Source organism: Salmo salar, chromosome 16 (assembly GCF_965601325.2).
Source record: "Salmo salar chromosome 16, fSalSal1, whole genome shotgun sequence".
NCBI classification, from domain to species: Eukaryota; Metazoa; Chordata; class Actinopteri; order Salmoniformes; family Salmonidae; genus Salmo; species Salmo salar.
In genome coordinates this window covers 47649750-47793928 of record NC_138306.1, presented here as the reverse complement: position 1 = coordinate 47793928, position 144179 = coordinate 47649750, and the positions used below count along the sequence as shown (strand labels likewise).

The 144179-nt window shown below is 44.1% G+C and overlaps 4 protein-coding genes and 2 non-coding genes across 6 annotated transcripts; 5 read left to right on the top strand and 1 right to left on the bottom strand.

Annotated features, from left to right (window-relative positions):
* The first annotated feature begins 37818 nt into the window (after positions 1-37818).
* Positions 37819-52096, top strand: LOC106574045 (ATP synthase mitochondrial F1 complex assembly factor 1). The gene is made up of 9 exons (XM_014149570.3): positions 37819-38067; positions 43160-43268; positions 45445-45498; positions 45646-45708; positions 45826-45876; positions 45964-46011; positions 46438-46533; positions 47658-47765; positions 49566-52096. Exons 1-9 carry the CDS (start codon positions 37844-37846, stop codon positions 49743-49745), a joined length of 933 nt encoding a protein of 310 aa, XP_014005045.1. The 5' UTR covers positions 37819-37843; the 3' UTR covers positions 49746-52096.
* An 85-nt stretch (positions 52097-52181) lies between these two features.
* LOC106574047 (ras-related protein Rab-3B) lies at positions 52182-73566 on the top strand. Its single transcript, XM_014149572.3, has 5 exons — positions 52182-52577; positions 53283-53507; positions 67791-67909; positions 68111-68235; positions 69593-73566. Exons 2-5 carry the CDS (start codon positions 53283-53285, stop codon positions 69781-69783), a joined length of 660 nt encoding a protein of 219 aa, XP_014005047.1. The 5' UTR covers positions 52182-52577; the 3' UTR covers positions 69784-73566.
* Positions 73567-82226: 8660 nt separating this feature from the next.
* On the top strand, positions 82227-85627 carry nrd1b (nardilysin b (N-arginine dibasic convertase)). Its single transcript, XR_001321463.3, has 2 exons — positions 82227-82610; positions 85236-85627. It is a non-coding gene; the product is annotated as a nardilysin b (N-arginine dibasic convertase) (transcript).
* Positions 85628-90055: 4428 nt separating this feature from the next.
* LOC106574049 (uncharacterized) lies at positions 90056-111876 on the top strand. Its single transcript, XR_014380915.1, has 4 exons — positions 90056-90161; positions 99964-100684; positions 100884-101148; positions 102345-111876. It is a non-coding gene; the product is annotated as an uncharacterized LOC106574049 (transcript).
* A 1039-nt stretch (positions 111877-112915) lies between these two features.
* LOC106574050 (uncharacterized) lies at positions 112916-115977 on the bottom strand. Its single transcript, XM_014149576.3, has 4 exons — positions 115498-115977; positions 115221-115345; positions 114377-114479; positions 112916-114199 (listed from the first exon to the last, which is right to left on the bottom strand). Exons 1-4 carry the CDS (start codon positions 115769-115771, stop codon positions 113226-113228), a joined length of 1476 nt encoding a protein of 491 aa, XP_014005051.1. The 5' UTR covers positions 115772-115977; the 3' UTR covers positions 112916-113225.
* Positions 115978-117811: 1834 nt separating this feature from the next.
* Positions 117812-141548, top strand: axdnd1 (axonemal dynein light chain domain containing 1). The gene is made up of 25 exons (XM_014149577.3): positions 117812-118683; positions 119058-119242; positions 119455-119558; positions 119726-119828; positions 120114-120199; positions 120296-120352; positions 120661-120769; positions 121289-121410; positions 122093-122233; positions 122403-122507; positions 122811-122931; positions 126826-126927; positions 127127-127293; positions 127415-127484; positions 132553-132787; positions 133106-133322; positions 133464-133557; positions 133845-134047; positions 136738-136828; positions 137012-137158; positions 139003-139098; positions 139682-139807; positions 139924-140015; positions 140189-140319; positions 141041-141548. The coding sequence occupies exons 1-25, from the start codon at positions 118572-118574 to the stop codon at positions 141154-141156; spliced, it is 3132 nt and encodes a 1043-aa protein (XP_014005052.1). The 5' UTR covers positions 117812-118571; the 3' UTR covers positions 141157-141548.
* The last annotated feature ends 2631 nt before the right edge of the window (positions 141549-144179 follow it).

Here is a 144179-nt window from a genome sequence, read left to right as displayed (position 1 = left end):
TTTATCTGTATTTATTATGGATCCACATTAGCTGCTGCCAAGGTAGCAGCTACTCTACCTGGGGTCTAGCAAGATTTAGGTGGTTAATACAATAAAAACAACAACGTTACAATACATTGACAGATTTCTCAACACACTGTGTGCCCTCAGGCCCCTACTCCACCACTACCACATATCTACAGTACTAAATCCATGTGTACGTGTGTGTATAGTGCGTATGTTATCGTGTGTGTGTGTGCATGTGTCTGTACCTATGTTTGTGTTGCTTCACAGTCCCCGCTGTTCCATAAGGTGTTTGTTATATGTTTTTTAAATCTAATTTTACTACTTGCATCAGTTACTTGATGTGGAAAAGAATTCCATGTAGTCATGGCTCTGTAGTACTGTGGGCCTCCTATAGTCTGTTCTGGACTTTGGGGACTGTGAAGAGGCCTCTGGTGGCATGTCTTCTGGGGTATGTACAGGTGTCTGAGCTGTATGCTAGTAGTTCAAACAGACCTCTGGTGGCATGTCTTGTGGGGTATGTACGGGTGTCTGAGCTGTATGCTAGTAGTTCAAACAGACCTCTGGTGGCATGTCTTGTGGGGTATGTACGGGTGTCTGAGCTGTATGCTAGTAGTTCAAACAGACCTCTGGTGGCATGTCTTGTGGGGTATGTACGGGTGTCTGAGCTGTATGCTAGTAGTTCAAACAGACCTCTGGTGGCATGTCTTGTGGGGTATGTACGGGTGTCTGAGCTGTATGCTAGTAGTTCAAACAGACAGCTCGGTGCATTCAACATGTCAATACCTCTCATAAATACATGTAGTGATGAAGTCAATCTCTCCTCCACTTTGAGCCAGGAGAGATTGACATGCATATTATTAATATTAGCTCTCTGTGTACATCCAAGGACCAGCCGTGCTGCCCTGTTCTGAGCCAATTGCAAAGTATTTTTTTGTGGCACCTGACCACATGCCTGAAAAGTAGTCCAGGTGCGACAAAACTAGGGCCTGTAGGACCTGCCTTGTTGATAGTGTTGTTAAGAAGGCAGAGCAACGATTTATTACAGACAGACTTCTCCCCGTCTTAGCTACTGTTGTATCAATATGTTTTGACCATGACAGTTTACAATCCAGGGTTACTCCAAGCAGTTTAGTCCCCTCAACTTGCTCAATTTCCACATTATTTATTACAATATTTAGTTGGTGTTTAGGGTTTAGTGAATGATTTGTCCCAAAGATAGTGCTTTTAGTTTTGGAAATATTTAGGACTAACTTATTCCTTGCCACCCACTCTGAAACTAACTGCAGCTCTTTGCTGAGTGTTACAATCGTTTCAGTCGCTGTGGTAGCTGACGTGTATAGTGTTGAGTCATCCGCATACATAGACACTGGCTTTACTCAAAGTCAGTGGCATAGTAACATTTTAAAAAGCAAGGGGCCTAAACAACTAGTAGTGTTTTATCACTCAGGGAAACATCCCAGCAAACTAAAATTGGTTCTGTGAAAATTCCCAGAACATTTGTTAGGTTGCGGCAAATGCTCTCATAACACAAAAACTGTCCTGTTGGGGCCTCCCAAGTGGCGCAGCGGTATAAGGCAGAGATGTTCACAAGTCTTTGAGGTAGAGTCCAAGTCAAGTCTCAAGTCTTTTAGGGCCAAGTCTAAGTCAAGTCTCAAGTCCCTTTTGGCAAGGGCTTTCTGCCTGCTGTGGGTTAGTTCTATAAACCTTGTAAATTATTTGAAGAGACTCCCTTGTTCATTAGTCCATACTTGTATGGAAGAAAGCACATCAGGCACTATTTAAATCAAAATGTAGACATCCGAGTACTCCATTCTGACATTCACAAACACCACCTGGAATCGACATAGACCAGACTGTATGGTGGAGGTGGTTCTCAACGAACCGGTCACTCAGAGAGTGGGGAAACTCACTCCTCAGGTAAGAAGATCTACTATAGTCTTGCTTTTCAATTATGACAAATGTAAACAAAGCAAAAGCAAAGTGGCCATTATTTTACTGTGTTACTATTTTTCCTGAAGTTTATTTAGCAAATTTTTCTTATTTACTTTTTAAAAACTCTGCATTGTTGGTTAAGGGCTTGTAAGTAAGCATTTCACGGTAAGGTCTACACCTGTTGTATTCGGCGGATGTGAGAAATAACATTTGATTTGATTTCATGTGCTATAACGGTGTACATTCAACACAGTATGTTAGAATATGTATTGTAACAGTGTGTTCTACTGTATGATTATGAGTGTAAGTGTTTGTATCATTGCACTGTCTGGTAACGTGTAGTGTAACAGAGTTGTGTCTGATTGTGTTGCAGTTTGGTTATGTGTAGTGTAACAATATAGTGTGCGATTGTGTCGATGGTGTAATGTTGATGGTGTACCGTTGATGGTATAATGTTGATGGTAAAATGTTGATGGTGTACCATTGATGGTATAATGTTGATGGTGTAACGTTGATGGTATAATGTTGATGGTGTAACGTTGATGGTATAATGTTGATGGGGTACCGTTGATGGTATAATGTTGATGGTGTAACGTTGATAATGTACCGTTGATGGAGTAACGTTGATGGTGTACCGTTGATGGTATAATGTTGATGGTGTAATGTTGATGGTGTACCATTGATGGTGTAACGTTGATGGTATAATGTTGATGGGGTACCGTTGATGGTATAATGTTGATGGTGTAACGTTGATAATGTACCGTTGATGGAGTAACGTTGATGGTGTACCGTTGATGGTATAATGTTGATGGTGTAAAGTTGATGGTGTACCATTGATGGTGTAACGTTGATGGTGTAACGTTGATAATGTACCGTTGATGGTATAATGTTAATGGGGTTCCGTTGATGGAGTAACGTTGATGGTGTAATGTTGATGGTGTACCATTGATGGTGTAATGTTGATGGTGTAATGTTGATGGTGTAACATTGACGGTGTAAGTTGATGGTATAATGTTGATGGTATAATGTTGATGGTGTACCATTGATGGTATAATGTTGATGGTGTTCCGTTGATGGAAAAATGTTGATGGTGTATCGTTGATGGTGTAACGTTGATGGTGTAATGTTGATGGAATAATGTTGATGGTGTAACGTTGATGGTGTAATGTTGGTGTACCGTTGATGGTATAATGTTGATGGTGTAACATTGATGGTGTAATGCAGATGGTGTAACGTTGATGGTGTAATGTTGGTGTACCGTTGATGGTATAATGTTGATGGTGTAACGTTGATGGTGTAATGTTGGTGTACCGTTGATGGTATAATGTTGATGGTGTAACATTGATGGTGTAATGCTGATGGTGTAACGTTGATGGTGTAATGTTGGTGTACCGTTGATGGTATAATGTTGATGGTGTAACATTGATGGTGTAATGCTGATGGTATAATGTTGATGGTGTACCGTTGATGGTGTAACGTTGATGGTGTAATGTTGATGGAATAATGTTGATGGTGTAACGTTGATGGTGTAATGTTGGTGTACCGTTGATGGTATAATGTTGATGGTGTAACATTGATGGTGTAATGCTGATGGTGTAACGTTGATGGTGTAATGTTGGTGTACCGTTGATGGTATAATGTTGATGGTGTAACATTGATGGTGTAATGCTGATGGTATAATGTTGATGGTGTACCGTTGATGGTGTAACGTTGATGGTGTACCGTTGATGGTATAATGTTGATGGTGTACTGTTGATGGAAAAATGTTGATGGTATAATGTTGATGGTGTACCGTTGATGGTGTAACGTTGATGGTAAAACGTTGATGGTGTAATGTTGATGGTGTACCGTTGATGGTATAATATTGATGGTGTAACGTTGATGGTGTAATGCTGATGGTGTACCGTTGATGGTATAATGTTGATGGTGTGGTCTGATCCCTCCTGTCTCAGCCTCCAGTATTTATGCTGCAGTAGTTTATGTGTCGGGGGGCTAGGGTCAGTCTGTTACATCTGGAGTATTTCTCTTGTCTTGTCCTGTGTGAATTCAAATATGCTCTCTCTAATTCTCTCTTTCTCTCTTTCTGTCTTTCTCTCGGAGGACCTGAGCCCTAGGACCATGCCTCAGGACTACCTGGTATGATGACTCCTTGCTGTCCCCAGTCCACCTGGCCGTGCTGCTGCTCCAGTTTCAACTGTTCTGCCTGCGGCTATGGAACCCTGACCTGTTCACCGGACGTGCTTGTTGCACCCTCGACAACTACTATGATTATTATTATTTGACCATGCTGGTCATTTATGAACATTTTAACATCTTGACCATGTTCTGTTATAATATCCACCCTGCACAGCCAGAAGAGGACTGGCCACCCCTCATAGCCTGGTTCCTCTCTAGGTTTCTTCCTAGGTTTTTGGCCTTTCTAGGGTGTTTTTCCTAGGGAGTTTTTCCTAGCCACCGTGCTTCTTTCACATGCATTGCTTGCTGTTTGGGGTTTTAGGCTGGGTTTCTGTACAGCACTTTGAGATATCAGCTGATGTACGAAGGGCTATATAAATAAATTTGATTTGATTTGATGGTGTAACGTTGATGGTGTAATGTTGATGGTGTAATGTTGATGGTATAATGTTGATGGTGTACCGTTGATGGTGTACCGTTGATGGTGTACCGTTGATGATATAATGTTGATGGTGTAACGTTGGCGGTGTAATGTTGACAGTGTTGTGTCTGATTACGTTGTAGGTGTTTGATTGTCAGTTCCTGCATGATGAGGTGAAGCAGGTCCATAATGGCAGTCCTGTGCTGGGCGAGAACACAGTCATGTTGACAGTCTACAGGTACTGTGCATTCATATTCAAACTATTGAGACAACTCCTGCTGAGACTGAGGGTGTCCTAATATCAACTCTGTAATGTGCAATTTTAGTATTGTATAATATAAAACATTTAAAATAATATCATTATTTGTCATAGGCATAGCATACTTCCTAAGCTAAAATTAATCATCAAAGCAAGTCCAGAAATAGTTGTTGTTCTACGCAGGACTAACACACCAGGTTCAACTCGTCAAGGGCTTGGTGATCAGTTGAATGAGGTGGTTCTTTATATGTTGCAAATGCAGATGGAGCGAGATGGGTTAGTGAAGTACTGTCACCCTGGCCTGGACCCATAAAAGTCTGGGCTTTTATAGGTCAATGAAATTTATGGTGCTTCATGATTTTATTTATATAGCGAATGCAAAGTCCCTTAGCCAAGCGATTGCTTCCGGTCCTGCTGTGTTTAGGGTGAGTAGGCCTCTGCTGAGTTTGTAGATTGGACAGACTTCAAGAATGTGATTCATGGTTTTCTCCACCCCACAGACACTTTAATGCCCCATTAATGCAGGCTTTCTTTAATGCCCCATCGGTGGAGGATGGTGAGGCATGGGCCGTGGCCAGTCCTGAACCTATTGAGGGTGGTGCGGTTATGAATGTGAGTTTGAATCGCAGGTCTGCCGTAGCAAGGAACTGCCACAACTCTCCATCACCCCTCGGTAGTTGACCAGTACATTTGACGAGCCTCAGGGAAACTGCCATTGACTGCTATTGACACATTTGTCTCCCTACCCTTGCTCACCCAAGGCAGACGAACTGGAGACCGCTGTCCGAGAAACAAGCCCTGCCTCCATGGCACCAAGGAGGTGTGTTTCCTTAAAGCCACCTGCCATGAGTTCCTCAGCTCGGCTCTGAAATACCAGCACCTGAGTCCACCCTCTCCAGCACTGATAATGAGCCAAGGGGTTTGAAGACGACAGACAAGGCGGTTGACGTCACCTTTCATTGCAACTTTGCATAGCGAGAGGAATTTCCCCATTGACTGACCTTCATGTCTTAAAGTAATGATAGACTGTCCTTTCTCTTTGCTTATTTGACCTGTTCTTACCATAATATAGACTTGGTCTTTTACCAAATAGGGCTATCTTCTGTATACCACCCCTATCTTGTCAAAACACAACTGCCAAGAGTGTGCAAAGCTATCAAGGCAAAGTGTGGCTACTTTGAAGAATCTCAAATATAAAATATATATTCATTTGTTTAACACTTTTTTGGTTACTACATGATTCCATATGTGTTATTTTATAGTTTTGATGTGTTCACTATTATTCTACAATGTAGAAAATAGTAAAAATAAAGAACAACCCTTGAATGAGTAAGTGTGTCCAAACTTTTGACTGATACTGCATATCACTAATGGAAGTATAATAAAGGATATCCAAAACATTTGTTGAACCATTGATTCACTTTCCTACCACAGAGCATTCAGGAAAATAGGGAGGATTTTTTTTAACCTTCCTTGGAATTCTGTGCTGTTATCTGGAGTGCCACCCTGAAGATTCTGTGTACGCCTGCCCTTTTCCGCCCTTTTGCCTCCATGTGTTTGCCATCCGTCGGGGACGGCCGCGCGGCTTGGGAAGCATATGTGAGATGGCCTGCATGTGTTTCCTAATCAGGTGTAAAATGGGCCGTTGCCACTTTCGCCAGGGGCTCTCGCGCACAAAGCTGTCTATGGTGTGACGGCGTCTGTCCTTCCTTTCCAGCGCACGGGGAGACAGGCAAAGGTTTGCACAGGCCCTGAGTGAAGCAGATTGGGGAGACTTATGCCAATTCATGCCACTATGCACAAAGAGCAGATGTGCTGTCCCAAGCGCAGACCTGTTTTTTTTAGAGATAGAGAGAGCGAGAGAAAGAATCAGCGCTGATAACGGTTTGAAGACGGCAGACAAGGCTGGGGACGTCATCTTTCATGGCGACTTTGCAGAGCAAGAGGAAGTGTAATGCTTTGTGTGGTTTTATTGAGGTTACAGTGGTGATTTTGTTTTGAACCCCTCATTAGGGACAGTGCCACGACGAGAACTCAATCTGGGATGTGTAGAAGACTAGTCTCATATAGAGAGGCTGAGGTGGTTTGTTTTGAACCCCTCATTAGGGACAGTGCCACTACGAGAACTCAATCTGGGATGTGTAGAAGACTAGTCTCATATAGAGAGGCTGAGGTGGTTTGTTTCAGTTCAGTAGTTTCCTACTTTGGGCTAACTTCAGTTCCCATTTGCTATTTACTCCATCCCCTTTCCCTCCTGTAGGGCCATCCGATCAACAGCAGCACATGCTCAAACAACCGTCCCACCCACATCCATTCCGCTATCAGTTTAATTGCTGTTATTTTGGGGTGGGGTGGGAGGGTCATTTTCAACATAGACAACCCCCCCGTAATAGACAGAGAAAAAAATGTCAGACCCAAAAGTTTTGGCCCCTATTCTCCCTTATCAGAACCTGTTTGCTCATGTTCTGCTTGGTTCTATTCAGTTCAGTGAGAGTTCTGGCCCACTGACACACAGTGTCTCTGGAGGACTTGTTCACCGTTGACCTCGGACTTGGGGCCGTCAACACGGGAGTGTTACCTCAAGGTTGGTCCAACGCCTTCAGCCAAATGGAAAGCTGCCTGCCTGTCCCTCCATACACCATACTTACCTTTGTCTGTACACTATGCCTTGAATCTATGCTATCGTGCCCAGAAACCTGCTCCTTTTACTCTCTGTTCCGAACGTGCTAGACGGCCAGTTCGTATAGCCTTTAGCCGTACCCTTATCCTACTTCTCCTCTGTTCCTCTGGTGATGTGGAGGTTAATCCAGGTCCTGCAGTGCCTAGCTCCACTCCCACTCCCCAGGTGCTCTCTTTTGTTGACTTCTGTAACCGTAAAAGCCTTGGTTTCATGCATGTTAACATTAGAAGCCTCCACCCTAAGTTTGTTTTACTCACTACTTTAGCACACTCTGCCAACCCAGATGTCTTAGCCGTGTTTTAATTCTGGCTTAGGAAAACTACCAAAAACCCTGAAATCTCCATCGCTATCCGCCAAGATAGAACTGCCAAAGGGGGCGGTGTTGCAATCTACTGCAAAGATAGCCTGCAGAGTTCTGTATTACTATCCAAGTCTGTACCCAAACAATTCGAGCTTCTCCTTCTAAAAATTCACCTTTCCAGAAACAAGTCTCTCACTGTTGCCGCTTGCTACAGACATCCCTCTGCCCCTAGCTGTGCCCTCGATACCATATGTGATTTGATTGCCCCCCATCTATCTTCTGAGCTCGTGCTACTAGGTGACCTAAACTGGGACATGCTTAACACCCCGGCCATCCTACAATCTAAGCTTGATGCCCTCAACCTCACACAAATTATCAATGAACCTACCAGGTACAACCCCAAATCTGTAAACACAGGCACCCTTATAGATGTCATCCTAACTAACTCGCCCTCCAAATACACCTCTACTGTTTTCAATCAAGATCTCAGTGATCACTGCCTCATTGCCTGCATCGGTAATGGGTCTGCGACCAAACGACCACCCCTCATCACTGTCAAACGCTCCCTAAAACACTTCTGCAAGCAGGCCTTTCTAATCGACGTGGCCGGAGTATCCTGGAATGACATTGACCTCATCCCGTCAGTAGATGATGCCTGGCTATTCTTTAAAAGTGCCTTCCTCACCATCTTAAATAAGCATGCCCCACTCAAAAAATTTAGAACTAGGAATAGATATAGTCCTTGGTTAACTCCAGACCTGTCTGCCCTTGACCAGCACAAAAACATCCTGTGGCGTTCTGCTAAGGCTGAGGCTAGCTTTTTCAAACAGAAATTTGCATCCTGTAGTACTAACTCAAAAAAGTTCTGGGACACTGTAAAGTCCATGGAGAATAAGAGCACCTCCTCCCAGCTGCCCACTGCTCTGAGGCTAGGAAACACTGTTACCACCGACAAATCCACTATAATTGAGAATTTCAATAAGCATTTCTCTACGGCTGGCCATGCTTTCCACCTGGCTACCCCTACCCCGGTCAACTGCCCGGCACCCTCCACAGCAACCCGCCAATGCCCCCACCATTTCTCTTCCTGCTGTTTTCAACTCTCTAGAGACAGCAGGAGCGGTAGAGATACTCTCAATGATCGGCTATGAAAAGCCGACTGACATTTACTCTTGAGGTGCTGACTTGTTGCACCCTTGACAACTACTATGATTATTAATATTTGACCATGCTGGTCATTTATGAACATTTGAACATCTTGGCCATGTTCTGTTATAATCTCCACCCGGCACAGCCAGAAGAGGACTGGCCACCCCTCAAGGCTTGGTTTCTCTCAAGGTTTCTTCCTAGGTTTTGGCCTTTCTAGGGAGTTTTTCCTAGCCACCGTGCTTCTACATCTGCATTGCTTGCTGTTTGGGGTTTTAGGCTGGGTTTCTGTACAGCACTTTGAGATATCAGCTGATGTAAGAAGGGCTAAATAAATACATTTGATTTGATTTGATTAACAGTGCATGTCAGAGCAAAAACCAAGCCATGAGGTCGAAGGAATTGTCCGTAGAGCTCCGAGACAGGATTGTGTCGATCTGGGGAAGGGTACCAAAAAAGTTTTGAAGTTCCCCAAGAACACAGTGGCCTCCATCATTCTTAAATGGAATAAGTTTGGAACCACCAAGACCCTTCCTAGAGCTGGCCGCCCAGCCAAACTGAGAAATCGGGGGAGAAGGGCCTTGGTCAGTGAGGTGACTGACCATTCTTGTCTTAAAGTAATGATGGACTGTCGTTTCTCTTTGCTTATTTGAGCTGTTCTTGCCATAATAGGGCCTTTTATCAAACAGGGCTATCTTCTGTATACCCCCCTACCCTGTAACAACACAACTGATTGACTCAAACACTTTAAGAAGGAAAGAAATTCCACAAATTAACTTTTAACAAGGCACACCTGTTAATTGAAATACATTCCAGGTGACCACCTCATGAAGCTGGTTGAGAGAATGCCAAGTGTGTGCAAAGCTGTCATCGACGCAAAAGGTGGCTACTATATTTTGATTTGTTTAAACATTATTGCTTGCTACTATTTCATAGTTTTGATATATTCACTATTATTCTGTGTCCAAACATACATCTTAGCCAAACACATTTAAACTCAGTTTTTCACAATTCCTGACATTTAATCAGAGTAAAAATTCCCTGTCTTAGCTCAGTTAGGATCACCATTTTATTTTAAGAATGTGAAATGTCAGAATAATAGTAGAGAGAATGATTTATTTCATCACATTCCCAGTGGGTCAGAAGTTTACATACACTCAATTAGTATTTGGGAGCATTGCCTTTAAATTGTTTAACTTAGGTCAAACGTTTCAGGTAGCCTTCCAAAAGCTTCCCACAATAACGTGAGTGAATTTTGGCCCATTCCTCCTGACAGAGCTGGTGTAACTGAGTCTGACTGGTTTGTAGGCCTCCTTGCTCGCACATACTTTTTCAGTTCTGCCCACACATTTTCTATAGGATTGAGGTCAGGGCTTTGTGATGGCCACTCCAATACCTTGACTTTGTTGTCCTTAAGCCATTTTGCCACAACTTTTGAAGTATGCTTGGGTTCTTTGTCCATTTGGAAGACCCATTTGCGACCAAGCTTTAACTTCCTGACTGATGTCTTGAGATGTTGCTTCAATATGTCCACATAATTTTCTTTCCTTGTGATGCCATCTATTTTGTTAAATGCACCAGTCCCTCCTGCAGCAACGCACCTCCACAACATGATGCTACCACCCCCGTGCTTCACGGTTGGGATGGTGTTCCTCGGCTTGCAAGCATCCCCCTTTTTCCTCCAAACATAACGATGGTCATTATGGCCAAACAGTTATATTTTTGTTTCATCAGACCAGAGGACATTTCTCCAAAAAGTATGATCTTTGTCAACATGTGCAGTTGCAAACTAGTCTGGCTCTTTTATGGCGGTTTTGGAGGATTGGCTTCTTCCTTGCTGAGCGGCCTTTCAGATTATGTCGATATAGGACTCGTTTTACTGTGCATACTTTTGTACCTGTTTCCTCCAGCATCTTTACAAGATCCTTTGCTGTTGTTCTGGGATTGATTTGCACTTTTCGCACCAAAGTACATTCATCTCCAGGAGACAGAACGTGTCTACTTCCTGAGCAGTATGATGGCTGCGTGGTCCCATGGTGTTTATACTTGCGTTCTCTTGTTTGTACAGATGAACGTGGTACCTTCAGGCATTTGGAAATTGCTCCCAAGGATGAACCAGACTTGTGGAGGTCTACAATTTTTTTTCTGAGGTCTTGGCTGATTTCTTTTGATTTTCCCATGATGTCAAGCAAAGAGGCAGTGAGTTTGAAGGTAGGCCTTGAAATACATCCACAGATACACCTCCAATTGACTCAAATGATGTCAATTAGCCTATCAGAAGCTTCTAAAGCCATGACATCATTTTCTGGAATTTTCCAAGCTGTTTAAAGGCACAGTCATCTTAATGTATGTAAACTTCTGACCCACTGGAATTGTGATACAGTGAATTATAAGTGAAATAATCTGTCTATAAACAATTGTCGGAAAAATGACATGTGTCATGCACAAAGTAGATGTCCTAACCGACTTGCCAAAACTATAGTTTGTTACAAGAAATTTGTGTAGTGGTTGAAAAACGAGTTTTAATGACTTCAACCTAATTGTATGTAAACTTCCGACTTCAACTGTATATATATAGAGAGAGGGAGACGGACATATACTCTCTGTATATACACTACCATTCAAAAGTGTTTGGGGTCACTTAGAAATGTCTTTGTTTTTGAAAGAAAAGCAATTTTTTTGTCCATCAAAATAACATCAAATTGATCAGAAATACAGTGTAGACACTGTTAAAACCTGTTGAGGACAGACGTTCCGCTAGCGCCTAGCCAACATCCAATGGAACAGCAGGGCGCGAAATACAAAACATCAAAAATCAAATAATTTCAATTTCTCAAACATATGACTATTTTACACCATTTAAAGATACACTTCTCCTTAATGTAACCACATTGTCTGATTTCAAAAAGGCTTTACAGCGAAAGCAAAACATTAGATTATGTTAGGACAGTACATAGACAAACAATAACCACACAGCCATTTTCCAAGCAAGGAGATGTGTCACAGAAACCCAAAATACAGCTAAAATGAAGCACTAACCTTTGACGATCTTCATCAGATGACACTCCTAGGACATCACATTACACAATACATGTATGTTTTGTTCGATCAAGTTCATATTTATATCCAAAAACAGCATTTTACATTGGCGCGTGATGTTCAGAAAATGTATTCCCACCAAAACTTGCGGTGAATGAGCACATCAATTTACAAAAATACTCATCATAAACGTTGACAAAATATATAACAATTTTTAAAGAATTATAGATACACTACTCCTTGATGCAACCGCTGTGTCAGATTTTAAAATAGCTTTACGGAGAAAGCACATTGTTCAATATTCTGAGTACATAGCTCAATCATCAATGCAAGCTATACAGCTACCCGCCAAGTTCTGGCATCAACAAAACTCTGAATTAGTGTTATAAATCATTCCTTACCTTTGTTTATCTTCGGCGGAATGCACTCCAAGGACTCCGACTTCCACAAGAAATGTTATTTTTGTTCAAAATACTCCATATTTATGTCCAAATACCTCCGTTTTGTTCGTGCGTTCAGATCACTATCCAAAGGCATAATGCACGAGTGTAATTCGAGACACGAAAAGTCAAAATGTTCCATTACCGTTCATAAAAACATGTCAAACGTTGTTTACTTTAGGGTATTTTTAACGTAAAAATGTGCTAATATTCCAACCGGACAATAGCGTATTCATTCCAGGAGAAAAAGAAGGAATGGCGCGCTCGCGGGCTCACGCATAACCAAGCCCTTTATCCTCAGGCAGTCAACTCATTGACTGAGCTACTATTCTCTGCCCAGTAACAGGAGAAGGATGAAAAAACTTTCTAAAGGCTGTTGACAGCCAATGGAAGCCTTAGGAAGTGCAACGTGACCCCACAGACATTGTAGTTTCGATAGGGATTCAAAAGAAGAACTACAATTCTCAGATTTCCCACTTCCTGGTTGGATTTTTCTCAGGTTTTTGCCTGCCATATGAGTTCTGTTATACTCACAGACATCATTCAAACAGTTTTAGAAACTTCAGAGTGTTTTCTATCCAAATCTACTAATAATATGCATATTCTAGTTTCTGGGTCCGAGTAGTAGGCAGTTTAATTTGGGTACGTTTTTCATCCGGCCGTGAAAATACTGCCCCCTATACCTTAACAGGTTTTAAATGGTTGTGCTATTGTATTGTTTTGATTTCATGGGGCCTACCGGAGTGAATGGGCTGCTTATTCTTTAACATGATTTGATACTGTGTGTGACTGCTCACCAATAGCGACAACAACAGTGGCACATGAAAGGTGATAGGCTCACGGTGCTGAAAGGACAGCGACCGTAATATCGGTGTACTCCATGGCGCTGAAGGAGAGCCAAGTTTTGGTCATACACTTAGACACGGCTGATCCGTGAGCCGTGTCTAAGTGTTTGACCAAACAATGTAGGTCCCTCTGAAGGCCTAGGTCTTATAGTCACAGTCCACCACTGCATTGAACGAACTCTCGCTAATTTTGAACTAACCATGGCTAACTGACCTAACCATGGCTAACTGAACTAACCATGGCTAACTTTGAACTAACCATGGCTAACTTTGAACTAACCATGGCTAACTTTGAACTAACCATGGCTAACTTTGAACTAACCATGGCTAACTGACCTAACCATGGCTAACTGAACTAACCATGGCTAACTTTGAACTAACCATGGCTAACTTTGAACTAACCATGGCTAACTTTGAACTAACCATGGCTAACTTTGAACTAACCATGGCTAACTTTGAACTAACCATGGCTAACTGAACTAACTCTAGCTAACTTTGAACTAACCATGGCTAACTTTTTGGCTACTTAACCATAACTCTGACGTGCCCTCGCTAACCACAAACATGTCACCTGAAAGGGACACACAATGAGAGGATTGCAATGGATATAGTTTAGAGTTTCTCACAATAGTAATGATTTCAGAAGCTTTAAGACAAGGCATTGCCTGAAAAAGGCATCATACAGAAAAACCCTCCATCCATCCATCCATCCATCCATCCATCCATCCATCCATCCATCCATCCATCCATCCATCCATCCATCCATCCATCCATCCATCCATCCATCCATCCATCCAACTGTAAATGTATGCCAATCTCTCTCTCGCTCTCTCTGTCCTGTTCTCCCTATCTCGGCTCTTGGCCAGCCCGCTGCCACCTGGGTACTGATAAAGCCATCATGCCTGTGCACGCTGGCATCTGTTCCCATTTACAGCACTGATAAACGATGAATGGAGAATGGGCACTGGTGGGATGGAGGCTTGGATCAGGATCCACACTGATCGAAGGGTAGAATGTGGTGTGTGTGTGTGTAGTTGATGACCAACAGTCTGGGATATAGGTGATAAAACCAGCGTCCCCCAAACAAGAAAAGAGGCAAAGCCGGATTCCTCTTGTTTCGCTCTGCTAATGCTCTTCTCCGCCTTTATTCGTGACTATAGGATTAGCGAATTAGCAGATCAAGGTGGATATGGGCTCCGGCGGGCAGGGATGGATAATCTTGGCAGCGAGCTGGGTAGAATGGAGGCCTAATGTGTGTTCTTTTGTGAGCGAGAGATGTTCCTTTCTGTCTTTTGTTTGCTGAGGCCTTCATTGTCCGGAGGCTCTTGTGGGGAATCTGTGTCTGCTCGGTGCACACAGGTCGGTCGCTAACATTAGCTCCCTTCCACGACTTAGCACGACAGAGCAGTAATCCCCACCAGCCGTGTGCGTGGCCTCTGCATGCAATAACACACCACAACACCATGCAATAACACACCACAACACCACGCAGGAACACACCCCACCACAACACCATGCAATAACACACCACACCACAACACCACGCAGGAACACACCCCACCACAACACCATGCAATAACACACCACAACACCATGCAATAACACACCACAACACTATGCAATAACACACCACAACACCATGCAATAACACACCACAACACAACGCAGGAACACACCACAACACTATGCAATAACACACCACAACACCATGCAATAACACACCACAACACCACGCAGGAACACACCCCACCACAACACCACGCAGGAACACACCACACCACAACACCACGCAGGAACACACCACACCACAACACCACGCAGGAACACACCCCACCACAACACCACGCAGGAACACACCACACCACAACACCACGCAGGAACACACCACACCACAACACCACGCAGGAACACACCACACCACAACACCACGCAGGGACACACCACACCACAACACCACGCAGGAACACACCACACCACAACACCACGCAGGAACACACCACAACACCACGCAGGAACACACCACACCACAACACCACGCAGGGACACACCACACCACAACACCACGCAGGAACACACCACACCACAACACCACGCAGGAACACACCACACCACAACACCACGCAGGAACACACCACAACACCACGCAGGAACACACCACACCACAACACCACGCAGGAACACACCACACCACAACACCACGCAGGAACACACCACACCACAACACCACGCAGCAACACACCACACCACAACACCACGCAGGAACACACCACAACACCACGCAGGAACACACCACACCACAACACTACGCAGGAACACACCACACCATAACACCACGCAGGAACACACCACAACACCACGCAGGAACACACCACATCACAACACCACGCAGGAACACACCACACCACAACACCACGCAGGAACACACCACACCACTACACCACGCAGGAACACACCACAGCACAACACCATGCAGGGACACACCACACCACAACACCACGCAGGAACACACCACACCACAACACCACGCAGGAACACACCACACCACAACACCACGCAGGAACACACCACAACACCACGCAGGGACACACCACACCACAACACCACACAGGAACACACCACAACTCCATGCAATAACACACCACAACACCACGCAGGAACACACCACAACACTAATCAATAACACAACACAACACCATGCAATAACACACCACAACACCATGCAGGAACCCACCCCACCACAACACCACGAAGCAACACACCACATCACAACACCACGCAGGAACACACCACACCACAACACCACGCAGGAACACACCACACCACAACACCACGCAGGAACACACCACACCACAACACCACGCAGGAACACACCACACCACAACACCACGTAGGGACACACCACACCACAACACCATGCAGGAACACACCACATCACAACACCACGCAGGGACACACCACATCACAACACCACGCTGGAACACACCACACCACAACACCACGCAGGGACACACCACACCACAACACCACGCAGGAACACACCACACCACAACACCACGCAGGAACACACCACACCACAACACCACACAGGAACACACCACACCACAACACCACGCAGGAACACACCACACCACAACACCACGCAGGGACACAACACACCACAACACTACGCAGGAACACACCACAACTCCATGCAATGATTCACAACACAACTTTCTATTAAAGCCTTAACAAGCCCCCTTCTTACTTTTACACACAGACACATATAGCATGTACACAAAGACACAGGCCACATACACATGTACAAGCATGCGTGTGCACAAACACACACACGAACACAGGTATACAGGCATGCACACAAACACATGAACGCATCCACCCACCGACCCATGCACGCAGGCTCACACACACACACACAAACACACACACACACACACACACACACACACACACACACACACACACACACACACACACACACACACACACACACACACACACACACACACACACACACACACCTCCTCCCAACCCCAACCCTCCTGCACAACAGCCTCCCTTCCTCTCTACCCCCCATCCCCTAGTCACCCTCCATAGTCCTTTCTCTCTCTCTACCCCCCATCCCCTAGTCACCCTCCATAGTCCTTTCTCTCTCTCTACCCCCCATCCCCTAGTCACCCTCCATAGTCCTTTCTCCCTCTCTACCCCCATCCCCTAGTCACCCTCCGTAGTCCTCCCTCCCTCTCTACCCCCCATCCCCTAGTCACCCTCCATAGTCCTTTCTCTCTCTCTACCCCCCATCCCCTAGTCACCCTCCATAGTCCTTTCTCCCTCTCTACCCCCATCCCCTAGTCACCCTCCATAGTCCTTCCTTCCTCTCTACCCCCCATCCCCTAGTCACCCTCCATAGTCCTTTCTCCCTCTCTACCCCCCATCCCCTAGTCACCCTCCGTAGTCCTTTTTCCCTCTCTACCCCCCATCCCCTAGTCACCCTCCATAGTCCTTTCTCTCTCTCTACCCCCATCCCCTAGTCACCCTCCATAGTCCTTTCTCCCTCTCTACCCCCATCCCCTAGTCACCCTCCATAGTCCTTCCTTCCTCTCTACCCCCCATCCCCTAGTCACCCTCCATAGTCCTTTCTCCCTCTCTACCCCCCATCCCCTAGTCACCCCCCGTAGTCCTCCCTCCCTCTCTACCCCCATCCCCTAGTCACCCTCCATAGTCCTTTCTCCCTCTCTACCCCCCATCCCCTAGTCACCCTCCATAGTCCTTTCTCTCTCTCTACCCCCCATCCCCTAGTCACCCTCCATAGTCCTTCCTTCCTCTCTACCCCCCATCCCCTAGTCACCCTCCATAGTCCTTTCTCTCTCTCTACCCCCATCCCCTAGTCACCCTCCATAGTCCTTTCTCTCTCTCTACCCCCATCCCCTAGTCACCCTCCATAGTCCTTTCTCTCTCTCTACCCCCCATCCCCTAGTCACCCTCCGTAGTCCTCCCTCCCTCTCTACCCCCCATCCCCTAGTCACCCTCCATAGTCCTTTCTCTCTCTCTACCCCCATCCCCTAGTCACCCTCCATAGTCCTTCCTTCCTCTCTACCCCCCATCCCCTAGTCACCCTCCGTAGTCCTCCCTCCCTCTCTACCCCCATCCCCTAGTCACCCTCCGTAGTCCTCCCTCTCTCTCTACCCCCCATCCCCTAGTCACCCTCCATAGTCCTTTCTCTCTCTCTACCCCCCATCCCCTAGTCACCCTCCATAGTCCTTCCTCCCTCCCTCTCTACCCCCCATCCCCTAGTCACCCTCCATAGTCCTTTCTCTCTCTCTACCCCATCCCCTAGTCACCCTCCATAGTCCTTCCTTCCTCTCTACCCCCCATCCCCTAGTCACCCTCCATAGTCCTTCCTTCCTCTCTACCCCCCATCCCCTAGTCACCCTCCGTAGTCCTCCCTCCCTCTCTACCCCCCATCCCCTAGTCACCCTCCATAGTCCTTCCTCCCTCCCTCTCTACCCCCCATCCCCTAGTCACCCTCCGTAGTCCTTTTTCCCTCTCTACCCCCATCCCCTAGTCACCCTCCATAGTCCTTTCTCCCTCTCTACCCCCCATCCCCTAGTCACCCTCCATAGTCCTTTTTCCCTCTCTACCCCCCATCCCCTAGTCACCCTCCATAGTCCTTTTTCCCTCTCTACCCCCCATCCCCTAGTCACCCTCCATAGTCCTTTCTCCCTCTCTACCCCCATCCCCTAGTCACCCTCCATAGTCCTTTTTCCCTCTCTACCCCCCATCCCCTAGTCACCCTCCATAGTCCTTTTTCCCTCTCTACCCCCCATCCCCTAGTCACCCTCCATAGTCCTTTTTCCCTCTCTACCCCCATCCCCTAGTCACCCTCCATAGTCCTTCCTTCCTCTCTACCCCCCATCCCCTAGTCACCCTCCGTAGTCCTCCCTCCCTCTCTACCCCCATCACCTAGTCACCCTCCATAGTCCTTCCTTCCTCTCTACCCCCCATCCCCTAGTCACCCTCCATAGTCCTTCCTTCCTCTCTACCCCCATCCCCTAGTCACCCTCCATAGTCCTTCCTTCCTCTCTACCCCCCATCCCCTAGTCACCCTCCATAGTCCTTCCTTCCTCTCTACCCCCCATCCCCTAGTCACCCTCCATAGTCCTTCCTTCCTTCCTCTCTACCCCCCATCCCCTAGTCACCCTCCGTAGTCCTCCCTCCCTCTCTACCCCCCATCCCCTAGTCACCCTCCGTAGTCCTTCCTTCCTCTCTACCCCCCATCCCCTAGTCACCCTCCATAGTCCTTTCTCCCTCTCTACCCCCATCCCCTAGTCACCCTCCATAGTCCTTCCTTCCTCTCTACCCCCCATCCCCTAGTCACCCTCCGTAGTCCTTCCTTCCTCTCTACCCCCCATCCCCTAGTCACCCTCCATAGTCCTTCCTTCCTCTCTACCCCCATCCCCTAGTCACCCTCCATAGTCCTTTTTCCCTCTCTACCCCCATCCCCTAGTCACCCTCCATAGTCCTTTCTCTCTCTCTACCCCCATCCCCTAGTCACCCTCCATAGTCCTTTTTCCCTCTCTACCCCCCATCCCCTAGTCACCCTCCGTAGTCCTTTCTCTCTCTCTGCCCCCCATCCCCTAGTCACCCTCCATAGTCCTTCCTTCCTCTCTACCCCCCATCCCCTAGTCACCCTCCGTAGTCCTTTAATTCTCTCCCAGTGTTCCCTATTGATAACAGCAAAGTTGCCTGTCACATTCAGGGGGCTTTATGGTCCAATCCCTTGTCTTGGCTCGGGCTCTAGCAAGAGGCATTCCCTCACCCTCCCCAGGAATGTCTGTGGGTGTGAATGTAGGGACACATTGCTGGCCCAACTGCCACTCCCAGTGCAGTGTGTGTGTGAGAGGCTGATTAAGTGATTCCTGCTAGCGCGATGCCACCTGCCACCGAACTGCCTGCTTCAAAGAATAGTCCAGGCTGAGAAATGACATCCCTGGTCTGAGCCCTTGTTTACCTGAATTAAAGGGATTGTGATTATCATAAAGTAGTTTAACCATTACACATGGGCCAAACTCCAAAATAATAGAAATTAGGGAGAGTATATGTCTCTCTCTATATATATATACATATCTCTCTCTCTCTATAAATATTTATATATATTTACACTACCGTTAAACAGCCATTTTGACCCTGTAATCGAACCCACAAATGCTGATGCTCCAGATACTCAACTAGTCTAAAGGCCAGTTTTATTGCTTCTTTAAATCAGCACAACAGTTTTCAGCTGTGCTAACATAATTGCAAGTGTCATTGGAACACAGGAGTGATGATTGCTGATAATCTGTACGCCTATGTCGATATTACATAAAAAAATCTGCCGTTTCCAGCTACAATAGTCATTTACAACATTATTAATGTCCAAAATGAAATTAACAAACCAGCTATTAATTCCTATTGCAAATATATTTTATCACATTCATCACACTAACCGGTCTAAAAGTTTAAATGCAACAAATGTTTCAGTCATTATTTTCAAAGAAATAGCTAACAGCAAGCAAGCTGCAACAAAAAAACAGTACCACTCACCAGATGATCATTTGTAAACAAAGTTTGAAATGTAATCTTGAAAATTGTGATGCTAACGAATTAGCAACAACATCCACTTTGAAGTTGATAACAGCTGCTGCAGACGCCCTCACCATTATCACACTACTACAACACAAGGTAGCTAACGTTACTCACTTGCACAGGTTCACCACAAGGGTGTGTACTGTCACCCCTTCTTTTCATTCTCTATACCAATGACTGTCAGAGTGCCCACGTCCACCGTCATCTTGTGAAGTTTGCTGAGGACACAGTCCTCCACTCAGCCCTCTCAGGGTACGAGCAGGATCGCAACCCTGCCCTCCAGGACTTCATTGACTGGTGTGACAGTGCACTGCTGGAGTTGAATGTCTCCAAGACGAAGGAAACGGTTGTCGACTTCAGAGGAAGCACCACAGGATGGACCAGGTGATTATCCATGGTGAGCAGGTGGACATTGTGGACCAGTATAAATATCTTGGTACCATCTAGACGCCATCATTAAAAAAGCTTACCAGAGACAATACTTCATCAGGAAGCTGAATTCATTCAGTGTCCACAAATCGATATTGCAAACCTTTTACAGTTCCTTCATCGAGAGCGTTCTGTGTTTTTCCTTCGTATGCTGGTTCACATCCCTTTCTGTCAAGAACAGGAACCGCCACCAAGCTATTGTGAACACCTGCTGTAAGATCACCGGGGTGCATCTCAAAAGTCTGGCTTCATTCTTTGAGCAGCAGGCCAGGAGGAAGGCCTATGACATCCTGGGGACAGCACCCATGTCCTCAACCCACGGTTCCAACAGCTCCCCCTTGGACACCCCTGCGCTGTCTCAAGGGCTTCACCAATAGGTGCAGGGGCTCGTTTGTGCTCCACCTGGTTAACAGGATAAGTAAGGAAGACCTAGGGACTATTCTACAGATAAAAGTTCATGTTATTCACAGTTCTAAGTTTCTTAGATTGCACTATGCACCCTAAACTGATGCCTTAAGTTTATTTATTTTGTATACTGTTGGTGTCTGAAGAACCCTGTCACCCCTTGGGGATTGATGAAGTTGTATTGTATACTAGCATTAGCGTGGGAAAACTACTGCTCGTGACACTGAATATTTTCTCTTGTGTTCTTCTTCTTTTTCTTCTTCATGTTTTTATGGCAAACTACAACCTATTAGTGTATTGCCGCCACCTAATGTTTGCTGTTTATCAGCCCACTACTCTGTGTTATGAATTCATTATGCTCTAAGTAGTGGCATGCCTCGAAGGCCAAGACACGTCACTTTAAAAAATGGAATGTCTCGCCCATTGTAAGTCTAAATATGATTGGTTCATTCCACTGTCACTACAAATTTCTCCTCTAATACAGTTGAATGGCAGAGGCCTTCTGTCCAGCTTCTGAAGGCCTTGCAAATGGCTGGCTGAACTAGATTTTTCTAACCAGAGACCACCAGAGAAAATCCTGATTGGATAATGTTTTCTATTCAGTATTAACCCATCTCTTTCAAACACAAACTGAAGAGATTAATAGATTTTTTTCTTACAATTTAATAACAAAACATATATACATTTTAGAGATTTACAGTTGAAGTCAGAAGTTTACATACAACCTTAGTCAAAAACATTTAAACTCAGTTTTTCACAATTCCTGACATTTAATCCGAATAAGAATTCCCTGTTTTAGGTCAGTTAGGATCACAACTTTATTTTAAGAATGTGAAATGTCAGAATAATAGTAGAGAGAATGATTTATTTCAGCTTTTATTTCTTTCATCACATTCCCAGTGGGTCAGAAGTTTACATACACTCAATTAGTAATTTTGTAGCATTGCCTTTAAATTGTTTAACTTAGGTCAAACATTTCAGGTAGCCTTCCACAAGTTTCCCACAATAAGTTGGGTGAATTTTGGCCCATTCCTCCTGACAGAGCTGGTGTAACTGAGTCAGATTTGTAGGCCCCCTTGCTCGCACACGCATTTTCAGTTCTGCCCACAAATTCTCTATAGGGTTGAGGTCAGGGCTTTGTGTTGGCCACTCCAATACCTTGACTTTGTTGTCCTTAAGCCATTTTGCCACAACTTTGGAAGTATGCTTGGGGTCATTGTTCATTTGGAAGACCCATTTGCGACCAAGCTTTAACTTCCTGACTGATGTCTTGAGATGTTACTTCAAAATATCCACATAATTTTACTTCCTCATGATGCCATCTATTTTGTGAAGTGCACCAGTCCCTCCTGCAGTAAAGCACCCCCACAACATGATGCTGCCACCCCTGTGCTTCACAGTTGGGATGGTGTTCCTTGGCTTGCAAGCCTCCCCCTTTTTCCTCCAAACATAACGATGGTCATTATGGCCAAACAGTTATATTTTTGTTTCATCAGACCACAGGACATTTCTCCAAAAAGTACGATCTTTGTCCCAATGTGCAGTTGCAAACTAGTCTGGCTTTTTTATGGCGGTTTTGGAGCATTGGCTTCTTCCTTGCTGAGTGGCCTGTCAGGTTATGTCGATATAGGACTTGTTTTACTGTGGATATAGATACTTCTGTACCTGTTTCCTCCAGCATCTTCACACGGTGTTGTTCTGAGATTGATTTGCACTTTTCGCACCAAAGTACGTTCATCTCTAGGAGACAGAACGGGTCTACTTCTTGAGCAGTATGATGGCTGCGTGGTCCCATGGTGTTTATACTTGCGTATTATTGTTTGTACAGATGAACGTGGTACCTTCAGGCGTTTGGAAATTGCTCCCAAGTATGAACCAGACTTGTGGAGGTCTACACATTTTTTTCTGAGGTCTTGGCTGATTTCTTTTCATTTTCCCATGATGTCAAGCAAAGGGGCACTGAGTTTGAAGGTAGGCCTTGAAATACAACCACAGGTACACCTCCAATTGACTCAAATGATGTCAATTAGCCTATCAGAAGCTTCTAAAGCCATGACATCATTTTCTGGAATTTTCCAAGCTGTTTAAAGGCACAGTCCACTTAATGTATGTAAACTACTGACCCAATGGAATTGTGATACAGTGAACTATAAGTGAAATAATCTGTCTGTAAACAATTGTTGGAAAAATGACTTGTGTCATGTACAAAGTAGATGTCCTAACCGACTTGCCGGGACCACTCATATGTAAAATTACTATAAGTTGCTTGTATAAATGCCTCTGCTAAATGGCATATCATATTTGTCATGGTTGGTAAGCTTGCTGATATCTACTAGCACAAGCTATTATAACTGTTAAACACTTGTTGAAAAAAAATATCTTAATCCGGCTCGAAAGACCAGTAGTTGATATATACCAATAAGCGAAATATTTTGAGATGAGGCTTAATGGAGCTCCACATTGGAGGTGTCATAATACCCATAAAACCTTGCGGTCAAACAGGGAAATGGTTCCAATCATTTTTCCACCATTAATTTTTCCCATAGGAAATTTTAGAAACACTTAAAATAAGGGCAGTGTTTCATGTGGGCTTACCCTGGCGTGACATTTTGATAACCATGTAAATCTCTCCCGGACAAGGTGATTTGTATCAATATATTCAGTTCTATTTACTGTCAGATTCTAAAATGCTAATTAGCATCAAATTAGACATCATGCAAGACTACAAATCCCTGCTAGCTCCTGCACGTTGTAATGAACACGAGTGGAGACAGAGAGCTGGTTTCAAGCGCAGGACGCAGCAGGTGTTTATTGTAAAGGACCACAGGAGGAGGCAGGTAGCTGGGTCCAGGGGCAGGCAGAAGGTCATACACAGGAGGAGGCAGGTAGCTGGGTCCAGGGGCAGGCAGAAGGTCATACACAGGGGGTCCAAAAAGACAACAGTACAGGCAGGGAAAAGGCTAGTAACGTAGTCTGGGAGATCAGGCAATAGGTAGATAACAGGAAATCTGATAGGCTACAGTACAGGCAGGGAACAGGCAAAGTTAGTGAGGCAGGCAAAAACGATCATACATGTGAGGTTTAAATCACGAAGGACCAACTGCGCTCTGAAAGCCATGTGTCACAAAACAAACAATACCTCACAATGATGGGATGCAAAGAACTGAACTAAATAGTGTGTGATAATGACATACAGGTGTGTGAACGGGTGATTAGAATTCAGGTGATTGGGATCTGGAGAGTGATCTGCGTTCAGCGGATCTAGGTGTTTGAGGGTGTGAGATGGAAGCAGACATTACACACGTCATCTCTAGCTGACACCTTTGCTAACAGGTATTGTGTCAATTTAAAACTTGCAAAAGACAATTCAAAGAATTGTCAGTTTAAAGAAATGTAGCCGATTTATTCATTACTAAATTTAGCTAACATTAGATAGTTAATCCAGAGATTCTTACATTTGCCTTGATTCTGCAGTCTCGTCCAGATTATCATGCCATTTTTAGTTATTTATTATAGTCACATTAGCAGCTAAGTAGCATTTCATTTTTGGGGGTAAATACATTGAGTAAAGTCACCCTGTCCTTGAGAGATTTAAACTTTTTTGTGCATATTTGAGCCCACTAAGGCCGGTTTTTCCTCAATAATTTTGCCCAACTAAGGGAAGCAGTTGCCTTCATGATGTCTTCATTTGATTTAGTGCCGTATGTTGACTTGTGTCTTTTGTTAGTTTGTGGGTTTAAGGTTGTTGGGTTGTTATTCATGGGGTACAGGCGTTGCGTCCCACTACAAGGCCAGCCTGCCCCTTCCCCCTCCCTCCCTACCCCCAGCCTGGGCTGTGCCTTCCTTACAGAGGGTTGTGCGTTGTGTTGTCATTGGGGTCAGGCCCCTGCTGAACAGATGTTAGAGAGAGAGGTTGCCAAGCGCCTGTGGTGCTGCTGCTGTTGCTTCCCCTGCACCAAGTCCTTCCAACTGTGTTCTCTCTCTCTCTCTCATTTTTGCAATAAAATATTACAGTTCTTAAAAAGCCAGTTTCTCATTTCCACCACATCAACTCAGCAAAAAAAGAAATGTCCTCTCACTGTCAACTGGGTTTATTTTCAGTAAACTTAACATGTGTAAATATTTGTATGAACATAAGATTCAACAACTGAGACAAACTGAACAAGTTCCACAGGCATGTGTCCCTGAACAAAGGGGCGGGGGGTCAAAATCAAAAGTAACAGTCAGTATCTGGTGTGGCCACCAGCTGCATTAAGTACTGCAGTGCATCTCCTCCTCATGGACTGCACCAGACTTTCCCGTTCTTGCTGTAAGATATTACCCCACTCTTCTACCAAGGCACCTGCAGGTTCCCAGACATTTCTAGGGGGAATGTCCCTAGCCCTCACCCTCCGATCCAACAGGTCCCAGATGTGCTCAATGGGATTGAGATCCGGGTGCTTCGCTGGCCATGGCAGAACACTGACATTCCTGTCTTGCAGGATATAACACACAGAATAAGCAATATGGCTGGTGGCATTGTCATGCTGGAGGGTCATGTCAGGATGAGCCTGCAGGAAGGGTACCACATGATGGAGGAGGATGTCTTCCCTGTAACGCACAGCGTTGAGATTGATTGCAATGACAACAAGCTCAGTTCGATGATGCTGTGACACACCGCCCCAGATCATGAAGGACCCTCCACCTCCAAATCAATCCCGCTCCAGAGTACAGGCCTCGGTGTAACACTCATTCCTTCAACGATAAACGCGAAACCGACCATCACCCCCGGTGAGACAAAACCACGTCTCGTCAGTGAAGAGCACATTTTTTTGCCAGTCCTGTCTGGTCCAGCAATGGTGGGTTTGTGCCCGTAGGTGACGTTGTTGCCGGTGATGTCTGTCTGGTGAGGACCTGCCTTATAACAGGCCTACAAGCCTCTGTCCGCAATAGGCTGAGAGTCTGAGCACTGATGGAGGGATTGTGCGTTCCTGGTGTAACTCGGGCAGTTGTGGTTGCCATCCTGTACCTGTCCCGCAGGTGCGATGTTCGGCTGTACCGATCCTGTGCAGGTGTTGTTACACGTGGTCTGCCACTGCAAGGACGATCAGCTGTCCGTCCTGTCTCCCTGTAGCGCTGTCTTAGGCGTCTCAGAGTATGGACATTGCAATTTATTGCCCTGGCCACATCTGCAGTCCTCATGCCTCCTTGCAGCATGCCTAAGGCATGTTCACGCAGATGAGCAGGGACCCTGGGCATCTTTCTTTTGGTGTTTTTCAGAGTCAGTAGAAAGGCCTCTTTAGTGTCCTAAGTTTTCATAACCGTGACCTTAATTGTCTACCGCCTGTAAGTTGTCAGTGTCTTAACGACCGTTCCACAGGTGCATGGTCATTAATTGTTTATGGTTCATTAAACAAGCATGGGAAACAGTGTTTAAACCCTTTACAATGAAGATATGTGAAGTTACTTGGATTTTTACAAATTATCTTTGAAAGACAGGGTCCTGAAAAAAGGACGTTTCTTTTTTTGCTGAGTTTATTTACTTTTTTTTTTTTTATTACTTCAATGTGACTCAAACGGAGGTACAGATAATTACACCTTGATAATGTATTGGCACGTTGCCACTGAAATCCCACCAAACTGTCCTCCCATTCACCCTCTCCCACCGCTCTCCCTGACTCCTCCCCTCTTGGCCCCCTCTGCAGGAATGAGGATCATGTACATGCAGGATGACATGGAAAACCTGAAGGACTCGTTCACCATGCAGCTGACAGATGGCTGCCACACAGTCCAGGGGACAACGAAGATCATCGTCCTACCAGTCAATGATGAAAAACCCTGGCTGCTGAAGTAAGGATAGGAAGGACTCTCTGGGAGGAACACTCTGAGCCAAGAAGGAGAGGATGGGGGGTTGGGTGAGGAAGGGGGGGGGATCAGGACAGAAAGGGGACAGAACGGGGGAAGGGTGGGGGAGGAAGGGGGTCAACAGATACAACCCGTACAGCACATGTGGCGGGTGCAAGGTCGGGATACGTGAGTGTGGACAGGGGGAGGGGAGATAAATCTGTCCTCGAATGAGTGACTGGGAATCAAGTTACATCCTTGACTAGGTCCTCCTCTGTCCTCCTGTTTTTCCTCCTTAGATCAGGAGGGTTTTTTGAGTCAGTGCGTTGGCACTGGTTGCAGTCCATAAAGGCCACATAGGCAGAAGTAATGTGGCTTTTTGGCAGACTCCCGCTTCCTTGTTTGCGGGGCCCTGGTGGATGGCTCTGACAAATCTCTCCTGCTCGCCTGCCTGTTGTTCTATGCCAGGCAGCAGGGGGAAGGAGGGGATCTGGTGTTTGTTGACTTGTGTTCAGGATGAGGACTCTTCTGAGCGTGCTAGGCTAGGTTTAGTGCATGTTAGGCCTCTGTGGTCCTTTCTGCATGTGTCTCTCTGTGGCCCCCAGTGTTTGCCCTACTGTATCTCTGGGCTGGGGCCCCTCAGTTGACTGGTGCTAGTCAGTACTGCTTGAAGGGAGCTGTATATGAGTTGGAACTGGTACCCAATGTTTCTGTGGCCCTCAGTGTCTTTGCTGGTGATTGTACTCTCTCTAATAATGTCTCTCTCTCTTAGTCCCTAGTAGTATGTTTCTTTGTGTGTCTCTATGGTCCTAACCATCTCTGGGATCCTCTGTCAGGAATGCAGGTGTAGAGGTGGACTGTATGGATAGGAAGGTGATCTCTGGTGTGGTGTGGAGGCGAAGACCTGGACACTCGTCCCAGTCAGATCTACTATATCCTCAACACTGGGCCCAGGTTTGGGAAGCTGCAGCTCAAGATGCAAAGCACGACCCTTCTTCAAATGACACTGAGAATCAACTTATTTATAATGTTGTCCCCAGATACACCTTACCCAGCTAGCACACAACGTTCTGAGAACTATATATGTTTCTTGGAGCTTGGTGAGAGCGTGGTTACCCTATGGTTATTTTGCATACAACCTTCCCACAACTTTCTGGGAATGATGCAGAACAGTTGCTTGGCTTTGGAACATTCTCAGCATATTTAATGAACTTAACAAAAAAATGACTTGGTATTTCATTACTTTAACAGAAAATGTCCTATAAAGTTCAAACATGGTTACATTACTTTTTTGGCAATGTTCTCAAATAGTTCAGAGAACATTAAGAAACATTCTTCTGTATGAATGTCAGTACTGCGTCATAAAGATTCCTACAGGTTTCCTCATGGTTTTAATTAAAGTAATGTTCTCAAATTGTTCAGAGAATGTTAAGAAACAATGTTCTTCTGTGGGAATTTCAGTACTTCCACAGAACATTACACACAAGTTCACATGTGGTTATATTTAATGTCATATTTTTACTACATTCTGGCAATGTTCTCAAAAATGTTGTGACTTTTAAGCGATGTTGTCAGAACGTATGGTTCTCTTATATCAGTTCTTGGCAATATTCGGGGAATGTAAAAAAGGAATTCAGGGAACCAGAGTAAAACGAACCTCCCTGCAACCTAAAAATGAAACATTCCCAGAACAGGCAAAACGTTCTGTTTTACCGGTCAGGAAACGTATGTCTTCGTTCTCACAACCAATGTGAAGCCAAAAACATAAGTTCCTACAAAAAAAGTTCCCACAACTTCCAAGGAACCAAATGTGTTAGATGGGTATGTCACCCACCTGAGCTACTCCTGTCCACGTGTCAAAGTAACATTTTAGTGTGTGTGTGTGTGTGTGTGTGTGTGTGTATCTATCTGCAGGCACTTTAGCAATCACAACGCATATCAATATACAGTAGTTATTACTTGCAGTTACCTGCTAAAGAAAAGGTAAATAAAGGAAGGCATATTCAGTCACAACCCAATGTACCCAGTATACCAATACATTATACCTCATTAACCCACCAGTGTGAGGTTGACGCACGGCATGGCAGCCATTTTGTGCCTCAACGCACCATGCACGCATCAGCAGCGGCCCAAACCAACTTTCTCCAGCCACTGCGTCTCAGCCATATATAATTGAGTAGGTGGCATTCCCTATAGCCAGGAATGCTTTGTCAGTTGGGTGAGCATGGCATGTGAGGCAGGGAGGGGCAAAGAGGAAGGGCAGCGAGGGGTGCGCCCTTTTGGCTCAGTGGCCTCCAGTCCTGGAGGAGTGGAGGTGAGAAACGCACCGCAGGAAGAGCCACCTCAGAACATGAATAATTGAAATGAAGGGAGGGAACAGATGTTGAGGGTTTTGGTTCCCTCCACGGTTTCATTGTTCTATTTTTTGCCAGTTTTTATTTAAAAAATGTGCTTACATTTTTACCTTTTTGTTTCAGATTTAGCACATTAGCCTACAATTTGAGCTACCAATTCTCCACACTTTTCCTACAGTTCATATTGAGCTAACCTTTTGATTCAAATCAAACTTTATTTAAAGTCCATTGAAAATTGCTATACACACACTTTACAGTAAAACAGACAGTTAAATATAATAAAAAGCAGGTAACACTTACAGCCTGCAGCTATAATGCATTATGATCAAGTTATAATGGGAGTAAGTGACATGTAAGACCCCTTGTAATCTCTTATAATTGACGTCTGTCCTTTGTGACATCGTGCTGGTCACCAGGCCAGTGACCTTGGAGAGAGAGAGGCTCAGACTGACCACAGACATTCTACTGGCCACCGACAAACACATCCACACGGTCCAACTTCCCGGAACACCGCTCCTCACCTTCTCCCAGCTGGACGTGGCAGCCCAGAGAGTGTGTTACAACCATGACAACAGTACACAGCCCAGCAAGACTCATTCAGGTCAGACTGAATGATTGAATTCAAAGCATTCTTGTTCAGTCAGATTTAATTGGATCTTTACATTTGTCTCAAAATCCAGACACAATTATGTCACAAATGTTACAAATATGTCTCCTTTTGAAGTTAAACACCATGAAATGTCAGTTGATTTTGACTGATTTTGGTTGACTGATTTTGGTTGATTTTGACTATAAAAAAGTTAGATTTTTTTTCATCACATGGCCCATCACACGTACATTTGGACGGAGTACTTGAGCATAAAAAGAAGCTCCACATAGCTCATCAAATGCAAAAAATATACATATATAAAAGTCAAGTTTCAAGAGATGAGGGAGCGGTCTTTGCTACAGTATATTAATGGGCTTAAGCTTGGGTGGAGAGAGAGAGACAGCGGGGCGTATGACTGACCTGTCCTTTGCTCTCCACTCCGTCACCCAAAAGCCTGGCGCGCGCACACACACACACACACACACACACATTCCACATTCCACATTCCACCTCGGGGTCAGCTGGGAGCCAGCAGCCCTTCTGCAGCCAAGCCAGACGGTGACAAGAGGAGAGGAGAGGGGGAACACACCCACTGCCTTTGCTCTCTGTCAGAGCGCGAGGTGATAGCCGACCAGCAGGGGCAGTAGTGATGGCATCTCTTAACTGACGCACTGACCCAAAAGAGCAATCAGTCATTTTATCCGCCCGCTACACATCACTCAAATACAAACTGATAACATTTTTAGATCATCCATCTATTTCACTAGGACTATTTCTTCTGGTTTCTGGCTCACCCCAGTCTTAACAAACACATATGAAGGTATCTGACCAGCTTCATTCATGCTGTATTGGTGTGTTACTGTATATTTCTGTTGCAGGGTGACTGGTGGCAGTGTGTGATGGCAGCGGATGAGGCCACACCTGTGTGTCAGAGCAGGGGCTTGGCTGAGGCCCCCAGGCAGAAGGTGTTTTCTATGCCCACTCTCCTGGTTCCTGGTCGCCGTGACAGCGGATGATGAATGGGCATTATTAGGAGAATAATAACAGCGGCTGGTATCGGTTGCCATGCCGGCCAGAAAGGAGTGTACAGACAGACAGGCATCCCTGGGCACAATTACCCAGCAAATATGGGATGATGGAGATGGCAGATGTTGCACCGGTTTGGCTGAGAGAGGGGACCTGTGTGTGTGGTGGCCGGTGTGTTGATTGTCATGGCTGGTGAAGCCTAGGGCAGTTGTCAGCTGCAGGGCTGTGTGTGTGAGGCAGATTGGCTTGGCAGCGGGTTGAACGAGGACTAAAATCTGTCCACACACTGTCCCCATTTCAGCTCCAGTACATTGTCACTGTAGCATGTGGTGGACCATGGACACAACTGTGAACACACACCAAAACTCACCCAGCTTGTGGGAAAGGGAATCTTCAGAGTGATTTATTTCTTTTTAAATTGGAATCGGAATAATAGCTAGTTCTCATGGTAGAATAATGTGAATTATTTGGAGGGGTTTTCGATCATTTAGAGAAATTATTAATTTTGGTAGTTATTTTTCAATGCTATGTCTTTCTATCACACAGACACTGTTGGCCAGTGGCAAAAATGGCCTGATTGCTGATGCTTTGATTCGTACACTTTCTCCATCCATCTTCTTCTGTTATACAAGATGTCCATGAGTCGGCATTAGCCCTTTTAACTGTACCTCTATCTCCTGTGTTTTAATGGACACACCACCACAATAGCACACAGCTAAACCACCAGCTCACCTCAATATACAATCCAACCAACCATAACTTGTTTTTACAACAAAGGTGATCTGTGCTTTCTATGCCGACCTACAGTGCCTTCAGAAAATATTCATACCCCTTGAATTATTCCACATTTTGTTGTGTTACAGCCTGAATTCAAAATGGATTGAATATATTTTGTTCTTCACCCATCTACACACAATAACCCATAATGATAAAATTAAACCTGTTTTTAGAAATGTTAGTAAATGTACTGAAAATGAAATGGAGAAATATCTAATTTACATAAGTATTCACACCCCTGAGTCAATACTTTGTAGAAGCACCTTTGTCAGTGATTACAGCTGTGAGTCTTTCTGGGTAAGTCTAAGAGCTTTGCACACCTGGATTGTACAACATTTGCCCGTTATAATTTTTTTAATTCTTCAAGCTCTGTCAATTTCATTGTTGGTCATTGCTAGGCAGCCATTTTAAAGTCTTGCCTTACATTTTCAAGCTGATTTAAGTAAAAACTGGAACTAGGACACTCCAGAACATTCAATGTCATCTTGGTAAGCAACTCCAGTGTAGATTTGGCTTGTGTTTTAGGTTATTGTCCTGCTGAAGGGTAAATTAGTCTCGCAGTGTCTGTTGGAAAGCAGACTGAACCAGGTTTTCCCTTTAGGATTTTATTTGTGCTTATGAAAAATAAACCTAGACCAGGGTTTCTAACTGTTTCTAGCATGAGAGCTACTTTTTTTTAAATTAAACATGTCGCGAGCTACACATTTTTTCTAGCTTTCAAATAGGCACATTATTTTCTTTCCCCTGCAACTCTTCCCCAGGTCCTTAGTGTACAAGAGAAAGTAGTGCACTGTTCTCTGTCAATATACCTGGTAAAATAATGGTTAATAAAAAACTAAGGAGGTCCCTATATAATCTGTGATTTTCCCCTCAAAATGTTTTCCCAAATTTGTTCTCAGTTATATTTTTTCCTGGTTTTAGATTAGAGTTTTTTTACTCTCAAAATTAGAATTGTTCATAGAGAAACAACCAAATGTGATATTCCCTTTCGATGTCAATGCTTCAATCACATCAGAATAAAAAAAATGTTTAGGTCTGAAAGAAAACTAAACATTTGAGTGTAATTCCCCTTTAATTGCAAATCTAGTGTGCCTTCTAATGTGCCGTCTAGCAATGGTTCAGTACTGCTGCTGCTCATTTCATGGCAAAGTTTGCAAATAGCAAATATATACAAATAATATACTTACTCCTGATATACTTCTGCCAGGTAAGCCTACTTTGCATTTAACATTTAATTGAGAAGGTTTTGGAGAAAGTATTTCTGTCAACCCACAAGACCGATTTCACATCAACTGGCTGCACACAGAGTGATAGACAGACGCCCGCACCACAGACAGAAAGTGATGGAAATGAATTGGCAGATATTGTGTTAGGTTTGGCTTGAGGCCAATAGTGGCTAACCAGGGGTGGGATAATGTCAATGTTGCGTTAGTTAGATAAAGGCTGGGATCTTGTGGTGTTTCATACTTGTGATATTTGTTGGACAGTTTGCAGTGGAACATGTGAAACTTGTTTGGTGAGCTACTCATGGGTGGGCAGCGAGCTACTGGTAGCTCGTGATCGACATGTTGGAGATGCCTGCCCTTGCTGATGACAAGCATACCCATTACATGATGCAGCCGTCACCATGCTTGAAAATATGGTACTCAGTGATGTGTTGTGTTGGATTTTCCCCAAACATAACGCTTGTGTTCTGGACAAAAAGTGTATTTCTTTGCCACATTTTTTGCAGTATTACCAGAGACTTTCTAAACCCAGAGGCACAACATCGCAAGACTTCCTGGAACGCTTGCGGAACAGACCAAACAGACCAGGCCAGGGTTTGAGAAGTAAATGAGAGAAGTGAACAATTCTTCCTTAGTTGTTAATTTTCTCAAAATATAAAAGCCACAGCCTATATTCAAGCCAATGTCTTTAGTATTTGAACATGCTATTACTCCAACCTTGTGAAAGGACAAACTTACACGTTTTAATTTTTGTCAAAAATAACTTTATATCAAAGGAGAGCCTTTGATTTGACGGCCTGCACATGTGCAGTTCGGCACTAGACGACCGTTAGACCCGATGACGTGTTTCTGCACCTGAGCTCAGCTAGCCAACGTCTCCATGACATCACCTACAAGTGTGATCGGGGATTTCTATTGGAGAAGCAGTTTCTGCCTATCTTCATACTGTACTGTCTTTGGTATTACTTAGGTGCCTTTTTGCAAACAGGATGCATGTTTTGGAATATGTGTATTCTGTATAGGCTTCCTTCTTTTCACTCTGTCATTTTGGTTAGTATTGTGGAGTAACTACAATGTTGTTGATACATCCTCAGTTTTCTCCTATCACAGCCATTAAACTAACTGTTTTAAAATGACCATTGCCCACATGGTGAAATCACTGAGCAGTTTTTTTCCTCTCCGGCAACTGAGTTAGGAAGGAAGCCTGTATCTTTGTAGTGACTGGGTGTATTGATACACCATCCAAAGCCTAATTAATAACTTCACCATGGGATATTCATCGTCTGATTTTTACATTTTTACACATCTACCAATCGGTGCCTTTCTCTGCGAGTTATTAAAAAACCTCCCTGATCTCTGTGGTTAAATCTGTGCTTGAAATTCACTACTCGATTGAGGGACCTTACAAATAATTGTATGTGTGGCGTACAGAGATGAGGTAGCCATTTAAAAATCATGTTAACCACTATTATTGAACACTGAACGAGTCCATGCAACAAAAGTGACTTGTTAAGCAGATTTTTACTCCTGAACTTATTTAGGCTTGCCATAACAAAGGGGTTGAATACTTATTGACTTGACATTTCAACTTTTCATTTTTTATTAATTTGTAAACATTTCTACAAACATAATTCCACTTTGACATTATGGGATATTTTGTGTAGGCCAGTGACACAAAATCTCATTTTAAATTCAGGCTGTAACAGTTAAGGGGTGTGAATACTCTCTGAAGGCACTGTACTACACGCCTATACCCAAAGCCAAACTACACGCCTATATCCAAACAAACTTAATCCAATCCACTTTTCCATTTTCTCCCCCACAGCTTCGTGGTTACCAGCGGCATTAGCTCCCATAGCAGTTCTCTGCATTTCACCATAGAACATGGTAATTGGATCCCGCAGTCCCTCAACCGCAATACCAGCCTCCAACTGACAGAGGGCGCTGTGAAGACCATTACAACAGACCAGCTGGAGCTCACAGACCCAGACGCTGCTGTGGGGAACCTGATCTACGCCCTCACCCAGTCCTCCTAGTACGGCAAACTGCTCCTCGAGGGGTACTTACTAACGGTACCCTGTTTCACCCAGACTAATAACAACCTGGAACTGGCTTACCAGCACTGCCAGGGCAGCCCGGACCAGATTGACAGGTTCAGCCTGCTGCCATCAGATGGTACTAACAGAGGATACATAGAGTACATCCTCAATGAGAAGCATTAAGGAACATTTGAATTTCAGTTTACGTCCTGAATTGACTGAATTGAAATGGAATTGACCCCAACCCTGAAGCCTTTTTTTCTGTAGCGTCAAGATCCAAATAGACTGAGGGAACATTAGGGTATATCCTTCATTTTCATGTGACACAAAAAAGTATCTAATGTACAAAACTATGGCGGCCACCTTCACCCCTCCTCTAATTTCAGCTCTCTAACCCACTCTTCACAAACAAAAAACATTTTTTCTAACAATTATTTCTACAAACAATAACCTACAATTCCTAAGTAATAATTTCAACATGAGACATCTTTGTAATTGTAGTGAGAGAGAGAGAGAGAGAGAGAGAGAGAGAGAGAGAGAGAGAGAGAGAGAGAGAGTTATAACCCAGGCCTCCCTACAGTATTGCATGTTAACCTGTCAGGCTGTTGTGGCCAGGTGGATGAAGCTGCTGCCGTGACACTGTGTACCTCGTCCCTCACCTCTCCTGTGGCCAGCCATGCACTCACATATTCTAGAGCGGTCAGCCAGGCGGAAAACCTGCTGGCCGGCACACCCTGGGCCTCTGAGAGTGTGTGTGTGTGTGTGTGTGTGTGTGTGTGTGTGTGTGTGTGTGTGTGTGTGTGTGTGTGTGTGTGTGTGTGTGTGTGTGTGTGTGTGTGTGTGTGTGTGTGTGTGTGTGTTTTGCTTGTGTGTGTTCGTGCATGTGTGGGGCGTGCATGCAGGTGAAGCAGCCCAGCCAGAGTTCCTCGGCCTAGTGGAACTCCCCTCTCTGACACTTGGCTAGAGTTATGCTCTGCTACCGTGAGCCAAACAACGCAGCTCCTCTCAATGCTCAACCCCTTAAGACTGTATTCTGCATAAGGTACAGTCACATCATGAATAATATCTACTACAGACCTCAGAAGGTATAATACAGGTACACTCAGTTAATGACAACAAGCAGTACAAATCACTTTTATCCTTTAAATATGTTTAAGCTCTTATTGGTCGCTCTATTGCGTAGTGTGAAATCAGAGAAGACTATATTTGGGCCAAACATAATTTATTGAGTCTGATATTTTCCTAAAATAATGTACCAGAATGTAATACAACATAATAAATATATTTTAAAATATGCATCTTTGATAATTCTACTCTAGAAGTTAACATACAAACGACCAACGGTTCTGCTCTCATGAGACATAATCAGAGTGCCCTCTTGTGGCGTTTTGATAGAAGTGCACATGCCTCTATATTTACTGTAGTCACTAACACTGATTCTGGAGAACCACAGGCTATGCAGGCTTTTGTTCTAGCACATCACTAACATACTTGGTTAATCTAATCACCGAGACATTCATTGGTTGAATTGTGTGTGTTAGTGCTGGGCAGGAACAAAAAGTCTGCACACCATGTGGGTGTCCAGGACCAATGTTAATAACCACAATACATAACTGTAGCCTACTGTTCATTGAACATAGTGCACTTACACCATCTCACCAGAAGAGGCCACTCTCACTACCTGACTACAGAACACAACCGACATACACTGACTGTACAAAACATTAAAAAATATTTAATCTGCTAAATATGCGTATGTGACCAATAACAATTGATGCTGAAGTAATGTATTTCCCACAGAATAATGTTGTTTCTTACCAACCTGACTTGCCTAGTTAAATAAATGTTAAATAAAATAAAAATCTTAACGTTCGCTGAACTATGAGAACATTTCCAATGTCAAACCAGTTGGTGAACTTTCCTAGAACATAAATTAAATGTAGCCATCTTTGAACTTTTACAAAATACCAAGAAACGATTAATTTTTTTGGCAAGTTCCTTAAATGTGCTGAGAATGTTTACAAGCCAAGCAACTATTCTGCACCATTCCCAGAAAGTTGTGGGAAGGTTGTATACAAAATTACCATAGGACAACCACGCTCTCACCAAGCTCTAAAAAACATATGGTTCTCAGAACGTTATGTACTAGCTGGGATACCTCTCAGAAAAAAGATAGGCAATGTGCAGTAAACGTGCCATTCTGTGGTGGGTGGGGATAGGGAAATTAAAAACTACAAATTAGATTTCAGTGCTTGAAAAGGTTTGGCTTGTTTTGTTCATATTTACAGTTATTACCTTTAAGTTTTATTTTATTTATTTATTTATTTAACCTTTATTTAACTAGGCAAGTCAGTTAAGAACAAATTCTTATTTACAATGACGGCCTACCAAAAGGCCTCCTGCGAGGATTCTGGCTGGGATTTGAAAAAGTTATACAAAAAATATATAAATATAGGACAAAAAGTTGCTCTGTATATTTGTCTCATGTATTACTTTTACTTGGGTTACACGCACAGGTGAATTGGAGAATTCTCACATACTCTGTCTGTGCCATTGCTGTTGCATTCCAAGCTTGTTTTGATCCATTCCAAACTAATTTTGAAATGAATGCACATTTTATAGAAGACTGTTCCTTCTGTAGTGATTTTGGGACATTTGTGGATTGAATTAAAATGTTTAAACTACTTAAAATATGTGAAGGCCTATCCATTTAATTGTTATATAGGCCTTTCTCATAATTGTAATTGACACAATACAGGTCCTCGGAACGATTTGTATGTTGACATTGTTTCTTTACGGCGTGTTATTTATGTGCGACGACGGCGAAGGGAGAAAGATGGCGGCGGCCATGGTGCAAATGTCTTGTTTGTACCGTGGGATGCTAGCGGTCAGGGTAACTGGAATCCGACCGCTCATCCCAGGCCTGGTGCCGTCGCAGTTAAGAGCATTTTCTGTGAAGAAGGAGAAAGAGCCGGAACTGGAGGACAATCCATATTATAATAAATATCAGGAAAAGATCAGAAAGCTACGGAGGTAACGTTATAAGCGAAAGAAAAGTCACACGCTAGCAAATATTAATTTAACGTTAGCTTGCCAACTTACCTACATTACATGGCAATAAAACTGGGTACTAGCTAATCTTGGTGTGCAACTTTCACTGTTTGTCAAATTAATTTCCCATGTGTAGTCAGCTAGCCAAGTCTTGCCAACTGTTAGCTAGTAGGGGTGTAATCATTAGTCCAGAACGTTTTGCTACGAAAACGAGTTATTTGACAAATTCAGGTTGGTTTCGTTTGGTTCCTAGTGAATACACCCCTGGTCTCAAGGTTGTATTTATTACGTCTTCGAAAAAAGTTTACCGTTTGACAACCAAACGTAACGGGGAGGAACCTACCTGATTTTGTCAGATAACTACTTTGCCAAAACGTTGTCCGTTTGGAGTAAACGGTTTGTTGACATTTTGCAACCAACAACGTTTTGGAACAATATCCGCATAATGAATGCACCCCAGCTAAATAACGATATCTTGGCTTGTGACATTACATCTTAGTCATTTAGCAGACGCTCTTATCCAGAACGACTTACAGTAGTGAATGCATACATTTCATACATTTTTTTTTTTTTCTTTTTCGTACTGGTCCTCCGTGGGAATCGAACCCACAACCCTGGCGTTGCAAACACCGTGCTCTACCAACTGAACAGCGTGAGATGAAGGGTTATAATGAATGTTGATTGCTGCAGATATGTCATCCTTGCTAATGCTTGGTCGACTGAGTGTGGCGTGTATAGGCTTTTTGTTCCAGTGTAGTACTAGCTTGCTATCTGAACTAGAGGCCTTCATGGTTCCAACCCGATGACCCGGGGTTCCAAAAATCTGTAGTTGACCCTTGGGGTCCTGTTTGGTGGCCACACACCTCAGGTCTGTGTGAAATACTGACCAGACCAAAATTGGTGTTTAGAGTTTTATTTCTATCATATTTACATTTTATTCTTTATTCACTAGAATAGCCGGGCCTCGAGGCATCCCAATTCAGCTGACGCCTGCCTCAACATTCCAATGCTATCACAAAATGTATCAGGTGGTTGTTTATGAAGGTCTTATGTGACATTAGAATACGATAAAAAAAAATGTATTTCAAAGAAAACAAAAGCATTTATTAATCTAAAATGAAAACCATTAACACAATTCAAGTGTTTATTTATAAATAGGCTACATTTTAATATACGCCATCACGAAGAAATCCATTATTTTTAATTTAGACAGGTCTTAAGGAACAATATGAAAATGCATTTAAAAAAAACCCAGAATAGCATATTTTGAATGTAATTATGTTAGTGTTGTGAGTGTTGTGAGTGCCTATTTGTGGAACGCATGGTATCACGGCAATTCTGACAAAAAGGTAGAATTTCAAGCAGAGCTCGTCCACAAATTTTTCTTCTTTGCGAGTTGTTTTTCAAAGATAGGTTATTTGGAAACATCAGAATCTGTTCTTTTTGATTAGTATATAAATATCAACACGTCTTACATGCATGTAACTGTAGGAGGAAGTTGCCTTTTGGTGTTCTTTTGGAGTTCTTTCCAGACCCAGTCCTCCCTGGGCGCTGTGGCTTGGATGACTTTTCTTTCAAATCAAACTTAAGGCTGTATAGGCTAATTCTATAAAAATGGATATATACAGCTCTGGAAAAAATGAAGAGACCACTACAAAATTATCAGTTTCTCTGGTTTTACTATTTATAGGTATGTGTTTTGGTAAAATGAACATTTTTGTTTTATTCTATAAACTACTGACAACATTTCTCCCAAATTCCAAATAAAAATACTGTCATTTAGAGCATTTATTTGCTGGTCAAAATAACAAAATAACAAAAAAGATGCAGTGTTGTCAGACCTCGAATAATGCAAAGAAAATAAGTTCATGCTCGTTAGACCTGGATTATAGTCTACCAAACAGTAGAGTATACAAGTATACTGAGTATACAAAACATTAGGAACACCTTCCTAATATTGAGTTGCACCCCCTATTTTCCTCAGAACAGCCTCAATTTGTTGGGGGCATGGACTCTACAAGGTGTCAAAAGCGTTCCACAGGGATGCTGGCCCATGTTGACGCCAATACTTCTCAGTTGTCAAATTGGCTGGATGTTCTTTGGATGGTGGACCGTTCTTCAACCCAGAAGCTTTGCAGTTCTTGACACACTCAAACCGGTGCGCCTGACACCAACTATCATACCCCGTTCAAAGGCACTTCAATCTTTTGTCTTGCCCATTCACCCTCTGAATAGCGCACATACACCATCCCTGTCTCAGTTGTCTCAAGCCTTAAAAATCCTAATTTAACCTGTTGCCTCGCCTTCATCTACACTGATTGAAGTGGATTTAACAAGGGACATCAATAAGGGATCATAGCTTTCACCTGGTCAGTCTGTCATGGAAAGAGCAGGTGTTCCTAATGTTTTGTACACTCAGTATAGCCTACCTAAATACATTTTTATCATTTTTATCAAAACAGTTTAATACTCTAGAATTTGTCGGTGCACAAAGTAAAAGAATCCAGAATATTAGGTTACAGACTATGCGCTGCTCTGTCTAGCAAGTGGTCATCATCCCATAAAATCATCCTCTAATATTTGGTCACGAGAAATAATAAAACTTTTTTTGAAAATACTATGCTTTAGACAAATTGTTATTTTTGATACAACATAAAATTTGTCAATGTTTTGCTAGTTTCTTCAGCAATACATTTTTTTTATCTTTTGGGATGCATTTTTTATTTTACCTTTATTTAACTAGGCAATTCTTATTTCCAATGACAGCCTAGGAACAGTGGGTTAACTGCCTTGTTCAGGGGCAGAACAACAGATTTTTACCTTGTCAGCTCAGGGATTCTATCTTGCAACCTTCTGGTTACTAGTCCAACACTCTAACCACTAGGCTACCCTGCCGCCCTATTTTGATCCAATACAGACCCGACCCAACTTAGACCCGGGTCTCTCTAATCTATGACATGTTTGGGTCGGATCTGGTCCACCTTGGATCCAAATCTGGTCGGATATATATATATATATATATATATACTGCTCAAAAAAATAAAGGGAACACTTAAACAACACAATGTAACTCCAAGTCAATCACACTTCTGTGAAATCAAACTGTCCACTTAGGAAGCAACACTGATTGACAATAAATTTCACATGCTGTTGTGCAAATGGAATAGACAACAGGTGGAAATGATAGGCAATTAGCAAGACACCCCCAATAAAGGAGTGGTTCTGCAGGTGGGGACCACAGACCACTTCTCAGTTCCTATGCTTCCTGGCTGATGTTTTGGTCACTTTTGAATGCTGGCGGTGCTTTCACTCTGGTGGTAGCATGAGACGGAGTCTACAACCCACACAAGTGGCTCAGGTAGTGCAGCTCATCCAGGATGGCACATCAATGCGAGCTGTGGCAAGAAGGTTTGCTGTGTCTGTCAGCGTAGTGTCCAGAGCATGGAGGCGCTACCAGGAGACAGGCCAGTACATCAGGAGACGTGGAGGAGGCCGTAGGAGGGCAACAACCCAGCAGCAGCACCGCTACCTCCGCCTTTGTGCAAGGAGGAGCAGGAGAAGCACTGCCAGAGCCCTGCAAAATGACCTCCAGCAGGCCACAAATGTGCATGTGTCTGCTCAAACGGTCAGAAACAGACTCCATGAGGGTGGTATGAGGGCCCGACGTCCACAGGTGGGGGTTGTGCTTACAGCCCAACACCGTGCAGGACGTTTGGCATTTGCGAGAGAACACCAAGATTGGCAAATTCGCCACTGGCGCCCTGTGCTCTTCACAGATGAAAGCAGGTTCACACTGAGCACGTGACAGACGTGACAGAGTCTGGAGATGCCGTGGAGAACGTTCTGCTGCCTGCAACATCCTCCAGCATGACCGGTTTGGCGGTGGGTCAGTCATGGTGTGGGGTGGCATCTCTTTGGGGGGCCGCACAGCCCTCCATGTGCTCGCCAGAGGTAGCCTGACTGCCATTAGGTACCGAGATGAGATCCTCAGACCCCTTGTGAGACCATATGCTGGTGCGGTTGGCCCTGGGTTCCTCCTAATGCAAGACAATGCTAGACCTCATGTGGCTGGAGTGTGTCAGCAGTTCCTGCAAGAGGAAGGCATTGATGCTATGGACTGGCCCGCCCGTTCCCCAGACCTGTATCCAATTGAGCACATCTAGGACATCATGTCTCGCTCCATCCACCAACGCCACGTTGCACCACAGACTGTCCAGGAGTTGGCGGATGCTTTAGTCCAGGTCTGGGAGGAGGTCCCTCAGGAGACCATCCGCCACCTCATCAGGAGCATGCCCAGGCATTGTAGGGAGGTCATACAGGCATGTGGAGGCCACACACACTACTGAGCCTCATTTTGGCTTGTTTTAAGGACATTACATCAAAGTTGGATCAGCCTGTAGTGTGGTTTTCCACTTTAATTTTGAGTGTGACTCCAAATCCAGACCTCCATGGGTTGATAAATTGGATTTCCATTGATTATTTTTGTGATTTTGTTGTCAGCACATTCAACTATGTAAAGAAAAAAGTATTTAATAAGATTATTTCTTTCATTCAGATCTAGGATGTGTTGTTTAAGTGTTCCCTTTATTTTTTTGAGCAGTATATATCTTTAAAAAAAAATAATTTCTAGGTTATTTTTATATATATATTATTATTTCTAGGTTGGGTGGGGATTTTGCGGGTCTCATTTTTGAGACCCAAGAAGACTTCTAATCTGATCTTTCTACTACTCAGTACTTAACCTCCTGATTCAACTAACTTAATCAAGAGAATTCATTGCTTTTTTAGTACTGGGCAGGAACAAAAGCCTGCACATACCAGGACAAGGATTGAGTGACAGTACTAATAACTACTAGCCAGAGCTAACTTTGATATTGTAGAGCTTGTAAGTCTTTTGTCCTGGTCTGGATAATTAAAGGCCTAACTGAAGTCATGACAGTCACTCTCCTCTGAGATGTGTCCTGCTACAAAATACACTGTTCTTTTTACCATTTTGTCTTTCATATCTAGGCTGAACTGTAGCTTAGTTTTGAACTTAGGGATTTCCTAACCAGCCTGTATTTCTTTTTTTCAGTGCCAAACCGCAGGAGTTCAACGCTCGGCTCGAGAAGCGAAATGAAATGAAACGGGAGCCACTCGGACACTCCAAACAATCAGAGTTCGTCAAACTCATGGAGCAGGAGGTAGGTTACTACGTTCTGAGGTGATATTGACCTTAGTCTCTTGGTCTCCAAACTCATGGAGCAGGAGGTAGGTTACTACGTTCTGAGGTGATATTGACCTTAGTCTCTTGGTCTCCAAACTCATGGAGCAGGAGGTAGGTTACTACGTTCTGAGGTGATTTTGACCTTAGTCTCTTGGACCAGACGGCTGATGGCAAGCAAGTCTACAATCTAAGAGAACCCAGTGTTTTGATTTTGGAAATTGACCTCGCAGGCCCTCTATAAGCTGGTTGTCTGGGTGGTTGGTCCTTATGATGCTAGGAAACTTTTAAAAATATATATATTCTGGGTACATGATTTCACCAGACTCATGTGCACAACCATGTAAGCACGAGCTGGGCTGGTATGCGTTAATGGTGTGTATTTACATTGTGTGGTCATGCTTCAGGTTATAGGAATCTGAGTTGAATAAGTTTAATAATCATTCCTAGCGTCATTTGGACCAACCACCCAGTTAAACAGTACAGTAAGTTCCAATGTAATTGGGGAGGTTGTGAGAGGACCGGACACAGCGACGTATCAGACGGTACCTAGCTAGGGTTAGCATTAGCTAGCTATCACCCGCCGACGTATTATGCTTCAGTGCCTAAAGAAAGTGTTCAAACCCCTTGACTTTTTCCACACTTCAGCCTGAATTTAAAATGGATATTCATTGAGGTTTTGTGCCACTGATCAACACACAATACCCTACAATGTGGAATTTTGTTTTTAGAAATTTGCTGAAATGTCTTGAATCAATCAGTTGCATGGACTCACTCTGAGTGCAATAATAGGGGTTAACATGGTTTTTGAACAATTACCCTATCTCTGTACCCGACACATACAATTGTCTGTAAGGTCCCTCGGTCGAGTAGTAAATTTCAACCACAAAGACCAAGGAGGTTTACCAATGCCTCACAGAGAAGGGAACCTATTGGTAGAAAGGTAAAAAAAAAAGCAGACATTAGATATTCCTTTGAGCATGGTGATGTTATTAATAACACTTTGGATGGTGTATCAATACACCCAGTAACTACAAAGATACAGGCATCCTTCCTAACTCAGTTGCCGGCGAGGAAAAAAACTGCTCAGTGATTTCACCATGAGGCCAATGGTGACTGTAAAACAGTTTAATAGCTGTGATAGGAGAACACTGAGGATGTATCAACAACATTGTAGTTACTCCACAATACTAACCTAATGGACAGAGTGAAAAGAAGGAAGCCTGTACAGAATACACATATTCCAAAACATGCTTCCTGTTCGCAATGACGCACTAAAGTGATCAACAACCGCCTTGACAGAGCTTGAAGTCGCTCTGGATACGAGTTTCTGCCAAATGACTAAAATGACAGAGCTTGAAGTTGCTCTGGATACGAGTTTCTGCCAAATGACTAAAATGACAGAGCTTGAAGTTGCTCTGGATACGAGTTTCTGCTAAATGACTAAAATGTAAATGAGTTTAAAAAAATTATAATGGGAAAATATTGTACAATGCAGGTGTGCAAAGCTCGTAGAGGCTTACTCAAAAAGACTCAACTGTAATCGCTGCCAAAGTTGATTCTAACATGTATTAACTCAGGGGGTTGAATACTTATCTAATCAAGATGTATTAGTAGATATCATTTTTCTTCCACTTTGATATTCAAGTATTTTGTGTAGATTGTAAAAAAATATATATATATTATTATTACATCCATTTAATCCCAATTTATAACACAACAAAATGTGGAAAAGTCAAGGGGTGTGAATACTTTCTGAAGGCTCTGTGTATTGACCCTAGTGGTCTAAGGCACTGCATCACAGTGCAAGAGGCGTCACTACAGTCCCTGGTTCGATTCCAGGCTGTATCACATCCGGCCGTGATTGGGAATCCCATAGGGCGGCGCACAATTGGCCCAGCGTCGTCCGGGTTTGGCCGGGGTAGAGCGGAATTGTAAATAATAATTTGTTCTTAACTGACTTGCCTATATAACACCTTTTGTTGGGTGTAATGGATTACCCTCCCCTGCTTAGGAGTGTGTCCCACGGTTGTAGAATTCTTTACGCTGAAACAATGTTTTTGCCAACCCCTAGATGCTCTGACAGCCTTTGTGCCAATATGTCCTACATGCATATAAGGAAACACTGTTTGATTGACATCCATTTATATTTGCAGCTAGAGAAGCGTGACAACCAGGCTGATGGTTCAGGCAGATTCACCAAAGACAAGGTGAGAAGTCAAATCAGTGTATTAATACAATTTGCATAATTCGGTAGAATTTTGTGTACTGCTTTACACTAGGTTTTAAAGCCCATTGCTTTGTATGAGGGTAAATCACCCTGTCCACCTGGATAATACCATTTGTTTCTTGCACAGACCCTAGGATCTATCCTGAATTTGGACTTGATCCAGGATATGTCAGGAGAAGAAATTGCAGAGGTACGTGTTTAAATGTTTAGACTAATTCAAACCTTGCATATCTATGTAAAGTATGTTATTTTTCATGTTTTCATAAGAGGAATAAAATACACAAAAAAACTTTCATTTTGTTTTCAGCTTTGGAGGCAGTATTATGCCACAAAAGACACCATAAGCGCTGTCATACCAGTAAGTTTGCCGTTTTGTCAGATAACACTTTTGACAGTGGTTTAACAAATGCATAATTACAATGACATAATTCTTGCTCTATTTTAGGCTCACGTTTTTGAAGTCATTTTCAACAGAGCTAAGTGCAACCCTGTGGTAAGCATCTCCATGCTTTGTGCCTAGTAGAACTGTACTGTAGTTTGTTCAAAGGTTGATGATAAAGCAGTGTGTTTACAATGACATTGCACACAATTTGTGTGACATGGTGACAGAGCAGATGTGGTTGTTTGAGTAGTAACATGCAGGAAAGGACACTTGATGGCAGTATTGTACAAGTAAAGAAAGGGAAGCTTTAATATTCAGCGCTTCCATAACATGTTAACCACAACCTGAATAATGTATGGACAACAATGAATTGAGATGATTGAATCCCAGCATTTCATTATTTTTTTAGAAATGTTATACTCATGAATCTACTATTGGAACTCATGTTGAATAGTTTTAATCTGTCTGATAGTTGAATACAAAACATTTAAAGGTATTACTCACCTGTATAACAATGTGTTACTCCCCTACATCCAGTTCCTGTATGCGTTACCCCAAAAGGAGGGCTATGAATTTTTCCTGGGGCAGTGGTCGGACCACGAGCTGCATTTCACGTCCCTGATCAATGTCCAGGTAACTCCTATATCATTTCTCTTATAGCTCCTCTTTTAATGTTTTATTTATTTAACCTTTATTTAACTAACCAAGTCAGTTAAGAACAAATTCTTATTTACAATGACGGCCTACACCGGCCAAACCCGGCCAATGCTGGGCCAATTGTGCGCCGCCTTATGGGACTCCCGATCACAGCCGGTTGTGATACAGCCTGGAATCGAACCAGGGTGTCTGTAGTGGCGCCTCAAGCACTGACATGCAGTGCCTTAGACCGCTGCACCACTCGGGAGCCCCTCTTCATCCTAGCTCACCCAAACAGCACCATAGGATTCAACACTGAAAAAATATATAAAAACAACATGCAACAATTTCATATAAGGAAATCAGTCAATTGAAATAAATAAATTAGGCCCTAATCTATGGATTTCAGCCAATCAGAATATATTTTTCCCCACAACAGGGCTTTATTACAGATAGAAATACTCCACGGTTTCATCAGCTGTCTGGGTGACTGGTCTTAGACGATCCCGCGGGTGAACGAAGCCGGATGTGGAGGTCCTGAGCTGGCGTGGTTACATGTGGTCTGCTGTTGTGAGGCCGGTTGGATGTACAGCCAAATTCTCTAAAACGACCTTAGAGGCGCCTTATGATAGAGAAATGAACATTCAATTCTCTGTCAACAGCTCTGGTGGACATTCCTGCAGCAACATGCCAATTTCACATCCCTCAACTTGAGACATCTGTGGCATTGTGTTGTGTGATAAAACATTTTACTGTGGCCTTTTATTGTCCCCAGCACATGGTGCACCTGTGTAATGATCATGCTGTTTAATCAGCTTCTTGATATGCCACACCTGTCAGGTGGATGGATTATCTTGGCAAAGGAGAAATGCTCACTAACAGGGATGTAAACAAATTTGTGCACATTTGAGAGAAATACGTTTTTTGTGCGTATGGAAAATTTCTGGGATATTTTTATTTTAGCCCATGAAACATGGGAACAAAACCTTACGTGTTGCGTTTATATTTTGGTTCAGTATATGATGTATAGAAATACGATTATATTCCTAGATAACTTGTATTATCTGTGGTGTAGATTCTATACTATATTGACTCTGGTGTTTCCCCGACCCCCTCCACAGACCATGGGAGAGCACGCCCCCAGTCAGTTGATCCTCTACCATTATTCTGACCTGCAGAAAGACAAGGGTGTAGTGCTCATGACTGCTGAGATGGACCCTAAGTTCATGGTAAGCTGTTTCTAATAAGCCATTGTACATGATGCAATACCACTTTAAAAATCCATAAAAAAGAATGATGTTGAGGCTAGTGTTATAGGCAGCAGCCCAGTTATACACCACATTCAACAATAGCTTTACTCATACAGGCTGATCACTAATGTACACACACGGCACATTTATCCTCTCTGGGCTAGGCGGGACGAATTCGTCCCACCTACGTAACAGCCACTTGAAGCCTGTGGCGCGATTTTCAAAACCTTAAAAATCCTATTACTTCAATTTCTCAAACATATGACTATTTTACAGCTATTTAAAGACAAGACTCTCGTTAATCTAACCACACTGTCCGATTTCAAAAAGGCTTTACAACGAAAGCAAAACATTAGATTATGTCAGCAGAGTACCAAGCCAGAAATAATCAGACACCCATTTTTCAAGCTAGCATATAATGTCACAAAAACCCAGAAGACAGCTAAATGCAGCACTCACCTTTGATGATCTTCATCAGATGACAACCCTAGGACATTATGTTATACAATACATGCATGTTTTGTTCAATCAAGTTCATATTTATATCAAAAACCAGCTTTTTACATTAGCATGTGACGTTCAGAACTAGCATACCCCCCGCAAACTTCCGGGGAATTCGCTAACATTTTACTAAATTACTCACGATAAACGTTCACAAAAAGCATAACAATTATTTTAAGAATTATAGATACAGACCTCCTCTATGCACTCGATATGTCCGGTTTTAAAATAGCTTTTTGGTGAAAGCACATTTTGCAATATTCTAAGTACATAGCCCAGGCATCACGGGCTAGCTATTTAGACACCCGGCAAGTTTAGCACTCACCATAATCATATTTACTATTATAAAAGTTTGATTACCTTTTGTTGTCTTCGTCAGAATGCACTCCCAGGACTGCTACTTCAATAACAAATGTTGGTTTGGTCCAAAATAATCCATCGTTATATCCGAATAGCGGCGTTTTGTTCGTGCGTTCCAGACACTATCCGAAATGGTAAAGAAGGGTTGCGCGCAATTCGTGACAAAAAAATTCTAAATATTCCATTACCGTACTTCGAAGCATGTCAACCGCTGTTTAAAATCAATTTTTACGCCATTTTTCTCGTAGAAAAGCGATAATATTCCGACAGGGAATCTCCTTTTCGGCAAACAGAGGAAAAAATCACAAAGGCGGGGGCGGTCGGGTCACACGCCTAAGCCCAGAGTCCCTTGATCGGCCACTTGAGAAAGGCGATAATGTGTTTCAGCCTGGGGCTGGGATGACGACATTCAGGTTTTTCCCGGGCTCTGAGCGCCTATGGACGACGTAGGAAGTGTCACGTTAGAGCAGAGATCCTTAGTAAAAGATAGAGATGGAAAAGAAGTTCAAGAAATGGTCAGACAGGCCACTTCCTGTAAAGGAATCTCTCAGGTTTTGACCTGCCATTTGAGTTCTGTTATACTCACAGACACCATTCAAACAGTTTTAGAAACTTTAGGGTGTTTTCTATCCATATGTAATAAGTATATGCATATTCTAGTTACTGGGTAGGAGTGGTAACCAGATTAAATCGGGTATGTTTTTTATCCAGCCGTGTCAATACTGCCCCCTAGCCCCATTAATCAATTATATCAACAACTGTGAAATGGTAATTAGTCAAGTAGTTGTTTTGTAGATTACAACAATGCCATTCACCTCTGGTATTCTTTACCATAGACCTTTTTCTAATTTATAGCTTGTTTTATTTGGTTTGGTCCAAGTGGAGGAAGGCTTTTAACCAAATACTCCTGTTTTGCAGACAGTACATCTGGCTCAGTGCTTGGCCAATCAGGTGCAGCTGTTCTACGGAACCCAGCGGCAGGAGATTTTTCGATTGGTGGAGACCTTCAACCACAAACCAGCTGACTTTAAACACATGGCAGTGATCGCTGAGTTGGAACAGAGTGGCGTCAATCCTGCGCTCACCTCTGGGAGCTAGATCAAGAGTTGTCAGACTGTGAAATTATGCTCCAATTTACCAAGGGATTGGCACATGGTCATTCATTTGGAGCCAATCTTGCGTTTACTAGAATTATGTATTTTGCTTGGCACTAATGACCTGGTTGACCAGATGCATCATTCAAAATCTATGCTACATTCCTGGGCATAGATGATGTAATGAATCAATGTTATTTAATCTTATCAAAGCCTTAAATGTTATTTTTCACCTTGCCCCTGTCCATCTTACTGTTGTACATGACAGTAGTATTCCTGTCAGAACCCAGTCTGCAACCCATAAGGCACTCTATACTGTACATAGTGCATTACATTTGACTAGAGGTAGTAGTGCTCTATACACAGAATAGGGATCCATTTTTGTGTATGGTGTTTCCCCTTCCAAATATTCTTGTTATTTTTATATAGTATAACTGCAGGAATTTGGCTTTCAAAACAATGAAGTGTACAATGAGATTTCGTACATAAGTATATTTCTACATATAAGTAAACTCAGCAAAAAAAGAAACGTCCTCTCACTGTCAACTATGTTTATTTTCAGCAAACTTAACATGTGTAAATATTTGTATGAACATAACAAGATTCAACAACTGAGACATAAACTGAACAAGTTCCAAAGACATGTGACTAACAGAAATGGAAAAATGTGTCCCTGAACAAAGGGGGGGTCAAAATCAAAAGTAACAGTCAGTATCTGGTGTGGTCACCAGCTGCATTAAGTACTGCAGTGCATCTCCTCATGGACTGCACCAGATTTGACAGTTCTTGCTGTGAGATGTTACCCCACTTTTCCACCAAGGTACCTGCAAGTTCCCGGACATTTCTGGGGGGAATGGCCCTAGCCCTCACCCTCCGATCCAACAGGTCCCAGATGTGCTCAATGGGATTGAGATCCGGGCTCTTCGCTGGCCATGGCAGAACACTGACATTCCTGTCTTGCAGGAAATCACGTACAGAACGAGCAGTATGACTGGTGGCATTGTCATGCTGGAGGGTCATGTCAGGATGAGCCTGCAGGAAGGGTACCACATGAGGGAGGAGGATGTCTTCCCTGTTACGCACAGCGTTGAGATTGCCTGTAATGACCACAAGCTCAGTCCGATGATGCTGTGACACAGCCCCCCAGACCATGACGAACCCTCCACCTCCAAATCGATCCCGCTCCAGAGTACAGGCCTCGGTGTAACGCTCATTCCTTCAACGATAAGCGCGAAACCGACCATCACCCCGGGTGAGACAAAATCGCAACTCAACAGTGAAGAGCACTTTTTGCCAGTCCTGTCTGGTCCAGTGACGGTGGGTTTGTGTCCATAGGCGACGTTGTTGCCGGTGATGTCTGGTGAGGACCTGCCTTACAGCAGGCCTACAAGCCCTCAGTCCAGCCTCTCTCAGCCTATTGCGGACAGTCTGAGCACTGATGGAGGGATTGTGCGTTCCTGGTGTAACTCGGGCAGTTGTTGTTTACATCCTGTACCTGTCCTGCAGGTGTGATGTTCGGATGTACCGATCCTGTGCAGGTGTTATTACACGTGGTCTGCCACTGCGAGGACGATCAGCTGTCCGTCCTGTCTCCCTGTAGCGCTGTCTTAGGCGTCTCACAGTACCGACATTGCAATTTATTTCCCTGGCCACATTTGCAGGCCACATCTGCAGTCCTCATGCCTCATTGAGCATGCCTAAGGCATGTTCACTCAGATGAGCAGGGACCCTGGGCATCTTTCTTTTGGTGTTTTTCAGAGTCAGTAGAAAGGTCTCTTTTAGTGTCCTACATTTTCATAACTGTGACCTTAATTGCCTACTGTCTGTAAGCTGTTAGCGTCTTAACGACCGTTCTACAGGTGCATGTTCATAAATTGTTTATGGTTCATTGAACAAGCATGGGAAACAGTGTTTAAACCCTTTACAATGAAGTTATTTGGATTTTAACAAATTATCTTTGAAAGACAGTGTCCTGAAAAAGGGACGCTTCTTTTTTTGCTGAGTTTATATTATAGATTGCCTGTAATACTGAAAGAATGGTTAGACAATTTCTGTGTTCATTTATTATACTGTTACTACTTTATTATACATAGTTGCAACTTGAGCGTTATGACTGGCCACATACAGTATCATACACCTGTTGCACCCATTTATTTAGTGTCCTGATATATTGTTACAATAAATTCAAAAGGAACGTTCATAACATGCAAAATAGCTACCCTGGTTTGTACGGTTATGAACAATGCATAGATGCTTTTCCGGTTGCATGTGTACTTTGCTTAATCAATGTAAACATGGTGCGGTGCTTTCGAGCTGCCTCTGGTACCACTGGCTATAAATAAATGTAGAACAACATTTTTATTGGTATTTCATGAATGAGTCATGTCTCAACCGTGCAAATTCCTCTAATGCCGTCAGGTGATCTGATAGGCTACTGTCCCTACAGAGGTGTGTCTGTCTGGAAATGTGGTACGTTCATTCACAGCGGAGTTCATGTTTTTAAGACCTTTTTCTTTTCAGCACCGTTGTAAATTTCAGGATGTCTGTCGACAATGTTTATCGCCGCGTAGAGCAGTAGAGGAACGCATGATAAACATTCATCATCATTTCGCTTGTGAATTATTTTTCACCCAACAATCGCAGTTCGACACCCATCACCTGATAGGTTATCCAATCTCTTTACATATCAGGTCAGAAGCTGATTCATATCGATAATCAAGAAGTCCTTTGGCAACGAGTTGACTTCGTCAGGTGCATAGCCTGCAGCTCAGTTCAGTAGGCGAGCCAACGAAAAAACTACGGCGAGAAAACAACCACACACAGAAGATTTATAGAGGTAATAAAACATTTTATGTCTTGGCATTTTACCGGTTATCCGTATACTTTTCTAATTACAGAAGTAACTGTATCGGTCGTTGTCTCTGACAGCAGTACCATAATGTGGCCTAAGACATTTCCCTCGTGTCAAATGATGTATTTGCACAGTAGCTACACCTGTGCCTCAAGCATAACGATGGCAGAAATCCGTCCATTGATGGTTTCATAAACCTGCTGTATACAGACATGGATGTCTCTGGCTTCTCTGAATGAAGATGCTATCTCATAAACGTTGCACTTTGAGTTCGAGCTTTATTCTTCTGTTTTGAATAATGTAGTACACCTAGGCTTAAACCTGTTTTTAATGACAAACCATTTAGCCTACATACATAGCCGACAAACACATTAAAAATAAACTAGCACATGACACAAATTCAACTTGGCTAATATATCCAGTTAACACCATTGTGTATTAAAAATCCCTTTTTTATGAATTATATATATCGGTCCAGAAGATTTTCACCGTATAACTCAAATGTGTTGATAATGGATTAGACATTCCACAACATCACATTATAGCCCTACTACACTTGTCCAGTAACCATGGTTTCCTGCAAATGAGTGAAACACTTGATAGCGTCCTCCACTTCCTCCTTCTACCTTTTCTTGACTCATCCTCCCATCTGGCTGCTGCCCACATGATGAATGCTCCAATGCTCCACAGATGGCGAAGGCAGACCAGCGCTTTGGGCAGAGAGATGGCTCCGACCAGAACTTTGACTACATGTTCAAGCTCCTCATTATTGGAAACAGCAGCGTGGGAAAAACCAGCTTTCTGTTCCGCTACGCAGACGACTCGTTCAGCAACTCTTTCGTCAGCACAGTGGGCATCGACTTCAAAGTCAAGACTGTCTACAGGAATGACAAGAGGGTTAAGCTCCAGATATGGGTGAGTTGTAGACAGTTTTCTCTAGTCAATTCGAACGGAATCTATTATCACCTTGTGGATTTTGAAGCTATTATGTTTCTATTGTGTTCTATTCTATATATATGCCACCATAAATGTGCCATGTGATGCAGCTGTCGTTTGTTTGTCACCTGTTTTCAGTCAATCAGCGAGCTTGATCAGACCTAACATAAGATGAGGATCATATTTCATTCAATTAGGCCTATATGGTCATTCTACAGTTAGTTATACATGCTGAAAGTCCACTGCTCAAGATACAGGGCTTGAGTGTACTGTGCATAAGGATTATAATAATTACACACAAGTAGGCAAAATACAGGATAGATAATCATGTTATTATGTGCATAATGATTATTATGTTCAGTCTCTTCTGGGTTATGCTTTGTTGATCCATTTAGTATTTGTTTCTGGCTTGAGCTCCACATTCACAATTGCACCCGATCCTTGTAACTACAGGCAGGACGATGTCATGACTGTATTGTAGATAAATTGCACCCATAACCACACACACACACACACACACACACACACACACACACACACACACACACACACACACACACACAAGCAGTCTTTCCCCTGCAGGCCTAGGGAGACAGAAGCTTCTGGTGAGCTTGCATCATTGAGCAATGATTGTTGTCATGGCAGCAGCTCTTCACATTACTCCCCAACAGCGAGATTCTGTGAGGTAACTATAGTGGCCTCTTAGGGTGAGGGGTAAGAACCCACAGGGGCCGATGGGGGTGGTGGGGGTGTTGGGATGAGCTATGCAGACTCAACTGCAAGAGTAAATTGCAATTTGTGATAAACCGAGAGTGGTAATCAGTGCAGATTGATCCCGTCTTAAATGCCAGGCTGGAGGTGTAAAAATAGAAGGCGGTGTAGTCACACTCAAAACAGCTGTGGCACTATTGATGTTGGCAGCAGCAGCGACAATCTTGCAAAAACGTACAGTAATGCCACCACTGGCTCTGTGAGAGCAGACAGCAAGCTCCACTACAGCAAACTCTAAGCACAGTTAGAGTTGCTGCTTGGCCTATTTACCCAGTGCTTCTCTAGAACCAGTGGTGTAGAATGCAGACCTGGCTTCAAAGTTTTATTTATATTTCCAAACTATGAGGTTTAAATAATACTGTGAAATTGTGAAAATGATGATGCCCTTTTAGTGTAGGAGCTGTTTGAAAAGACCACCTAATATTTCTTCCTAGCTAGCCATTTCACACCAGGTACACTAGCTAAATTCTTGCTTGAGAAATTGCTTTTGCTAAGAAGCTATTTTTGTTTATTTTTGACCATTTAATTGAAAACAATCACAGTAAGGTACTTAATTCTTATCCAAAAATGATTTGATATTGAGATAAAAACGGCTGCATTGGGCCTTTAAACTGCTTTAAAAAATATATATAGTTTAAAGGTATAATATGCAGAAATCGCTCCACGATTTCCTGGTTGCTAAAATTCTAATAGTTCACATAATTTATGTGACAAAACAAGTACTCGAGTGTATAGAACTAATGTACCATATAAACCGCTGTGAAATATATTTTCAATAACCAAAAAGTTTCAGCTGTTTGAAGCTGATGTACAAAACTGAAAGTAAAAGATGCTAAAACGGGAAGAATAGAAATTGTTCACATAGAACAGATCTACTGCTTCTTAGACTTGCTTTCAATGAGAATGACAGATCTATAACTCACATTTCTATGTGAATTTGATCAAGTAGCCCAAAAAGTTACATATTGTAGCTTTAAACACTAAGAAAAAATCTTAATTACATGCGAATTCCCAATGTAGATATGGTGCTGCGTATGACCGCTAGGGGGCGATGCAGTTCAATCTACCGCAGTCATGGCAACCAGATGGCGCTCACCTTACTCCTGTCTCCCACTCACTCAGCAACGATGGTAATTAATGCAGTTTTCTGGTTTTCTGCTGTGTGCCTCTCCTCCATGTTCTCAGTGGTCTGTTCATGGGACTTCAAATCCCACTTCCCATCGATGTGATGACTTGTTGCGGTGATGTATGATTGCGTGTTCATACACACCCAACAATCTGTGTTTAACGCCACATATGGGGTGTTTGAGAGCTTTCGCTTTGTACTTGTAGAGCAATCATTGTACAATATGTCCATCCGGGCCATCACGGTTTTTCGACATGGCATCGTGTAGATATGCCATCAGGGCATTGAAGCCGACATCCTCTACCATTGACAATGGCTGCATATCAACTGCAATCATTTCTGTAATCAGCGCTGTGATTTTCTCACTCCGTCCCTTTATCGCACTGCTTTCGTCTGTTGTTCGGGGCATGCGCTGCTGCTAACTCACGGTGCCTTCCTTTCAGATGGTTAAGCATCACCTGTACTGCCACTGTAGCTCTATTCCACCTCGCAAAGTTTGCATTTCACCACCTTTTCATTTAACTTCTCAAAGTATTGCCATACAGGACTTTGCTGCTGTCTCACTCTGCCATTTGTCCAACTGTTAACGACAATGACGTGCGGAGCGCTTTATATCCATGGCAAAAAACGTTACAGCGTTGTTGCGTTAGGTATTTGTTTAATTAAAATGTTTACATTCATGATGATGATCGGGACCTGTTAGGGATAGCTTTGCAATAACGGCACTGTTATTTATTTTTTAAATGAAGAAACGTTTTTCAGTTAGGTTTTTTTTTCTAAACGTTAACAATCACAATTTATTTGAAACGTTCACACACCTTGCCTCCATATAATTAATTTCATAATAATAATAATGTAGTGATCTTTACTTGCACACAATCAGTCCTGGGTTCAAATAGTATTCCAAATAGCCCAACCACTTTCACAGTACTAGCAAAATGTTTGGACACACCTACTCCTTCCAGGGTTTTTCTTCATTTTTTACTATTTTCGACATTGTAGAATAATAGTGAAGACATCAAAACTATGAAATAACACATATGGAATCATGTAGTAACCAAAAAAGTGTTAAACGAATCAAAACATATTTGAGACTCTTCAAAGTAGCCGCCCTTTGCCTTGATGACGGCTTCGGGACAAGTCTCTGAATGTCCTTGAGTGGCCCAGCCAGAGCCTGAACTTGAACCCATCTAACATCTCTGGAGAGACCTGAAAATAGCGGTGCAGCGACGCTCCCCAAATAACCTGACAGAGCTTGAGAGGATCTGCAGAGAAGAATGGGAGAAACTCCCAAAATACAGGTGTGCCAAGCTTGTAGCGTCATACCCAAGAAGATTTGAGGCAGAGTAAAGGGTCTGAATACTTTTTAAATGGGATATTTCATTTTTTAATTTTTTTTATTAATTTGCTAAAATTTCTAAACAGTTTTTGTATTGTCATTATGGGGTATTGTGTGTAGATTTAATGAGAAATGTTTTTTTTCATCCATTTTAGAGTAAGGCTGTAACGTAACAAAATGTGGAAAAAGTCAAGGGTTCTGAATACTTTCCGAATGTACTGTAAACCAACTAAAATACACTCCCATGCATTCAACCCAGGCATCCGACAATGGTACTTGAAACAAGCATCGGAAAATCCTGTCAAATACCACTTGGCAGACCACCTGGCATTTACACTCAAATACGCAAACAAAAGCACCTGTTTTGGGCTGTGTATTTGAAAATAGTCAAATACACAGAAAAGGATTTCAAATACCAGATACTCAAATACATATGTATTTGAACCCTGTTCTGCACAGAATTTAACTTGGTCGTCCCGCCCTGACCCCAGGGGTCCACCGACCTGCAGAGCTCCAACACGACACACCCCACTCAGCTGCAGAATCGTAGTGAAACATTTATTATTGGCTTTGTGTGGACTATGCCAGGGCCAGAGTGACATTCCACAGGACTCTAGACCCCCAGGGCCAGAGTGACATTCCACAGGACTCTAGACCCCCAGGGCCAGAGTGACATTCCACAGGACTCTAGACCCCCAGGGCCAGAGTGACATTCCACAGGACTCTAGACCCCCAGGGCCAGAGTGACATTCCACAGGACTCTAGACCCCCAGGGCCAGAGTGACATTCCACAGGACGCTAGACCCCCAGGGCCAGAGTGACATTCCACAGGACTCTAGACCCCCAGGGCCAGAGTGACATTCCACAGGACTCTAGACCCCCAGGGCCAGGACTCTAGACCCCCAGGGCCAGGACTCTAGACCCCCAGGGCCAGAGTGACATTCCACAGGACTCTAGACCCCCAGGGCCAGAGTGACATTCCACAGGACTCTAGACCCCCAGGGCCAGAGTGACATTCCACAGGACTCTAGACCCCCAGGGCCAGAGTGACATTCCACAGGACTCTAGACCCCCAGGGCCAGAGTGACATTCCACAGGACGCTAGACCCCCAGGGCCAGAGTGACATTCCACAGGACGCTAGACCCCCAGGGCCAGAGTGACATTCCACAGGACGCTAGACCCCCAGGGCCAGAGTGACATTCCACAGGACGCTAGACCCCCAGGGCCAGAGTGACATTCCACAGGACGCTAGACCCCCAGGGCCAGAGTGACATTCCACAGGACCCCCAGGGCCAGAGTGACATTCCACAGGACCCCCAGGGCCAGAGTGACATTCCACAGGACGCGCCCCCAGGGCCAGAGTGACATTCCACAGGACCCCCAGGGCAGAGTGACATTCCACAGGACCCCCAGGGCCAGAGTGACATTCCACAGGACCCCCAGGGCCAGAGTGACATTCCACAGGACCCCCAGGGCCAGAGTGACATTCCACAGGACCCCCAGGGCCAGAGTGACATTCCACAGGACGATAGACCCCCAGGGCCAGAGTGACATTCCACAGGACTCTAGACCCCCAGGGCCAGAGTGACATTCCACAGGACCCCCAGGGCCAGAGTGACATTCCACAGGACTCTAGACCCCCAGGGCCAGGACTCTAGACCCCCAGGGCCAGAGTGACATTCCACAGGACTCTAGACCCCCAGGGCCAGAGTGACATTCCACAGGACACTAGACCCCCAGGGCCAGAGTGACATTCCACAGGACAATAGACCCCCAGGGCCAGAGTGACATTCCACAGGACGATAGACCCCCAGGGCCAGAGTGACATTCCACAGGACCCCCAGGGCCAGAGTGACATTCCACAGGACCCCCAGGGCCAGAGTGACATTCCACAGGACCCCCAGGGCCAGAGTGACATTCCACAGGACCCCCAGGGCCAGAGTGACATTCCACAGGACCCCTTAGGGCCAGAGTGACATTCCACAGGACCCCTTAGGGCCAGAGTGACATTCCACAGGACCCCCAGGGCCAGAGTGACATTCCACAGGACCCCCAGGGCCAGAGTGACATTCCACAGGACCCCCAGGGCCAGAGTGACATTCCACAGGACCCCCAGGGCCAGAGTGACATTCCACAGGACCCCCAGGGCCAGAGTGACATTCCACAGGACCCCCAGGGCCAGAGTGACATTCCACAGGACCCCCAGGGCCAGAGTGACATTCCACAGGACCCCCAGGGCCAGAGTGACATTCCACAGGACCCCCAGGGCCAGAGTGACATTGCACAGGACCCCCAGGGCCAGAGTGACATTCCACAGGACCCCCAGGTTCAGAGTGACATTCCACAGGACCCCCAGGGCCAGAGTGACATTCCACAGGACCCCCAGGGCCAGAGTGACATTCCACAGGACCCCCAGGGCCAGAGTGACATTCCACAGGACGATAGACCCCCAGGGCCAGAGTGACATTCCACAGGACGCTAGACCCCCAGGGCCAGAGTGACATTCCACAGGACGCTAGACCCCCAGGGCCAGAGTGACATTCCACAGGGCTCTAGACCCCCAGGGCCAGGACGCTAGACCCCCAGGACCAGAGTGACATTCCACAGGACTCTAGACCCCCAGGGCCAGAGTGACATTCCACAGGACTCTAGACCCCCAGGGCCAGAGTGACATTCCACAGGACTCTAGACCCCCAGGGCCAGAGTGACATTCCACAGGACTCTAGACCCCCAGGGCCAGAGTGACATTCCACAGGACTCTAGACCCCCAGGGCCAGAGTGACATTCCACAGGACGCTAGACCCCCAGGGCCAGAGTGACATTCCACAGGACGCTAGACCCCCAGGGCCAGAGTGACATTCCGCAGGACGCTAGACCCCCAGGGCCAGAGTGACATTCCACAGGACCCCCAGGGCCAGAGTGACATTCCACAGGACTCTAGACCCCCACGGCCAGAGTGACATTCCACAGGACGCTAGACCCCCAGGGCCAGAGTGACATTCCACAGGACCCCCAGGGCCAGAGTGACATTCCACAGGACCCCCAGGGCCAGAGTGACATTCCACAGGACCCCCAGGGCCAGAGTGACATTCCACAGGACCCCCAGGGCCAGAGTGACATTCCACAGGACCCCCAGGGCCAGAGTGACATTCCACAGGACCCCCAGGGCCAGAGTGACATTCCACAGGACGCTAGACCCCCAGGGCCAGAGTGACATTCCACAGGACCCCCAGGGCCAGGACGCTAGACCCCCCAGGACCAGAGTGACATTCCACAGGACTCTAGACCCCCAGGGCCAGAGTGACATTCCACAGGACTCTAGACCCCCAGGGCCAGAGTGACATTCCACAGGACTCTAGACCCCCAGGGCCAGAGTGACATTCCACAGGACTCTAGACCCCCAGGGCCAGAGTGACATTCCACAGGACTCTAGACCCCCAGGGCCAGAGTGACATTCCACAGGACTCTAGACCCCCAGGGCCAGAGTGACATTCCACAGGACTCTAGACCCCCAGGGCCAGAGTGACATTCCACAGGACGATAGACCCCCAGGGCCAGAGTGACATTCCACAGGACCGCCCCGGGGCCAGAGTGACATTCCACAGGACTCTAGACCCCCAGGGCCAGAGTGACATTCCACAGGACGATAGACCCCCAGGGCCAGAGTGACATTCCACAGGACCCCCAGGGCCAGAGTGACATTCCACAGGACCGCCCCAGGGCCAGAGTGACATTCCACAGGACCCCCCAGGGCCAGAGTGACATTCCACAGGACCCCCAGGGCCAGAGTGACATTCCACAGGACCCCCCAGGGCCAGAGTGACATTGCACAGGACCCCCAGGGCCAGAGTGACATTCCACAGGACCCCCAGGGCCAGAGTGACATTCCACAGGACCCCCAGGGCCAGAGTGACATTCCACAGGACCCCCAGGGCCAGAGTGACATTCCACAGGACGATAGACCCCCAGGGCCAGAGTGACATTCCACAGGACGCTAGACCCCCAGGGCCAGAGTGACATTCCACAGGGCTCTAGACCCCCAGGGCCAGGACGCTAGACCCCCAGGACCAGAGTGACATTCCACAGGACTCTAGACCCCCAGGGCCAGAGTGACATTCCACAGGACTCTAGACCCCCAGGGCCAGAGTGACATTCCACAGGACTCTAGACCCCCAGGGCCAGAGTGACATTCCACAGGACTCTAGACCCCCAGGGCCAGAGTGACATTCCACAGGACTCTAGACCCCCAGGGCCAGAGTGACATTCCACAGGACGCTAGACCCCCAGGGCCAGAGTGACATTCCACAGGACGCTAGACCCCCAGGGCCAGAGTGACATTCCACAGGACGCTAGACCCCCAGGGCCAGAGTGACATTCCATAGGACGCTAGACCCCCAGGGCCAGAGTGACATTCCACAGGACCCCCAGGGCCAGAGTGACATTCCACAGGACTCTAGACCCCCAGGGCCAGAGTGACATTCCACAGGACGATAGACCCCCAGGGCCAGAGTGACATTCCACAGGACGATAGACCCCCAGGGCCAGAGTGACATTCCACAGGACTCTAGACCCCCAGGGCCAGAGTGACATTCCACAGGACGCTAGACCCCCAGGGCCAAAGTGACATTCCACAGGACGCTAGACCCCCAGGGCCAGAGTGACATTCCACAGGACTCTAGACCCCCAGGGCCAGAGTGACATTCCACAGGACTCTAGACCCCCAGGGCCAGAGTGACATTCCACAGGACTCTAGACCCCCAGGGCCAGAGTGACATTCCACAGGACGATAGACCCCCAGGGCCAGAGTGACATTCCACAGGACCCCCGGGGCCAGAGTGACATTCCACAGGACTCTAGACCCCCAGGGCCAGAGTGACATTCCACAGGACGATAGACCCCCAGGGCCAGAGTGACATTCCACAGGACCCCCAGGGCCAGAGTGACATTCCACAGGACCCCCAGGGCCAGAGTGACATTCCACAGGACCCCCAGGGCCAGAGTGACATTCCACAGGACCCCCAGGGCCAGAGTGACATTCCACAGGACCCCCAGGGCCAGAGTGACATTGCACAGGACCCCCAGGGCCAGAGTGACATTCCACAGGACCCCCAGGGCCAGAGTGACATTCCACAGGACCCCCCAGGGCCAGAGTGACATTCCACAGGACCCCCAGGGCCAGAGTGACATTCCACAGGACGATAGACCCCCAGAGCCAGAGTGACATTCCACAGGACTCTAGACCCCCAGGGCCAGAGTGCCATTCCACAGGACTCTAGACCCCCAGGGCCAGAGTGACATTCCACAGGACTCTAGACCCCCAGGGCCAGAGTGACATTCCACAGGACGCTAGACCCCCAGGGCCAGAGTGACATTCCACAGGACGCTAGACCCCCAGGGCCAGAGTGACATTCCACAGGACTCTAGACCCCCAGGGCCAGAGTGCCATTCCACAGGACTCTAGACCCCCAGGGCCAGAGTGACATTCCACAGGACTCTAGACCCCCAGGGCCAGAGTGACATTCCACAGGACGCTAGACCCCCAGGGCCAGAGTGACATTCCACAGGACGCTAGACCCCCAGGGCCAGAGTGACATTCCATAGGACGCTAGACCCCCAGGGCCAGAGTGACATTCCACAGGACCCCCAGGGCCAGAGTGACATTCCACAGGACTCTAGACCCCCAGGGCCAGAGTGACATTCCACAGGACTCTAGACCCCCAGGGCCAGAGTGACATTCCACAGGACGATAGACCCCCAGGGCCAGAGTGACATTCCACAGGACTCTAGACCCCCAGGGCCAGAGTGACATTCCACAGGACGCTAGACCCCCAGGGCCAGAGTGACATTCCACAGGACCCCCAGGGCCAGAGTGACATTCCACAGGACCCCCAGGGCCAGAGTGACATTCCACAGGACTCTAGACCCCCAGGGCCAGAGTGACATTCCACAGGACGCTAGACCCCCAGGGCCAAAGTGACATTCCACAGGACGATAGACCCCCAGGGCCAGAGTGACATTCCACAGGACTCTAGACCCCCAGGGCCAGAGTGACATTCCACAGGACGCTAGACCCCCAGGGCCAGAGTGACATTCCACAGGACCCCCAGGGCCAGGACGCTAGACCCCCAGGACCAGAGTGACATTCCACAGGACGCTAGACCCCCAGGGCCAGAGTGACATTCCGCAGGACTCTAGACCCCCAGGGCCAGAGTGACATTCCACAGGACTCTAGACCCCCAGGGCCAGAGTGACATTCCACAGGACTCTAGACCCCCAGGGCCAGAGTGACATTCCACAGGACGCTAGACCCCCAGGGCCAGAGTGACATTCCACAGGACCCCCAGGGCCAGAGTGACATTCCACAGGACTCTAGACCCCCAGGGCCAGAGTGACATTCCACAGGACTCTAGACCCCCAGGGCCAGAGTGACATTCCACAGGACGATAGACCCCCAGGGCCAGAGTGACATTCCACAGGACTCTAGACCCCCAGGGCCAGAGTGACATTCCACAGGACGCTAGACCCCCAGGGCCAGAGTGACATTCCACAGGACCCCCAGGGCCAGAGTGACATTCCACAGGACCCCCAGGGCCAGAGTGACATTCCACAGGACCCCCAGGGCCAGAGTGACATTCCACAGGACTCTAGACCCCAGGGCCAGAGTGACATTCCACAGGACGCTAGTCCCCCAGGGCCAGAGTGACATTCCACAGGACGCTAGACCCCCAGGGCCAGAGTGACATTCCACAGGACCCCCAGGGCCAGGACGCTAGACCCCCAGGACCAGAGTGACATTCCACAGGACTCTAGACCCTCAGGGCCAGAGTGACATTCCACAGGACTCTAGACCCCCAGGGCCAGAGTGACATTCCACAGGACTCTAGACCCCCAGGGCCAGAGTGACATTCCACAGGACTCTAGACCCCCAGGGCCAGAGTGACATTCCACAGGACGCTAGACCCCCAGGGCCAAAGTGACATTCCACAGGACGCTAGACCCCCAGGGCCAGAGTGACATTCCACAGGACTCTAGACCCCCAGGGCCAGAGTGACATTCCACATGACCCCCAGGGCCAGAGTGACATTCCACAGGACCCCCAGGGCCAGAGTGACATTCCACAGGTCTCTAGACCCCCAGGGCCAGAGTGACATTCCACAGGACCCCCAGGGCCAGAGTGACATTCCACAAGACTCTAGACCCCCAGGGCCAGAGTGACATTCCACAGGACTCTAGACCCCCAGGGCCAGAGTGACATTCCACAGGACTCTAGACCCCCAGGGCCAGGACTCTAGACCCCCAGGGCCAGAGTGACATTCCACAGGACTCTAGACCCCCAGGGCCAGAGTGACATTCCACAGGACTCTAGACCCCCAGGGCCAGGACTCTAGACCCCCAGGGCCAGAGTGACATTCCACAGGACTCTAGACCCCCAGGGCCAGAGTGACATTCCACAGGACTCTAGACCCCCAGGGCCAGAGTGACATTCCACAGGACACTAGACCCCCAGGGCCAGAGTGGCATTCCACAGGACTCTAGACCCCCAGGGCCAGAGTGACATTCCACAGGACGCTAGACCCCCAGGGCCAGGACGCTAGACCCCCAGGGCCAGGACGCTAGACCCCCAGGTTCAGGACGGTAGACCACCAGGGCCAGGACGGTAGACCCCCAGGGCCAGGACGGATAGTAGTATTTGAACCCAGTTCTGGTGGAAGGTGGGAACACATCCAGACAAATGTGTTACTGAAGTGGTATGTGGCCTGCTACATGTTGTTTTACTGTCTCTCAGGGATTGAATTACATTTTTGTGGGTAAAATGTACAATGTGGACTCAGAGGATAGCACTTAAAAGTATTCATTAAAACACTTGTGTCATGCTGGATAATGATAGGAGACAAGCGCAGGAATACGAAATATATTTTTTTATTTCTGCACCCAAGCAAAAGAGCGAGGTGTAAACCTCTGAGCAATACACAGGGCGAGGACCGAGCACGCCCCCATTCTCATTGACGGTGCTGCAGTGGAGCAGGTTGAGAGCTTCAAGTTCCTTGGTGTCCACATCACCAACAAACTAACATGGTCCAAACACACCAAGACAGTCGTGAAGCAGGCACGACAAAACCTATTCCCCCTCAGGAGACTGAAAAGATTTGGCATGGGTCCTCAGATCCTCAAAAGGTTCTACAGTTGCACCATCGAGAGCATCCTGACTGGTTGCATCACTGCCTGGTATGGCAACTGCTCGGCCTCCGACCGCAAGGCGCTACAGAGGGTAGTGCGAACGGCCCAGTATATCACTGGGGCCAAGCTTCCTGCCATCCAGGACCTCTATACCAGGCGGTGTCAGAGGAAGGCCCTAAAAATTTTCAAAGACTCCAGCCACCCTAGTTATAGACTGTTCTCTCTGCTACCGCATGGCAAGCGGTACCGGAGCGCCAAGTCTAGGTCCAAGAGGCTTCTAAACAGCTTCTACCCCCAAGCCATAAGACTCCTGAACATCTAGTCAAATGGCTACCCAGACTACTTACAGTGCTACTTACACCACTGTTACTCTCTGTTGTCATCTATGCATAGTCACTTTAATACCTCTACCTACATATACATACTACCTCAAATAACCGGTGCCCCCGCACATTGACTCTGTATCGGTACCCCCCTGTATATAGTCTCGCTATTGTTATTTCACTGCTGCTCTTTAATTACTTGTTACTTTTATCTCTTATTCTTATCTGTATTTTTTTTTAACTGCATTGTTGGTTAGGGGCTCGTAAGTAAGCATTTCACTGTAAGGTCTACACCTGTTGTATTTGGCGCATGTGACTAATAGAATTTGATTTAACCCATAAAACAAGTGCACAATAACACGTAGCATGGAAGCCGATACAACAGCACAGGTACTCACAAGACCAACGGACATAGTAACACTAACCGACAAGGACAATGGGGAACAGAGGGCACATATATATATATTTACATTCTAATCAGGGGGAATGGGAACCTGGTGCGTAATGAGACAACAGTCCTGGGTTGGTGGTAATGACAGTCCTGGGTTGGTGGTAATGACAGTCCTGGGTTGGTGGTAATGACAGTCCTGGGTTGGTGGTAATGAATCCAGTTCAGTGATGCCTAGAAGGCCGGTGACGTAGACCTCCGGAACTGGTGAACGGAATGAGCAGCAGTACCGGGGGAATCGTGACAACTTGTCTCCAAAGTGGTCCTCGATGGAGAAAAAACAAACACATATAATTATTAAAAGGCAAGACAAAATTACAAACAACCATAATATATTCATTTATATTGACGTCCTAGAAATCATTCTGCTTAGGAGGCTGATACACCAACAAGTATAGGATGACATTTAAGAAGTATATCTACCCATGCAAGCTCAAATCCATCCATTTTCAGATCTGAACGAGAATTCCATCATTCCTAGTAAAAACACAATGCATTGTTGTTAGTGTTAAACCATTGTGTTTGGTCATATGTCTATGAATATGAAATCTCCATTAATTAGATCAGGACAAAGTGCTGGGCTTTGTCCTACACATATGCTTATGTGCATTAATCAAACCAATGGACAGAGGCAGCGAAGCAGCAACAAATCAGCATTACTGGAAAATGTGCTTTCTATATTTAGATGGGGAAAAACGTAACGCCATTTTACATTCTGCAATCAAGATTAAACAGTTACATTAGGAAGAGTCTGAGCTGCCATAAGAACTGACAGATAAGATATTGACACTTCTGAAAGTCACATTGATGGCAATCGCGACGAGCACAGATGGGGAGACCTGGGGAGAGATCAGTGGATCTGTCGTTGGTATCAATAGATGGGTGAGTCATTGAGTCTTTGATCAGATTAGGTTTAGTGTCTTATTATGATCGGGGGAGGTTGGTGTGGTAGCCTGCTCCCTGTATTTTGGTTGTATGACCATAGGAGTTGACTATATACAGCATAAACAGATCTGGGAACAGGTCATTGATATGGATGGCACCCACTGAGTGCACGTGTACACATTCAAACCTGTCCTTTCCTTACAATAAAAAAAGCTGGGGCACAGATGATGTCAAGTGATCAGAAACATCAGAGGCCGTATCGTGTTTCAGATTAGGACTGATTATTTAGGATAAATGCTGCCTTTTATCTCCCGTTAATACGATTGCATAACCAGGTGGGGCTGATCCAGATGCTAAGATGCTTGATACATACGATGGCCCCAGAAACACTGCCTGCTTTGGGTTCACAGCCCATCACTACAGATCGCCGTTAGCAGCGCGACCAAGTGTACTGTGATCTTAAATGATAAGTGGCAAGCCGAGAGCTTGGCCGTGCAAATGCTACTGTTCTGATTGCCAATGTGACATTGCAACTTCCACACGTATCACGTGCCATGAGTTGAGGTGAGAAAAGCGGGAGTTTGACAATCCTGGCATTTCACAGATGTAGCATCTGTGTCTTGGGCTTTTCCCAGGCAACAGCTCCTGCGTGGTTATAAGCCTAGATTTGGAAGATTCCAGATAAGCGTATTGGCGTCACTTTCCACCCAAGCCTCCTATAACCCCCCAACTCCTGCTAACATGTCTTAATGTCCCCCAGTCACAGTCAGTCCCTTTGACAAAGATCTGTCTCCCATAGCAAACCATTCTGTCCATGGCAGTTCCAGGCTGACGTTTATTGTCATGAGTTTCTGCTAGATGGGCCAGATGCAAAGGCAAAATGTATGAAAACCGAAATGTGCTTTTTGGTCTTAATTTAAGTTTAGGGTTAGCAGTGTGGTTAGGGTTAGGTTTAAAATCAGACATGATGACTTTGTGGCTGTGCTATCTAGTGACCACTCTGCAGAGCTGCTTCCAGTACATGAGTCTTCTCAATAAATGCCAACCTGCATAATATTGTCCTGTACCATTGCAGTTTTCTAACATGTTTTTTTTTCTCTTCTACAGTGGTTCTTTCACACAGCATGGAAAGCTTCTTTATTATCATAAGATGCTATATGAACAATATTAATATGCCTTTGTCTCTCCTAGGATACAGCAGGGCAGGAGAGGTACAGGACTATCACCACCGCTTACTACAGAGGAGCTATGGGCTTCATCCTCATGTACGACATCTGCAATGAAGAGTCCTTCAACGCTGTGCAGGACTGGTGAGTGAATGGTCTGCTGACTGAGACACTAGGGCTGTCTCTCAATGCTCTAAAATGGCTTCCTTTGCTGCTTTCATTACTCACCACTGGTGAAAAGACTGTGTGTGTGTGTGTGTGTGTGTGTGTGTGTGTGTGTGTGTGTGTGTGTGTGTGTGTGTGTGTGTGTGTGTGTGTGTGTGTGTGTGTGTGTGTGTGTTTCAGGGCTACCCAGATAAAAACCTATTCGTGGGATAATGCTCAGGTCATCATGGTGGGCAACAAGTGTGATGTGGGCGAGGAGAGGGTGGTGCCCACAGAGAAGGGGAAGCACTTGGCTGACCAATTAGGTGAGTTAATTGGTGGGATGAATTGGTAAATTGCTTGTAAGATTGTGTGCTGGATTACCATATTGTCAAGGCTGTCCTTCTGCTGAAATTCATGTTATTTCGCATTATAGCATCTGCATGGCATTTCTGGCCAGGACAAGATTCCATGTTTGTGACATTTGAATTGAAACCACACTGAGGAATTGTGGTGGTGAACAAAATGGCATCTACTCTATTCTAGTATGAATGAAGAATAAATTGGTAATACACAGTAAAAACGTATCCCTGGGGCTATACAGTGCCACTATTGGGACAGTGAAGCACGTTGTCTTTTGGCTTTATACTCGAAAGGTTTGGATTTGAAATCAAACGATGACTATGAGGTTAAAGTGCAGACTGTCAGCTTTCATTTGAGGGCATTTTCATTCATATCGCATGAAACATTTTGAAATTACAGCACTTGTTGTACATAGACCCCCCATTTTAGGGGACCAAGAGTATTGGGACAAAATCACTTATGTGTATTAAAGTAGTAAAAAGTTTAGTCTTTAGTCCCATATTCCTAGCACACAATGACCTCATCAAGCTTGTGACTCTACAAACTTGTTGGATGCATTTTCTGTTTGTTTTGGTTGTGTTTCAGATTATTTTGTGCCCAATAGAAATGAATGGTAAATAATGTATTGTGTCATTTTGGAGTCACTTTCATTGTAAATAAGAATAGAATATGTTTCTGAACACTTCTACATTAATGCGGATGCTACCATGATTATGGATAGTCCTGAATGAATCATGAATAATGATGAGTGAGAAAGTTATTTACATTTAATTTCTACTAGGCACAAAATAATCTGAAACACAACCAAAACATGCAGCAAATGCATCCGACATTATTCACTGTCCCAGTAGTTACGGAGGGCACTGTATAAGCAAATCCACATCAGTTCTTCTCTATACGTGTTATTAGCATTACTCTAGTCTTGTCAAGAGTCTTCACACGTCATGTCTATAGCTGTATGTCATTTCTATAGCGGCATAAAGTCCCATGTTGTGGAGGCAAGCTGTCTGCTCTGACGTCACCTTTCTGAGACCTGTCACTCCTGGAGCTTTGTGTTAGCCTCTTGCTCTCAAATGTTGAACGGTTGGCTGAAGTGTGACCGCTGTTGAGGGTATCTTATTGAATCCTGGAGCGTGTTCGTACTTGGTACACAGCATGGTATAACCTGTGTAATATTTAGTATGGCGTGTCCTCACCTAGCTCTGGTCCTAGGTGTTAGTGTGCATTCCACTACTAACTTATTAGAGGAACGCATACTAACGCCCTGGATCAGAGCTATGTACTCACCATACTGTATGTACTCCTTCTGTCTGTGTGCAGGGTTCGAGTACTACGAGGCCAGCGCCAAGGAGAACATTAATGTCCGCCAGGTGTTTGAGCGGCTGGTCGACATCATCTGCGTCAAGATGTCCGAGCGAGTGGACGTGGAGCCGCCCATGGTCCCCGGCGTCAAGACTACCAGACTCACCGACAAGCCCCCCCAGCTACCTCAGAAGTGCACCTGTGCCTGACTCACACTTATAGGGCTGAGCCAAGCCATGCCGAGCCAAGCCATGCCGAGCCGTACTTGGCTGGCCTGGTTACGCATCTACCATAGTTGCTGGAACCATGCTGGAAAAGACCATTTGAATATAAACTATCCGAGCCAGCACCGTGCGGTTGGCCCTATAGTATGAGTGAGGTACTACTGATTTGGCCCCTCAGTTCTCCACTACTACACTTGCCATTCCACTACTGTTCTTTCCCAACTCCCTGTAAAGCTATTACAAGTTCCACAAACCTCTTTCCAAAAGGTAACCATCTATACAATCTAATTTATCAAGCTACCAATAACCACTACCACTACCAATAACTACTACCAATAACTACTACCACTACCACTACTACCAATAACTACTACCACTACTACTACTACTACCAATAACCACTACCACATACTACCAATAACTACTACTACTACTACTACTACCACAACTACCAATAACTACTACCACTACCACTACTACCAATAACTACTACTACTACTACTACCACTACTACCAATAACTACTACCACTACCACTACTACTACCACTACCACTACTACCACTACCACTACTACCACTACCACTACTACTAACACTACCACTACTACTACCACTACTACAAATAACCACTACCACTACTACTACCAATAACCACTACCACTACCACTACTACTACCACTACTACCAATAACCACTACCACTACTACTACCACTACTACCAATAACTACTACCACTACTACCAATAACCACTACCACTACTACCAATAACCACTACCTCTACTACCACCACTACCACTACTACCAATAACTACTACTACCACTACTACCACTACCACTACTACTAACACTACTACTACCACTACTACCAATAACCACTACCACTACTACTACCACTACTACCAATAACTACTACCACTACTACCAATAACTACTACTACCACTACTACCACTACCACTACTACTAACACTACTACTACCACTACTACCAATAACCACTACCACTACTACTACCACTACTACCAATAACTACTACCACTACTACCAATAACCACTACCACTACTACCAATAACTACTACTACCACTACTACCACTACTACCAATAACTACTACCACTACCACTACTACCACTACTACCACTACCACTACTACTAACACTACTACTACCACTACTACAAGTAACCACTACTACTACCAATAACCACTACCACTACCACTACTACTACCACTACCACTACTACCAATAACCACTACCACTACTACTACCACTACTACCAATAACCACTACTACTACCACTACTACCAATAACTACTACCACTACTACCAATAACCACTACCACTACTACCAATAACCACTACCTCTACTACTACCAATAACCACTACCACTACTACTACCACTACTACTACGACTACCACTACCACTACTACCAATAACTACTACTACCACTACTACCAATAACTACTACCACTACCACTACTACCACTACCACTACTACTAACACTACCACTACTACTACCACTACTACAAATAACCACTACCACTACTACTACCAATAACCACTACCACTACTACTACCACTACTACCAATAACCACTACCACTACTACTACCACTACTACCAATAACTACTACCACTACTACCAATAACCACTACCACTACTACCAATAACCACTACCTCTACTACCACCACTACCACTACTACCAATAACTACTACTACCACTACTACCACTACCACTACTACTAACACTACTACTACCACTACTACAAATAACCACTACCACTACTACTACCAATAACCACTACCACTACCACTACTACTACCACTACTACCAATAACCACTACCACTACTACCAATAACTACTACCACTACTACCAATAACCACTACCACTACTACCAATAACCACTACCTCTACTACCAATAACCACTACCTCTACTACTACCAATAACCACTACCACTACCACTACTACCACTACCACTACTACCAATAACCACTACCACTACTACCAATAACCACTACTACTACCACTACTACCAATAACCACTACCACTACCACTACTACTACCACTACTACCAATAACCACTACCACTACTACCAATAACCACTACCACTACTGCCAATAACTACTACCACTACTACTACTACCAATAAGCACTACCACCACTACTACCATTAACTACTACCACTACTACCAATAACCACTACCACTACTACTACCACTACTACCAATAACCACTACCACTACTACCAATAACCACTACCACTACTACCAATAACCACTACTACTACCACTACTACCAATAACTACTACCACTACTACCAATAACTACTACCACCACCACTACTACTACCACTACTACCAATAACCACTACCACTACTACCAATAACTACTACTACTACCACTACTACCAATAACTACTACTACTACTACTACTACCACTACTACCACTACTACCACTACTACCAATAGCTTTGACCTCCAGCTGGTTCAGAGGTCAGGGAACACTAAGCAGGGTATACAGGTAAGCACAACATTGCCTCTCTCCTCCAAAAAGTGGCTTCACCACCGCACAAAGAAACACAAAACCACATCAGTTCGCATTCCAAGTTTACACGGGTTAGGAGACAAGCCTCTATAGCTGCATAATCTTCAAGTTCAGAATCATTTTGTTTAGTGCTAAAGGGAAGACAAACTACCCACTGGGTACAGACGTCAGTTCAATCTAGTTTTGATTTACATTTGGTTGAGTTGTGAACTAACGTGAATTCAGCGTGAAATCAACAAACAAATTCACCATGACATTGGATTTAGGTTAAAAGTTGGATCAAAAAAATATATAAATTTCCTTATGTTGAGGACTTTTTGCAAATCAAATCAGTTTTCCACATTGATTCAACATCATCACATATCTTTTCGGGGTTCAACCAGTTTTTGCCTACTACTACCCAGTGGGTAACAATCTTCCCTGTAGATTTTTCAGTCTCTTAACAACATGCAGTGCAACTGTCTCTTGAAGAGGTAGTAACGATGGTACACTGATGAAATGGCAAGATGTCCAATACGTCTTGCACCACCAACACTAAGCCAATGCCATGTACAGGGAGTTCTGACATTCTGAGGGACCATTTAGAATATAGATGTTCATTAAAGAGCACACTCTTTATCCTTCAGCTAATATCATCTCCTAGCCGTTATGTAAGCCATGTTTGTTTACAGTGTTTATTTCATGAAAATGTGTGTGTTTTAGAGAGCAAAGCAGTCTGTTGTTGTGTATGACATATAACTGAGTGTTCAGTTGTAACGGTTTCATTTGTGTATCATGTACCTTGGGCAGAGGTACATGTCAACATCAAAATATATTGTGAAATGGGAAGAGACAGAAAATTATATTTTAAAATGTTGTGCTTAAAAAAACAATGGCAAAATCTTAAACATATTCTACAAAATCGTTATGTATCGCAAAGTAGCACATTTTTATGTATAGCTTCCCACCATCTATATTTTCAGTTTTATATTTAAATGTCTTAATATAATGATATAATATGTGAATTTGTAAATGATAGAGTTAAAATCTATAATGGTGTTTGCTGAATTAATTTTTTTGCTGTATTATGGGAAGAAATTTAGACCATTTATGTGAACTTGTTGTTACAGTGAACTCCGAGACAAAATGGGAGAAAAGCACAAAGTGATTGTACAAAATTTTGTGAATGTTTGTATATTATAGATGCAATTTAGTATATTAAAAAGCACAACTCTACTTGAAATCATTGATTCCATTTATCACTAATGGGCTTTTGAATTCTGTACAATCAGCTAAATAAACTACAACGAATCAAATGTTCTTATAGGCAGTTAGCATCAAAATCTTATTCAATTAAGTATTTTAATTACTAATTATAAACTGGGTGGTTCAAGCCCTGACTGCTGATTGGCTGAAAGCCACGGGTATGACAATACATATATTTTTACTCTTCTAATTACGTTGGTTTATAATAACAATAAGGCACCTCGGGGGTTTGTGGTATATGGCCAATATACTGTACCATGGCTAAGGGCTTTATCCAAGCACTCTGCATTACATCATGCGCAAGAACAGCCCTTAGCCATGGTATATTGGCCATAGGCCTTATTGTTTAATTCTATGGCAGCTACACTGTATTCGTACAATAGCAGAATTAGAACTACAGTGCATTCAGAAAGTATTCAGACCCCTTGACTTTTTCCACAGTTACGTTACAGCCTTATTCTAAAATATATTAAATTGCTTTTTTCCCCTCATCAACCTTCTTTTCCCCTCATCAGTCTTCTTGGGTATGACACTACAAGCTTGGCACACCTGTATTTGGGGAGTTTCTCCCATTCGTCTCTGCAGATCTTCTCAAGCTCTGTCAGATATTTTCAGGTCTCTCCAGAGATGTTTGATTGGATTCAAGTCCGGGCTCTGGCTGGGCCAGTTAAGGACATTCAGAGACTTGTCCAAAAGCCACTCCTGCGTTGTCTTGGCTGTGTGCTTAGGGTCATGTTCCTGTTAGAAGGTGAACCTTCACCTCAGTCTGAGGTCCTGAGTGCTCTGGAGTAGGTTTTCATCAATGATCTCTCTGTACTTTGCTCCGTTCATCTTTGTCATCATCCTGACAAGTCTCCCAGTCCCTGCCGCTGAAAAACATTCCCACAGCATGATGCTACCGCCACTATGCTTCACCGTAGGGATGGTGCCAGGTTTCCTCCAAACGTGACCCTTGGTATTCAGGCCAAACAGTTCAATCTTGGTTTCATCAAACCAGATAATCTTGTGTCTCATGGTCTAAGAGTCTTTAGGTGCCTTTTGGCAAACTCCAAGTGGGCTGTCATGTGCCTTTTACTGAGGATTAGCTTCCGTCTGGCCACTCTAACATAAAGGCCTGATTGGTGGAGTGCTGCAGAGATGATTGTCCTTCTGGAAGGTTCTCCCATCTCCACAGAGGAACTCTGGAGCGTTGTCAGAGTGACCATTGTGTTCTTGGTCACTCCCCTGACCAAGGCCCTTCTCCCTTGATTGCTCAGTTTACCCGGGCTGCCAGCTCTAGGAAGAGTCTTGGTGGTTCCAAACTTCTTCCATTTAAGAATGATGGAGGCCACTGTGTTCTTGGGGACCTTCAATGCTGCAGACATTTTTTTGTACCATTCCCCAGATCAGTGCCTCGACACAATCCTGTTTTGGAGCTCTGTCAGAGCACTTCAAATCAAATGTTATTGGTTACATAAACATATTTAGCAGATGTTATTGCAGGTGTAGTGAAATGCTTGTGTTCCTAGCTCCAACAGTGTAGTAATATCTAACAATACACACCAATCTAAAAGTAAAATAATGGAATTAAGAAATATATAAATAATAGGACAAGCAATGTCAGAGTGGCATTGACTAAATTACAGTAGAATAGAATACAGTATATACATATGAACTGAGTAAAGCAGTATGTAAACATTATTAAAGTGACTAGTGTTCCATAGTGACCAGTGATTCCATGTCTATGTATATCAACCAGCAGCCTGTAAGGTGCAGGGTTGAGTAACCGGGTGGAAGCTGGCTAGTGATGGCTATTTAACAGTCTGATGGCTTAAGATGGAAGCTGTTTTTCAGTCTCTCAGTCCCAGCTTTGATGCACCTGTACTGACCTCGCCGCCTTTATGATAGTGGGGTGAACAGGCAGTGGCTCGGGTGGTTGATGTCCTTGATGATCTTTTTGGACTTCCTGTGACATCGGGTGCTGTAGGTGTCCTGGAGGGCAGGCAGTGTGCCCCCGGTGATGCGTTGGGCAGACCGCACCACCCTCTGGAGAGCCCTGCGTGTGCGGGTGGTGCAGTTGCCATACCAGGTGGTGATACAGCCCAACAGAATGCTCTCAATTGCGCATCTGTAAAAGTTTGTGAGGGTCTTAGGGGCCAAGACAAATTTCATCAGCCTCCTGAGGTTGAAGAAGCACTGTTGCACCTTCTTCACCACGCTGTCTGTGTGGGTGGACCATTTCAGATCGTCAGTGATGTGTACACCAAGGAACTTGAAGCTTTCCACCTTCGCCACTGCTGTCCCGTTGATGTGGATGGAGGCGTGCTCCCTCTGCTGTCTCCTGAAGTCCACGATCAGCTCCTTTGTTTTGTTGAGGGAGAGGTTATTTTCCTAGCACCACTCCGCCAGGGCCCTCACCTCCTCCCTGTAAGCTGTCTCATCATTGTTGGTAATCAGGCCTACTATGTTTGTGTCATCTGCAAACTTGATGATTGAGTTGGAGGTGTACATGGCCACAGTCATGGGTGAACTGGGAGTACAGGAGGGGGCTGAGCACGCATCCTTGTGGGGGCCCTTTGTTTTGAGGATCATTGAAGTGGAGGTGTTGTTTCCTACCTTCACCACCTGGAGGCAGACCGTCAGGAAGTCCAGGACCCAGTTGCACAGGGTGGGTTTCAGACCCAGGGCCCTGAGCTTGATGATGAGCTTGGTGGGTACTATGGTGTTGAAGGCTGAGCAATAGTCAATGAACAGCATTCTTACATAGGTATTCCTCTTGTCCAGATGGGATAGGGCAATTGCATTGTCTGTGGATCTATTGGGGCGGTAAGCAAATTGAAGTAGGTCTAGGTTGATATGATCCTTAACTAGTCTCTCAAAGCACTTCATAATGACAGAAGTGAGTACTACAGGGCAATGGTTATTTAGTTCAGTTACCTTTGCTTTCTTGGGTACAGGACCAATGGTGGCCATCTTGAAGCAGGTGTGGACAGCAGACTGGGATAGGGAGAGATTGAATATGTCCGTAAACATGTGCAGACCAGCTGGCTGGTGTGCTCTGAGGACATGGCGAGGGATGTCGTCTGGGCCAGCAGCCTTGCGAGGGTTAACATGTCTTACTCATGTGGGCCACGGAGAAGGAGAGCCCACAGTCCTTGGGAGCAGGCCGCGTCGATGGCACTGTGTTATCCTCATAGTGGGTGAAGGTGTTTTAGGGCCACTCCACACTGCCCTATCCCACCTGGACAAAAGGAACGCCTATGTGAAAATTGCTATTAATTGACTACAGGTCAACTTTCAACACCAGGCCGTCAGCTCATCACTAAGGACCCTGGGACTAAACACCTCCCTTTGCAACTGGATGCTGGACTTCCTGATGGGCCGCCCCCAGGTGGTAAGAGTAGGTAATAACACATCTACTACGCTGATCCTCAACACAGGGTGCCCCTCAGGGGTGTGTGCTCAGTCCCCTCCTGTACCCCCTGTTCAACTATGACTGCATGACCAAGCACGACTCCAACACCATCATTAAGTTTGCCAACGACACAACAGTGGTAAGCCTGATCACCGACAACGATGAGACAGCCTATAGGGAGGAGGTCAGAGACCTGGCAGTGTGGTGCCAGGATAACAACCTCTCCCTCAACGTGATCAAGACAAAAGGAGATGATTGTGGACTACAGGAAAAGGAGGACCGAGCACTCCCACATTCTCGACGGGGCTGTAGTGGAGCAGGTTGAGAGCTTCAAGTTCCTTGGCGTCCACATCACCATCAAACTATCATGGTCGGAACACACCAAGACAGTCGTGAAGAGTCGTAAATATTTAGCATGGTTCCTCAAATCCTCAAAAGTAATTCAGCTGCACCATCAAGAGCATCCTGACTGGTTTCATCACCGCCTGGTATAGCATCAGCACGGCCTCTGATCGCAAGGCACTACAGAGGGTAGTGCGTATAGCCCAGTATATCACTGGGGCCAAGCTTCCTGCCATCCAGGACCTTTATACCAGGCGGTGTCAGAGGAAGGCCATAAAAATTACCAAAGACTCCAGCCACGCTACTCATAGACTGTTCCCTCTGCTACCGCACGGCATGCGGTACCGGAGCGCCAAGTCTAGGTCTAAAAGGCTTCTTAACAGCTTCTACCCCCCAAGCCATAAGACTTCTGAACAACTAATCAAATGGCTACCCGGACTATTTGCATTTCCCCTATTTGCATTGCTCCTGCTACTCTGTTTATTATCTATTCATAGTCACTTTACCTCTACCTACATGTGCATATTACCTCGACTAACCGCACATTGACTCTGTACCGATACCCCCTGTATATAGCCTCGCTACTGTTGTTTTACTGTTGCTCCTTAATTATTTGGTATTTTTCTGTTTTCTTATTTTTTACTTACATTTTTTATTTTTTTATTTTTTACTTCAGTTTATTTTAGTAATACTTTAACACTTATTTTTCTTAAAAACTGCATTGTTGGTTAATGGCTGAAAGGTTGTATTCGGCGCATGTGACAAATAAAATTTTATTGTATTTTAGCTTCCCCGGGAACAAGACGTCGGTGTCCGCGACCTGGCTGGTTTTCCCTTTGTAATCGCTGATTGTCTGTAGACCCTGCCACGTACGTCTCGTGTCTGAGCTTTTGAATTGCAATTCCACTTTGTTTCTGTACTCATGCTTTGTCTGTTTGATTGCCTTATGGAGTGCATAACTCTACTGTTTATATTTCAACCATATTCCCAGACACATTGCGTAGTTAAATGTGGTGGTTTACGCTTTCAGTTTTGCGTGAATGCTGCCATCTATCCACGGTTTTTGGTTTGGGTAAGTATAAAATCTCCTACATCTGTGTTAACCTCAGACATTATTTTGGCCTTTTTTTGGTTTTTAGGATTATAAATTGCCCAGCTCTATTGCCATTGCTCTTGGACATTTTCACGATCCACCATTTTAAAGTAGTCAAGTAATCAACTGGGTGGGGATTCCTATGGGTTGTAGGCTCAATGTGTCTGCCAATGCTGTCAGTCACAGATGCTATAATGGCACCGATATAAATATATAAAGTCCTCTATCTCTATGGATTTTTCCCCCAATTTTTTTTTGTACCGGTCTATCGAGCGTTACCAGAGACAGAACTAAGGGGAAGAGGAAGCCCAGTGGCCGGTAGTGGTTGAAGATGGAGTAAAATGGAATTTAGCTGACATTTTGCAAATGTTCTCTTTGCCAAATTCATTTTGTTATCCCGGTTTGTGTTTCCATAGCAACGGATTTCACCCTGAAACCGTCGGACTGTCCAGACACAGATGTCCCAGTGCGGATAGTGAACAACGAGAGAGGCTGTCTCTGGTTCAAGAAGGTGTGGGGGTATGTGTTTTTGTTAACTTAACTGGTAATGACTCTTGTTAGCTTGGGCTACTTAGGTAGTATATAACCTCTACTAAGGTAGTCCCTAATTTTCAGAAATCTCCAAAGAAGTTAGTATTTTATCTGAATACAAACCCCTTACTTATTGGTTGTGGATGTTGACATTTTTTCTTTCAAAGTCACTCTAAATGTGTATGTCTTGTGGCCCTGTAGCCTGGTGCTGTTTGACATCTTTGTGAACATCTTGGCCCACAACCTGGCAGAGCTGGCCTACGAGGCTGACGTGTCCCAGCTGGAGTACAAACTGATCGCCGGGGATCATGGCCTGGTCATCGGGGTCAAGGGCTTCAACCACAAGCTGCCTGGTCATCGGGGTCAAGGGCTTCAACCACAAGCTGCCTGGTCATCAGGGTCAAGGGCTTCAACCACAAGCTGCCTGGTCAGCAGGGTCAAGGGCTTCAACCACAAGCTGCCTGGTCATCGGGGTCAAGGGCTTCAACCACAAGCTGCCTGATCATCAGGGTCAAGGGCTTCAACCACAAGCTGCCTGATCATCAGGGTCAAGGGCTTCAACCACAAGCTGCCTGGTCAGCAGGGTCAAGGGCTTCAACCACAAGCTGCCTGGTCATCAGGGTCAAGGGCTTCAACCACAAGCTGCCTGGTCAGCAGGGTCAAGGGCTTCAACCACAAGCTGCCTGATCATCAGGGTCAAGGGCTTCAACCACAAGCTGCCTGATCATCAGGGTCAAGGGCTTCAACCACAAGCTGCCTGATCATCAGGGTCAAGGGCTTCAACCACAAGCTGCCTGATCATCAGGGTCAAGGGCTTCAACCACAAGCTGCCTGATCATCAGGGTCAAGGGCTTCAACCACAAGCTGCCTGATCATCAGGGTCAAGGGCTTCAACCACAAGCTGCCTGGTCATCAGGGTCAAGGGCTTCAACCACAAGCTGCCTGGTCAGCAGGGTCAAGGGCTTCAACCACAAGCTGCCTGGTCATCAGGGTCAAGGGCTTCAACCACAAGCTGCCTGGTCATCAGGGTCAAGGGCTTCAACCACAAGCTGCCTGATCATCAGGGTCAAGGGCTTCAACCACAAGCTGCCTGATCATCAGGGTCAAGGGCTTCAACCACAAGCTGCCTGATCATCAGGGTCAAGGGCTTCAACCACAAGCTGCCTGATCATCAGGGTCAAGGGCTTCAACCACAAGCTGCCTGGTCATCAGGGTCAAGGGCTTCAACCACAAGCTGCCTGGTCAGCAGGGTCAAGGGCTTCAACCACAAGCTGCCTGATCATCAGGGTCAAGGGCTTCAACCACAAGCTGCCTGATCATCAGGGTCAAGGGCTTCAACCACAAGCTGCCTGATCATCAGGGTCATGGGTAGGGCTGGACGATTATGGCCAAAATATTATATCATGGTATTTAAATGACGGTATTTTATGTTTTTGAATAATAAAAGTTGGACATTTGCTTTATAAGTAGTGCGTGACCCTACGGTGCTTTGAGTAGTGCGTGACCCTACGGTGCTTTGAGTCGTGCGTGACCCTACGGTGCTTTGAGTCGTGCGTGACCCTACGGTGCTTTATGAGTCGTGCGTGACCCTACGGTGCTTTATGAGTAGTGCGTGACCCTACGGTGCTTTATGAGTAGTGCGTGACTCTACGGTGCTTTATGAATAGTGCGTGACCCTACGGTGCTTTATGAGTAGTGCGTGACCCTACGGTGCTTTATGAGTAGTGCGTGACCCTACGGTGCTTTATGAGTAGTGCGTGACTCTACGGTGCTTTATGAGTAGTGCGTGACTCTACGGTGCTTTATGAGTCGTGCGTGACCCTACGGTGCTTTATGAGTAGTGCGTGACCCTACGGTGCTTTATGAGTAGTGCGTGACCCTACGGTGCTTTATGAGTAGTGCGTGACCCTACGGTGCTTTATGAGTAGTGCGTGACCCTACGGTGCTTTATGAGTAGTGCGTGACCCTACGGTGCTTTATGAGTAGTGCGTGACCCTACGGTGCTTTATGAGTAGTGCGTGACCCTACGGTGCTTTATGAGTAGTGCGTGACCCTACGGTGCTTTTGAGTGGCGGACCCGGTGCAGGTGGCGTGACCCTACGGTGCTTTATGAGTAGTGCGTGACCCTACGGTGGCAACACATACATTCTTAGTGATTTCAATGAGTCTTTCTCCATTCTGATTGTTTTATACTGTTCAATTCAACTTCAACCCCCAAAAAAGTAATACATTTCTGCATTTGAGATCATTTCCACACTGCCACGTAGGGCTGCACGATATGGGCAAGCAATCTGGGGCTTATTTTTAACCAGATGTTGCAATTTGACTTGCGATTTAGAGCACAACACTTGGGTTAACTGTTGGAATCATGGGAATATCATTTATATAGTTAGAATATAATAGTGGGCACTTTTACAGTGTTGTTTGACATGACAACAAATGAAAATGCCAGGGAAGTTATTGTGACAGGGTAGGAACTAATGTGTTGATAGGTGTTTCCTAGGGGACCCTATAATCTTTGGCTACATTTACTGTTTTCTCTTAGCTACTTCATGTAGCTAACATATTCTTGCTTTGCGTTTACCTCTTTCTTTTAGAAGACACTGTTGCACAAACAATATGCTGATTCAGGTCTACACAATCACTGGTATAATCAGGCTGTATAGTTAATTACATTTGCTCTTACTCAGTACATTTATTAGCTAGCGATTAGCATTAGCGGCTAACAAGATTTAGGATCAACTTACTAAGACAAACTAGCTATTTGCAGATGTAAGAAAGAAACGCTAATAGTGTAATTATAGAATGCTAATAGATTTATATTAAAAAGCAAAGTGACATCTGCATCGTTGTCAACCGTGTTTGTAACGTTAGCTCCCTCAAGTAACCACGAGCACAACCGTTCCTTGATTTTAACTGGCAGCTTTATTCTGGAGTTTTAGTCAGAATTTTCACCTTCCGTGAGAACTATAAAGTAAATGAAAATACACTTAAGCACATTCTTACAACCTTCTTGTTTTACAAGTGACTTATTAGCTTGATATAACTCTGAAGCGCTTACAATCATAAACAGTTTAGCTGGAGCTATAACAGTATCAGATTAAACACATGAATAAAGGGAAAATACCTCATTGGCTACTTATTACAGAAGGAAGGAAATCAAAAACTTGAATTCACGCTTCATCCTTAATTATTATAACGTTACCATCCTAACATACACACTTCAACCTTTACGAACGACACCCGAAGACATTAACATTTTGCTAACACAGCGCGGGATTGCATTCACTCCAAAGGTGTGTTGCTACGATAATAATCCCCGTTACAACAGTTCTTATCCACGTAGTTCCGCTTGTTTTATTATTTCCCCCGCATAGCGAACACGTAAACAAAAAACAACGACATAGATTTACAGGTTAATTGACAGTGACAGTGTTGCATGTGCTGCATTGACCAGGCAGACTGAACACAAGTGTCTCGTGGTTGAGGAACATCAAATGCGCTCCTTGAGTGACAGGGGGCTTGTCTAGGTCTGTGTGGAAAGCGGAAAGCGGCATAGAGAGATGACTCAAGTAGCGAAGTAAACTATAAAATGGACGTTACACACTGCGTATCACATTTAACAAACCAAACATTCAAATACCGGCATAGAAGGTAAAGTAAAAACCAAAACCGTCTGTGCATCAATACAGATATCGCAAAACACAGTCAACTTAGTGTATGTAAACTTCTGACCCACTGGAATTGTGATACAGTGAATTATAAGTGGAATGATCTGTCTGTTAACAATAGTTGGAAAAATGACTTGTGTCATGTACAAAGTAGATGTCCTAACCGACTTGCCAAAACTATAGTTTGTTAACAAGACATTTGTGGAGTGGTTGGAAAAACAAGTTTTAATGACTCCAACATAAGTGTATGTAAACTTCCGACTTCAACTGTAAGTATCATGATAATATTGTATCGTGACGTCCCTGGCAATTCCCAGCCCTAGTAGACGCACAGTATATATATAGACACACTTGCACTCATACTCATTCATACAACCCAGTGGAGGCTACTGAGGGGAGGGCGGAACGTTTGATTTTTTCATGTGTTTGATACCATTCCTTTCACTTCATTCCAGCCATTATTATGAGCCAGCCTCCACTGATACAACCCCAATCTATAAACCCATTCTATATTCAACAAATGTGCCCTAACTTCAGCCAACCCTAAAGCTAACCTCCTGCCAACTCAACCTCCCTGCCTCTGTCCCTGTTGAACCTGATGGTGAATTACCTGGCAGACTTCACGGCTGAGCCTGGCGTGTTCACCATCCTCATCAAGCCAGAGAGGCTGGGGAAGTGAGTCGCCGCCCTATGGGACTCCCAATCACAGCCGGATGTGATTAAGCCTGGATTCGAACCAGGAACTGTGGTGTTGCCTCTTGCACTGAGATGCAGTGCCTTAGACCGCTGCACCACTCGAGAGCGCTCAAGATCAGGTAGAGAGCCGTCATGATCAGGTAGAACAGACCAGCATTCTCTGGACCTCGTAGGGTAAGAGTTGAATACCCCTGCTCTAGTCTACAGTATGTGACTGCTCAACTGGCTGTCTCTTTCTCTCGCCATCTTTCTCGCTCTCAAATTCTAATTCTGTATGCTTTAATGGCATGAATGACAAAGTCGGTGATGTTGCCAAAGCGAAGTGATACACCTAAAAAATGAAAACAACAGTAAGAATAGTAGCTATAACACTAAAGATACAGGTAACCTCCAAAAAAAGTTAACGCCAACGTAAAGTGTCTTGATGGCGTTGGGCCACCACGAGCCGCCATGAACAGCTTCAATGCACCTTGGCAGAGATTCTACACGTGTCTGGAACTCTATCGGAGCGATGCGACACCATTCTTCCAAGAGAAATTCCATCCTTTGGTGTTTTGTTGATGGAGGTGGAAAACGCTGTCTCCGGCGCCGCTCCAGAATCTCCCAGAAGTGTTCAATTGGGTTGAGATCTGGTGTCTGAGACACATACATATACACACCCCCATTAAACCTCCTATGCTCCTTTGTAACCCCTCTTTCAAAGTCTCAGAGATCTCTTCTAGTCATGGTAGCCAAAATAATGGGCAACTGGGCATTTTTATCAATGACCCTAAGCATGATGGGATGTTAATTAACTCAGGAATCACCTTCTTTCAATATACTTTGTATCCCTCATTTACTCAAGTGTTTCCTTTTTATTTTAGTAGTTACCTGTGTGTATATACACTGAGTTTACAAAACATTAGGAACGCCTTCACTAATATTGAGTCACACCCCTTTTGTCCTCAGAACAGCCTCAGTTTGTTGGGGCATGGACTCTACAAGGTGTCGAAAGCATCCACAGGGATGCTGGCCCACGTTGACTCCAATGCTTTCCACAGTTGTGTCAAGTTGGCTGGATGTTCTTTGGGTGGTGGACCATTCTTGATACACACAGGAAACTGTTGGAACATGAAAAACCCTGCAGCGTTTCAGTTCTTGACACACTCAAACCGGTGCACCTGGCACCTACTACCATACCCCGTTCAAAGGCACAATCTTTTGTCTTGCCCATTCACCCTCTGAACGGCACGCATACACGATCCATGTCTCAATTGTATCAAGGCTTAAAATTCCTTAATCTATCTACACTGATTTGAAGTGGATTTAACAGGTGACATCAATAAGGGATCATAGCTTTCACCTGGATTCACCTGGTCAGTCTGTCATGGAAAGAGCAGGTGTTTCTAATGTTTTGTAAACTCAGTATATGTGACAAATAAAACCAAAAAATATCCAATACAGAAATGTTATAATGGTCAACATTCACAATATAATTCAACAAACAAAATTGAAAATGTTTTGTGGTACTTCTATTGTCTATTAATTATAGTTATTGTACATTTTATGTTTCCTCCCTTAGCTTGTGGCAAGCTGTGACATACTGTGCTGCGAACTCTATAACGTCAGACCTTTCACCCCAAAAGTGTACAAAAAAAGTATACTATTTTTCTTGCTCTCTCTCTCTCGCTCTGTCTTTCTTTCTCTCTCTCTCGCAGAATGTGGGTCAGAGTTGTAAAGTGGTAAACTAGCTTTAACAGTAACCATGATAAATGGTTGTGGTGATAAATTATTTGAACGGATCCATTTTGTTCTTTCCTCCCCTCTCCAACATCTCTCTCCTTCTCTCTTCCCTACAATCTCTGTCATCATTTTCTCTTCCCCACAATCTCTCTCTTCATTCTCTCTTCTCCACAATCTGTCTGTCTCTCAGGGATGTGTCTGTTGATCCTGGAGCACTGTCGCTGGTCGGTCATCCAGAAGTTCCAAGCTATCATGAAGGGCCTCGCCGTGGATGACCTCATGTGTCACGTCCTGACCAGTGAAAAGGGTCATTTGCCATAGTAGAATGGTCAGGGCGTGGCAGGGGGGTTGTTTTGTGTGTTTTGGGTTTTTTTGGTTCTAGGGGAATTTGTTCTAGTTTTCTATTTTTATGTTTCGTTTTTCATGTTTGGCCGAGTATGGTTTCCAATCAGAGGCAGCCTGTTTTTCTTTGGGTTTTGTGGGTGGTTGTTTTCCGTTTTGTCTGAGTACCTTACGGAACTGTTGGCTGTCGTTCTGTTATTTTAAGTGTTCTCGTGAAATAAAGTAAGAATGAGCACTCTACACGCTGCGCCTTGGTCCCCTTTCATCGACCGCTGTGACGTCATGACCTTAGTCAGCGTCCTCAAAGCCCAGCTGTACACCGAGGAGCTGGTGCAGGGCAACTTCACTAGCACAGTGAGCTGCTTTATAAAAAAACATACACACACACACTGTCTCAGATGTGCCCGCACACACTCCGGAGATGTGCGCTCACACGCACACACATCCAACAACCTGAGGCGTTTTTTTTTCCTCTCTCAAAATCTGGTTTTAGCTTGTCTAGAGGACAGACTAAAATAGATGTTTAGTTTGTCTAGAGGACAGACTAAAATAGATGTTTAGTTTGTCTAGAGGACAGACTAAAATAGATGTTTAGCTTGTCTAGAGGACAGACTAAAATAGATGTTTAGCTTGTCTAGAGAACAGACTAAAATAGATGTTTAGCTTGTCTAGAGGACAGACTAAAATAGATGTTTAGCTTGTCTAGAGAACAGACTAAAATAGATGTTTAGCTTGTCTAGAGGACAGACTAAAATAGATGTTTAGCTTGTCTAGAGGACAGACTAAAATAGGTGTTTAGCTTGTCTAGAGAACAGAGTAAAATAGATGTTTACCTTGTCTAGAGGACAGACTAAAATAGATGTTTAGCTTGTCTAGAGAACAGACTAAAATAGATGTTTAGCTTGTCTAGAGGACAGACTAAAATAGATGTTTAGCTTGTCTAGAGGACAGACTAAAATAGATGTTTAGCTTGTCTAGAGGACAGACTAAAATAGATGTTTAGCTTGTCTAGAGGACAGACTAAAATAGATGTTTAGCTTGTCTAGAGGACAGACTAAAATAGATGTTTAGCTTGTCTAGAGGACAGACTAAAATAGATGTTTAGCTTGTCTAGAGGACAGACTAAAATAGATGTTTAGCTTGTCTAGAGAACAGACTAAAATAGGTGTTTAGCTTGTCTAGAGGACAGACTAAAATAGATGTTTAGCTTGTCTAGAGAACAGACTAAAATAGATGTTTAGCTTGTCTAGAGGACAGACTAAAATAGATGTTTAGCTTGTCTAGAGGACAGACTAAAATAGATGTTTAGCTTGTCTAGAGGACAGACTAAAATAGATGTTTAGCTTGTCTAGAGGACAGACTAAAATAGATGTTTAGCGCTAACTCCGGCAGTCTTGCATTTCAATCTTTCTTGGATGTTGATTATTGTCCTAATCAAATTGGTGATGTGAATTAATAAATGACTGTCCCGCTGCTAACCCTTAGCCTCCCTGACACACAGACCATGTGACACAGCAAGAGGATGTGTGCCCCACTGGTCTGGAAAGGAAGCTGTTATAATTACATATTCTGCTCTTTTCAAGATGGGACACATTGATTGACTCTCTCAAACGTTTTCTCTCTCTGTACCTGTGTCTCTCTGTGTCCTCTGTGTGTGTGTGTGTGTGTGTGTGTGTGTGTGTGTGTGTGTGTGTGTGTGTGTGTGTGTGGTGTGTGTGTGTGTGGGGGGCAAATATCAATGGCAGTAGCAGGCAGTAGTACTAATAATTGCATTCACCCCTAATCAGCTACACCAAAGCACTGTTAAGGAAACGAAATTGGTCGAGGTCTCATCAATTTGTCCTTTTGTTCTCCCCAGTCCCTGATTGATTTAATATTAGGAACCATCTTTGCTATGAATGGTAATAGTAAAGACTCAGGGTTTGGCTGGCAGGAGGGTGGACAGAGAAGGTGGAAAAGAGGACAGAGATTCAATCATGTCATATCTTCATTATTTTTATTTTGACTTTTTCATATCACAGACACCTCCTCATCGCTAACATGGAAAAAGGTTTGTGTTTATTTTAACAATGGACATCAGGGTTAACATTTCACATGTTCATTCTGTCAGATTTTGTTGATTATAAAAATGAAGTGTTTGTCATAATGGTAAAATGAGGAGCCTGATACATGGTCAGTATGTTGTCATAATGGTAAGATGAGGAGCCTGATACATGGTCAGTATGTTATCATAATGGTAAGATAAGGAGCCTGATACATGGTCAGTATGTTGTCATAATGGTAAGATAAGGAGCCTGATACATGGTCAGTATGTTATCATAATGTAACGCCCTGGCCATAGAGAGGGTTTTTTGTTCTCTATTTTTGGTTAGGCCAGGGTGTGACATGGGTGGGCGTTCTAGGTTGCTTTTTCTATGTTGGTGGTTTTCTTTGTTTCGGCCGTGTATGGCTCTCAATCAGGAACAGGTGTAGATCGTTGTTGCTGATTGGGAGTCATACATAGGCAGCCTGTTTTTCCTTTGGGGTTTGTGGGTGAATGTTTTCTGTTTAGAGTTTGTTCCTGACAGAACTGTTGCTGGTCGTTCTTTTGGTTTCTTTTTTGTATAGTGTTCATTCGGTCATTAAAACCTTTCAAGATGAACACATCCTCCGCTGCACCTTGGTCTCATTTCAACGACAGCCGTTACAGATTCACCCACCAACAACGGACCAAGCAGCGGAGGAAGGAGCAGAAGGTTCAGGATTCTTGGCAGTGGGAGGAATTACTGGACGGAAAGGGACCATGGGCTCAAGCTGGGGAGTATCGCCGCCCGCAGTGGGAGATCGAGGCAGCGAAAGCTGAGAGGCGGTGGTATGAGGCAAGGGAGCGCAACAGGCACGAGAGGCAGCCCCCAAATTTTTTGGGGGGGGCACACGGGGAGTGTGGCAGAGCCAGGATCGAATTCTGGGCCAACTCCCCGTGCTTACCGGAAGCAGCGTGGTACTGGTCAGGCACCGTGCTATGCTGTGAAGCGCACGGTGTCTCCAGTGCGCGCTCAGAGCCCGGTGCGCTATAGACCAGCCCCCCGCAAGTGCCATGTGAGTGTGGGCATCGAGCCAGGACGGATTGTTCCAGCTCAGCGCGTCTGGTCTCCAGTGCGCTGTTTCGGTCCAGGCTATCCTGCGCCGACGCTGTGCACTGTGTCTCCGGGGCGCTGGGAGGGTTCAGTTCGTCCTATGCCTGCGCTCCGCCCGTGTCGGGCAAGAGTGGGCATTCAGCCTGGAGTATGGGTGGCAAGCCTACGCACCAGAACTCCAGTGCTCCCCCACAGCCCGGTTTATCCTGTGCCTCCTCCTCGGACCAGGCCTCCAGGGGGTCTCTCCAGCCTGGTCTATCCTGTGCCTCCTCCCAGGACCAGGCCTCCAGGGGGTCTCTCCAGCCTGGTCTATCCTGTGCCTCCTCCCAGGGCCAGGCCTCCAGTGGGTCTCCCCATCCTGGTACATCCTGTGCCTCCTGCTCGGACCAGGCCTCCTGGTCCACGTCCCGCACCAGAGCCGCCGCCGTAGGAAGGTCCACCCGGACCCTCCTTTTTAGAGTCAGGTTTTGCGGCCGGAGTCCGCACCTTTGGAGGGGGTACTGTAACGCCCTGGCCATAGAGAGGGTTTTTTGTTCTCTATTTTTGGTTAGGCCAGGGTGTGACATGGGTGGGCGTTCTAGGTTTCTTTTTCTATGTTGGTGGTTTTCTTTGTTTCGACCGTGTATGGCTCTCAATCAGGAACCGGTGTAGAACTGTTGCTGGTCGTTCTTTTGGTTTCTTTTTTGTATAGTGTTCATTCGGTCATTAAAACCTTTCAAGATGAACAAATCCTCCGCTGCACCTTGGTCTCATTTCAACGACAGCCGTTACACATAATGGTAAGATGAGGAGCCTGATGCATGGTCAGTATGTTATCATAATGGTAAGATGAGGAGCCTGATACATGGTCAGTATGTTATCATAATGGTAAGATGAGGAGCCTGATACATGGTCAGTATGTGACAGTTTCTGATTTGTTTCCAATGTATTGTTTCAGCTTTGATTCTGTTGTAGAGAGGCTAAAGGGAAAACTGTATACTGTAGGCATAACATTTAATAACTGCCTTTTAAAACTACTGGACGACTGGGATGTTTCCATCTCTAGCCTGTTGTCATCTTTAAATGTCATTATTAAAAGTGAATGTAGGATATTGCATTTGTTTTTGGTCTTCTCTTCTCTTCAATATAATACATTGTTGAAGACCTATTTTAAATACCCATTTACAGGTGGGTGCTAAAACATTGTTGGTAGATGAGGTTAGTTATCCAGGTCAAGAGCTTTGAGATCTTGTGAAAATAAATATAATTGTAATGCATTATTATTATCCATTTATTTGGGCTGTTGCGCCTTGGGGAGAATGCTTTAAGTAATCACAGCTATTTAAATTATTGCTTAACACATAACGGAAGAATGTATGCTAGGGCATACTTGCCATGTACTGTGTGTGAAATAGGCCTACCTGTAAATCACTAGGATTAATACCGATGTACCACACCCTAGTTTGTGACATGCTTTTCATGTTGCCGTTGTTACAAATTGACTCGTCTGCCTCCTATGAGGATGATCTATGCCCAAGTATGGTAAACAATAATTTGATTGGTTCAGTGATCAAACTCTGACCTAGACACAAGAAAACGCCTTGTTTCAAGGAAGTAGCCTACAGACAAGAAAAGGAGAGGGGCAATGATGTGACGGAATCTCTATGCAGCTGGAATGGGTAAGTCCTATTAGTTGCTTGACTTGGACTAAAATAGGTGCCGTTACTCATTTTGGGTGCTTGCACTGTTTATATGTAAGTGCAGGAGCTCAAACAGTAGAACATCTGAGGTGCCGGTCTTGTGCCGAAAATCCTAATAGGTTAACATTGCCAAAGCAAGTGAGGTAGATAATATACAAAAGTGAAATAAACAATAAAAATTAACAGTAAACATTACTCTCACAGAAGTTTCAAAAGAATGAAGACATTCCAAATGTCATATGATGTGTGTATATATACAGTGTTGTAACAATGTACAAATGGTTAAAGTACAAAAGGGAAAATAAATAAGCATAAATATGGGTTGTATTTTCAATGGTGTTTGTTCTTGTAAAGGGATTTATGTTTGAATGTAATGATTAAATAATTCTATCCTGAAATTTAACGAATAGGGATATGGTCTATTTAGCATGTAGAATGAGTAACTAAAGGATTAAGCATAAGTCTAACAAGGTTGGACTAGGATAAGAGAGGAATGTGTGTTTAAGTAAACACCAATAACAGTTGACCTGACCTAGCTTGAACTCTGAGGGTTTAAGATATGAGAGGGAGTACCCCTCAAGGTTTCCCTAATCTCAGGGGAATGAAACTGTCTGCTGGGGAATGATCTACAGTGTTAAGAGATCTGGAGCCTTAATGTTTGTGTGTGTGTATGTGTGTGCGTAAGTAAGGAGTGAACAATAAAAATGATGTCTCTGTACAATGGATTTCAGAACGTTCTCGTGAATAAACATTCTGCCTCTTGTAAGCTGGGACTCTGTCTGCGACTTACTTGCTCGTTGAGATTTCTGCTTTTCACTTCGTTGTCTGTTTAGCCTACATTTCACTGATCTTAGTAGCAGAAAGATTTCTTTATTTGTGTCCTTCAAGGCAGCTATCAATGATCACGTTAGGTTTCGTTTCATTTAATTTTTTTATCGCGGGGGAGGCACTAGTAATGTCTGCAGTTTTCAGTTTGGCCATTTGTTTAAAGTGTATTCGTCTATAAATAAACGAAGTTTGGTCTATAGAAAGTATTTGACTCTAGTGACAAAATTAAGGAAATTAGAAGAGGTGAGGATTTCGGCAGGGCCATTTTCTTGCCTCTGAAAGAAATCCCCCCCCCCCCCCCCCCCCTCTTCTAATTTCCTTAAATTTGTGGCTAAAGTCAAATACTTTCTGCAGCACCCATCAGGTCAAATATTTTCTATAGAACAAACTCCACGTCAGGATCGGCAACCAAAATTAATAATGAATCTGTGTGTTATATTAAACAGAGGAGGGAGTAAAATGTAGGCAAGCAATAAACAGTTCAGAACAACTAGTCGAATAAGACATAGGAGAGATTACGAATTTTGTCAAAGAGTTTATTTATAGACTAACACAGTTGAAACAAATAGAAAAACTGTAGACAGTAGGGGAGAGCGAGGTACGTTGTCAAACTGTTCATACCTACAACACTATCTTGACTATCTCACTAGGCGCTATCTAAAAAAATCATATAGCTACTTTGCGTGACTACATATTCTGTTGGTGCTGACATCTTCAGGACAGGAATACCGGTGTACTTAACGGAGGAATAAACACACATGTTCATCATTGGTGTTTTTAACCAGAAAATGCACTTTATTTATTTTCGCACATGCGCAGTCATACATCTCTCATAGGGCATGACTGTACCAGTGTAAGAACACAACTCAACAACATATTAGTCCACATGCCAACATATTCTATGGTCAACTTGGTCAAGGTCACTCTAATCTGAGGTGAGCACAAGTTTGTTATTTATCCCCTTCAAAAGTAAAAAAATGACACTTGACATTTTATGCAATAAAACTTTGTTAGGTATGAATGTTTAAAATTATTATTTTACACTGATTGGAGGAGACAATGTGTATTTTGAGACTTTAGCTGCAGTACTATGTTGAGCTTGAGATTTATCCAACATTAGCACGTCAGTTTGGGCAAGTCTTCACATGTGACAACTTGTCCCAGTATACATAGACACACAGAACAATAATGGTATTAAATATTACTGTAAATGGATTATTATATATATACGTATAGTTTAGAGTAGCAGACATATCCCTGAACTACACAAGACAGGCTCTGACTCGGTATTGTCAAAAGGCTACCAGAGAAGAAGTTGAGCCAGACAGCCATGCTAACCACAGTGGTTGGCTATACAAAGCCACGGCAGGTTTTTTTCACCTGATTTAGAGATGCAGCTTGTTCAGTATATTACTAGGTCAGCTGACATTTATTTACAGGCTTCTTAAAGCGGCACCCAACGCTCTCACTGAGAAAGCCAGAGGCAACTAGCCTTGCCAGGCAACTAGCCTTTTCTTTGACAGTGTAGCAGAAGTGCTACAGATATATACATTTGGACCAGGAGACACATGTAAAGTCGATGAAACTGGGGTGACCACTGTACATAAACCTGACAAGCATTTCGCTACACTCGCATTAACATCTTCTAACCCTGTGTATGTGACACATAACATTTGATTTGATCTGACCAAGTGGTGAGCAGACGTGGATTCAAACAAGTACGGTCGGGCCAGCACCATTTCAGCCCTGTCAGGTCCCAGTGTAACCGATGTGAAATGGCTAGTTAGTTAGCAGTGGTGCGCGCTAATAGCATTTCAATCAGTGACGTCACTCGCTCTGAGACTTGAAGTAGGGTTTCCCCTTGCGTTGCAATTTTGTGGCGCGATGGGTAACGATGCTTCGTGGGGTGTCAGTTGTTGATGTGTGCAAGGGTCCCTGGTTCGAGCCCAGGTTGGGGCGAAGAGAGGGACGGAACCTACACTGTTACACCAGCACCAACCTGCCAGTCCCCAGAACCATTCCAGCCCTGCCTAGCACGAGCTCAGACACAGACCTGCCCAGTTCTTATGCTAGTACCAGCTTGCCATTGCTGACAGCGGACTACCAACTCCAGAGGACATCCGGCCATATCCAAAAGCTGGCCCCCGAAAACCAGCTTGCAAAGAAAGAAAACGGTGCAAAACCAGCTTGCAAAGAAAGAAAACGGTGCAAAACAGCAATTCTAACTGACACACCAGTGAAGCAGGCACTAGAAATGGAAAAGAATGAGACACAATCTAGCAAAAGGCTGTTTCTGAAGAAAGGGAAGCAAGCCATTTTCAAACACGTCACCCAAGGAGACTTGGGTGACGCGTGTGAGATGCAACAAATGGGCCCATGATGCTTGCACCTCAGGCCAGGAAATTTATGTGTGCCAGAACTGTGACTCTGAAGATGAGTCAGATATGGATGTACGTCATATAGGCTGTTACAAAACTGCGCATTAGTGTGTTTAAACACCACGTCTGTTTTGTTAAGACTTTAAGCAAGTCATCTGCAGCATTCCATTCCGATTCCAACAAATACCGTGGATCTACAGTGGGGGGAAAAAAGTATTTGATCCCCTGCTGATTTTGTATGTTTTTAATGGTAGGTTTATTTGAACAGTGAGAGACAGAATAACAACAAAAAAATCCAGAAGAACGCATGTCAAAAATGTTATTAAATTATTTGCATTTTAATGAGGGAAATAAGTATTTGACCCCCTCTCAATCAGAAAGATTTCTGGCTCCCAGGTGTCTTTTATACAGGTAACGAGCTGAGATTAGGAGCACACTCTTAAAGGGAGTGCTCCTAACCGCAGCTTGTTACCTGTAAAAAATAAAATAATTTTAAAAAAGACACCTGTCCACAGAAGCAATCAATCAGATTCCAAACTCTCCACCATGGCCAAGACCAAAGAGCTCTCCAAGGATGTACGCTGGAGATGTGCTCTTCACCAATGAATCTCGGGTTTAAACTTTACCGGACAGATGGCAGTATGGGGTCGTGTGGTTGAGCAGTTTGCTGATGGTTGAGTGTGGATTAGCAGTGCCCCATGGTGACGGTGTTGCAGGCATAAGCGACGGACAACAAACCCAGTTGTATTTTATCGATGGCAATTTGAATGCACAGAGATACCGGGACGAGATCCTGAGGCCCCATGTCGTGCCATTCATTATCCGCCGTCCCCTCATGTTTCAGCATAATGCCCCATGTCGCAAGGATCTGTACACAATTCCTGGAAGCTGAATGTCCCAGTTCCGGGCCTGCATACTGTACTCACCAGACATGTCACCCATTGAGCATGTTTGAGATGATCTGGATCAACGTGTACGACAGGGAGTTCCAGTTCCCACCAATATCCAGCAACTTCGAATAGCCATTGAAGAGGAGTGGGACAACATTCCACCGGCCACAATCAACAGCATGATCAACTCTATGCGAAGGAGATGCATGAGCAAATGGGGGTCACACCAGATACTGACTGGATTTTTGATCCACACCCCTACTTTTTTTAAAGGTATCTGTGACCAACTGATGCATATCTGTAGTCCCAGTCATGTGAAATCCATAATTTATTTCAATTGACTGATTTCCTTATATAAACTAACTCAGTAAAGTCGTTGAAATTGCATTTTATATTTTTATTGAATGTAGTTTCTCTACTGAAAAACTATCAAATGTACCTCTTATTATTGTCAGCCATCATTCACGTCCCCTTTCAGCTCTTTGGTCAAAATCCAATTCGAGAGCGGTCAAGCCTTGATTGGTCCACAACCCTGACCAATAGCCTGTACCAGTCTACTGAAACGCAATGTTAAGTAAACATTTCCCCTGCTATATAAGTATTGTAAGCAGTTGCGGTTGCAAGATGGTCATTGGGGAGAAAACTAGAAACTTGGTGTGAGGGAGGAGAGAAGGCATCCCTGTCGGGGCGTGGCATTTTTGTGAGTGCAATAATTTCTGAGTGTTGACATGCAGTAAGCATTTCTTCAGGCGAACAAAAATCTCAGCTCTTGAATTAATTTACTGTGTGTGGCAATGCATTTCTGCACGCTCGAAGTCACACTAGCAAGCTCTCAAGTTTAATTTGCATGCAGGATCGACCACATCTTCTCTCAAGACTATGGAAGGCCAAGAGTTTCAAGTCGTCTTGATTTAAACGCTTGTTATGGGCATTTTTACACCACCTGTTCAGTGTGCATTTACAGGTGATTAGAACGTTTTCAATATTGTACTTTCAGATGTATGAAATTGTGCCACTGCACACGTTCTGAACGCCTGTGTAGTAAGTACCACATTGTAGCCCCTCCCACCTCAATTTCCCTGAGTTTGACTTCTAGCCTGTTGTGATGAATCGCTTACTCAGGGAGGGAGATGTTTCTAAATGGGGATCAAATTGTTACAATTAGTCAATTACATTTACAGAATGTAAACGCAACAGCAAGGCGTTGGTGCGAAAAATTGAGGAAGAAATGAAAACTATTTTTTCCACATAGCATTTGTTGATGATTAGTTATTTGAGAAGGAGACCAAGTCAAGACGTTGGACCGGGTGATTCAGTTTATAGTAAGGCAGTTTATTATGAGACAAAGATATTTGGCAAAGCATGCACGGACTCCTTCGTTTAGCTCATAGGGAACTAGCAGAAGAGAGCCCCGAAACATAGTGTGCATCTAATTTATACAATGAAATGACAGTGTGTTGACGTTGAGTCTAGTAGGTCCGCTCTCCTGACTGGTCGATGAGTGGAGGGACGGTCCATTCTCCAGGTGGTGTCAACTTCCCATTGGCCCTTGGCAGTGTCCTTTGTCCTCGGAGTCCAACACACCTAAGTGTGTGTGTGTGTGTGTGTGTGTGTGTGTGTGTATTTCTGGTAATTCGTGTCTGGGTGCTTGCGATATTCATGGAATGTTGTTCTTTACACCATTGGTCAGTTCGTGTGGCTAGGGTGCTTTCATGTCTTGACATTTTTGTGTGAGTGCTTAGTCCGCCATCAGTCTCTGGGTGTGGTCGTGATTGGTATCAGTTGGTTGCTCAATATGTCTCTGGAATTTTGTTGTGTGCTGTTGTGAAACATGTTGTGCAAATGCCCTCCTTATATATAATTAGGTAAAACGTTAGATTATCTTTATTACACATTACAACCACAAAGATGACGCTGGTTTGCTAGCTTATTTTCATTGAAATAGCATGGCTAGTTAGCTAGGAATAGTCTAGCAATAGTCTAGCCTGTAACTAATGGTTGTTACGTTGTGGAACAGAGCAATAGTTATTTGTACTTGTCATTTGGTTGAGGCTAACCTTAGTCTAGAAAATAATTGTTTACTTTGTGTAGTTGGTTGGCTTTGCTAGTTAGCAAGCTGAGAGTCATGTGCTAAAGTTGGCCAATTTAGCTAATGTTTTAGGAAAACAGGCTAGCTCCCGATAGAATCTAGACGATAGAGAATGGGGATTAAGATATGGCTGTTGCAGTGCCCAGACGAGATGAGAGCAAACTGCTTCAGAGACTAAGGTAACTGAGCTAAATGACTATCGCCCTGTAGCACTCACTTCCGTCATCATGAAGTGCTTTGACAGACTAGGCAAGGACCATATCACCTCCACCCTACCTGATACCCTAGACCCACTCCAATTTGCTTACCGACCCAATAGGTCCACAGACGACGCAATCGCCATCACACTGCCCTAACCCATCTGGACAAGAGGAATACCTATGTAAGAATGCTGTTCATCGATTACAGCTCAGCATTTAACACCATAGTACCCTCCAAACTCGTCATTAAGCTCGAGACCCTGGGTCTCGACCCCGCCCTGTGCAACTGGGTCCTGGACTTCCTGACGGGCCGCCCCCAGGTGGTGAGGGTAGGTAACAACATCTCCACCCCGCTGATCCTCAACACTGGGTCCCCACAAGGGTGCGTTCTCAGCCCTCTCCTGTACTCCCTGTTCATCCACGACTGCGTGGCCATGCACGCCTCCAACTCAATCATCAAGTTTGCAGACGACACTACAGTGGTAGGCTTGATTACCAACAACGACGAGACGGCCTACAGGGAGGAGGTGAGGGCCCTCGGAGTGTGGTGTCAGGAAAATAACCTCGCACTCAATGTCAACAAAACAAAAGAGATGACCGTGGACTTCAGGAAACAGCAGAGGGAGCAGCCCCCTATCTACATTGACGGGACAGTGGTGGAGAGTTTTAAGTTCCTCAGCGTACACATCACGGACAAACTGAAATGGTCCACCCACACAGACAGCGTGGTGAAGAAGGCGCAGCAGCGCCTCTTCAACCTCAGGAGGCTGAAGAAATTCGGCCTGTCACCAAAAACACTCACAAACTTTTACAGATGCACAATCGAGAGCATCCTGTCGGGCTGTATCACCGCCTGGTATGGCAGCTGCTCCGCCCATAACCGTAAGGCTCTCCAGAGGGTAGTGAGGTCTGCACAACGCATCACCGGGGGAAAACTACCTGCCCTCCAGGACACCTACACCATCCGATGTCACAGGAAGGCCAAAAAGATCATCAAGGACAACAACCACCCGAGCCACTGCCTGTTCACCCCGCTATCATCCAGAAGGCGAGGTCAGTACAGGTGCATCAAAGCTGGGACCGAGAGACTGAAAAACAGCTTCTATCTCAAGGCCATCAGACTGTTAAACAGCAATCACTAACATCGAGTGGCTGCTGCCAACATACTGACTCAACTCAAGCCACTTTAATAATGGGAAATTGATGTAATCAATTTATCACTTGCCACTTTATATTATTTATATTAGATAATGTTTACATAACCTACATTACTCATCTCATATGTATATACTGTATTCTATACCTTCTACTGCATCTTGCCATCCTGATGTAATGTATCACTAGCCACCTTAAACAACGCTGCTTTATGTTTTCATACCCTACAATACTCATCTCATATGTATATACTGTACTCCATACCATCTATTACATCTTGCCTATGCTGTTCTGCCATCACTCATTTATATATATTTGTATGTACATATTCGTATTCATTCCTTTACACTTGTGTGTACAAGGTAGTTGTTGTGGAATTGGTAGATTACTTGTTAGATATTACTGCATGGTCGGAACTAGGAACTAGAAGCACAAGCATTTCGCTACACTTGCATTAACACCTGCTAACCATGTGTATGTGACAAATAAATTTGATTTGACTGAATTTTGTTGAATTGTCAACTGGTCTAAATTCTTATTAGGAAGATTTTGCTGTTCAGAATGACATGTTTATGGCTGATGTTCACAGGAATCTCCAAATGCTATGTTGAACGAGCACAACGGATGAAGGAGGGGGAGGAAAATGGACAGCTTCTTTCTACCACACCTTCACCAAGTCATAAAATATTTGCTTCATGAATAATTGTTACATGAGAAATAAATACAGTTGTTTTAGTTTATTCAAAAAAAAAAAATTCTGGATGTGAGTAATTTAGCAGGTCTATAGTATAATGTATTGTTTTGAAACTTTTATTAAATATCTCAGTCAAAATTTACTAATTCTATGTTTGCTAAAATGTGTTTGGTACTGTTCTTTTTACATACTGAAACAGTCTCATTAGTTTTGAGCTAGACCATGGTCGGGGAAGTGTCTACTACCCTTTTAAATATGTTGAATGAAATCAGCACTCTTTTTAATAGTTTGTTGCTGCTGTCTAATGAGGAAGTGGGCAATATGGAATACATTGGAGGAAGGAGAATTAATGAGAAATCAGAACTTGGACAATGTCAGGGAATAAGTAGGTAAATGTACAGCCTATCAATGACAAAAGAAACCATGCAGAGGTAACCTTAAGATAACGTTATGTACTGGACAGACTGCTAGCCAGCTATTCTCAAAACAATGGATTACCAACTTGTGACGTCTGTTTACATTGACATGTGTGTATGTATATATATATATATATATATATATATATATATATATATATATATATATACACTGAACAAAAATATAAATGCATAATGTAAAGTGTTGGTTTCATGAGCTGAAATAAAAGATGTCAGACATTTTCCATACGCACAAAAAGCTTATTTCTCTGAAATGTTGCACCCTGGTCCTTCCTCCGCTGCCTCCTTAACAGTTTATACATTTCTTTTTAGAAAACATTTTAATTCAGCTTTTGTGGTTTGGAAAGTGGAGTGACTTGCTTTTAACTTATATATCAAACAAATGGGTTTTTGGGAAAGTAGGTACTTTTCTCTAAACAATCCCATCTGGTGGATGGAAAGTCATTTATTTTTTTCAAATGGACTTAGAGCTCAATACTTCAGACAAGGAAAAATTATGGATAGCCAATTAAAATGTGAAAATACCTATGAATTATGAAGCCTTTATGTGCTTTTTTTTTCAATACACGAATGCTTAAAAAAAATCACAATGTGACGTTAGCTGCCAAATAAGTTTTCTGCAATTATCCAAAAACATTGTTATGGTCATTTTTACATGCGTTCATTACACTTGTTCAGCCTATTGGGTAAGGAATTGGCTTTTTGGAGTTGTTTTTGGATAATTGCCGAAAACAACTTATTTGGCAGCTAACGTCACATTTTGTCATTTAAAAAAATGTGTTTATGTACAGATTTCTTAATTTATGGATAGCCAGGGGCACACTGACATAATTTACAAACTAAGCATTTGTGTTTAGTGAGTCTGCCAGATCTGAGGCAGTAGGGATGACCAGGGATATTCTCTTGATAAATGTGTGAATTAGACAATTTAATGTAGTGGAGTAAAAAATATAAAAAGTAAAGTACAGATACCCCCCCCCAAAAAAACGACTGAATGAAAAATTATTTAAACTACTTAAGTTAAGTACTTTACATCACTGAGTGACTTACACAGAAAGACTCACAGCTGTAAGCAAAAACTCACTATGGTTTGTCTCTTCTCTATTTCAGTAATATTTGATTCACAATGAGCCATTCAATGGAGTCTGCAACTCAGATCAAAAAGTGGACAAAGGAAGAAGTTCATCAGTGGTTGACGACGCAGGTTAACATTCACCACATATATGCAGACAAGTTGCTAGAAGAGGAGGTATCAGGAGAAGACCTAGAATACTTCCAAAAGACGGATCTTCTGGATCTGAACATAAAACATGGTCCGGCTGTTAGAATTGTGTCTATGCTTGAGGATTTGAAGAGTGGATTACAACATAAATCACAATTTCCTGCATACATCAAGAAATGGACACAAGAACAAGTTTGTCAGTGGTTAAAGGAAAAGGCGAAGGTATACCACCAATATGTAGAGCGGATTGTGGAAGAGGAAGTGTCAGGCGATTGCCTGTTTTGCTTCAAAAAGAATGATCTTGTGGAACTAGGCATTAAACATGGTCCTGCTGTTAAAATAATTGGCATGCTAGAAAAGTTAAACAATGGACCAGAGCCTATATTACAACCCCCCCCCCCCCCCCACGGTGACCGAGAAAATCTACAGAAACCACCTGAGAATCAAGAAGAACTATGTCAAACTCTACCGGTTCAGACTGTATCCCCCATGAAGACAGAACCAAACACGGAAGAACCCAGAATAGTGGAACCACCAGGGAAAACTGTTACAAGAAAGAAAGAAGAACCAAAACCACAGGCCATGGGTGCAGAAATGTTACCGTCCAAGGTAGGGGTTGTTTAGCATCTCGCTTATTTAATTGGGTGTACATCACACGCAACATACTACATGTGCTTGCTTAGTAAAGCAGGTAATATTTGTCAATTAAACACAACAATACGTGTGTGGTAGTAAATACAATTGCAATTTTGATTGTCTTCTAGGCCTAAATAAAATATTTAAAACTAACCCTATTTCATTTCCACAGATGCCAAGTTCACTTACCTTGCTCCAGAATACCCTCGACGACTTACAGCAGGACGAGTTTAAACGGTTTAAGTCTTGTCTGAAAGACTTCAAACTGAACGGATGTAGATCGATTGCACGGTGTCACTTGGAAGACAACAAGAGCCGCACAGACGTAGCGGACTCAATGACAAAGCACTATGAGGAAGAGACATTAAATGTCACACGTCAGATTCTAGAGAGAATCGGACACAATGAACTTGCTGGCCAACTGAAAAGTGATATGGGTAAGTGAAACAATATTTATTTTATAGATTAACTTTATTTGTCAGGGACAATGTACAACAACTTCAGTCTCAGAATTTGAGAAGTGATGCGTTGCACCAGATTTAGCTGACAGCTGCCTCTTGAGTGGTGCAGTCGTCTAAGGCACTGCATCACAGTGCTAGCACAGAGATCCTGGTTCGAGTCCAGGCTCTGTCGCAGCCGGCCGTGACCGGGAGACCCATGGGGCGGCGCACAATTGGCCCAACGTCGTCCAGGTTTGGATGGCAGGGATATTCTTGTCCCATCGCGCTTTAGCAACTCCTGTGGCGGGCCGTTTGCACTGCACGCTGACACGGTCACCAGGTGTAGTGTTTCCTCCGACACGTTGGTGCGGCTGGCTTACGGGTTAAGCGGGCATTGTGTCAAGAAGCAGTGCGGCTTGGCTGGGTTGTGTTTCGGAGGACGCACGACCTTCGCCTCTCCCGAGTCCGTACGGGAGTTGCAGCGATGAGACAAGACTGTAACTACCAATTGGATACCACAAAATTGGAGAGAAAATGTGGTGAAGGAAAAAGTAAACCGCAAACTGCTCTTGATAGTATCACTGATATTTAATAAGCTTACATATCGGCCTAACGGCCTTCGTCAAAGTTCTGACGAAGGCCGTGAGGCCGATACGTAAGCTTATTAAATATCAGTGATACTATCAAGAGCAGTGTGCGGTTTACTTTTTCCTTCATCCTGTTTCAACTGTTGCCATGCACCTGTAATAAGATTGCTCAGATGTGCGAGTGCCTTTTGAATTTAGAGAAAATGGGGTAAAATTACAATAAAAAAAACTTTAAAGATTTAGCTGACAGCTAATTTGATAATTATGACATCAAAATGTTTGTACATAATCTTTTCATGTTTATACTGTATGTTCACCTGCCCGGGTATACCCGGGCATATACTCATAATTATCAAATTAGACTCGGGAGAGGCGAAGGTCGTGCGTCCTCCGAAACACAACCCAGCCAAGCCGCACTGCTGCTTGACACAATGCCCGCTTAACCCATTTTGATTTCGGTCACATTAGTCTATGAATCTCAAGTCACAACCAATGTAACAACATTGTTTTTAAAAGTCATAATTATCAAATTGTCACAAACAAGATCACCAGTAATATTTGTTTGGATCACCAGTAATTGATATAGTTTTGCAATTATTTCTTCAGGTCTACAAATGATGACAGCACAAGACGGCAAAAACTATTTGAGGAGAGAGACCAATCAGGGTAATAAATTGAAGAACTTGTTAACTTATGGAGGAAATATGATGGACTACTATGATCGATTCGTTATTGTTATGAACAAGAGTCGCACTGAGCAACTAGAATATCTTCCGTTTCTGAGCAAGTTGAAATTGTTCTGTGTACTGGACTTTGATCCTGACTCTGCAGCTCCTGGTGGCGTATGCAGTTCATACAGAGAATCAAGAGTGGCAAATCTCCATCTCCCAGCCCAATTCCAACCCGACCCAAGTGTTGTGATAAAAAATCTCAACCTGTATAAGCAGACCAGCTGGGTGTTTTGTAATGGGAGGCATGACCTTGACAGGGAATCAGATAGACAGCTGGACTACAAAGACTGGTTCAAGGAGAAACGCAAAGAGATCGAGCATATGGTTTCATTCATTTGCAAACCTGAAGTTCTTCCAAATGGAAGAACTCTTGTCATATTTCTTCTACTGTCACCTGTAACTGATAGAGATCCTGTCTTTGATACTTTCCTGGCATTCTACTCACATGTTGAGGAAAGCATTGTGAGTATTTGTGAATCTAGGAGCACATTTGAGAAATGGAAAGACTTGATACAGGAGAAATGTGAGTCCGACATCACCAGGCAATCAATATATGAGTTGACACTCAGTGAAGTCAATGGTACTATAATGTCACTTGGACCACATAATCAGCCATCAGGAAGACTCCTTCCATCTTCTGACTCCAGCACTGTTGTTCTCCAACAAAAGGATGAAGACCGATTGACAGCTCTAGACATTTTGTGTCAGAATGAATGTGAGAAAGTCTATGAAGAAAATAGCAAAGAGTTTCAAGACTTCAAAATCAAAGTAGAAAAGGAATTCTACAGAGGGGGTAAAGTCAACTGGTGGAACTTCTATTTTTGTGAGAAACCCAAAGCAAAACCTTTCATTAGAAGAGACAAATATGACAATCTCATGAAAATGGTGAAATATCAGACAAAAGATCCCAAAACCACATGTGTTTTGCTGAATTTGTTTCACCACCCAGGTTGCGGAGGCACCACCTTAGCCATGCATGTTATGTGGGATTTACGTAGAGAATTCAGATGTGCTGTGTTGAAGGACAATACATTACCAAAAGCTGAAGTGGCTGTTCAAGTCAAAAAGCTGATGAGGCTGGGGAAAAGTGACAAATCTCAGAATACACCAGTTCTGTTGTTAGTAGATGATTCAAAGGAAGCCGAAAACACACAAACTCTGCAGAACTGCATACGCAAAACTGTTGAAGAGGACTACACAGGCAGAACTGTGGAAGATTCATCAAATTCACAAGTCATCATCCTGAGTTGTGTTCGATCCCATAACCCCAAGGTCCAGTACAAACGCTGTGCAACAGAAAGTCAGTACATCACAGCTATACTAACGAAAAAGGAACAAGATGATTTTGAGGAAAAACTTCAAGAACTTAAAGAAAGTCATGAAAAACCGGAAAACTTCTACAGCTTCATGATCATGAAGAGCAACTTTGACAAGAAGTACATCGCTGATGTTGTCAGCCACACTCTGAAGGACTTAGACATGAGCACAAAAAAAGCTCAACTACTTTTCTACTTTGCACTGTTGAACTCATACGTGGCTGAATCAGACATATCTGTGTCTCTCTGTGAGGACTTTTTTGGAATGAAAATGGCTTACTGGGGAGAAGATAATGTACTTGAACGAATGGAACCTTATTCAAATTTGCTGAAAATAGTTCAAGTCGATGAACGTGGAGGATACAAAGCAATTAGCATCCTTCATCGTGATATAGCTTCTGCATGTTTGGAAGAATTGCACAAAAGCCACGGGATTAACGAGAGTGAAATAACCATCAACATGCTACACTGTGATTTGTTTTTCAAAATTGGTGTAGTAAAAGACGCCCTGATGCTATCGATAGAACGCATGCTGATTAAAAGGCAGCGCAGGAAAGATGGAGATGAAAAAGATACTCAGTTCTCTCCCTTGATAGAGAAAATTCACCTTCAAGAGGGGAGACACAAAATCCAAGACATCTTTGAGAAAGCATCATCCCGTTTTTTTACAAGTGCATCCATTCCTCAAGCCCTTGCAAGGTATCTCTACCTCAATCAGCGTGATTTTCCGCAGGCATTGAATTGGGCAGAAAATGCCAAGAGAATCACCGAAAACCCATACACTGTCGATACGATTGGACAAGTTTACAAAAGTTATCTTAAACATAACATCCAGAATGAAAAGAAAAAAACACCACGCAATCCAGGGGATTTGGATACAAACCTAAAGCTAGCAAAAAATGCTATAAAGGCTTTTCAAAGAGCTCAAGAACTGGCCATGAATGAGGATCAACCTGATGAGGAAGCTGATGACAATCTGTCAAAATCATCATACAACATCTTTGGGTATGTGGGGGAAATTGAGACGGCACTGACAGTCTTTGAAATTCTAAGCAAGCTGCCATTCTTTGAAGAAGCTGACCCAGTGACACAGAAGTACATGCAGAGCTTTCTGAATGGAAAAATGTCCATCAACAGCATACCCAAGAACGATAATGAAATCAACAGAAAATATGTTGATATTATCCAAGAACACAAGTCTTTTCTCCTTAATTTGAAAACCCAAGTCAAAAAAGTTTTTGAATTCTTAAACGATTACTACACTTACATGAAAGGTAACGATGCAGGAGACTTTGAGACAAGGAATCGGACAAAAATATCAGAACACTTCAAGACATATATAACACTTGTTTGCTCTTCACCAGAGGAAATATCGAGAGAACAAACAAGCAAGCCGAAACTTAGACTAAACATGGACATCGAAAAGTGTAGGAAGTTACTTGAAGAGAAGAACGCAGACACATTTGCAGGGGTACTTCACCATCTTGACAAGACTGCAGAGGAAATGGAGGAAATCATTGAGTGCTACAAATTTTTACGGCAACATTGTAAGCAAATTACAAAAGAAAAAAACAAAGACGACAACAATTTCATTTTGGCAAATATAATTCTCAGCATACTAAAGCCAAATTCGAAACATGTGAAGAGTCACAAGGAACTCACTGATCTTCTCATGCTAACATTGCAAGACATAGGAGTGCAACATCCCTTCCCAGAGCCATACTATCTGGCTTTGTTGTTGCTTTGGCCAAGTTCAAATGCAGAAGATACAGATATAAGAACATATGTGAACTCACTTCGGAACTCATTCAGACGGAAACTGTCAAAGTTTATGAGGATGAGGAACACCATTGCCCACTTCTACTTGGGCCAGAGAAAAGGATTAGAAAGACTTGTTCCTAAAGCCAAACTTGATGAGTGTTTTGCACACATGGCACGCACTAATTTGGCCCAACTTTGGCGGAGTGGAGATATTTTTAAGGATAAGAAAATAATTGACCGTCTCTGTAGGGTCAATGGAACCATAGAGGAAGGAGAACTTTATGCTAATTATGGCAAACTTAAAATCCCAGTACGCCCGGCATATCTTGGTGGAATAAGCAGTGGTTTCAGCACTGAAAAGGTGTCGTTCTTCATAGGATTTGCCATAGATGGACCACTTGCATACGATATCAAGTATGAATAGGCTATGAGAAGCCCATGTTATAAAGGCCTCAATGATGAACTGCATGCTTTGGTCCAAGAGTGTGGACAATGGGGGAAGTATGGATTAACCACAACCTGACAATCGAAAGCAAGACAACAATCTACAAAACACATGCTCTTAATGGAGGCATGGATAATCAATGCTATGAAAGGAAACAAACATCTTCAACCTGGTTACCTTTTGACTTGACGTTAAAACAACATTTTAGGAGACAAAACACCCTTACTTGTTGTAGTGAGGTCTGATCTATCTGGAATGTATTAGTTATGCACAGCATCATTAACTGTATGTTACTAACTAACAGTAAATGCTAACATGACAAACCTAGCAATGAGTACTAGCAGAGAGCTCTGTGGACTGCATGTTAAGGTACCAATCTAATGACTTATTAAAAATAACTAAACTGGATCACTGCCTGCCTGGTCTCCATCATGACATGGTGTCAGTTTTAAAACATTCCCAAAACGGAAGATTGGTGAGGAAAAATGTCCCACCCAAATTCAACCCAGCGGAGCCGTTCGATTGGCTGATGGCCATGGCTGATCTGGAGACAATGTTTTGGCATCAAAACTGGACAAGGAGAGCAGTGTGGTGCGGGTAAATTCAGTACTTTATGCAATTGGAAAAAATGCGGTGATAATCAACAATGACCTTCACCTTTGACTACAATCAATGATGAGTTCGACTTTGATGTGGTGACTGAAAAGCTGAATGGACATTTTGTGCCACGGCACAATGTGATTCACGATTGAACCATAAACAGATTCAGAAAGGGGGAGAGACAGTTTAATAATTTTTGAGGAATCTAGCTGAACACTGAGCACTACAAAGGATGAACAAATACGGGATAGGATTGTAATTATTATTACAACTAGAGCATATCAACAATAATTGGGATAACCACACTAGCTTTGCCCTCATGTGAGTCCTAGCAAGCATACTAGGTAGTGCTATGTATCAACAGCTAATCCAGTAGGAGCTGGAAGCTATAGTGAGCTTCGATTGGTCAAACATGACATGATATCGCAGAGAATTTGCATAAAGTTCAAGTTTCCCCAACTTAGGTCCTGCCCTGTTCATGCTCCCTCGCCCATGCTCGCATTGCCCCCCCACTCACTTCGCTTCTCTTCATTCTTTTCAGGGTCAGTTACAAAGCAGTCTAATTCTGATGTTGAGTGGCAGGTTGAGCTCCCAGTGAATAGCACACATTTAAGATTGACACTGGTGCAGATATCACAGTGATGTCTCAGAGCACTTAGCAGAGCTTGCGACAGTGTCCCCATCTGGTCAACACTGCAAATATTGTTCATGTCCCAAGTGGCAGGATTGATTGCATGGGTACATTCCTAGCCACATGTGAGTGAAAAAGGAGAAAAGTACAAATTCTGGACCACATGCAAATGTCCTAGTTAGTAGAACTGTTGCATGCAAGATGGGTTTGGTCAAAGCAGACAAGATCAGTATCGATGTGTTTGGAGAGAGGGCTACTGAACTGTGAACCAGTCAAGACTGAGCTTAAGCCCGACACAGGCCCCTACTCTGGCTACGCCACACAGAATCCCTTTTACACTCCTCCATAAAGCAGAAAAATAACTGATCAGAATGGAAACAAATGACATCGTTGAGGAAGTCATCGAGCGTAATGACTGGTGTGCTCCCATGGTGCTGATGATGAAGAAAAATGGCAAAGTGCGAACGTGGATCGTGGACTTAAAACATCTCAAATGAAGCAGGTTCATCTTGCCCACCTTGGAGGATATAGCGTCACAGCTTTCCAGGGCGAGAGTAATTTACACACTCAACTCGTCTAGCGCTTTTTGGCAGATACCACTTGACCCCAGCAACAGAACCGACGACTTGTAGGAAGGTAACTTACTCCTGTAGGAAGATTCTGCTTCAAGCACCTTCCTTTGGGAATCAAAAGCGCGCCAGAGATCTTCCAGAGGGAGATGAGCAAGCTCCTGAAAGGACACGAGTGTACAGTCATCCTGATTGATGACATACTGGTCTACAGTGCAAACAAGAAAGAACATGACAGGAATCTGAGCAAAGTGCTACAGACCTTTTAAAGAGTCGGAAATAAAGCAGAAGAAAAACAACTGCCATGTTGGAAAGTCCGAGATCCAGTACTTTGGTCATGTGATTGGAGCCGATGGGATAAACCCAGATAACAGCAAAGTGAAAGACGTCACTGAGGTGTCCAGTCCAACAAATACTGGGACTGCTGAACTACTTGAGCCAGTTCTTGCCCAGCCTGTCATCGTTGCTCCACCATATCAGTGATGTAGGGAGACGCCCAGGAGCAGGCCTTCCGTAAGGTCAACGCTATGTTAGTTTCAACACAAGCATTAGCATACAACAATGGCAGAAAACCAACCGTGGTCAGTGCGGACATGAGCAGCTACGGTCTTGGAGCTACACTCCTACAGGAACAAGAAGGTGGTCCATTTTGTTCACGCACACTGTCAAAGAATGGCAGGATCATGGGTATGTGAACAATTTCCCTCTACCTGCACGGCATGGACAGCTTTATTCTACAGAAGGACCATAAGCCACTCGTTCCAATGATCGACACGTACAACCTGGACAAAGCACCACTCTGGTGTCAGCGACTGCTCATGCACTTCAACATGAAAGCTGTGGATGTTCCTGGAAAACAGTAAGTGGTGGCTGACACACTGTAGAGAAACCCGCTGAAAGAAAACACATCAGGCTCAGAAAAAGAAGTCCAAGCATATGGTGGAAAGCAGACCAGTGTCTATAGTCTACACACAGGCTGGATGACATCAGAGAGGTGACATGCAACGACGAGACCTCCAAATAGTTATCAGCCACATCCGAAAAGGCTGGCCTGAGAGAATGGCGCAGCTACCGTACTTACTACAGGGATACCACACAGCGAGAGCACATCTATCGGAGCTGGATAGACTAGTGCTGTATCAAGACAGGATCGTCATTCCAGCTTCACAGGAAGAAGATGTTCTACAACAAATACACAAAGGTCACATGGGGCTGACAACGTGCCAGAGAAAGACCCAAGATGTCAATGTGGTTGCCGGGCATCAGCGCCTACAAAGCAAAAAAAGTGACATCATGCAAGTTCTGTACAGAGAATAAACCAACTCAAAAGAGAGAACCACTTGTCACGACACCTTTATCTAAAGGATCTGTGGCAGAAGATCGCAGTTGACCTGTGTGAGCAATAGAGGGCAAGAAATACCTTGTAGTGGTGGACTACTTCTCCAGAGACATACATCATCTACCAACTACCACAAGCCTCAAAAGCATGGTTGTGAGATGGGGGATTCCTACCAAGCTCGTTAGCGACAACGCTACCCAGTTTGTCTGTACTCAGTTAGACAAGTTCAGAAAGAAGTATGGTTTCATCCATATACCACCTCCAGCCTCTATTACCTGCAGGCAAACGACGCTGCAGAAAAAGCTGTTCAAACAGCTAAACGAATTCTCAAACAACCAGACCCACACATTGCTTTGATGTGCTACCGAGCCACACCTATCAGTGCAACAGGAGAAAACCAGAGCAACTCATGACAGGACGTCAGATCTGAATGACCGTCCCCTCGCTGAAAAACTATAGCCAAAGCACATCAGCCACGAAAGTGTGAAAAACATAGAGACCAGAAAGTCAAACAAGCTTCTACAGCAGGAGGCATTCAGTGCGCCCCATTTCTGAACTATACCCTTGACAGAGTGTAAGGGAACTAATCTTTTGGGCGGCAGGTAGCCTAGTGGTTAGAGAGTTGGGCCAGTAACCGAAAGGTTGCTAGATTGAATCCCCGAGCTGACAAGGTAAAAACATCTGCCCTTCTGCCCCTGAACAAGGCAGTTAAACCACTGTTCCTAGGCTGTCATTGTAAATAACAATTTGTTCTTAACTGACTTGCCTAGTTAAATAAAGGTTAATTTAAAAAAGTAAGAGTCAAGCTGGACGGAGAGAAGGGATGGAAAATGCCAGCAGTGGTCATTAGCAAATCTCCAGAGCCGAGATCCTATGTTGTTGAAACCGAACACGGCACCGTCGCTCATAGAAACAGGCGACACCTTCAGACTGTACCAGAGTCACCTACTCCAGGCAGACAGCACCAGAACAACAAAGGAGTCACCCAGTCTACCAGTGAGGACATCACACAGGCCCTGCTTGTAAGCCAGCCATCTCCTACACCCTCACTCAGACCACCAACAAGCCAGCCTCACCACAACCGGTGAGAATGAGCTCCAAAGGTTGAGAGGTAAAACTACCCCTGAGGTTTAGAGACACTTGAGAAAACAACATTGAGACAAAATACTATTTTAGTTCTGAAAAGAGCAAGAAAATACTTTGATTAAACAACTTAAAAGAAAAGAGACAGCAGCTGTTGCAGGGCAGAATCATCCCTATGTTGCTGCGGACAAACGGCTGTCTACCGCAATGTCCTAGTAGACACAGTTATGACAATTGTTAATGTGAAGAGCAAAACAGGGGGGGGGGGGGGTACATGCTACTCTGAAATACTAATTGTTTGTACTGAAAGTCCACAATTGTGATTATTTGTACTAGCACTATTAACTTTTGATTTCTTTCAGAAACCGTAGTGATGCCTGATCTATCTGGGATATATTAGTTAGGCACAGCATCATTAACTGGGTGTTACTAACTAGCAGTGTATGCTAATATGACAAACCTAGCCATGAGTACTAGCAGATAGTAGCTCTGTGGACTGCATTTTAAGTTTCCTGCCTTATGAGTTATTACACCTAACTAAACTGGATTGCTGCCTGCATGGTCTCCATTAGGATACTTGTAGTATAGGCTACTTTTTTTTATGTTAAACAGCCACCAGATTACCATGAAGGAAGATGTTTTACTCTTCCAATCCTCTGGGTTATATTTGGTAGACACTGTGATTTAGTAATACTGTTCAATACTCCTCTCTTACTCATTGAGACAGGAATGAGAATGATGTGTTTTACTCAATGTGCATAGGTGCCAGCACTAAACAACAAGTTTTCTTACTGGGGAGAGTGACGACTAATGAGGTTACTGCCAGTGTTCGACCTCAGAACTGTATATACTTTGAGTCTCTAGTGTTTGGAGAAACATCCAGTGAGATTGGAAATGCTGATGCAATGAGAAGATTAAATGCTGATGCAATGAGAAGATTAAATGCTGATGCAATGAGGAGATTAAATAATATATATATATATAGTCCTTTCAATCTGGATATTCAAGAATGTAAAATATCTGTGAAGTTAAAATTCTGCCATCCTGGGAGAAACCAGGGAAGTAACTGCTGGAATGACAAAAGACTGTCAAGACAAGACATTCTAAGTGTGCCTGGATAATGTCCAGAAATGCAGGAAAATACATGTGATGTCTAATAAGTAGATTTGAGAATGGAGAATAATGAAGCATTGTGTGTGTGTGTATTGTGATTTTTGGCATATTAAGCCGAAGAAATTAATATGAAACGTTTTGTATCAAGGTGACACTTATCTTCATGTTGCAGCAGGACTGTGAATACAAAATCTATTGTAAATATCTCAATTTCACAGATATTGTACATGTTGTAAAATGGTGGTAATCAATGTAAATAACTGTAGGACCAATTCTACAATTATGTAATGAGCATATTGTATTATGAGAGAAACTCATACGAACAACAAGTACAGTTGTACAGGTAGAGAGATATTCTGCAGATACGAAGGCCTGAAAATGTAAATATATTATACCGTATGTGTTATTCTTTAATATTGTTGAGTTACTTTCTTGTTTATTTTGATGGATTATAATAATTTCAATCTGAGTAAGTTATCCAATACATTCTCTATCTAAATGAAATAGCCCTGCTGATATTTCACATGCAATAAAACCCATAAAAGTCAAACGTTTGTCCCATTGACAATGCTTATTTTTAACTGTGCAAGCTCTGTATAATATTTAGAAATACTTAAGTATTGAGTACAATAAATGCAGAGGTATTTACAAATGATATATTGATAGTTCTATCACAGAGTTAGTCTGGCTGAAACCAGCTCCGAAGTCCAACTGACTTTTGTGTCCAATAGGAAAAACTACAGCATTTAAGATGATTGGCCACTCTTTAAGGGCCGCAAAATGACCAGCGACACTCCTCTGGGTGTAAACTCTGTGGTTTTGGAAACTAGAGTTGCTTCTGAGTAGAATGGACTCCCTTTTGCTGCGACACAACATACAAGCAATTATGTACTGTGCAATATGCATGTCCCACAATAAAAAATGCACTGGACATCGTGCAATACGAATGGGCTAAATAACAATGTGTTTAAAATGTGTTTTCTAAAGTTTATAATTATATGATTAATAATATTGTTATTACTATTAAGAGTAGCATTATGTTTTATTTGTATTACTGTTATTACCATAATCACGATCTAGTAATCACTACTTTTAATGCTGTTAACAATATTATCAATGCTATAATATGATTAGTGTTATAAAGGGGCAATCAGCAGTTGTTACATCCATTTTTGGACTTGTAAAAAATATGTATTCATTGATTCTTGAAGAATTTAACTTATAAATGCCTCATGAGCTTTGTTCAACTGTCATACCCCATCAGAACCCAAAATATAAGCTTGTTTTACTCCAATGTTTGTAAACGTAGAAAATGTGAACAATATAGCCGCAAAACATGGTTCAAACTATAATTTTGATATCATGGATGGTCAGTCATCCATAGTTCTGTCTATGAATTTGAGAGTGGTTACATATGTATAACCTGAGTGCCGCATCCCTCAGGTTTTTACTGAATCAAGGACAGTCCGCTTTGTTATCGTTTCTACTGCTGATGGCCACTTTTCCTTTTTTAAAATATTGTTAAACAAAATTCTAAGTCTTACAAATTTCGTCCATTTGTAAAAAAAAAAAAAAAAAAATGTACCGTCTTCATTTGCAGGACTTTTATTTGCAGGGAAATCGCAGAGGTCACGGCCTTATTCTTCAAATTGTTTACTTCACAAAAACATACATTTTCAAGGGCAATTCTGAAAAAAGTTTATTGCACCTTTCATATATTGCTTGCAGCACTTTTGAAATATGAATATTAATGGAGGCACACATTAAAAATTATTTGTTTTATAATTCCATTCATTTTGTTACAAAACTAGTCCTCAACTGTAAATGTCAAATAGCCCACAGACAAAACGAGTTCAGTCAAAAATTTTAAAATACAGAATTATTCATGACTAATCGTGTTCATGGTATACTCGGTGACATAACATCTCCAGCACTTGAGCAACCAGAATGGTTTCTCTCTAGGTGAATTCTAAGGTTGTCTTTTGCAGCAAACCTCTCCCCACACTGTATGCAGATGAAGGGTCTTTCTCCTGTGTGAACACTCTTGTGTCTGATGAGATTACTAGAGTCCGCAAACCGCTTTCCACACAGTGGGCAAACAAATGGTTTCTCTCCCGTGTGGACGTTCTGATGTTTCTTCAGATAACCAGCTTGGCCGAACCTCTTCCCACACTGAGAACAGCTGAAGGGTTTCTCTCCTGTGTGAACCCGCTGGTGAGACTGAAGATACTTTGGACAAGTGAAACTTTTTCTGCAGAAGCCACAAACAAACCGTTTTTCTCGCTTGCCAACCCTGTGCTGAATTGTATGTCCTGCCATGTAGCGTTGGACTATGCCCACCTTTGACCTTGCTGTGTTCTCTCTCATATTTTCTTGACTGTTAGAGAAAATATTTCCAAAGTTTTCACTAGCCTCGGAAGAGATGCTGTTTTGCGGATGCAAATCATTACTGCTATCATTATCATAATAATTATCATTACTGCTAGATTGATATTTTTCTTCATAGGGTCCAGAATCAAGCATTGCAGCCTCTGGTTTCACATTGTGAGATTCAACAGCGAACAAAGTTTCCTCAGCTACGGAAGTCTGTCGTTGTTGCTTTGTGTGAGCTGTGACACGAGTGGGGCTCATTTCCGCAGCATAAGAGCAAGCTGGATCCTCAGAATCTGTTTCAGTGCTTCTTGGTGTCCACAAGCCTGAGTATCCCTGCCTCTGTACGTGGTGTGCAACGTTCATATGCTGAAGTTTCTGGAAAGTGCTCTCGCTTTCTTGGTCTGCGTTGATGTGAGAATCATAGTCCTCAAAGAGACTGTCGGTCTGAGTGTGCCCAATCACATCTCTTTTGTCTTCATCAGCGCCTGATTCAACACTGCCTATAGAGAGGAAAAAATGTATTAAATATAACTGAACAGTGAATCGTAGTGTATAATTGCCTTTCCTTGAATTTTGGAGAAATCATTCTAAGATGGGGTTGGTATTTTCTAGCATAGATAATTCCATTCCATATGACTGGCATTTTACATTTTATTATAGGCTTCCATTGCACTTACTCTCCCCTTTTATCATTGGGTAATTCTGTAGGCTTATGGTGCCCTCCAGTCTTTCCTCTTTGATTTGGATGCACCCAGGCTTACGCATCTCCTTCACCATAGACTGTAAGGGAACCAGATTCATCCTTTCTTAAAAGTTTTCAATAATATGACGTCTCATAGATCATTATGTAAGTATGGTCTGTATTGTTGTATGTATTGAATATACACATTTTTATGACCAATGCCAGTAAAAACAAATGTCAATAACATATCAAGAAGATCATGTCACTCCAATTAAGTAAAGAAAGTAATAATGTAATAATCCATTGAGAAGAACTCCTAGACCTCCCATACTCAACTGGTGGACTGCGGACCGGACCCGAACCCAGAACGCGGTCAATTCGGACCGCGGGTTCCGAAAAAATTAAATACAAGGTTGGGGCTTCGACCCCTGGTATCATATAAACACACATAATACATGGGAGAATGCGTAGAATTGCAGGAAATTCGCTTTAAAACAGTAACAAAAAAATCTCTTCCCCATGCAAAATGTGCAGAATTGTGTGAAATCTGCTTTAAAAAAAATGCTACATTTTCTCTCTGCAAACAAGAGGGTGTGAACAGTTTGGGGTTGCATGGGTTGCGAGGTGAGGGTTTGTTACTACGCCGATAGATTACATTATCCAATCGAATCTTAACCAACTAGGAAATGTGTGTGACCGTACCTTCTCAAATAGTACTTGAGTATCCCTGTCCTAGACTATCATACCAGTACTGCATTTTTAACTAGGGTGCCTGAAACCGTAGTTAACATTCTCCAGTAAGAGATATTTGACATTTTGTCACAGTATTAGTCATCTACCTTCATTACAGCACAAGACTGTTTTACAGAATCTTCATTTTCTTTGCTTGAATGCTCCTCATCGCTGCAAAGGTGGTTCAACTCTTTCCCCATGGGACTCTCGTTATATCGATTTTCACCAGTCTCTAAATACACAAAAATGAGTTATAAACGGACCTGGCACAACAGAAATTAGGAGAAAACCCATGAAAACTATAGAATTGACTACGGTGGCTAGTAAAATAGTGGTGGTATCAAAAGCATTGGTTAAATCCCTGCAATTGTAAACAAAAGTTACCCAAGTTGAGGACTGGTCTCACTGGGAGGTGATTTCTGATGGAGCGCTCGTGAGCTAGGCCTACTGACTTCTTTCCATGTCCATGCGCATTACGCGTCTCCATTATCTGTAACCTCTCCCTCAAAACGTCATTTTCTTTTTGACTTCGAGATATTTCCAAGTGTAAAACGGCGTATCCATCGTCCACAAGTTCGCATATTTCTGACACGGCCGCGTTCATCAAGACCTCCATAATGGAGGTGAGCTGTGTGTGAAAAGGAACGGAAGACGACATTGTGTCCCACAAATGGACTAACAAACTTGTTATAGCAAGGTACCTCAAATTATTTTGTACCCAAATCTACACAGACACACGGCATTTGTCTATGAGTCAGTTGATGTTGTTAGAGGGTTTATAACGTTACAGTTGTAACAGAGACTCCAACCTACTGTAAACGAAGAAGCATTCCGGACTACAAGACTGCGTGAGAGTAATACGCCAATCACGTTTCCAAATTCTTAGCAAATGGAGTTGCTTGTTGGAAATCATTGCACACAATGCGCACGCGCCTGTCCAGCATGGACTACAGACATAAACCAGAGATGAAGGGGGTTATTCGAATCTTTACATAATCCATTTAGAAACCAATTAAAAATATAGTACATTTAGTCCCTACAATTGTCGGATATGTCTGAGTGTCATTAGAAATGTGAGAATAGAGGATCTAGAGATATAGATAGAGGACACAGATACGAAGACAATTAATTAACGCCATTTATTTAAAAAACGACACTGTGTTACAAAAAAGTATTTATTTTAAGTCAATAGAGAAACATTACAATACTGTTCTATATATAATTATGTGGATGGACCTACACATAAACATAGCATTGGCCTACGTTTGAATCATTTTAACATGTTTTAAACTCAAAACCAAAGTACCCAATTTTCATATTTGAGTAAAAGTAAAGATACCTTAAAATAAAATGACTCAAGTAAAAGTAAAAGTCACCAAGTAAAATACTGCTTGAGTAAAAGTCTAAAAGTATTTGGTTTTAAATATACTTAAGCATCAAAAGTAAAAGTATAAATCATTTAAAATGTCTTATATTAAGCAAACCAGACAACACGATTTTCTTGTTTTTTAATTTTACGGATAGCCAGGGTCACAGTTCAGCACGCAGATTTACAAACGAAGCATTTGTGTTTAGTGAGTCTGCCAGATCAGAGGCAGCAGGGATGACCAGGGATGTTCGCTTGATAAGTGTGCGAATTAGACAATTTTCCTGTCCTGCTAAGCATTCAAAATGTAACGAGTACTTTTGGGTGTCAGGGAAAATATAAGGAGTAACAAGTACATTATTTTCTTTAGGAATGTAGTGGAGTAAAAGTTGTCAAAAATATAAATAGTAAAGTGAAGTACAGATACCCCCAAAAACTATTTAAGTAGTACTTAAAAGTATTTTTAATAGGGTACTTTACACCACTGCTCAAAACGTTACAAAATTTGCTTAAACCTAAGATCGATGTGGCTAAATGTGCAAAACAACACTAAAGTGATAACAAGCATTGACACTCCCCAGGAAACATTCCCATGCCCTGACACCTGATTAACTATTGTCTACTAACATTGATTTACTTGCTATTGTGATTAGTAGCATGTTTTTTTTAATTCATAAATTGTTTGTATTTGATTATACAGCAAATAGTTAGAATAATCAGCATTAGACAATAACAATGTCATTGTCAGCGCACGTCCAACACATTTGTACATAAACTGAGTGTACAAAACATGAAGAACACCTGCTCTTTCCATGACATAGACTGACTAGGTGAATCCAGGTGAAAACTATGATCCCTTATTGATGTCACTTGTTTAATCCACTTCAATATAACGCGAATGTCTAGCTACCCAAAGTTTGCGAGTTCAAATTTGAGCTAATTAGCAACTTTTTAACTACTTACAATTTTTTTTTAGCTAACCCTTCCCCTAATCCTTTTAGCTAATCCTCTCATCGCCTAGCCCTAACATTAACTCTTTTAGCTAACCCTTTCCCCAACCTTTTAACTTAACTCCTAAAAGTAACCATAACCTTAGCCCTAAACCCTAGCTTAGCTAACGTTAACCAGCTAGAATTCGTAAGATATCATGTTTTGCAAATTCGTAACATATTTTACGTTTTGCAAATTCGTAACATGTAATACGATTTGTAGTTCGTAACATATCATAGTCTCTGATTTACATATAATATAACACGAAATGCTCTGAGACCAATGCTTAAAAAAAAAAAAATAGTCCGGGTGGCCATTTGATTAATTGTTCAGCAGTCTTATGGCTTGGGGGTAGAAGCTGTTGAGGAGCCTTTCGGTTCTAGACTTGGCGCTCCGGGTACCGCTTGACGTGCAGTAGCAGAGAGAACAGTCTATGACTTAGGTGACTGGAGTATGTGACAATTTTTTGGCCTGTCATCTGACACCTCCTAGTATATAGGTCCTGGATGGCAGGAAGCTTGGCCCCAGTGATGTACTGGGCTGTACGCACTACCCTCTGTAGCGCCTTACGGTCAGATGCCGAGCAGTTTCCATACCAGGCGGTGATACAACCGGTCAGGATGCTCTCGATGTATTTGATACCATTCCACTGATACCGTTCCAGCCATTACCACGAGCCCGTCCTCCCCAATTAAGGTGCCACCAACCTCCTGGGACTGGGTTTATGAAATGTTGACTCCTCATAGGAACGAGGGATTTCCTCCCTCCGACACTCCTGGTCTACAGACACGGCCATCTGTTGCAGTTGAGCGTCCATAGCAACAACTCCACGGGGGGGGGAAGTGACCGACAGGAGTTTTGAAATAATTCCAGTGACACTAAAGTTCTTCAGTGAGGTTTTAGCTAGCTACTTTGTTCTCTTATGGACGCTAATATTTATAACAACGCTATGCAGAACAAAGTTGCTTGGAAGTGGCGAGTTATCGACTACATGCGAACATGCTAACGTTAATTGGGCTATTTTTTGGCGAACGTTAGTTAGCTCGCTATAATTAGTATTATTGTTTACATTTTGTAGCTAGCTAGCTAATGTTAGTTGAGGATGTCTGCATCCATAAAATCAAGCCCGTCACCTCCTGTCTTACCGAAACCAGAGGGCCGGAGGATAAAGTCAAGTCATTCTCTTGTATCACCTGTGGAAGATCATGACAGAGGTAAACTATGGACAGACGGGTGTATGCGTGGTACTTCTATATTGCTTGTTAAGCTAGCTAGCTAGCTACTAGCTACACGGTCCGTGCTATCCGGAATCCTTCAGACGTCCCTGAAGTTGACATTTAAAATGGTTAAGGTTTAGGGTAGGGACGCCCCAAGGATCTTGGATAGCACTGACCCTAGTTACACATGGCATGCAACAGCAGCTGTGGCATAACGTGCTCTCTCTCTATCATGTACCTATGAATTCCAATATTTCAGCTTTCAGACATTTTCCCTTACAATACAATACTTTGCAGAACACCTTTATAAATACATTTGATTGATTGACTCAATTGAGCATTATTTTGAATGTCTGTGTACTTGTCTTCAGCCCTTTCAGAACTCCCTGAGCTGAAAGAGAAACAGGTGCCAGTGACAGATCGATCAAAGATGCAGCTTGTCCCGATGCAGAATGACTTGATCCCAGATGAGCTCCTGGCCACCCTCACCTCAACCATCTGTCCCCATGATAGGTTGGGACCCCCAAAGCTAACCAAGACCCCCAAAGACTTCAAGGTATGGTTTATGTACGGTAACTCTGGTCCAGGGCTTTAGTGCGGTTTGGTCCAGCATAGATGACATATGTCAGAGTCAAGTCTAACCAGATTCCTGCCACATTCTCAATGCGTGGTCCCAGGAAGTCACTACAGTGTCACTACATTGTTTGTAAGTAAATCGTTTTTTGTTTGTCTATGGTTGTTTATTGTTGGTTTAACTGCCTCCCTTAGGTCTATGGAATACGACACACGGACGCGATTTGGCATCACCCAGTCGGACGCAAGAAATACCAATACTTTCTCGACCAACCGACGTCATTGACAGGAGCGGGCAGGTTTAACCAATAAGAATCAATGTTGGGAATTTGCAATGCAAAAGCCATGGGGGACGGGGAGGGGGGACATGAGCTGCCATATCAGTGTATCTACATGTTTATAGAAAAATACATTACTAATTTTCTGTCTGTGATTGTTTTGTGTTGTTTTCTGTGGGTTGGCTCAGGGACATCTCCTTTTTGTGTGATTCCATGGCCTCTCAGAGGGAGAGGATTCCCCTGCCACCCATGGCTGACAGGGGCACCACCCACACACAGGGCATTCAAAAGGCAAGCAGAGCCCGGACATACATATAAAAACACAAATGGGCGCTTACATTTTGCAATGTCCGGTGCCCCAGATTAGCGGAGGCTGCACATTTTAGACCATTACATTGGTCCTAAAGTGAAATCTCCACACACCGGGGCACCGGGAGATGCAAACGAGTGCACCCAAATGCCATTGCCTTTAAATGTGTGGCCATCGTCAATGAATTGATCTGATTCCAGACACGGTCATTACCAGACACAGTCTGTTCTGTGTGGTTTAACAGGACCTTGTGTTGTTCTCCCCAGGACATGAGCCTTATGGAGAGCCTCATCCCAGAGGAATATCACATTGTGAAAAACAAAGGGGTTCAAGGACTGGAGTGCTATGACGAGTGAGTGAGGAGGATTCTACTGTGTGTTGTATTTTCCCCCTCCGCTTAATGATAATGTCCTCATCTTCTGACTTCTATTCCTCTCTCCCGTTTTAGTAAATTCACAGTACTGTTGGAGGACGACGAAAGGATGCTCAAAGTCTTTCCATCAATGTGAGTGAAAAAGTGATCATGTCAACATGCAGTGTTCTGAATGACTATGGATCATTATGGGTGTAACAACATGTCAAACGTCACACACTGTAGCTCTCACGACCAGGGTTGGTGACCACTTATGTGTGTGTTTCTGTGCGTGTGTGTGTTTGTACGTGTGTGTGTTTGTACGTGTGTGTGTTTGTGCGTGTGTGTGTTTATACGTGCGTGTGTGTGTGTCTGCATGTCTTTGTGTGTGTCTGTGCGTGTGTTTGTGTGTGTGTTTGTACGTGTGTGGATACGTGTGTCTGTGTGTGTGCATGCCACAGGAGGCCCAGCGGGCGGCTGGAGGCAGTGCAGCTGATGAAGGTGATGGATGAGATGTTGGACAGAGCAGGGGTTAACCAGGAGTACAGAGCGCTGACTGGACTGTCACAGGTAAACCAGGACACAGAGTCAATCCCAAATAGCACCCTATTCCCTAGGTAGTGCACTACTTTTGACCAGGACCTATAAATAATGCACTATATAGGGTATAGGGTGCCATTTGGGATGCAAACAGTATCATGTTTATTCTATAGCTTTCTGTCTTTGACATTTTATCACATTTGTTGTCATGTTTATGACAAGATTATGACACTGTAATGACGTTCAAATCAAGTGTGACCGAATTGGCATAGGTAACATATATGTACGTTTCCTGAAGTGACATAATGTAGGTAACTGGATTGGACAGGACATTACCTTTGACTTAATTCAACCATTTTAGCTAATTTTGTTCTGTGCCTTGTCCACTAAATATGTTTGATGATATTGTTTGCGTTCCAAATGGCACCCTATTCCCTATAGTGTAATACTTTTGACCAGAGCCCTATGGGTCCCGGGTCAAAGTATTACCCGATGTAGTGAATAGTGTGCCATTTAAGACACACATCATCTCTGTGACCCGCTTCCCAGATGCAAGGCCTTCTAGAGCTGGTGCGTGTGGAACAGAACATCTACAACATAGTGTTCCATGAGCTGATCAGACAGGTCAGTGTGGAGTGTGCTGAGAGAGGACAGCTCCTGGCTAAGCTCAGGTAAGTACAGGGGGGAGGAGACTCCATGAACTCCATTAACCTTTTTCTCTAGTGTGCCCTTATGAATGCGATCCAGGATCCAGTTCATACAATGAGTGTACAAAACATTAAGAACACCTGCTTTTTCCATGACATAGACTGACCAGGTGAATCCAGGTGAAAGCTATGATCCCTTATTGATATCACTTGTTAAATCCACTTCAATCAGTGACGATGAAGGGGAGGAGACAGGTTAAAGAAGGATTTTGAAGCCTTGAGAAAATTGAGACATGGATTGTGTATGTGTGCCATTCAGAGGGTGAATGGGCAAGACAAAATATTTAAGTGCCTTTGAATTGAGTACGGTAGTAGGTGCCAGGTGCACCGGTTTGTGTCAAGAACTGCAACACTGCTGGGTTTTTCACAGTCAACAGTTTCCTGTGTGTATTAAAAATGGTCCACCACCCAAAGGACATCAAGCCAACTTGACAAAACTGTGGGAAGCATTGGAGTCAACATGGGCCAACATCCCTGTGGAACACTTTCAACACCTTGTAGAGTCTATGCCCTGACGAATTGAGGCTGTTCTGAGTGCCAAAAGGAAGGGAGGGGGTGCAACTCAATATTAGGAAGGTATTCCTAATGTTTGGTATACTCAGTGTAGGTCTAACTGTGTCCCTCCCTGTGTGCTCCTGTGGTCCAGACAGAGGTATGTGGCTCTGTTGGACCGTATCCCCAGGCAGCTGAAGGGTCTCCACACAGAGACACTGGCCCAGAGAGCTCTGGACCGCAGGCTCACAGAGGAGATCATCTGCTTCAGGAGCTCCATCTCTAAGCTCAACACGTGAGCCTGGGACTGTGTGTGTGGAGGGGGGGGGGGGGGGGGGGGGGGGTTGTGTGTGTCTGCAATTACAGAATCTATATTGATGTATACAGTACATAATCTAAACGATTTTTTCCCCTTAGCTATGTATATGATTTTGTCTGTGTATTCTTGTGTGTGTGCACTTCAGAGAGCTGTGTAAGATGAGGGAGCATGACGAGTATGTGTCCAAGCAGGCTGAGAGAGCACAGGAGGAGCTGGCCAAGGCTCTGGAACAATCACAGAAGAACTCTGAGTAAGTGACTGATTGGCCATCATCATACCTGCTGCTGTGCATACTGTACACAGACGCTATTTACTAAGTTTAATGATTTTAGCTTTGCTTCTTGTCTTCTATCCCCTATGCTTTATGTCTCCTATCCTTCTACCCCCTATCTAAATTGTGCAAACTTTGCAAAGATGAAATCTCTGAAAATAATATGTACATAATATGTACACAAATGGCTAGATATGAAAAAGTAGGAACAACTCTTATCTACTGTACTGTAAATTGTACTTGGATGTATGACCTATGACCTCTATGTACCTGTGTCCTCAGTGTGGTGGGAGAGTACCATGGCCTGTATGAGATGCAGAGGAGGAGATTGGAGGGACAGGTGGCCAGACTGACGGACGAGAGGGACCTGTGGAGCAGAGTCACTTACAACCTGGCCCTCAAGGTCAGTCTCTGTCTGTCTGTCCGCCCGTCCGTTCCCCTGTCCTTCTCTCTTTATTCCTCTGTCTGTCTGTCTCTGTCAGTCTGTCCACCCGTCCATTCCTACCACCTACAACCTGTCACTCAAGGTCTGTCTGTCTGTCTGTCTGTCTGGTCTGGTCTGGTCTTGTCTTGTCTTGTCTTGTCTTTCGGCCTGCTTTCCTTCTGTCTGTCTGTCTGTCTGTCTGTCTGTCTGTCTGTCTGTCTGTCTGTCTGTCTGTCTGTCTGTCTGTCTGTCTGTCTGTCTGTCTGTCTGTCTGTCTGTCTGTCTGTCTGTCTGTCTGTCTGTCTGTCTGTCTTTCCGTCTATCTTGTCTGTCTGTCCGTCCGTCAGTCCTTGTCAGCCATCTTGTCGTAGCATTAGCAACATTAGGACATGTTGAAATACAATAGAATGCATAGCTAGGTTAGGGCATACAGTACCAGTCAGAAGTTTGGACACACCTACTCCTTTACTCGAATAATAGTGAAGACATCAAACCTATGAAATAACATATATAGAATCATGTAGTAACCAAAAAAGTGTTAACCTCTCTAGGGAAGGTGGGACGAAATCGTCCCACCTACGTAACAGCCAGTGGAATCCTGTGGCACGTTATTCAAATACCTTAGAAATGCTATTACTTCAATTTCTCAAACATATGACTATTTTACACCATTTTAAAGACAAGACTCTCGTTAATCTAACCACACTGTCCGATTTCAAAAAGGCTTTACAACGAAAGCAAAACATTAGATTATGTCAGCAGAGTACCCAGCCAGAAATAATCAGACACCCATTTTTCAAGCTAGCATATAATGTCACATAAACCCAAACCACAGCTAAATGTAGCACTAACCTTTGATGATCTTCATCAGATGACAACCCTAGGACATTATGTTATACAATACATGCATGTTTTGTTCAATCAAGTTCATATTTATATCAAAAACCAGCTTTTTACATTAGCATGTGACGTTCAGAACTAGCATACCCCCCGCAAACTTCCGGTGAATTTACTAAATTACTCACGATAAACGTTCACAAAAAACATAACAATTATTTTAAGAATTATAGATACAGAACTCCTCTATGCACTCGCTATGTCCGATTTTAAAATAGCTTTTCGGTGAAAGCACATTTTGCAATATTCTAAGTAGATAGCCCGGCATCACAGGGCTAGCTATTTAGACACCCACCAAGTTTAGCCCTCACCAAAGTCAGATTTACTATAAGAAAAATGTTATTACCTTTGCTGTTCTTCTTCAGAATGCACTCCCAGGACTTCTACTTCAATAACAAATGTTGGTTTGGTTCAAAATAATCCATAGTTATGTTCAAATATCCTCTGTTTTGTTCGTGCGTTCAAGACACTATCCGAAGTGTAAAGAAGGGTGACGCGCACGACGCGTTTCGTGACAAAAAAATTCTAAATATTCCATTACCGTACTTCGAAGCATGTCAACCGCTGTTTAAAATCAATTTTTATGCCATTTTTCTCATAAAAAAGCGATAATATTCCGACCGGGAAAGCGTGTTTACGTTCAAAGAGAGAGAAAATAAAAACATGGGGTCACCTCGTGCAGTCTGATTGTCCTCTGATAGACCACTTACCAAAGGCGCTAATGTTTTTCAGCCAGGGGCTGGAATTACATCATTCAGCTTTTTCCCGGGTTCTGAGAGCCTATGGGAGCCGTAGGAAGTGTCACGTTACAGCAAAGATCCTCAGTTTTCAATAAAGAGAGTCAAGAAGAACAAGAACTTGTCAGACAGGCCACTTCCTGTAAGGAATCTTCTCAGGTTTTTGCCTGCCATATGAGTTCTGTTGTACTCACAGACACCATTCAAACAGTTTTAGAAACTTTAGGGTGTTTTCTATCCAAAGCCAATAATTATATGCATATTCTAGTTTCTGGGCAGTAGTAATAACCAGATTAAATCGGGTACGTTTTTTATCCGGCCGTGTAAATACTGCCCCCTAGCCCTAACAGGTTAAACAAATCAAAATATATTTTAGATTCATCAAAGTAGTCACCCTTTGCCTTGATGACAGCTTTGCACACTCTTGGCATTCTCTCAACCAGCTTCATGAGGAATGCTTTTCCAACAGTCTTGAAGGAGTTCCTACATATGCTGAGCACTTATCGACTGCTTTTCCTTCACTATGCAGTCCAACTCATCACCAACCATCTCAATTGGGTTGAGGTCGGGTGATTGTGGAGGCAAGGTCATCTGATGCAGCACTCCATCACTCTCCTTCTTGGTCAAATAGCCCTTACACAGCCTGGAGGTGTGTTTTGGGTCATTGTCCTGTTGAAAAAAAATGATAGTCCCACTAAGCGCAAACCAGATGGTATGGCGTATTGCTGCAGAATTCTGTGGTAGCCATGCTGGTTAAGTGTGCCTTGAATTCTAAATAAATCACTGACAGTGTCACCAGCAAAGCACCATCACACCTCCTCCATGCTTCACGGTGGGAACCACACTTGCGGAGTTCATCCATTCACCTACTCTACGTCTCACAAAAACACGGCGGTTGGAACCAAAAATCTCACATTTGGACTGATCAGACCAAAGGACAGCTTTCCACCGGTCTAATGTCCATTGCTCGTGTTTCTTGGCCCAATCAAGTCTCTTCTTTTTATTTGTGTCCTTTAGTAGTGGTTTCTTTGCAGCAATTTGACCATGAAGGACCTGATTGACGCAATCTCTGAATAGTTGATGTTGAGATCTGTCTGTTACTTGAACTCTGTGAAGCATTTATATGCGCTTCAATCTGAGGTGCTCTAATGAACTTATCCACTGCAGCAGAGGTAACGCAGGGTCTTCCTTTCCTGTGGCGGTCGTCATGAGAGCCAGTTTCTTCATAGCGCTTGAAGAAACTTTCAAAGTTCTTGAAATTTTCCGCATTGACTGACCTTCGTGTCTTAAAGTAATGATGGACTGTCGTTTCTCTTTGCTTATTTTAACTGTTCTTGCCACAATATGTACTTGGTATTTTACCAAATATGTTCTATCTTCTGTATACCACCCCTACCTTGTCACAACACAACTGATTGGCTCAAACGCATTAGGAAGGAAATAAATTCCCCAAATTAACTTTTAAGAAGGCACACCTGTTAATTGAAATGCATTCCAGGTGACTACCTTCCCTGTGGCTCAGTTGGTAGAGCATGGTGTTTGCAACGCCAGGGTTGTGGGTTTGATTCCCACGGGGGGCCAGTACAAAAATAAAAAAATAAAAAAAATGAAATGTATGCATTCACTACTGTAAGTCGCTCTGGATAAGAGCGTCTGCTAAATGACTAAAATGTAAAATGTACCTCATGCAGCTGGTTGAGAGAATGCCAAGAGTGTGCAAAGCTGTCATAAAGGCAAAGGGAATTTAAAATCTAAAATATATTTTGATTTGTTTAACACTTTTTTTGGTTACTACATGATTCCATATGTGTTATTTCATAGTTTGATGTCTTCACTGTTATCTTGGCCAGGACGCTCTTGAAAAAGAGATTTTAAATCTCAATGAGCCCTTCCTGGTTAAATAAAGGTTAAATAAAAATGTAGAAAATAGTCAAAATGAAGAAAAACCCTTGAATGAGTAGGTGTGTCCAAATTTTTGACTGGTACTGTAGATCTCAAAGTGAAGGGGAGGAGAGAAGGCGAGGAGAGGAGAGAAGGGAGCAGAACCGCAGACTTCTCTCATCCTGAGCCTAGTGTTAACTGGGGTTTATTCTTTTGGCACCAAACAGAAGAAACAGGGAGGAGCTACCAGGACATTTTAGTTTTCCGTTGCAAAATGTTTTGCTACGAAGTACCGTTATGAATACAACCCTATTTGCATATGTATCAGAGTTGTTGATATTGATTTGTTTCCTCCCAGGTGATCAAGTTGAACAACCTCCAGCTGGCCAGCAGGCTTCACGTCAGTGAGCAGACCTGGACCAAGACTGCCGAGCACTTTACACTCTTCCTGACCTCCAAGGTAAACTCCACACTGTCAAAGACCCTTCACCGGGATGGGAATTCCTGCTTTTCTGAAATCATCTATTATTAATATGGTATCCTATTTTTCTATGTTGTCCTGGTCTCGTCCCTCATATACTGCCAAATTGACTGAATTGGAATAAAACGACTTCATACTGATGAAAATAATAATGAAACATAAACCTTGTATCTCATAGGACACAGAAGATCTGAACCATATCATGCAGCTGACAGAGCAGTGGAAGGAGCAGCTGACGTCCTTCGTGCAGAGTCTGAGAGAGGCTGAGCACGGCCACTGTGATGGGATAAGTAGCATACAGGCTGACATCGTCAAATGGCACACCTTCGTTGGCGCCAACATCAGGTAGCGTACACATGCCCACTGGCACCCACTCATAGAAATGACTGTCAGCCTGTCACGAGAGCAGTTGTCATTGTTTTGTCTTCATATCATTGTGATGTTTGTTTGTTTGTTTGTTTTGTAGGAGACCGGATCCGAAATTTGATAAAGTTTCAGAAGAACAGCTTTATTCAGATTTGAAACAGTGGTCCAATGTAAGAATTTTTCTTCTGTTCCTGTTTTAATGTTGAGGTTTTTAACGCTTTCATATGTGTATCGCTGGATATATTTTAGTACTAGACTGGAACAAAACCTTGCACACTCTGTGAGTCCTCAGGACCAGGATTGCAGAATACTGCTCCACTGTATGTCACTAGTGTAGCACCACTATAATACCCTTTTCACACTACTGAGTCAAACCGTGCTGAGCCAAGCTTAGCTGTACTGAGCTGGCCTGTTTATTTTATTGAACCTTTATTTAACTAGGCAAGTCAGTTCTTCTTAATCCAAGATGGCGTAGCAGTCAGACGTCTTTGTCCTCGTCTTTGTCGTGTCCCATGTATACAGTGAGGGGGAAAAAGTATTTGATCCCCTGCTGATTTTGTACGTTTGCCCACTGACAAAGAAATTATCAGTCTATAATTTTAATGGTAGGTTTATTTGAACAGTGAGAGACAGAATAACAAAAAAAAAAATCAAACCAGAGCGTACCGGACCTATTTTTCTCTCCATATCCCCGGATTCCCTCCGCAAGCTCTGAACCTTTTCACCTGGATCATCGGAGCTAGCTAGCTGCAATCCAAGTGTCTACTCCTGGCTAATGTCTCTGTCCTGAAGCAAGCATCAATTAGCCTGGAGCTAGCCCATGTTAGGCCCATCTCCCGGCTAGCTGAAGAGGTCCATCAGCCACTCCTGGGCTACAATACCAATACCTGGACCCCTTTTACTGCCGTTACGAAGCCCCGCCGATCCTTCACGACTGGACTACCGACGTAATCTGCCCGAGGGGGGGTTATTCAACTGGCCCCTCCGTTGCGACGTCCCCTGAATGCCCATCTGCTAGCCTGCTTGCCGCGGCCTGCTAGCTGTCTAGAGCATATCAGACTGTTAGCTGAATTTCTTGGGCCACTATACCTATTTTGCCAATTGGTCTGGACCCCTTTACCACACTGAACCCGACTAATCCATCACAACTGACGAAGAGGCTCCGCACGAGGAGGCTATAACAGACTTCCTCAGTTGCGACGTCCCTCTAAGGCCCTTCTGCTAGCTTGCTAGCCCTGGACTGCTAGCTGTCTGAATCGCAGTGTCTCCAGCCAGCCTCACTACTCACTGGACTCCTATGAACACTCGGCTATGCATGCCTCTCCTTAATGTCAGTATGCCTTGTCCATTGCTGTTCTGGTTAGTTATTATTGTCTTATTTCACTGTAGAGCCTCTAGCCCTGCTCAATATGCCTTAGCCAACCCTTTAGTTCCACCTCCCACACATGCAGTGACCTCCCCTGGTTTAAATGATGTTTCTAGTGACAATATCTCTCTCATCGTCACTCGATACATAAGTTTACCTCCACTGAATCCACATCCTACCATACCTTTGTCTGTACATTATGCCTTGAATCTATTCTATCGCGCCCAGAAACCTGCCCCTTTTACTCTCTGTTCTGAACGTACTAGACGACCAATTCTTATAGCCTATAGCCGTACCCTTATTCTACTCCTCCTCTGTTCCTCTGGTGATGTAGAGGTTAATCCAGGCCGTGCAGTGCCTAGCTCCACTCCTATTCCCCAGGTGCTCTCATTTGTTGACTTCTGTAACCGTAAAAGCATTGGTTTCATGCATGTTAATAGTAGAAGCCTCCTCCCTAAGTTTGTTTTATTCACTGCTTTAGCACACTCTGCCAACCCGGATGTCCTAACCATGTCTGAATCCTGGCTTAGGAAGACCACCAAAAACCCAGAAATTTCCATCCCTAACTATTAACATTTTCCGCCAAGATAGAACTGCCAAAGGGGGCGGTGTTGCAATCTACTGCAGAGATAGCCTGCAGAGTTCTGTATTACTATCCAGGTCTGTACCCAAACAATTCGAGCTTCTACTTTTAAAAATCCACCTTTCCAGAAAAAGTCTCTCACCGTTGCCGCTTGCTATAGACCAGCCTCTGCCCCGAGCTGTGCCCTGGACACCATATGTGAATTGATTTCCCCCCCATCTATCTTCAGAGCTTGTGCTGCTAGGTGACCTAAACTGGGACATGCTTAACACCCCGGCCATCCCACAATCTAAGCTTGATGCCCTCAATCTCACACAAATTGTCAATGAACCCACCAGGTACAACCCCAAATCCGTAAACACGGGCACCCTCATAGATATCATCCTAATCAACTTGCCCTCCAAATACACCTCTGCTGTTTTCAACCAAGATCTCAGTGATCACTGCCTCATTGCCTGCATCTGTAATGGGTCTGCAGTCAAACGACCACCCCTCATCACTGTCAAACGCTCCCTAAAACACTTCAGCGAGCAGGCCTTTCTAATCGACCTGGCCCGGGTATCCTGGAAGGATATTGACCTCATCCCGTCCGTAGAGGATGCCTGGTTATTCTTTAAAAGTGCCTTTCTCACCATATTAAACAAGCATGCCCCTTTCAAGAAATTTAGAACCCGGAACAGATATAGTCCTTGGTTCTCTCCAGACCTGACTGCCCTTGACCAGCACAAAACATCCTGTGGCATTCTGCATTAGCATCGAATAGCCCCCGTGATATGCAACTTTTCAGGGAAGTTAGGAACCAATATACACAGGCAGTTAGAAAAGCTAAGGCTAGCTTTTTCAAACAGAAATTTGCATCCTGTAGTACTAACTCAAAGAAGTTCTGGGACACTGTAAAGTCCATGGAGAATAAGAGCACCTCCTCCCAGCTGCCCACTGCACTGAGGCTAGGAAACACTGTCACCACCGATCCACCACCAATCCACTATGATTGATCCACCACCAATCCACTATAATTGAGAATTTCAAGAAGCATTTTTCTACGGCTGGCCATGCTTTCCACCTGGCTACCCCTACCCCGGTCAACAGCCCTGCTCCCCCCCACAGCAACTTGCCCAAGCCTCCCCCATTTCTCCTTCACCCAAATCCAGATAGCTGATGTCCTGAAAGTGCTGCAAAGTCTTGACCGCTACAAATCAGCCGGGCTAGACAATCTGGACCCTCTCTTTCATAAAATTATCTGCCAAAATTGTTGCAACCGCTATTACTAGCCTGTTCAACGTCTCTTTCGTATCGTCTGAGATTCCCAAAGATTGGAAAGCTGCCGCAGTCATCCCCCTCTTCAAGGGGGAGACCCTCTAGACCCAAACTGCTACAGACTTATATCTATCCTACCCTGCCTTTCTAAAGTCTTCGAAAGCCAAGTTAACAAACAGATTACCAACCATTTCGAATCCCACCGTACCTTCTCCGCTATGCAATCTGGTTTCAGAGCTGGTCATGGGTGCACCTCAGCCACGCTCAAGGTCCTAAACGATATCGTAACTACCATCGATATGAGACATTACTGTGCAGCCGTATTCATCGACCTGGCCAAGGCTTTCGACTCTGTCAATCACCACATTCTTATTGGCAGACTCAACAGCCTTGGTTTCTCAAATGATTGCCTCGCCTGGTTTACTAACTACTTCTCTGATAGAGTTCAGTGTGTCAAATCGGAGGGCCTGTTGTCCGGACCTCTGACAGTCTCTATGGGGGTGCCACAGGGTTCAATTCTCGGGCCGACTCTCATCTCTGTATACATAGATGATGTCACTCTTGTGCTGGTGATTCTCTGATCCACCTCTACGCAGACGACACCATGCTGTATACTTCTGGCCCTTCTTTGGACACTGTGTTAACTAACCTCCAGACGAGCTTCAATGCCATACAACTCTCCTTCCGTGGCCTCCAACTGCTCTTAAATGCAAGTAAAACTAAATGCATGCTCTTCAACCGATCGCTGCCCGCACCTGCCCGCCCGTCTGTCCAGCATCATTACTCTGGACGGTTCTGACTTAGAATATGTGGACAACTACAAATACCTAGGTGTCTGGTTAGACTGTAAACTCTCCTTCCAGAGTCACATTAAGCATCTCCAATCCAAAATTAAATCTAGAATCGGCTTCCTATTTCGCAACAAAGCATCCTTCACTCATGCTGCCAAACATACCCTCGTAAAACTGACCATCCTACCGATCCTTGACTTTGGCGATGTCATTTACAAAATAGCCTCCAACACTCTACTCAACAAATTGGATGCAGTCTATCACAGTGCCATCCGTTTTGTCACCAAAGTCCCATATACTACCCACCACTGCAACCTGTACGCTCTCGTTGGCTGGCCCTTGCTTCATACTCGTCGCTCCAGGTCATCTGGCTCCAGGTCATCTATAAGTCTTTGCTAGGTAAATCCCCGCCTTATCTCAGCTCACTGGTCACCATAGCAGCACCCACCCGTAGCACACGCTCCAGCAGGTATATCTCACTGGTCACCCCCAAAGCCAATTCCTCCTTTCCTTCCAGTTCTCTGCTGCCAATGACTGGAACGAACTGCAAAAATCACTGAAGCTGGAGACTCGTATCTCCCTCACTAGCTTTAAGCACCAGCTGTCAGAGCAGCTCACAGATCACTGCAGCTGTACATAGCCCATCTGTAAACAGCCCATCTATCTACCTCATCCCCATACTGTATTTATTTATTTATTTATATATCGTGCTCCTTTGCACCCCAGTATCTCTACTTGCACATTCATCTTCTGCACATCTACCATTCCGGTGTTTAATTGCTATATTGTAATTACTTCGCCACCATGGCCTATTTATTGTCTTACCTCCCTTATCTTACCTCATTTGCACACGCTGGATATATACTTTTTTTTCTACTGTATTATTGTCTGTATGTTTGTTTATTCCATGTGTAACTGTGTTGTTGTATGTGTCGAACTGCTTTGCTTTATCTTGGCCAGGTCGCAGTTGGAAATGAGAACTTGTTCTCAACTAGCCTACCTGGTTAAATAGAGTTGAAAAAAAAAAAGTTAAGAACAGATATTTACATTGATGGCCTACCCAGGCCAAACCCAGACCACGCTAGGCCAATTGTGCTCCGCCCTATGGGACTCCCAATATAGTGACGCCTCTAGCACTGAGATGCAGTGCCTTAGCCGCTGCGCCACTCGGGAGCTGCTGCTGTGAGTCAGGTATAACGGACAATCCCACTGACATCTCCATCTTCTACCCCATCCTCCAGGCGTTGACCATTCAGTGTGAGCGCTACGGGGGCGAAGACCTCCTCTCCTGCCAGGAGACCCTCAACATGCTAGGCCAGCTGCAGGAGGCCTGGGAGGAGGTGGGCCTCCGGCTCTTCAGGAGACACCCGGCCCCAGACGGAGAGCCCCCCAGGGGCCAGGAGGCCATGAGGGAGCTGGGCCTGGCCGTGTCAGAGCTCCACAAGCAGCTGTGCACGCGCATCAACGGCGAGAGTGGTGAGCTTAGAAATGGAATGACCCATCTTCACAGAAAAGTTTATTAGAATTGGGATGCATGTTCTATAGATTGTATTTCTATGGCGGTGAGAGAGTGTGAGAGACGGACGCAGTCTGTAGGGAATATACAGCAGAACCCAGGAAACCGGAGCACGAGGGTAGAATTCTGGAGAGCTACGTACTGGGTGTGCAGGGTTTTTTTCATCCCATCACAAACCCCCCCTGATTCAACAAATGTTGGCCCATACTGAAGAACCCTGATAATCCCATACATACCTGAATGTATCCCTTACCAACTGGTCTGTGTGGCCCTTTCAGGAATCCACAAGCAATTGATGTGCCTGGTTGGGGTGATGGAACTCTGGGCCACCCGACTGAAGGCCCTTGTTGGCCGCACCGAGAGGCTGCCCCACTGTGATTGGCTGAAGCTGGAGAAGGCCCTGGGTAGCTGGATGTTGCTGGCGGAGGAGTCCTTGAAGCACGTCCACAGCACCCAGCCTGAGAATGAGAGGGTCAAGCACAAACCACACGTCCAGTGAGTTCTCCTGGCCCCTCTTTGTATGCAATATGTTTGTCCCAAATGGCACAATATTCCCTGTATAGTACACTACTTTTGACCAGAGCCTGTTTGTTGCTATTTTTTTATTTTTTTTGTCAAACAATTTGTCTATTCCAGGATCGAGATCAATGATGTCTTCAACACTCTCCGGGAGTTCATCTTGACCCAAGCCAACTTCTTTGACTGTGAGAACCGAAGGCTATGTGAGGAGGTACTGGAGACGGGCATCGCTGTCCCTGGATAGCAATTCCTTTACCTGCTATTGGAATGTGTGTACGTTTGATTTTATGGAGGCATTCCAAATTGCACTTTATTCCCTTTATAGTGCACTGGTTTTGACCAGAGACCTTCTGGGAAGATATTGGATGCGTCCCAAATGACACCCTATTCCCTATATAGTGCACTACTGTTAGTGCATTATCAAGGGAATAGGGTCACTATAAAAGGAATCGAGTACCCCTCCAGCCCCTACGTATTGTCTCTGGCCTGTGTTTCCAGGTGAACTCCATCCACACGGCTCTGACTCGCTGGATGGTGGACATGCTCCTCCAGATGGTCCCAGACCACTGTGACGACCAGGAGCAAGACGCCCTGCCGGGGCTGAACACCACCGCCATCATGGAGGTCTCCCTGGAGCAACTAGAGGAAGACGCCAAGAACCTCTCAGAAAAACTGGACTACTTCTCCAAATATATCACCAGGTAAATATCAAATCAAACTTTATTTGTCACATGCGCCGAATAAGTGTAGACCTTACTGTGAAATGCTTACTTACAAGCCCTTAACCAACAGCGGAGTTCAAGAAGAGTTAAGAAAATATTTACCAAATAAACTAAAGTAAAAAAACAAAAATAATAATACATTTAAAAAAAATAATAATAATACAAAGTAACATAACAATAACGAGGCTATATACAGGGGGTACTGGTACCGAGTCAATGTGCGGGGGTACAGGTTAGTTGAGATAATTTGTACATGTAGGTAGGGGTAGTGACTATACATAGATAATAAACAGCAAGTCGCAGCTGTGTACAAACAAATGGAGGGGGTACCAGTGGCCATTTGTTTAATTGTTCAGCAGTCTAATGGCTTGGGGGTAGAAGCTGAAACCTGTTGGGGCTAGGGGGCAGTATTGAGAAATTTTGAAAAAAATATGTGCCCATTTTTAACTGCCTCCTACACCAACTCAGAAGCTAGGATATGCATATTATTAACACATTCGGATAGAAAACACTCCGAATTTTCTAAAACAGTTTGAATGGTGTCTGTAAGTATAACAAAACTCATATTGCAGGCAAAAACCTGTGAAAAATAGATCAAAAAAAATGTGAATTTTGTGACTGTACTATTTAGTGTCATTGTTTTATAGATACCATAGTGAGAAAGGATTCATTTCGCAACTCCTACGGCTTCCACTAGATGTCAACGATCTTTATAAAGTTGTTTGAAGCGTCTATGATAAACAGAGAGCAAATTAGAATGCAGGGAAGTTGACATGTCGTCACTTCATTTTTTTGCGCCTGCGCCTTCTCAGACCATAAATCTGAGAAGAGTGAGTTTGTCATAATTGTTTATCTAGACATAGGATAGGTTGTGTGTGAAAATATTACTGATGTTTACTGATGTTTCACGTTAAAAATGGACCAAAAGATTAATGCTAAACAACGTTTGACATGTTTGAACGAACGTAAATAGATTATTTACTAGTTTTTTTTAGCTTTTCGGCGTGATTTTACACCCCCCCCACCACGTTTTGTGGGAGCATACTGAACGCTAACTACTAGGTGTTATTTGGACATAAATTATGAACTTTGTCAAAAGAAACCACATTTGTTCTGGACCTGGGATTCCTGGCAGTGCCTTCTGATGGAGATAATCAAAGGTAAGGGGATATTTACAATGTTATTATCGATATTAGATGATGCTAACTGTATAGCATAGCCTATTGTTCTTAGCATAGCACCCCGTTTGAGAAATTGAAATTATTAGATTTTTGATGTTTTGAATTTCCAGCCTTGTTAGCAATCCCGTCTCGGGGTTCATTGCTAACCTGTAGCCCCAACAGGTTAAGGTGAATTTTGGTCCTAGACTTGGCGCTCCGGTACAGCTTGCTGTGCGGTAGCAGAGAAAACAGTCTAACTTGGGTGACTGGAGTCTCTGACAATTTTATGGGCTTTCCTCTGACACCGCCTATTATATAGGTCCTGGATGGCAGGGAGCTTGGCCCCAGTGATGTACTGGGCCATATGCACTACCATCTGTAGCACCTTACCGTCAGATGCCGAGCAATTGCCATACCAGGCGGTGATGCAACCGATCAGGATGCTCTCGATGGTGCAGCTGTAGAACATTTTGAGGATCTGAGGACCCATGTCTTTTCAGTCTCCTGAGGGGGAAAAGGTTTTGTCGTGCCCTCTTCACGACTGCCTTGGTGTGTTTGGACCATGATAGTTTGTTGGTGATGTGGACACCAAGGAACTTGAAAATCTCGACCCGCTCCACAACAGCCCCGTTGATGTTTATGGGGGCCTGTTCGGCCCACCTTTTCCTGTAGTCCACGATCAGCTCCTTTATCTTGCTCACATTGAGGGAGAGGTTGTTGTCCTGGCACCACACTGCCAGTTCTCTGACCTCCTCCCTATAGGCTGTCTCATCGTTGTCGGTCACTGTTGTGTAGTCAGCATTCTTAATGATGGTCAGCAGCATACCACCCTGCATCCCACTGCTGGCTTGCTTCCGAAGCTAAGCAGGGTTGGTCCTGGTCAGTCCCTGGATGGGAGATCAGATGCTGCTGGAAGTGGTGCTGGAGGGCCAGTAGGAGGCACTATTTCCTCTGGTCTAAAAAATATCCCAATTCCCCAGGGCAGTGACTACACTGTGTAGGGTGCTGTCTTTCGGATGGGTCGTTAAACGGTGTCTTGACTCTCTGAGGTCATTAAAGATCCCATTGCACTTATCGTAAGAGTAGGGGTGTTAACCCCGGTGTCCTGGCTAAATTCCCAATCTGGCCCTCATACGGCCACCTAATCATCCCCAGCTTACAATTGGCTCATTCATCCCCCTCCTCTCCCCTGTAACTATTCCCCAGGTCGTTGCTGTAAATGAGAATGTGTTCTCAGTCAACTTACCTGGTAAAATAATGGTAAAAAAAAAATAATGGTGTTGGAGTTATGTTTGGGCACGCAGTCGTGGGTGAACAGGGAGTACAGGAGGGGACTAAGTACACACCCCTGAGGGGCCCCAGTGTTGAGGATCAGCGTGGCAGATGTGTTGTTGCCTACCCTCACCACCTGAAGTTTGTAAACCTAGCGATGAGTGGATCATGGGGATTTCGGGTGTAAGAAGATTGTTCACACTAACTCAGAGCTTTTTTTTCTCTCTCTCTCTGCAGCTCTTGCCGGGCCATTGTGGAGGAGGAGATTCAGAGGAGCATGGCTCGGGATGACTCAGAGAATGAGCTTTCTGAGCTCAACAAACTGCAGGTACTCACTCACCCACACAAATGCTTGCTGTGTAGAGCCTGCTAACATTCTCAATGTTTTGCACTCAAGGATGGGAATGCTAAGCTTTGTGTGTTTTTGCGTGTGTGTGCATGCATGTATGCATTTGTGTGTGTGTGTGTGTGTGTGTGTGTGTGTGTGTGTGTGTGCGTTCACGCTGGTCAGAGGGAATGTGGCGAGTGGATAGAGTTCTGTCGGATCCTGCTGTCCGACAAGAAGGGCAGTCCCGTGGAGCTGCGCGTCACACTGAATTTGGTCCACCGTTCTTTGACGGAACTTCTTCCCTCTGCGATGCCCAGCATGGAATCTCTGGTGAGTCTGTCATAATCCTTCACTGTGATCCCTCCCTACCTTGCAGTTAGCCACCTGATGTGTGAACACCATCCCACTGGGCACTGACGTCAGTTTAACGTGTAGTTTTGATTTACATTTGATTGAGATGTCAACTAACGTAAATTCAAAGTGAATGGATTTTTTTGCCATATCATTGTAGGTATAAATATATAGATGTAGGTAAAAAAAGAATAACCCCAAATTCCTTCACGTTGATGACGTTGATGATCCCTTTTTCATTCGGGATCATCAGTAGGAAAAATATAGCCTAAATTGTTGTTGTTGAAATGACGTAGAAACAACATTTATTCAACTAGCTTGATGGCTGGTGGGATGTCATTTTTAACATGTTTAAAAAGTCAAGTGCTTTGTTTGTGATATAAACTCAGCAAAAAAGAAACGTCCTCTCACTGTCAACTGCATTTATTTTCAGCAAACTTAACATGTGTAAATATTTGTATGAACATGTTGAACAAGATTCAACAACTGAGACATAAACTGAACAAGTTCCACAGACATGTGACTAACAGAAATTTAATAATGTGTCCCTGAACCAAGGGGGGGGGTCAAAATCAAAAGTAACAGTCAGTATCTGGTGTGGCCACCAGCTGCATTAGGTACTGCAGTGCATCTCCTCCTCATGGACTGCACCAGATTTGCCAGTTCTTGCTGTGAGATGTTACTCCACTCTTCCACCAAGGCACCTGCAAGTTCCCAGACATTTCTGGGGAGAATGGCCCTAGCTCTTACCCTCCGATCCAACAGGTCCCAGATGTGCTCAATGTGCTCAATGGGATTGAGATCCGGGCTCTTCGCTGGCCATGGCAGAACACTGACATTCCTGTCTTGCAGGAAATCACGCACAGAACAAGCAGTATGGCTGGTGGCATTGTCATGCTGGAGGGTCATGTCAGGATGAGCCTGCAGGAAGGGTACCACATGAGGGAGGAGGATGTCTTCCCTGTAACGCACAGCGTTGAGATTGCCTGCAATGATGATGCTGTGACACACCGCCCCAGACCATGACGGACCCTCCACCTCCAAATCGATTCGACTATAAACGCGAATCCGACCATCACACCTGGTGAGACAAAACCGCGACTTGTCAGTAAAGAGCACTTTTTGCCAGTCCTGCCTGGTCCAGCGACGGTGGGTTTTTGCCCATAGGCGACGTTGTTGCTGGTGATGTCTGGTGAGGACCTGCCTTACAATAGGCCTACAAGTCCAGCCTCTCTCAGCCTACAGCGGACAGTCTGAGCACTGATGGAGGTATTGTGCGTTCCTGGTGTAACTCGGGCAGTTGTTGTTGCCATCCTGCACCTGTCCCGCAGGTGTGATGTTCGGATGTACCGATCCTGTGCAGGTGTTGTTACATATGGTCTGCCACTGCGAGGATGATCAGTTGTCTGTCCTGTCTCCCTGTAGCGCTGTCTTAGGCGTCTCACAGTACGGACATTGCAATTTATTGCCCTGGCCACATCTGCAGTCCTCATGCCTCATTGCAGCATGCCTAAGGCACGTTCACTCAGATGAGCAGGGACCCTGGGCATCTTTCTTTGGGTGCTTTTCAGAGTCAGTAGAAAGGCCTCTTTAGTGTCCTAAGTTTTCTGTTAGTGTCTTAACGACCGTTCCACAGGTGCATGTTCATTAATTGTTTATGGTTCATTGAACAAGCATGAGAAACAGTGTTTAAACCCTTTATTTACAATGAAGATCTGTGAAGTTATTTAGACTTTTACGAATTATCTTTGAAAGACAGGGTCCTGAAAAAGGGACATTTCTTTTATCGCTGAGTTTATAATTACGTCACCTACTTTCCTTAGATGAACCTACCTGCAGTTGTTCCAGTAGAGGCTTTAGATGAAGAAGAGGAGCCGAACAAGAAGAGTCCAATGGAATTCATTGAGGTCGTACACATGGTGAGCTAAACCTGCAGTAGCTTCACCAAAAAATACTACTAAAACACATTTTGAAACAAAACTGATCATGTCCTATTCCAGTTCCTGAGAGGTGTTCAACAAGGAATCCTATTCCAAATCAATGAAATTACCTGACTCGGTACCGGTACCCCCTGTATATAGCCTCGTTATTGTTATTTTATTGTGTTACTTTTTATTTAATTGTTTTACTTTAGTTTATTTAGTAAATATTTTCTTAATTTTATTTATTGAACAGCATTGTTGGTTAAGGGCTTGTAAGTAAGCATTTCACGGTAAGGTCTACACCTGTTATATTTGTCTATGTGATAAATAACATTTGATTTGACTTGCAAGTGACTTGTTTTTATACAGCTCTGGGGTGAGATCTAGAATGAGCTTCCCATCCCCCAATCCTAACCTTTACCATTAATGGGGAAATGCTAAACGGACCCTAGTTCTATTAGCAACTTCACCCTTCACATATTTTCACTCACGTTTTAATATTGTCCAGAGAGCCAGAGGTTAGATGTCTCATCGGCTGCAGTTTTGGAATTGTTCTGCAATACTTATTTTTGACCTGCAGGTGGAGGCAGAGTACCCAGAAGAGGCCATGGAGTGCTCACTGGCCGGCTCTATTATGAAGCTGATAGGCCATGATGGTAATATCATTGAGCGAACCCTGGGGGAGGATACTATTCTGCTGGATGGGGTCAGTACATGGTGCTGTGTGTTTTACCAGTATATCATTTCATTATGAAAACATTGTTGTAGAAAGGCAGACATTCAGATCCAATGTCCAAATCTTCTTTGTTTGGCCCTCGGCAGACTGAAGACATGGTTGCCCGTCCACACACACCTAACGGTCAGAGAGCCTTTGATGCCCTGGCCACAGTAGGGGTTCTGCAGCACGAGTTACTGTAAGTTATTTGTCATTCATGAGCGGCCACACTATCTAAAGTGCTTCACTTTATTTTTCTGTCCTACAAGGGCCATCTTGCCTGTGTGTTTTTTGATTTTGTGTGCCTGTTTGTCTCTGTCTGTCTGTACCTGCCTGTCTGTACCTGTCTGTCTGTGCCTGTCTGTCTGTCAGTGGGGTTGAGGCTCGTGTCCAGCGAGCAGAGGAGCGGGCCCTAAAGGCAGAGGAGGCCCTCCAGGCTGCGCTGGAGAAGATTCAAGATCTGGAGAGACAGCTACAGGGCAGGCCCAGTCTGGAGGCCAAAGGTAGGTCAACACCGTAACACACCTCTGTGATAGGTCAACACCATAACACACCTCTGTGATAGGTCAACACCGTAACACACCTCTGTGATAGGTCAACACCGTAACACACCTCTGTGATAGGTCAACACCGTAACACACCTCTGTGATAGGTCAACACCGTAACACACCTCTGTGATAGGTCAACACACCTCTGTGATAGGTCAACACCGTAACACACCTCTGTGATAGGTTAACACACCTCTGTGATAGGTCAACACCGTAACACACCTCTGTGATAGGTCAACACCGTAACACACCTCTGTGATAGGTCAACACCGTAACACACCTCTGTGATAGGTCAACACCGTAACACACCTCTGTGATAGGTCAACACACCTCTGTGATAGGTCAACACACCGCTGTGATAGGTCAACACACTGCTGTGATAGGTCAACAGCATAACACACCTCTGTGATAGGTCAACACACCTCTGTGATAGGTCAACACACTGCTGTGATAGGTCAACACCGTAACACACCTCTGTGATAGGTCAACACCATAACACACCGCTGTGATAGGTCAACACCATAACACACCTCTGTGATAGGTCAACACACTGCTGTGAATGGTCAACAGCGTAACGCACCTCAGTCATAGGTCATCACCGTAACACCCCTTCAGTGATAGGCCAAAACTGTTGGATTTGGGTTTTGGACACTCATCCATACAATTTGCATTGCAGTGAGCAAGCAGTCTGTGGCAGCATCTCCCAAGTCAAAGGTGTCCAGCCCTGAACCCAAACCAGTGAGTCAGAAGCCTGAGCCTAGCCCCAGACAAACCAAGCCCAAGAAACGCTGAATCCTGAAAACAGTACTGTAGCTTCAGATGTAATGTGAAACTCTGCTCCTCTGAGGATCCAACGACTTTGTATTTGACAAATGAATAAACGCAACGTGAAGTGTAAGTATTGTATGACTCGGTGTTCAACAGTGTTTAATCAGTTGCCTTTTTTTTGGTTGTTCTGTAATTTGCATGCTATTTGTTAAGCAATCATGTCCTTACAACAAGGTTACGTGACATATGGTTCCCTCTATAGTCATGCTTATATGGTTCCTTTTCAATAATATTATCATTATCATTTATTTCTTATGGACTCTGTTTACCCTCATATTACCCTGTCTGATTTAGCTGGTTTGCAGTGTGTCATCAGTATGTTGAATGAATCATACAATAAAAACCATTTTTACTGATTTATATTTATTTACAGACAATCTCCCCCCCCCCAAAACAGTTAGATTTTCACACTTCTTCAATCTGATATGAAGGGTGTATCTCAATAATCTTAAATGGTGTCCTCTCCTTGCTTCCTTCCCTTCATCAGCACTGATATGAAAGAACTGGAGTGGCAAAATCAGGTTCCCTGGGACCCACCACGCAGCTCTTGCATCCGAATTAAGACGCTTCCCTTTGTCTCTGTCTACTTACTACATCATGGGCCATCTGTCTTTCTCTTTGGTCTCTCCTGTCAGAAGGGGATTGGCTGGAGCTGGGGTGGTTAAGCATCAGGGGCAGGTCAGAGGGAGTGGTGAGGGTGTGTAGCAGGAGGTGAACGGTGGCGGCGGGGGGAACCAGAGAGTGAGTCCAGGGAAGACTTCTCTCCCACTGCAACAATCACCTACAGGACAGGTAGGAGGGGAGGCTAGGGTTGGCAAGGCCTGCAAGTTGGCAATGCTTGCTGTTTGGCTTTTTATGTTTATCATTCCTCCATTCTGACATACGTTGATGCCTGGACACACACACCTCTTTCATTACGTACTTTTATTTGGGCTTGTCTCAGCCTCTACAGCTAGACTATGCTGCAGCTCAATGGGGAAACAAAGGTCCTCTCTGAAATGAACACTGTGTAGCGGTGGGGGGCTGGCCAGCACGTGACTAGAGTGTGAAGTAACACAAGCGTAGACCAAAATTGACCTTTCTCCTGGGAAACGGCACAGCGCCGGATAACAAAAAAACCAAAACCTAGCTCTTCTTTGAGCCTTTCTACACGGGTCTTCCGGTCCCTCTCTGCTACCGGACAGCTTAGCTGTTTACCGGCGTATCCAACAAAAGAAAACAGAAATCCAACAGGCTTATCCTTACTGGGGTCAGGTCTAGGGCCAGATAACATCCAATAGCCACATGTAGATAGAAAAGGCAGCATGATTCACTCTAGTGTTGAGAATATATACCACCACCCATTCACTCAGTCAAGTTCTTGGACACTCCATGTGATTCACACATCAGTGAGCCTGCTCATTACCAAATTCCATGATCAACCAAGGTCAATATCAAATGTCAATATCACACATAGGTTTAAATACTATTTTAAATCATTTAAAATACATTATCTGTGCACGATTGAGCTTGTTTGGCTTAATGGACCAATGGGATAGTTCAAACTGTAAACCCCACCTATCTGGCACTCTAGGTAGGTTAGACTGAGCAAACAGTATTTGAACAATTTTAAATAGTATCTGATCCCAGGTCTGGATAATATACAGACCCGTAACAAAGAGTGAACTGTAGGTTAGGTACCAGGATCTCCTGGGCGATCCTCTTCCTGTCCAGAAGGATGTGGGTGAAGTTGTGGTGGGCTAGAAATGGGGAGGCAGGTAGCCTAGAGTGTTAGGCCATTAACTGATAGGTCGCTGGTTTGAATCCCCGAGCAGACTAGGTGATGGTGCCCTTGAGCAAGGCACTTAAATGTAAACATCTCTGTCACGTGCAGCATGGCACTCACACTTGACAGGGCAGTCCAGCATAGAGCCATGTTCTCTATTCAGTAATTATAACATTCCATGCTCACCAGGTCCTTGGTTACCACCTGGAAAAGATTCATGCCCAGAGAAAATGATATTTGAATATTTGATGTAGTTTGTGTTTCTCTGTGGAGCTGTCAGAGGAGTTACAGTACTGTGACCAATTGGATAACAATTGAGCATTTTTGGACAGATGTCCACTTTCTAAAAAACATAGAGGAGTGGGAGGTAGAAAAGTAGGCCTTGGTCCCAGAAGCAGTAGATAGAGATTGGAGAGGTACTGACATACTGTGTAGTGTACAGTATAATGAACATATGGACAATGGAGGTTGTTCACAAGACTTGTGCTGTGGTAAATCTTACCAGTTGCCTTTTCAAACCCATTTGAGAAATTCAGAGATTTGTTTGATGCATGTCTCATCTAGCCTAAGACAATTCTTCCATGTTTGAAATACATTTTGTCATTGCGTTTTTCTGTGTCACCATTTTACGAGTAACCCGCAAGGTGTGTCCCTAAGACAATCCAATTATTCGTAGAAACTATGAATGACTCGTTCAATGAGTCATCAAATAATATTAGAATAACAAGTCCCCTGGGTCTCCCTCGCAGTAAGTGACCCTATCTGAAGATCACAGCTTTCTCATGCTCCCTCACAACCTGTCAATCAACACAGTGGCTAGCTGTCAATCAATACTTTGCCGTATCGGAATGACACACAGAGAAAGACAGCCCACTGCGTTTGTCAATGAAATATACAAAGAACCAAACACTTTCTTACTCCAAAGTTTATATTATTCTTAAAAAATACATGGGGTTCTGAATCCTTGTAAATGTAGTCATTCACAAAATATTACATTTCAATGATGTGTGCTTACATAATACAATAAGGAAATCTACCATTTGATGAGTGCTGTTCAACTCAATGTGGAAAATAGTCAAACCCAGAAATATTTTAAGCTGAACTATTGCCTGAAACATTTTTACACAGTCAACGTCAAGGTTTGTACTGTAGATCCTGTGTGTAATACGTGTCGTCTGTCTACAGTAAGGGAAGGTGGAAAAAGCTTACCTTCACACAGAAC

What these genes read in the sequence shown, in the direction of transcription:
- LOC106574045 (XM_014149570.3), top strand. Translation starts at nt 37,844, where the DNA reads ATGTGCGACGACGGCGAAGGGAGAAAGATGGCGGCGGCCATGGTGCAA. An exon ending in TCAAACTCATGGAGCAGGAG is followed by an intron (nt 43,269 to 45,444) that starts GTAGGTTACTAC and finishes TTATATTTGCAG; the next exon opens with CTAGAGAAGCGTGACAACCA. An exon ending in GCAGATTCACCAAAGACAAG is followed by an intron (nt 45,499 to 45,645) that starts GTGAGAAGTCAA and finishes TTTCTTGCACAG; the next exon opens with ACCCTAGGATCTATCCTGAA.
- LOC106574047 (XM_014149572.3), top strand. Translation starts at nt 53,283, where the DNA reads ATGGCGAAGGCAGACCAGCGCTTTGGGCAGAGAGATGGCTCCGACCAG. An exon ending in GGGTTAAGCTCCAGATATGG is followed by an intron (nt 53,508 to 67,790) that starts GTGAGTTGTAGA and finishes TGTCTCTCCTAG; the next exon opens with GATACAGCAGGGCAGGAGAG. An exon ending in GCACTTGGCTGACCAATTAG is followed by an intron (nt 68,236 to 69,592) that starts GTGAGTTAATTG and finishes GTCTGTGTGCAG; the next exon opens with GGTTCGAGTACTACGAGGCC.
- LOC106574050 (XM_014149576.3), bottom strand. Translation starts at nt 115,771, where the DNA reads ATGTCGTCTTCCGTTCCTTTTCACACACAGCTCACCTCCATTATGGAG. An exon ending in GAGACCAGTCCTCAACTTGG is followed by an intron (nt 115,346 to 115,497) that starts GTAACTTTTGTT and finishes TTGTGTATTTAG; the next exon opens with AGACTGGTGAAAATCGATAT. An exon ending in AGTCTTGTGCTGTAATGAAG is followed by an intron (nt 114,480 to 115,220) that starts GTAGATGACTAA and finishes GTTCCCTTACAG; the next exon opens with TCTATGGTGAAGGAGATGCG.
- axdnd1 (XM_014149577.3), top strand. Translation starts at nt 118,572, where the DNA reads ATGTCTGCATCCATAAAATCAAGCCCGTCACCTCCTGTCTTACCGAAA. An exon ending in ACCGAAGGCTATGTGAGGAG is followed by an intron (nt 133,558 to 133,844) that starts GTACTGGAGACG and finishes CTGTGTTTCCAG; the next exon opens with GTGAACTCCATCCACACGGC. An exon ending in TGCCCAGCATGGAATCTCTG is followed by an intron (nt 137,159 to 139,002) that starts GTGAGTCTGTCA and finishes TACTTTCCTTAG; the next exon opens with ATGAACCTACCTGCAGTTGT.